Consider the following 129,131-nt stretch of genomic DNA (forward strand, 5'->3'; position numbering starts at 1 on the left):
AGTTGTGCAGCTGCTGGGCAGGACGACCTGAGGTCCCGATTCCACAGGGCCAGGCCCGATGCTGTGTTCCGTGGTCATGTATCTCACCCGGCCCATGTCCTGCCGTTCCACACGGGCTGTCTGGTCACCCTGCAGGAGGGGCCCTCCGCGCCCCCGGAGAGCGAAGCAGAGGACGGGCCCTCTAACGTAGCTCCCTTCCTTGGCGTGTGCCCCCGGCTGTCCCCTGCCCCGTGGGACTGCTGAGGAGAGAGGCAACGTGGGCTCTGAGCCAGGGCGTGAGCTTTATTCATCCGTACGCCCAGCCGGGTGCTGGAGTGCTCCGCGGAGGCTGCTGTTCAGCCCCTTCCCCCAGCACGCCGAGGGGGCTCTCACCACGGCAGGGTGTTGCCTTCCCAGGTCACCAGGGTGCCGTGGTGCTCCTCCGAGAGCTTACAAAGCACCTTCATGAGCCCACGCACGCTCTCCTCCACCGTCAGGTCTGCCTGCAACATTCCCGCCAGAGGGTGAGACAGAATACAGCAGCCCTGTCCTCCGCAGGCGCTAAGTACCCCAGGCCCCCGACCTCCTCCAGCCCCAGGTGACCCCACGGTGTGACAAAGTGAGGCATCGGAGGATTTTATCCCCCTGGTTGGGTTGTACGTTTCCAACTGTCCTGTAGCAACCCAAGGGGGGTGCCTCAGTTTCCCTAGGCCCAGCATCAGTGCGTGGTGGTGAGGGGCATTTCGGTGAGATGACGTCTCCCATGTCGGCAATGGGGGCTACCGGCTCTTTGTAACCCAGACAACCAGGTGACCCCTTTGTTCCCCGGGAAACAGGACAGAGGCGGGAGGAGGGCCCTGACTGGGTGGAATTAGAGCTGGGCTGGTGAGTGGGGCAGTCTGGGCTGGTCTGGTCTGGTCTGGCTGGGGAGGGAGGAAGGGGACCAGGGCCCGGCTCGGGGACCCCTCTGGGCCCCTCTCCCCAAGCTGGATGGCGCTGACGGCTTCTGGTCCCTGTGCTGACAAGTCTGTTCTGCGCTGGGTCCCTGTCACCTAATAACCTCCTGTTCTCCTGCTGAGTGAGAGTCACCTCTGCCTGCGGGTGGGGGCCGGGCCTGGGGACCCCCCATCTCTGTGACACATGGTCCACTCGAAAGAAACCCAGGGCCCATCTTGCCTGGCCAGCTAGGCTGGGAGGGTGGTTGTGTCCCCAGTAGGACCAGCTCGGAAGCACCCTGGCCTGAAGGGGCCTGGGAATTCCTGGCCTGAAGAATTGTCTTTTCCACAAACAACTAATGCAGAGCATCATGTCCTCTCCTTGGCCTGCAGCCTTCTCTTCCCTGGAGGTGTTCATCCCAGCCACCCCTTGCTGGAGAGTCACACCCTGCTGTCAGTGGCAGGTCACCCTGAACCAGCAGCGGCCCACTGGTCTCCCCTTCCTGGCAGCTCCTTTAGGACCCAGCGGCTGCCTTGCCTAATCACCGGCTCCCTAGCTCCTGATCCATCTCAGCTGGGGTAAACTCAGATGCCACAGGTGCGCTGACCCCAGCTCCCCTTAAAGGGCCAGCCCCCAGCCCCAGGCACTGCTTTCCAAGTCCCAGTGGCTAGATGGGGGTGGAGTTCTGGCTGGATGCAGAGGTGGTAGGAGGCTGGTACAGCTGGAAAACTCTGATGCCACCAGTGAGGGAGGAGGACACTGAAGCTGCAGCTAAGCAAACTCATTGGCCTCAGACCTGTTCAGCCTCCCCAGGGCTCACAAAGGTGAGTACACTGGCATGTGTTGGCCACAGGGGCTTTCAGCAGCTGCTGTCTAATCCTGTCCTGAGCAGGCCTCTGGGGTCCAGCTAGAGAAGCCCCAGACATGGGGATATGCTGGTCCTCGTATGGCTGCACTGGCCCTGGTTTCCCTGTGCCTGGGGTAAGTGGTTCTGGGCAGTGCCTGCTGCTAAAAGGCTCTTGCCCCACGCCGGCTGCGCAGCACCTGCTTTTGCTGGGAATGCGTCGTTTCATGCCTGAGGCTGCGGCCCTGAAGGTTGGGGGAATCCTCTGGGAGTGTCTTGTTTTGCCCCTGAGCAACTGATGTAATTATAGGTAAATTAAGTATCTGCCTCTAGCCAAGATACATGTCACAGGATGGAATCATAATCCCAAAACACGATCACCGGGAGGGGCCTCGAGAGGTCATTGAGTCCAGGACCCTGCCCTCACAGCAGGGCCAGGTGCAGCCCAGACGGGCCCCCTCAGATATTTATCCAACCTGCTCCTAAACATCTCCAGTGTTGGCAATTTACACCAGTGTTTGACCACCCTGACCATCAGGAAGACTCCTTGGCTACCGTTTAAACCCATTGCTCCTTCTCCTGTCCTCAGAGGCCAAGAAGAACGATTTTTCTCCCTCTCCCTTGTAGGTACTTGACAGCTGCGATCACGTCCCCTCTCAGCCGTCTCTTCTCCAGCCTAAACAAACCCAGTTCTCTCATTCCTTTCTCACTGGTTGTATTTTCTAGACTTTTAGCGGCTCTTCTCCGGACCCTCTCCAGTTTCTCCACACCTTGCCTGCAAGGTGGGGCCCAGAACTGGAGACAGGACTCCAAGTGAGGCCAGTAGCAGCAGCAGGGGGAGCTTGGAGCAAGCAGAAAGGCAGGGGACTCCCCTCCTTTCCCCGGCCGTTGGCTCCTGCTGGGGGCCCTCCTTACCTGCACTCCCGGTTTGAAGTTTCCCAGCTCGGTTTTCACCCAGCCCGGGTGCAGGGCAGCACACAGGATCCCATCCTGCTTGTATCCCACCGACTGGCACTTGGTGAGCATGTTCAGTGCTGCCTGGAGGCAAAGCACACAGTGAACAGAACTGGAGTACCGTCCCCCAGCCCTGCAGCTTCTCAGGGGTCTGACGCTGCTTCTGGGACTGGTGAACGCTCACCCCCAGACCTGAGGGATGCTGCCCGGGGGTGTCGTGGGCAGGGGAAGGCAATCCCGGGACGAGGAAACCCTATGCACAGCCCTAGGGATGAAGAGAGATGGGCGCTTCCCTGGGAGGTGCGTGGGAGCCTGGGGAGAGGCCAGGTGGCAAGAGGCTGTTTCCATGGGAGCTCAGTGTATGGACCCCTCTGCCCAGCCCTTTGGCAAGGGGCATTTCCACACTCTGGGGGGTTGTACCAGCCAGACCCTTGGCAGGGCTGGAGCCAAGTACGGTGGAGCCTACGAGGGCAGCACGTTTCCCAGCGGGACAGCGTGAAATGCCCCACTCAGTTGTAGCCTCACATCCGCTTCCCTCTGGGCTCCAGCCACTGGGCTAGATTACAACTGGCCCAGGACCCTCCCTGTTCTGCCCACCCCCACCCCCACGAGGAAAAAGGGGTCAGTGTCACAACAGGTCGTATCCTGTCCCAGAGTGAAACTGACGGGGGCACCCCCAGCCTCCGCAGGCCCATGGACAAGGGGTGCGGGGGAGGCCCAGCTCGGTGCCCCAAAAGAGGTGGAGCTTTGGGCAGAAAGGGGCGGGGCATGGGGCAGCCAGCCCTGAGTGCCCCCTGGAGTACGGCACCCCCATCGCAATTGCCATTCAAAGGGCTCAGAGCTCTGGCTGCCACAGTAGCAGCAGTGGTGGCTGGGCGCTCCAGGACCCTTTGAATTGCTGGTCCCCCAGGGGCCGCTGCTCCTTTCCCCAGCTCTGGGCAGGCCTGGAAATGGACGGCCATGCGCACTCGCAGTTAGTGTTGAGGCAGTCTGAAAAAAGTGGGGTGATTCCAGCATCATCCCCGCTCTGTACAGCAATTCCCTCTGCCCCTGCAAACCGGAGCTCAGTTCTGCTCACCCCGGGGCTCTTCCTGCACCCCCCAGCCAGGCCTGAAGCAGGGACAAGCTCCAGGAGGTTCCTGCCCCTTATTGCCTCTTCCTTGGCTGTGGTCTGCAGGGGCATTAGTCTGTGTTATAGACTGGTCATGAGACATGGCCAAAGACCCACCGCTCTCCTATGGGCTGTTGTGTACATCCTGTTTGGGGACCCAGGGTGTAACTATTTCTGACTGGCCTTTGCCGTCGCTCACTGGCTGTGAGCTGAGAAACGCCAGACTGAGTGACCGTCCCGGGACCGGCTCTCCCGGACACTGTACCTTGCTGCAGCGGTAGGAGATCACTGGCACGAAGGAGAACAGTTCAGGGGTTCTCTCGATGGAGGACAGAATGGTGGACATGTTGATGATGGCCGCCTTGCTGCAGCTCAGCCCTGTCTGGCGGCTTTCCTGGGAGGCCTTCTTCAGCAAGGGCAGGAAGGCCTGAGGAGACACTAGGTCACTTTGTCCTTGCTAGCAAACCTGCTGGCTTCTCCGACTTAAATCTGCCTGCACCTGAAACCCAGCTGCTGTGCTGCCTACAACTGACTCCGCTTCCCTCTCCCCCTTTTTGCCAGGACCATCCTCCTAATTAGCTGTTCCTGAGCAACACCACCTTCCAGTGACGACTCAGCTTCTCCACCATCCTTCTATGCCCTGTGACACCTGCCACCCTCTGCCCCAAACCTGTTGCACCTTCACATGCTGTATGTCTAAGCTGTGTGGTTTCTGGCTTTAAAATGCAGGGCCCATTGACCGTGCTGGATAAGTAACAAGAATGCTGCCATCTCTCAGCAGCTCCAGCAAAGGCTGGCACTGGCAAGAAGAGCTGAGCAAAAAGTTTTGACCAAAACTTGGACTCGGCAAAAACCGCAGATTTGGTGGCACCAAAGTAGTTCACATGGATTTCACAGAACTGTTCCTTTTTGGGCAGGGGCGGGGGCAGGGCAGGAGGGGGGAATACTGTGCAATGTTTCTGAAAAACACTGACACATTTTCCTTCTTCATTTCCAAATGACATTTGGGTTCCAATTTCCTTCCTTTTTGCTTCTTCAGAAATCCAAACCTATTTTTCAAATGTTCAGAATTTAAACAGGCACAATAAACAGCCATCAAAGATATAAGCCATCAAAGAGTTTAAACAGCCATCAAAGATGAAAACTGGAGCGATCAGCATGATTAATGTTGGCATTTGACTTTTAGTGCTTGGTGGACATTTATTGTTTTGGGTGTAAGCCAGCATGGTGGTGGTTTGTTTAATTTTTTGAGTTGCCAGTGAACCAAGAAGTCCAGCTGTATTTGCAAATCGTCCCTTGTGGAGCTGAGGGCAGGGTGAACACAGTACCCCAAGGAGCCAGCTGAAAAGGAAGGAGTATTTAACTATTGTGGAAGAAGCATAACTGAGCAGGTGCTTAAGACAGTAACTGGTCTATGGGCGGCTCTGTATTACCTAACCATGTGGGGGGTGGATCTAGGAAAGCTCAGCTGCTTCAGTGTCTTCTTCAGGGTCTGGCTGTCTGAATAGCTCCCCTCCCTCTGTGCATTTGTACAGCACCTAGGGGTGCTGATGCTGATTGAAACTCCCGGGCTTTACCAGAGCAGAGAAATCCATTGTGATAACCAATGGGTCATTTCCTTTTCAAGCAGGGTGGGATGAAATTCCAGACCTCCACTGCTAATGATCTTGCTTTACCTGGAAAATCCCGCTGCCATATTTGCAGCCAAAGGCGGCGTCTTACCTGGGTCACTAAGAGCGGCCCGACCACGTTGGTGTTATAGACGCTTAACATATCTTCCCCAGTGGCAGACTCCAGCGTGCTGGGTGGCATGACGCCAGCGTTATTGAGCAGCAAACAGAGACCACTCCCGCTCAGGCGGGCCTCGGCTTCCCTGGCGGCTCTCTTGATGCTGCTGGGGTCCGTCACTTCTGGAGAGAGAAGGTGGGACTGGGTGTGAGCACAGCAGGGTTCCGTTCCTGGCACGCCGGTAGGGCAGCTCTGGAGTGCGGATGGGGACACTTAGCCCCTGACCTCACTCCCCAGGGGAGCGGCACGCTTAGCTTTTAAACAGCTCATATTCTGCAGCCAAGGCTGGATCCAATTCCCATCAACCAGGAGCCGGCAAGAGGCTGGACTGTGGGCCACATCCGGCCCACCGAGCCTTTTAATCCAGCCCACGGCCTACCCAGGGCCAGGGAGCAGCACCGTTCAAAGCCGCTGGCTGCTCCCTGTGGCTGCCTGCTCTCTGGAGGGGGGAGGGAGGGCATTGTGCACTGTCCCCACCCCCAGCAAAAGCTCCTGTTGGCTGGGGGCAGGCTCAGACCGCACACAAAGGCCTCCCCGGGTGGTGCAGAGAGCCAGCTCCTTTGAGCCGGGCTGGGCTGGGGCTGCTGGCAGGCAGGGAATGCTGCTGGTCAAGAGCTGCTTAGGTCAGCGCCTCCCAGGCAGAGCCTGCCTCTGGCTCTGCACCCCAACTCCCTCCCAGGCCCTGCACCTGCTCCTACACCCCTCCCCCAGGCCAGAATCCTCTCCCGGACCCTGCATTCCAATCCCCTACCTGGGTCACAACCCCCTTCTTCCCCCAAGCTCCCTCTCGGACCCCACACCTGCCTGCTGCACCAGTGCCCTACCCTGAGGTCCCGTCTGCACCCAACGTCCGTCCCAGCCCCGACGTCCCCACCATAGAAAAGTGCAGCCCTTGATCACTCCCCAACCTCTTGGAGTGGCCCCGGTCCAGAATTACTGTCCCAGCAGTGGTTGGATCAGTCCCTTAACGCACGTGAAGCCCATGCATGAGACCACAGCAGCGGGGAAGGCAGCAAATAAAGCAGCAGGGCCATGGGAAGCAAAGGAAATGCCCCGTCCTTCCTAGCCTGCAAGATCCGAACAGCCCACAGCTCTGTCGCTGGCAGTGGAAGCCGGGACAGGGAAAAGGTAGAGGGCTGAGAATGGCCACGAGAGAGACCAAATCCCAGCAGCCTTGTTGGCAGCTCCACACGCCGCCAGCTGTCCCTGACCGTCATGCGCTGCTGGCTCTGCGTGCTCCGGGATTGTTCCTTTCTGCCTTCCGAGCTGGGGATCCACCCGGCCCAGGAAGCAAGTCTTGCTTTAGTCAGGCTGGGCAAGGGATGAGGTCCTGCCCTCGCCTCTGTTTGTCGGAAGCTGGGAATGGCTGGCAGGGAAGGGCTCGCTCGCTGAGTCCCTGTTCTCTTGGCACCCTCGGGGGCACCTGGCATTGGCCATAGTCAGCAGACAGGACCCTGGGCTGGATGGACCCTGGGTCTGACCTAGTCTGGCCATTCTGATGCTCTTAACGAGAGACAAGCATCAGAGCCCAGCTGCCCTCTTTCCGCCTGTGCTACCTCGTTAATGCACAGTGCTGCTGCTGGGGGGTGAACTGCGCTGGGAAATCGAACCCCGAGGGACACTAAGCACCGCTGCAGAGTTAGCGTTCATGCCGGGGAGCTCTGCGAGCCCAGTGCAAAGCCCGGCCCTAGTAAGAGCTGACCCGGAATTCAGGTAGTGCATTGAGCTGAGCAGAGGCCTGGCTCACTCCTGACACCGATGACTCCCCCAGTCTCTGCGGCCTGGTGCTCGCCACCTCACTGGTAGAACGTGCACTGCGTTCCTGAGGCCAGGCCAGGGAGCACCACACCTGCCAGGGATTTCCTGTGGCAAGTGAAGTGTAGAAAGTCATCCCAGGAAGATGAAAAGGCTGATGGGACGGTTAATGCTATGGCCAATGGGGTGTAGGGTGGCACAGCTCTGTATGCCGGCAGGGCCTTAGGCAGCAGGGTCTGGCTCGGGACAGGCAGCTCTCGGTGCTGGCCAGACCACAGCACTGGAACTCCTCAGCCTTCTGCGGGTGCGGCACACCAACAGCCATTTAAAAGGGCCCAGGGCTACCGCTGTTCCTGCACCCCAGCTCGCAGCCGAATACAGCTGTCAGCCTCTACGGCGGCAGGGAGGCAGGCCGCCTCCCGCAGCGGCAGCGTGCTAAGTTGTGGTGTGCTTGGCTGCACCAGTGAGTACGACCGAGCCAGGTACCAGGACACCACTAAAGAATGAATGTGGAGAAAGTCGCAGAGGCTGCGGCTCAGACAGCTGAAGGCGAGCTGGGTGCTGGGCCTGCAGAGTGCTGGCTGGAGGGGTGACGGGATTCAGACATACCCAGCTGCAGAATCATGAGGTTGGGATGCTGAGCAGCTAAAGTCCTCAGTTCCTAGAAGCAAAACAAACCAACAAAACAAGCGTGAAAGCCCCAGGGTGAGAACCCGGGTCCCAGGGCACCCTCAGCCCTCTCAGACAGGGAGCCGGCAGCCTTGCAACCCTGGGCACCCACTTGCTCTGGGCACCCCAGTCCTTTCTCCAAGGTGGATGTGAGCTGAGCAGAGGGCAGGAGGTCCGTCACGGCTGGGTGCTCCAGGGCAAAGTCTATGGGGACAGCTTGGGTCCCCATGCACCCACAACAGCGGAGTGGGTACATATGAAGTGCCAGTGTCCTGCTAAGGGTCTCTACCCCCTGCTGCTATTCCCTATCTCCCCTGCTGCACACCTTCCCTTGACCCCATCTATCCTGTCTTCTGAGCCAGCTCTTGGTCCTCCTTCCTTCACCATCTCTTCAGCCCTTGCATCTGTACTCTCCCTGCCCGGCCCCACTCTGGCCCAGCCATCACTCGCTCCTTTGCTGACAGATTTTTCTCTTGTCCCAGCTGCTGGCTGGGGCCCCCTCTCCAGATGCTGGGGAGCAGTTCATATTTTAGTAACTGCTCTGGGGAGCCCCTGAGAAACAGCTAAGGAACTTCCCAGATCTCCTACCAACAGACCACTGCAAAGTAAAGGGGCATCTTTTATCAAACAGCAGCGTGGAATCCTTATTTTATCAAGTTCTCTTATGCTGGGGCTGGATGGGGATAGCAGTAGCTCGCAATGAAAAAATTTGCCCCAAGCTTATTGCGGGGGTGGGGGGAAAGCAGCTCCCACCCCCGCCACAGGTCTTGTGTTGGTTTCTAGAGAGAAATCCGGGGGGGTGGGAATCGAAAACGTTTCCGTCTTTCCATTCGCAGCCTCCTCTTTTTTGCAAATGTCCCTCCTTGTTGTCTAAAAGCTCCTCCAGCCATTTCAAACTGCTCCGAATCAGAACCCTTGGTTGTAGATTGAACAAAACATTTCATTGGACCTGAAGTGGGTTTTTTTGGGAGTCAAATTCCTGTAACAACTGGTTTTGGTGGGACCCAACAGAAGATGTTTGTTTGTTGTGGAACTGCCAGCAAAGCAAAATACTCATTCTTGGCCTGCTCTGGAGGCCCTCCAGGAAACGCTAGTGGTAGTGTCGGCGAGACAGGGCTCACCAGGCACCTCCTTGGAGATGGTTGCCGGAGAGCAGTAGCAATCTGGAGCCCTGTAAGGGTATCTCTACGCTGCAGTTACCACACCTGTGGCTGGCCTGTGCCAGCTGAGCAGGGCTCTTGCGACTCGGGATAAGCAGTTGTCTCAGCCTTGCTGAGTGGGCTGGAACTAGAGGTGGGAGGGCCCCAGAGTTCAGGTTCATGCACTTTGGGGGTTCAGACTTGAGAGTCTTTCAAAAGCACCCCCCTCCCACCCTCCTGCCAAGCCTGAACCTCGGCCAGGGCTGCCTAGGGCCCTCTGCACCCAGGCTTAGAGACTGGTAGTAAATGGGGTGTCTGGGCACCATGCCAGGCTCCCTGCCCACCGATGCAGGGTACCCCGTCTGCCACCTTCCAGCAGTGGGCCGATGTGTTACACGGTATCGGGGACAAGCGCTTGCATGAGAGTGGTACATGGTTAACGCCCGGCACGAGAGGCGCACAAGCGTCAAGGGCAGCGGAGGAGCAGCAGCAGCTGGACCTGTTCTGAGTGGCAGGGGACAGAGGTGAGCAGATGGCCTTGGGGGTGGCATCAGACTGGCAGCACCTTGCACGCACTGGGCACAAGGCTCAGGGCAGTGGAGTATTAGGCCCGGCAGCATCAGGGTGGGGTAAAATCGAGGGCAGTCTGGCTCAGACCCCCTATTGCAGCTTGCAAGGTTCCCAGTTTTACGAGGGCAGGAGGTTTCAGCGCCAGTGGGAAGCCCAATTACACACTCCCTGCCTCCTCCTGGGATCTGCCTTCTCAACCTGCTGCTCGGCCAGGCCTTTGGGGAACGCTTTCTAAGGCACAGTTCAACTCAGCTTCTCACCTGGGCTTGGGAGCCCTCTGGGTCCCGGCAGGTGGCGAAGATCACTTCTGGCGGGTTCGGTGTCCCAATAAAACGCTTGATCAGCTCTAGGCCAATCCCCCGATTGGAGCCGGTCACCAGGATGCTACGGACGTGCAACCCTGCCATGGTCTCGCCGGAGCTGCGCTGGTCTCGGCTGCAAGCTCAGGTGGATATGAGCTGCGTGTCAGTCCTGGCTGTGCTGTTTTCACTTGGGGAAGCCCCGCCTCCATCCCTTTGTTCCTTTCGTTGGCGGCCTCTGTTTGTTTTAACGGCTTAAGCCATGTGTGCGACAAACAACTCATGGAGGAGTATCTGGAACTCCTGAGAGCTGTGTTGGTGAACAGGAGAGTGAAACGTGAGCCTGTTCTCTGAGCAGCTGGAAGTCGTCAGAACAGGGCTTTTCTCTCCTTTCTCTCCATTTTAGGATGCCCCAAAGCCTTTTCTTTCATCCTTAACTTCCTCTGAGCTGTGTGCTCAGTTCGGCTCCGTCGGCCTGGGTCCCTGGGAGCTGCAGCTCTTGTGTGAGCGACAAAGCAGGCAGGCCCAGATCTAGGATACCTGAGGAAATGGAGCAAAGTGTGTAATCCAAACACCGAGCAGAGAATGCCAAAGACAAATGCAAAAACCTGCCCTCGGCTGTATTAACGAGAGACGGGGCTAAGACACGCCAGCCGGATCTGTTCTGAAGGCGCCAGATTAGGGGTCCTGGCTCTGGTTTGGGCCCACTGATAATGGGGATTGAAAAGTGTTGCAGGCATGATGCTCAAAGAGGTGGGTCTGATTCTGCTCTGATGTAGGATCGCGTAAATTAGGAGCAGTTCCCAGAGCCCTGGAGAAGCAGCACCGGTTTAAATCTGGCCCGGCTCAGAACCCGCCCCAAGGGTTCCCCAGCAGCTGAGAAGCTGCTGCCTTGGCTCAGGTTAAAGGGCTCGTGCTGGCGAGCAAGTGCGAGTCTCTCTTGCGCCCAACCCGTGGTGTGACCTTTCCTGCTCAGTGTTCAGTCCCGGTGCAGGTCTCCCACAAGGAGCACATGGACTGCCGGGTGCGCAGAAGAATGGCCAGGCTGGCTCAGGCCAGTGGCCCAGTTAGCCCAGCGAAGTGGCCGCTGCCAGGTGCTCCAGAGGAAATGAACACAACAGGGACGTGACCTTGTTGTCCTGTCCCCAGAGGCGCAGGGAAACCCCCCTCACCCCCCAAGCTTGGGGGTGCGCCCTGACCATCTTGACTGGTCGCTGTGGATGGACCAGTCTGCCAGGAACTTAGCTAATTTCCTTATTCGCTTCTCCACCCCCTTCCTCATCTTACAGACCTCTGTCATATCCTTGCAGGCGTCATTCTCCCAAGATGAAGAGTCCCAGGTTTTTCTAATCTAACCTCACATGGAAGCCCTTATGACTTTCATTGCCCCTTCTCTCTACTTTTTCCAGTTCACATAGAATCCTAGGACCAACGCAACTAAACCATCTGTGATGGGGTTCAGGGGACCCCATGCACTGCACCCTGGCCGCAGGCAGGAGTGACTCTCACTCAGCAGGTAGAATAGGAAGTTTATTCGGTGACAGAGGCCCAGCTTCTCACAGAAGAGTCAGTGCAGCAATCGGAGACAGTCCTTCCAACCCATCCTGGGGAGAGGAGCCCGAGGGGTGCCCCTCTGGGGTGTAGCTTCCCCCTCCTCAGGCTGGCTGCCTTCCAGCTCCCTCTCCCCTCCAGCTTCTAACTGCCGCCCCAGAATCAAACCCAGCTCAGCTCCTCCCTTCTCTTTTGTTCAGGGCAGAGGTGTTACCTGCCAGCCTAGGTTATACCCCCAGGGTCATCCTTAGCCACTGGGAGCTGCTCTGCTTATCTCACACACATCCAGCCTGAGTCTCACACATGCACTCCCCCCACTCCATCACACCATCCCAGCCACGACTTTGTCAAGCCGGGACTTCAAAACCTCCAGAAATGGAGATTCCACCACCTCTCTAGGTAACACATTCCAGTGCTTCACCACCCGCCTGGGGAAAGATTTTTTTTTTTTTTTTCCTCATATCCAACCTAGCCCTCCCCCACTGCAACTTCTGACCATTGCTCCTTGTTCTGCCTTCTGTCACCACTGAGAACAGCCTCTCTCCATCCTCTTTAGAGCTCCCCTTCAGGAAGCTGAAGGGTGTTATTAAATCGCCCCTCAGTCTTCTCTTCTGCAAACTAAACAACCCCAGATCCCCCAGCCTCTCCTCATAGAACATATGCTCCAGCTTCCTAAATTTTCCTGTTCCCCCTGCTGGACCTGCTCCAATGTGTCCACATCCTTTGTTTACTGGGGGGCCCAGAACTGGACACATACTCCAGGTGCGGCCTCACCAGCGCTGAATAGAGGGGAATAATCACTTCTCTAGATCTGCTGGAAATGCTCCTCCTAATGCTCCTGATGTTGGAGTACTGAGGATTTGGACAGTGACCATCTGAGCTCTGAAGAAAAACTGCTTTGCTAGAATATTTGTTTTTCTCTACAATCCATTGTCTTGCAAGTCCACACCTCTGCCAAGAATCCACCACCCACTGCTCTGTTTGTTTTGGTGTGTTTCTACAGATTCCTAGAGCGTGCCTTTCTGTGGGATTAATCCCTAACCACAAAGGGCTTGTGAAGGCTCTGACTGCTTTGCGTGAATCCCAATACCTCTCCAGTCACACCTAGACTAGGATCCGCCAACAGTACTCAGCTGGACAAACTGTCAAAAAAAGCTGAAAGAAGAGCCCCCTGAAAAGAGCCACCCTAAGTCCAACTGCTCGGCCACTCACCCAGCGCCCCAGGAGAAGAGTTGAGCAAACTCTGGCAATTCCTTGCAACTCTGTCCCATTCCCTATCTGGATGCTGGTGGACCAGCAGGTAAAACGGTCTCCAAAGCTGCTGCTGATTCCCTCTCCCGCACCCCATCCCTTCTAAAACAGGACCTCTCTGGGACAGGTGTCTGTGACGACCACAGCTGAAGCAGCGGGGCTTGTGGACAGAAGTCCTTCTTCGGCAGGCAGCGCTTGTGACTCTGAGGCTCTCCCTGGTGAAGGGTCCTCCGTTCCTTGCCATCAGCTGTGTCCTCAGACCCAACGAACTCACTTCACCAAACGCCAATTGCCTTATGTTGTCAGCTGTTGGCAGGAAGCTGGTAACTTGTCGATTGATGTCGTGAGCCGTAGGCAGTGTCTCAGGAAGGATGCACCGCTACTGAAAGCCGAGGGCTTGGAGTCAGCATGTCACTGAGGGATGCCACATCTCGGTAACAGCCCGTTCGGCCAGCGGGGAGCTGCTGAGGACACCCCCTGCAATAAGCAGCGAGTGGCAACTTCTGTTGGACTTTAACCCTGGAGAGAGGGCAGCGATGACCCTGGGTTTTACTGATCAGTGCTAGGGCCTCGAGGAAGCTGGAGAGCTGGTTCGCTCTCCTAGACAGATGGTTTTGAACCAACTGTTCCCAAACCCAGAGGTGATGGAGAGGAACCTTTGCTGTCCTCCTGCTGACTCTTTCTTTTTTTCTGCAGTGGTGGGAATGAAGCATGGATGGAAGATGGGAGCCGGTGCCAAAAAGTTATATGAGATCCCTGAGTGTCCCAGGTGGTGCGCTGCTGCTTTCCAGAGTTGCTCCCTAGCAGATAAGGATCTTTTGTGCTTCTGAACGTTAATTAGTTAAGGGCGAGAACAAACATGAAGATAAAAGGGCTTAAAGGAACTGGCAAACTTGCCACCAATTTCCTCCCCATGTAATCTCCTCACATACCATTTTGTGTCTGTTTTAGCTCCAAGGGTTTGACTGGGTGTGTTCTGCTTGGGCTGGGTGTTGAGTGACTCTTCCTAGGAGTGCTTATCTGGATTTGCTCAGGCCTAGGGCGGTTCTCAGTGAATGGGCTGAGTGTGTAAAAAAACCGACCAATCCGGCACCAGTCTTTATCGAATGCTGAGCCCCTGCGGCAAGGCTGCTCATATCGTGTTGGCAATAGCAGAACACTTGTATTGTTTTTCAGACCTTATTCACCACACCCTGAGCCACCCTTCTATCCCTCCCCTCCCACAGACTCAGCCTAGCCCAAAAGAGCAGCTTTGAGCTGACCCAGCAAATCCACTCTTAAAACCATTTTCTCTTTCCTCTCCTCACTTCTGCAGCTCTTCATACTTAGCTGGTTCCTCATCTCCTTTGAAAGTCACCTAAGCCGGTCGGAAAAGTCTTCAAAAACTTGGAGGCGCCTGTGTAAATTTCGATGACTTTCAGCATGGAGCTCGCAGGCATCACGAACTTCCAGGCTCAGGGTCAACATGAGCTGTCACACACCCTCTGTGACCCCATCCAAATGCAGGGGATCACACAGGTGTAAAAGCCCCTAGGGCAGCAGGGCTAAAGGCTCTCTTGGTGGAGTTAGAACTTCTCCCCATTAAAGCTGGTCAAAAAATTTCAACCAAACTATCTTCCCCAGAAGAAACAAGGGATTTCCAGAGGCAATGAATCTTTTCATGCTAAAAATGCCGTTTTTCTGAGCTAAGGGAAAGTGGTGGGTGTGGTATACCTGGAGTCTGGTAAGGGCTTTGATACAGTATCGCATGACCTTAGCAAGTTGCAGATCATACCAAGCTGGGAGGGGTTGCAACTGCTTTGGAGACCAGGGTCAGAATTCAAATGAGCTGGACAAACTGGAGATATGGCCTGAGGGAAATAGGATGAAATTCAATAAGGACAAATGCAAAGTGCTCCACTTAGGGAGGAACAATCAGTGTCTCACACACACAGAATGGGAAGGGAGTTCAGCAGAAAGGGAGCTGGCGGTCAGCGTGGACCACAAGCTGAGTATAAGTCACCAGTGTGGTGATGTTGCAAAAACAAATAAACATGATTCTGGGGTGAAGTAACTCGAGTGTTGTGAGCAAGACACGAGAAGTCATTTTTCTGCTCTACTCTGCGCTGAGTAGGCTTCACTTGGAGTACTGTGTCCAGTTCTGGGCACCTCATTTCAGGAAAGATGTGGTGAAATTGGAGAGGGTCCAGAGAAGAGCAGCTAAACTGATTAAAGGTCTAGAAAACATGACCTGTGAGAGAAAATTGAAAGAACTGGGCTGGCTTAGTTTGGAGAAGAGGTGGCTGAGAGAGACCATGATCCCAGTACTTAGCAGGGTGTTGCAAGGAGGACGGAGGAAAAATTATTCTCCTTAACTTCTAAGGACAGGACAAGATGAAATGGGCTTAAATTGCAGCAAAGGAGGTTTAGGTTGGACAACAGGAAAAAAAAGTCCTAACTTTCAGGGTGGTTAAGCACTGAAATAAACTGCCTGTGGAATCTGCATCACTGGAGATATTTAAGAACAGGTTGGATCAATATCTAACAGGGATGATCTAGATGGCACTTGGTCCTGCCTTGAGGCCAGGGGACTGGACTCAATGACCTCTTGAGGTACCTTCCAGTTCTAGTGCTCTATTAAATTCTATGATATCTTTTGACTGAAAATTTTGAAAAAAAAAAAAAAATTTCCTTTCCATTTTCAAAAAACCCAGTATGCTGGGACTTTGAGCATGTTTCTCCCTTGTCTCCATTCCCTTTCCCCCAGTCCTGCTGTATAAATAACTGGTGGAGAGATGTGCAATATATTCTCTCCCTTTTCCACCCTGCAACTTGTAAAAAGTTGCTTGGCTTGGGAAGAATTACGGAGTTGAAAAAGGAACGTCTGTAAGTTTGTCACTCTGGCCTTTCTTAAAAGCTGAGCTGAGTTTTGGAAAGTTTCAGAATCCCACAGTTGGCTTTTTTTCTTTTGCTACTCTGCCAACTTTGCCAAAGTTCAAGAAGCTTTAGAAAAGATACAGGGGGAGAAAACCAACTGCCTGGGTGGTACTAACTGATTTTAATTCTGTGGCGTAAAAGAAAAAAAAAAAAGTGAGAGAGTAGAGACGCAAAAGGAAATGAAAATTAAATTTTTAAAACAGTTTAAAATTTGCTCCATTTCCAACCCTGCAAAATAATTGAATTTTTTTTTGTAATCGTGACCCCTCTGTTATGCCCATGTTTTCACTTCAGTTCCGGCTTCTAGGAATTAAAGAATTTGGCTTCTGAGCACTCAAAGCTTGTGATGCTGCAGCTAAATATGTTCTTTCTCCATCTCCTGCTCTGACCACCCTGAAGTGCCCTATCCTAGTTTCCCCCTTCCCGGTCTTTTTGCCCAGTTTCCTGCCGGTGTATATTGACTCAGCTCTGTTAAGGTTTTACATCAACCAATTTCCAACAGGAATTTGGCCCTTTGTGAATCCAGGTCTCTGCTGCCCAGGGTTGGAACAGGGTGCGTATAGCCTAGCAGATCCAGGTGCTTTACTGCAGTTCCCCCAGGTGCTTGCTGCACAGATCTGCTCCATTCGTTCCCTCTTCTGTTCTCTTCCCAGGATCCTTTCTTGGCTTGTAGCAAAACCTATGTTGGCAGCTCCCTTCCCCATCAAAATATCCAACGTGGGACTGAGCAGCTTTCCTGTCCTCCCCTTGCAGCTGCGTCACATCCCAAGCCAGTTCAGCTGTGCCCAGGTCTGAGCCTGGCTGCCAGCCGCAGTAATTTGTTCTAGTGGGGTAGAGAGAGAGCTGCAGAGGAAGGGATCCCACCAGAATCGGGCTGTGCGAAGCTGAATGCCTCCTGACCGCACCGAGCCCCAGGGTTCAGCAAGCCAGAGCTGCTGCCAGGCCCAGGCTTGTCTGTTAGCATCGAAAGGATCTGGACTGTGGGCACTGGGCAGGGCAGCCAGACTCAGCTGCATCACTGCATCCACAACTCCCAGGGTCACTCTCGTCTGGCAGAGACGTGCCACCTGCTGATGGAGTGGAGCACCTGAGGCAGGGCCTGGCCTGGTGCTTCCCTCCCCTTAGACCCGGCCCAGGGCAGGTTCTCTGCCTCCCCAGCAGTGAGGATCAAGGAGCACAGCTGACTGCTGCTCCTGCAGTCACTAAGGAACCTTCCTGTCCTACCCGAAGTCTGAGGCCTAGAACTTGTCCACGGAGTCACCTTTTGTGGCTACTGGTCAGGGCAACCGGCCTGGATCCTCTTTAGGTTCCCAGCTCTGTCCGACCACAACCCTGATCTGATACATGCACGGCCAGAGTGGTCCCCCCCCACACGCCCCGACCCCGGCAGGACTTCTGCAGGGCTGCTGGCTGCATAAGGGAACAGACTGATCACTGCAGATGGGTCAGTGTAAATGTGGCATTGGCTCAGCTTTTATGGGCTTAACCTTGCACCCTGACTAACTTTGTGGGGGCGGGGAGGGTGATGCTTGTGGTTGATATGTAGTTAGTATGAAGGAACCAAACGCAGCTCAACCACTGTCCTGAGGGCTCAGCCGGTGAGGGAGGACATGCCTCTGTTTTCAATGCAAACCACCACCACCACCACGGCCACGTTTTTCCAGAGAGGGTCAGGAGTGGAACTAGACCAGGCTCACAATTAATCTCACAATCCCTCTCTGAAGCAGCTATGGACCCCCGAGAGCAGCCAGGCTGCAGCGGAGGCCTGTCTGGGACAGCTCGCTTGCATTTGCTGATGAATAATACTGGTGTCCTGCCAGAGAGCTGCCTGGAGTCAGCCACTGCTACAGGTATGTTAGACGTGCTTGGAATCAGTATTGTGGGACCAGCCTTGGTGACCTCTCCTGGGGGAGAGGCCGTCTGACCCAGTCCTCCAGCAGAGAGGTTATAGCTTCTACTTCAGTTTCTGGGGCAGTGAACCAGCTGAAGAGATTGAAAATTTCACTCCTCCCTGTTCCAAGCTGAAGGGACCCACTCTCCCCTGCATTACACCTGTGCCACCCCGGGCCCCTTGGTGGAGCAGAGATGAGAATTTAGCTCCAGATTCTCTGAAGCCATTGCCGACCAAGGCACTGCATGCCTCATCCCGACGTTGGCTGCTATTTATCAGTGCTTAGGCAGCCTTATGACTGGCTGCTGCACTTTGCATGTGGGAACACAGACAGAACATGCTGCACTGTCTGTCTCTGTCAAGGGGCGATGGGTGTGTGTATTCACACAGGCATAGTCCCTTCTCTCGCTCATCCAGCTGTGCACAAAAGGATGCACGCAGCCTGTGGGCAAAGCTGTGTTGCCCAGTGGTTAGGGCGCACACACGGCAGGAACCTTCCCTCTTCCAATCCTGTCATCCTCTCTAGCCGCGGCGGCGGGGACTGAACATGGGTTTCCAATCTCCAACGCCGTGTGCTAACCACCAGTCAAAGAATGACAGGCTGGGTGGGTCTGGCTCCTGCTGCACTGCAAACAAGACCTGGGCCTGGTCATCAGTCTCTGAGGCACAAGTGTCCATCCGCCTGGCGCTGTGAACTGCTTTGGGGGCTGTGGCACATTGACCACCAGGCCAATAAGACCTGTGCCTGTGGGGCCCAGAACAGTGGGTATCCCATGCCCCAACCCCGCGCCCTGGCAGGATGAAGCGCCCATGCCCCCGTGGGCCAGGGAATGGGCAGAGTGCTAGCTCCTGGCCCTGGCCTCAGGGAGTGCTCCCTCCCCAGGGCTGCACTGTGGGGATGGAGCATCTCTGTTCTTAGGGAGAATGTCACAGATGGCTTGTGGGGTGGCAGTCAAGCAGGACAGACTGGGGTGGAAGAGGGCTGGGGTGCAGCTGGAAAGGGAGGGGAGAGGCTCCATTTATCCCCCTGGCCCGTGCCCCCCCCCCCCCCCAGAACCTCTGTTCACCTCTGTGGGGGGAAGGCAGCTGTTCAGGCACATTTGCTCATTGCCACCTCTTCCCCTGCTTATCCTCAGACAGGTGGTTACAGGGAAGAGCTGGTGAGCCTCCACCATCCTCCCACCTGTAGCCCCCAGGCAAGTGTTGCTCTTGTTTACCCAGAGCAAATGAACCACCCTGCTAACACCTGAGCACGCTGGGCTTTTCTCTGCATGCCAGCTCCTGCCAGCGCAGAACATGGCCTGTGTCCCCACCCAGCCCCACCACCCATTGGCTCTGCAAACTCCCTCCTTTGAGCATTCTGTAGCAGTAAGGTAGACCTGTGACAGGCCAGGTCATTTCTGGCTTCCTGGGGGGGCTGCAGGACACTGGGAAAGCCAGGAGCATCCTATTAAAACCAGCATTGTAGTCACTTCGCTGGTAGGCCTCAGGATCACCTAAAATCTTTGTGGTCCCCTCTCTTCAGGCTTGCACCTGTTCTGCATCTGATGCCAACCTTGTGCCAGCTGGGACTCTGGAAGCCTGGATACTTAATCCCCAGCTGGGGCAAGGCTGTCAAGTTCCCCTTCCCCTGGGGTGGCTCTGCAAACAGCCAAGGTGAGGGGAAACTGATGAAATTTCACGGCACATGGGGACAGGTCTCGGGGCACACCAGTGTGCCACAGCACACTGGCTGAAAACCACTGCCCTAGACAAGCTAATTTGCTGCTAAAAGTCCAGTTTGCTAATATAGTAGCTCATTAACGCAAAGGAACACAAAATAGTTTGATATGAAGCCCCCCCGCTGCCCCCACCCACTGCTCCACAAGGACACTGGCAGGTCTGCCTCACAGTGATCATTAGAGTTTATTGGTAAACAGCAAGAGCAACATTAGAAGCATCAGTAGAAAAATAGAATCGATCTTTACATTGTTTTCAGTTCCACAAGGATTTGTTCACATTGGCTGCTGCAGGGAGTGAACGACAGAAGGCGGCTGCTTTGATTCAAACCAGCAAGCAGGGTGTGCACACAAGGAGCAGACCGTGAATCTCTGCTCCAGAGGTGAAACGAGTCCAGTGCAGAAAGGCTCCTTGTTTTACCTATGCCTTTGATTACACACCCCCAGACTAGGGTGAAATGCACCTTCAAGAGTCAGTTGATGGCAACTTGGCTTTCGCATTTTTTCCTACAAATTCTTTGTTTCGGTCACTTCGCGCCACAAGGCAGTGGATCTGCACTGCACCAGAACAAACCTGAGTTGTTATAACAGCCCTGGGCAGCACCTGCACAGATCCTGGATGGAAAGTTGGGGCAAAGAACTATCTTCTCACAACAAAACTGCACAAGATAGGTGAGTTCTTCGCAGTCTGCTTTGGACTTGAACAGCATCTTGCAAAACTAGGTGACTGAGGAACAAAACAGCAGATGAATTTTAATACTGATGTATGCACAGTGACATAGCTCCAAGATCATAATCCCAACCGTATGTATAAAACAATGGGGACTACATTAGTTGTTGCCATTCAAAAGAGAGAGCTCAGAGTCATTGTCGATAGGACTCTAAGAACATCCATTCAAAGTGCAGTGGCAGTTAAAAAAAAAAGAGTTGGGAATCGTTAAGAAAGGGATAGAGAATAAGACAGAATATCTTAGTGCGTGTTTAGAAACCCATGGTGCACCCTTATGCTGAATACTGCATACAGATGTGGTCACCTCCTTTTAAAATAGATATCTGTCCTGGTATTGGACAAAGAACACAGAAGGGCACCAAAATGATTAGGGGTTTGGAATGGCTGTTTTATAAAGTGAGATTAGGAAGATTGGGATTTTGCAAATTGGAAAAGGGACAACTCAAGTGGGATATGATAGAGGTCTATAAAACCATGACTGGTGTGGGGAACCAGTAATCACGTGAATAAAGCGTGATTACTCCTTCCCGTAACACGAGAAACTAGGGGGTCACCAAATGAAATTAATGGGTAACAAGTTTAAAATAAAATGAAAGAAAGTAATTCTTCACACAGTGCAGCCAAGCTATGGAACTCCTTGCCAAAGTCTGTTGTGAAGACCAAGACTCTAACAGGGTTCAAAAAGTGCTAGTGGTTACAATGAATTTGTCAATGCTTATTACCAGTGATGGCATCCTTAGTCTGTCTGTCGGAGGCTGAGAATAGGCAACTGGGGATGGATCACTTGCTGAATCCCTGTTGTGTTCATTCTCTGTGGGACACCTGGCACCGGCCACCATCAGAAGACAGGATACGGGCCTAGATGGATGCTTGGTCCGACCCATTATGGCTGTTATGTTCTAGGCATGAAATGTTACTGCCCAGTCTTCACTGGCCCTTAAGATTAGTTGTCCCTGTGCCCTCCAGAACCCCCAATATTTTTATGTATAGGCTGAGAGCAAGCTCCTCAGTGTCTGTAAATTAGCACAGCCCCCCCGCATGTCAGTGAAACGATGGCCATTCACACCAGCTAAAGATTAACTGTGGGCTTCTACAGGATTCATGAAGTTTGAAAGGACATTGAGGGACTAAGCAAGCATGTGTAGTGGTGGGGGTAGAAGACAAAGGTTGTTTTTGAAAATGGATTTGCTCTGTCGGCTCAGAATTGCTCCTTTTGGGTTAAGGGCTCTTGTGTGGGAGAGGAGAGAGAACCATGTCTCCCCTGTACCCTTTTGCATTTCAACAGAGAGTGGAGAAGACCAGGAGACCCCACAGACTGGGAAATGCCTCCGGAGTGCTCAGTGTTTGGTCACCTTTACAAAGCTGCCCCTTAAACTTCCTAGCACCTGGGCAAGTTCAGATAAATGCTACGGAGAACAAACAGATAAAGGGTCAGGAAATTAAAGAGGTAAAAAATAGAACAAGTTGTAGGTCTTCTGCTGTTCTAAGCCATTTTATCCTCATCTTTGTTCTAGCTCATAATTATGAGACAGTTGCATTGAAGTTCAAACCACAGGAATGAACAGTCAAAAGCACAAAGATGTCCTCTGCTGGTGAGTGGCAACAGAAACCTGTGAGCCCAGGGATCTTATAGGGAAAACTTTCTGGTGTGAGCTTTTTTTCGGGTCTCTACAGGAAGAGTTTTCTTTGTGCTACAACGAACACAATACACAGGAACTGTCTGGTTCAGCAACTTTCTTGGCCTGGCAGGATCAGGGGTGTTGACGGACCAGAGTACCCTGACAGCCGGGCTAATGGTAAGGGGCCTGTCGGCCAGGAGCAAAGCCCAGTGGCCAGAAAAGGAGCCTGGGAGCAGGGGCCAGCAGCTGGTCAAGAACTTGAAGATGCCAGACAAGGGAGGAACAACTGTACCTCTCTTCTGGCTGTTTATAGCAGATGTCATTAGGTTCAGAAGGAGGGTGGGTGTTCCTGTAAAGGAAGCAGGAATTTATTTGCAAACTAGGTTGCCTTTTACATCTAAAGTAATTGCAAATAAGTTCAGTAAAACATAACCCCTTTTAAAAACATCTCCAGAGGAGATGATGCTTCCTTCATAGCCAGCCTAAAGACTCCATAAATTGAGCTGAACTGCAAATACAGCGCCCTCAGCGCCATGACAAACTGTGGGGAAGTTGGAGCTGGTTACTTGGCCTTCTAGGAATTCTTGGGGTTAAACCCCAGCCTCTAGAGATAGCCAGGGATGCAGAAAGCATGTGGCTCTGCAAGTACCCTTTCTGCACAAGTGTTTCTGCTAAGAGGGAAAGACATTTAAAGTTCACTCCTTGAAAAATGGACAGACGAGATCACGTTTCCTGCCAGTAGCCGAGTGATTGCAGGATGGGCAAGTCACCCAGGCACGTTCTGGGACCCCCAGGAGGCACTCGACTCCGGGAGAAACCTCAGAGATGGCTAGACCCAGGGATTAAAAATGGAGGATGTGCAATCTCTGCTTGTGGCTCCTCCCCCACACACATGCTATGACCGCCAGTGCACAGACAGGGAAGTGGGGTGCCGTTTTCTAAAGCTCTGGACCTCTGCTTATTACAAGATCATATTATGACGCCAGTTACCATCATGCCACGGTAAAGACTTCAAATGCTTTAAGGGAGAGCTAACAGCACCTCAGTTAAAGCCAGGCTTTTTCAGACCTTCGGATCAAGAGGGACACATCTTGATTATTTCCAAGAACTTGGTGCTTGGGTAAATATCATTCCCCACCATTTGGGTGGTGCATGGGGACTGCTAAGATTCCCTAGAAGGGAATGTTCTTAATAGCGATCCCTTAACATAAAATAATTCTCCTGCCTCAGTGGTGAGCGAACGCAAGCTGGGATAAATGTCCATTTCCAAGCATCTAAAATGGGGTTTCCTTTTGCTGATCCGAGCACTAACCCAGACACTGGGCCGTAGACAGACCAGGCTGAGAAACAAAAAAATGCATTTCACATCTTTAAGAAGTGTTTTAAAACCACAAAGTAGCAAGAGGTCAAAGCATAAACTCTGCATCTCTCACATCATTCAGCAGCAAGGTTTGTACAGCAGAACCACTCAGGGTGGAGTCTCTCTTTTGCTACAAGAGTTCCTTGTTTGGGATGTTATACTAAACATTAGCTCCCCTTCCCCTGCTCATCCTAGGACAACTCCACCACAAAAACCATAGCACTTTGTTACCCATAGGTAACAAAATAAATGTTAATAAATTAGTTTCAATTGAACCAAGTCTACCAGAGATCACAGACTGATCAAGCAGAATATTCTGGTTTGAAGATTCACGCTTGCAGTAGCATCTGTGAAATCCTTTAACTCCTGTTTTCTCAGGGAAGCACATACACAACTGTGCTACTGGAAAGAGCAAGCCAACCCTTTTTACTGTGCCTGCTTTTGTACTTTATGGACCCCCAGTTTAAACAAAGCAACTCCGTGTTAAGGAACCCCATCTGAAGCACGTAACTCCTAAGATTAGATTTGCAAGGATTAGATTTCTTTCCTCGTTTAAGACATTCTGCTACCAAATTGGCAACAGAAAGAGGCCTTTAGAAAACTCGAGGCATAACACCTTCCAGGTATGTCCGGGGTCTCATGTTGCTTTCTGCATAGAGATGGAGAAATTGCCACATTCGTGGACTAACTCTGCCATGCAGCCAAAATCTTCTCCCCTCCTGACTTGATCCTCAAGTCTATTGCGGAATGCTAGAGAGTTGCTAAGATCCGCGAGAAGGAAACCACCAGCACACAGAACGTCTGCCCCACGCCTAGAGTGAGCGCTTCGAAGGGGATCATGTCCTTTCCTGCAGCTCTGTAGACGCCAGCAATAGCTGCACCTGAAAAGAAAAATAAAGTGTTAACATGCTAGGGCAAGTCAGAGAGAAAATATGCTATGCACAGGAATTGAGAGCCGGGCCAGTCTTACGGTCTGGTCTCTTTTGGTATGTTCAGCTTAGATTATTTAGCTGGCCAAACTACTGAATACATTTAGGGATTTACATTTTATAAAAAGAAAATAACCACATTAGCAAAAGGCAACATCATCTATGTGAGCTCTCCAGTCATTAACCAGACCTCCATCTAAACCAAACACATCAAGTACATTTTAAAAACTAAGTTGTTACAAAGAATTGCTCTTTATTCCGCATCTGAGGCGAGTCTGAATTTCTGTATTTTCCCCTCCAACTGTTCATTTCACTAATGCCTCCAATGGCACGGAGCACTGGGTGACACACACCAGCGTTCTTTAAATGTAGTTTGGAATTGTTTTGTCCACAGTCTTTAACAGCCACCAAAGGAGTAATTTGCTTCCCAACCACCCGAACCGGCTGTTGCACCACTACAACAAACATGGAGGGACTGAGATTTTATCATCCTTATATAGGTGATCACTTGTGGTAAGTTTCATTATAAGTGGCACAGATATGCCTTTGTGCTGGACACTGTGCAATCTTCACAAGTTACAGGAACACGGGGAGAGGTCCTACAAGAGGAGGAGACAGGATACTACAGAAGGACCTACGCCAATGGAAGAGATTTCACTGGTGAAAATGCAAAACTGTGTCTGAGACAGATGTATATTCCCAGTAGGAGATGGGAGTATGGGAGACAGAGAACGCACTGAACGGGATCTGGAGAAGAACAGCAACAGCATGTTACACATACAATGCAATGGGATATGGATTGCAATTCAAATGCGTAATGGGGTAATAAAACAACCCTGCTAATGCCTCAGTGAACCATGCGCTGCACCGGGTTTCTTTAGATAAACTGTTTAGTCGATGAGTTGTTGGTCTGTAGACTAGGACTTTTTGCACCCATCATCCTTTGCCCAGTTTCAGGCAAACTACAGACAACTGTAAAAATATTGTAAGTTTGTTTCAAGTCAGAAAGTGAGGCGACATGCCACAGTTAGGTTCCACTTCTATTGTCCAGCTCCATGTTAACTGCATTCTGTGTGAACATGTTTCAAAATCCAGAGTGGAAGGCACTAGGAAAAAAAAAAGTCCTAAGGCGCTGTGGGGGAATCATAGAATTGTAACACTGGAAGGAACCTCGACAGGTCATCAAGTCCAGTCTCTGCACTTATGGAAGGACCACGCGTCACCTAGACCACCCCAGAAAGGTGCTGCTCTTAAATATGTTCAATAATGGAGATTCTGCAACCTCCCCAGGCAATTTATTCCAGTGCTTAACCCTCCTGACAGTTTGGAAGTTTTTCCTGATGTCCAACCTAAACCTCCCTTGCTGCAATTTAAGCCCATTGCTTCTTGTCCTATCCCAAGAGTTGAAGGAGAAATTTCTCTCTCTCCTCATACTCCCTTCTTGGGTACATGAAAGCTTTTATGCCCTCTCTGAGTCGTCTCTTTTCCTAGGTAAACAAAACAAATTCTTTCAAGAACTTTCCTCACAGGTAATGTTTTCTAGAACTTTAATGATTTTTGTTGCTCTTCTCTGGCTCTTCTCCAACTTGTCCTCATCTTTCCTGAAATGCAGCACCCACAATTGGCCACAATACTCATCTGAGGCCTAACTTCAAGAACCTTCCTTTGAGATCTTAGCTCCCTTCTCATGGGGAAGAAACAACATCCCACTTCAGCAAGCTTCTGAGGTGAACTCTCACCAAGAGACACTCTGTGACACAAGTATTTGGAACATCTAACGTACTTGTTAAGGTTCCAGCAGCAATTGGTCCCACGATGCCCATCAGCAGGATGCTTACGGACATGAACCTACCATATCTGTGACGTCTGAGGGTGAAGAGCGCCAGTAATCCCGCAGGGATGTGGAAAGAGAGAGAGGACACGAGTGCCCACAGGAAGACGCCATACCACATATCTGCAGGCAAGGAGGAACAAAGTTGACGCAGACAGGGGCACAGCAGAGCCTAACTAAAGACAAGAGCAGCTACCTAAGGCTCCTGTCAGGGCTGGGAGTCACACACAACCCCTGCTCTGAAGCGTGTAAGAGGGGACAAGGGAGTTTCACAGGCTACAGCTGAATTGGCTCCACACGCGTCACGAGAGGACGACAGGTTGAACCCCTCGAACCCGGCGCTCTCCCGTCCAGCGGTACCCGGAGCCCAGCAGGGTTCGAGCAGCCGGTGACCGCTCACCCCGGCCGCGGCCGAGTTCCCCGCGGCCCCACTAAGTTTATTTACAGCCCCCAGGCCCGGCCCTCCCGCGCTCTGCGCGGCTGCTGAACATGCCGGTGCGGGGGGGCTACCCGGGGGTGCTCGGCTACCCCGCTGGGCGGCACTCGGAGGCCGCCCGCCCCCCAGCTGAGCTCAGCACCGGCCTCCCTCAGACTGGCTCCAGCCGGCTCCCCTGCCCCACAGAGGGCGGGGGGGGGGGCGAAGGGCCAGGAGCGACCCCAGAGCCGGAGCGGGCCCCCGGGAGCGGGCGGGGGAGACGGGGCAGATGGGGACCGGAAGCAGGGGGCGGGGCGGTACCCGAGAAGCTGTTCAGCGCGCTGCTGTGCAAGGTGCCGTTGTCCAGCCGCGGCACCAGGCGCAGGCTCAGGATCTGCTGCAGGAGCCCCCCCGCCTCGCCGCCCTCCATCCCGCCGCCAGGAAGGGCCCGGGGCAGCCCGGGCTCCGCGCACCAATCGCGCCCCGCCGCTTCCCCGTGACAGACAAGCGCCTCCGCCCATCACCGTCCTGCGGGCCTAGGGGGGGCGGGACGCCGCGCGCAGGCGCTCCCGCCCAACTGCTCACCCAGCAGCTACCCGCTTTCCCGGCGCCGAGCGCAGAACCCAGCCGCCCGGCTGCCTCTCGGCGTGGGGTACAGCTATTGAGGGATTGGGCTCCACAGGAACTACAACTCCCAACATGCATTGCGCCCGAGGGCCGCATTAGTCCCACCCTCCGCCTGCGGTGCTTCCGGGCCAGAGCGTCGCAAAGAGGAAAAGCCGTATTCGCACCCGGGCTGCGCCGGATGTTTCTTTTCTCCTGGCGCTTCACAGCTAGGCGAGGGCCGATTACTTCCGCCATGGCGCGCGCAGAGAGGGCAGGGACGCTCTAGCCTCCCAGCTCTATGGTGCCCCTTCTCACGAGAGGGCGCTCTGAGCTTCCCAATCCGTGTCTCTATCGTCGCCTCCCCACGGGCGCGAGCGGACGCTCTAGCCCGGCCCCCCCCAGTTCCTGTGGCGCTCAGGCGCGAGTTGCGCGGGGCGCTCTAGCCCGCTCCGCCCCGTCTCTGTGGTGCCGGCCGGCGGCCTGAGCGGCTGGCGCAGGCCCGCCGGCATGTCGGGGTCGGAGGAGTATTCCTCCGCCGAGGACGAGGACTATGTGCCCTCAGGTGGGTGGGGCCGGAGAGGGCGGGGAGCCTCCGCGCGCAGCGCCCGGTGGGCGGGTCTGGTCTGAGACCCCCCCCCCGAGCCGCGTGCTGCGCGCTAGTAGCCGTCACGGGGCCGCGCCGGCGGGGGGAGGGGCGGGGGAGCTGTGACGTGGGAGCTGCGCGGGTGGGGGAGGGGTGTGCGGGGCTGCAGTGGTAGGAGAGGTGGGGGAGGGGTAGCGTTAGGGGGGCTGCGCAGGTGGGGGCTGTGACGGGCAGGTGGGGGTTATGTGGGGGGATGGGCAGCGTTGGGGGGCTGCGCTGGTGGGGGATGGGCAGCGTTGGGGGGCTGCGCAGGTGGGGGCTGTGACGGGCAGGTGGGGGTTATGTGGGGGGATGGGCAGCGTTGGGGGGCTGCGCTGGTGGGGGGTGGCGCATTGGGCGCTGTGCCAGTGGGGTGGGGGAGCAAGGGTGGCTTTTGCTGGAGTGATAACAGTAGCTTAGCTCTTATCTAGGCCTTAGCCCGTTTGAGCTGTGCTCCGTTCAGCAGGTTTGCTGGAGTAGCTGAGCCGGGCAGCCTGTTTCTGGGTGCACTGTGCTTGAGCTTGCCACTTGTCCCTGTAGCAGCTGTTTTCAACCTGTGGCCTGCACAGCGCTTGCTGGTAGCCCTGGGCATCAGTCCTTTGCTTTGTTCTTGGCTAGCCTCATTTTTTGAGTCCCCCAGAGTGGCTGCCTTCAGCGCGGTTGCCAGAAGCTAGGAATGGGCAACAGGGGAGGGCTCTGTGGTGCCCCTGACACTGGCCACTGCCAGGCTACTGGGCTAGATTATCCTACCCGGTCTGATTGTTCTTATGTTCACCTCTCTTTGTTGCTAGCCGTAATTCTCCATACCAGCCACAAAATGGAATTAGCTTGCTTCTGGTAAGTTTTCACTGTTGCTCAGGGCATTCTGAATAACAGCTATGAAAACTGATTAGAGTCTAGTCAAGTATCAGAGGGGTAGCCGTGTTAGTCTGGATCTGTAACAGCAAGGAAGGGTCCTGTGGCACCTGATAGACTAACAGAAAAGTTTTGAGCGTGAGCACAGACTCACTTCATCAGATGCTGGTCTTGGAAATCTGCAGGGCCAGGTATAAATAAGCCAGAGCAAGGGTGGGGATAACAAGGTTAGCTCAGTCAGCAAGGGTGAGGCTTACTACCAGCAGTTGATCTGGAGGTGTGAACACCAAGGGAGGGGAAGCTGTTTCTGTATTTAGCCAGCCATTCGCAGTCTTTGTTTAAGCCAGAGCTGAGGGCGTCGAATTTGCAGATGAATTGTAGCTCAGAAATTTGGAGTCCGCATTTGCTCCAACCGCTCTGACAGAGACAAACACCTACAGGATCTCTACCAAGCATTCTTGAAACTGCAATGCCCAGCTGAGGAAGTGAAAAAACAGATCAACAGAGCCAAGAGAGAAACCAACAGAACACCACTAGCCATCACCTACAGTCCTCGGCTAAAACCTCTACAGCGCGTCATCAGGGATTTACAACCCATCCTGGACAATGATCCCTCACTTTCACAGGCCTTGGGAGGCAGACCAGTCCTTGCCCACAGACAACCTGCCAATCTGAAGCAAATCCTAACCAGCAACTATACACCGCACCACAGTCTCTCTAACTCAGGGACCCATCCATGCAACAAACCTCATTGCCAGCTCTGCCCACATAACTACACCAGCAACACCATTACAGGACCTAACCAGATCAGCCACACCGTCGTGGGTTCATTCAGCTGCACATCTACCAGTATAATTTATGGCATCATGTGCCAGCAATGCCCCTCTGCTATATACATTGGACAAACTGGACAGTATCTACGTAAAAGAATAAACGCACACAAATCAGATAAGAGAAATGGCAATATACAAAAACCCGTAGGAGAGCACTTCAATCTCCCAGGCCACACAGTAGCAGACTTAAAAGTAGCTATCCTACAGCAAAGAAATTTCAGGACCAGACTCCAAAGAGAAATTTCTGAGCTACAATTCATCTGCAAATTCGACGCCCTCAGCTCTGGCTTAAACAAAGGCTGCGAATGGCTGGCTAAATATAGAAGCAGCTTCCCCTCCCTTGGTGTTCACACCTCCAGATCAACTGCTGGTAGTAAGCCTCACCCTTGCTGACTGAGCTAACCTTGTTATCCCCACCCTTGCTCTGGCTTATTTATACCTGGCCCTGCAGATTTCCAAGACCAGCATCTGATGAAGTGAGTCTGTGCTCACGCTCAAAACTTTTCTGTTAGTCTATAAGGTGCCACAGGACCCTTCCTTGCTGTTATAGAGTCTAGTCAGTTTCATTCTGCAGCTGCCCAAGGATGCTCTGCTGGGTATCACTGAATCATTACAGTTGCTTCATATCTAGAAGAATTTCTTGGCAGCCAATAGGACTAGTACTTAGCTTTTTTAAAACAAAAGCTCAGATTGTGCAGAGAATGATGGTGTGCACCCATCATAAGGTCTGCAGACGGTATCCAGAGCATCATCTACAACTCCAAGGTGAACCAGTCTCCATGCATACCTGCATTTATATTGTGATAGGCTCTAATAAGAAAATGTTTTAGTGATCAGCCATGATGGTAAAATATCAGTAACTCCCTGCCCTGTAACTTGGGGATGCTTTGGTGCTATGTTTCTGTGGTTGAAATCCGTGATGTTAGTCACCAGCCAATAAGCATATGGTCTCCTCTTGGCCCTCGCCCATCTAGTTACTCCATGTGCGTTCCTAGAGACGCCCCAAAGAATTCTTCCATGAGTTCTTAATTATCAGATGCTCAGATCGTTCTGTGATTTATTAGTTCTGAAGGTGGGAAGACAGCCCTCCAGTTATCAGTTCATTTTGGTTTATACTCTCCAAACAGTCTGCACAGCAGAACCTGCTTCAGATAAAATTAAAACAAAAGTTTATTTAATAGAAAAACTAACAGGCTCCAAGAAGAGCTAGTAAGGGAAAGCAAACATGCACAAGCTATGCAGAAAATGAACAGGTAAGTACAACCTCAGGTTTTCCTCTTCTTTATTGGATAAAATCCCTTGTCCAAGTGCAAGTTACCTGTTTGTCTTTGAACAGCTTTTTACATGTAGTTTCCTACTGAGAATGTGTTCCTCAGTTCCTGGATGATCAGGCATCCATCCAAGCCTCTTTTTAAAAACATTCTTTTCCTTTTTTACTCCTCCCAGGTCTGGTCTACATTACAGACATAGGTTGACAAAGGCAGTTTACATTGACCTGGTTCTGGAAGTGTCTACACAAAAATCTTTCTCCTGCCGGCGTACTACCAATTTAACGCCACCACAAGAGAAGTAGAGACAAACTTGATGTAGTTAGGTTGACTCAATATCACAGTGGCCCTCACTGACAGTAGAATTGATGAAATGATGATATAAGGAGCAAAGAGTAGGCACACACAAATGTTGTAATTAGCGTGGCCGCTACATCCCAATGTAAATTAGGTTGACTACATTTTGTGGTGAGGCCATGGTCTTAGATTATGGCTGACTCCTGGTGGTTCAGATTGGGGAAATTCCCTCCTCACCTGATATGTGTGGGGATGTCTCATTGTCTTTCCATTAACTTGAATGGGCCATTGTTGTGTTTTCCCGGGCTGGATAATGACTGGGTATTGGTAGTTGGTCAAATGTGGTGGTAAGCAATTTGTGGCCTGCGTGCAGTGTGAGTGCTGTGTGTGGCCCGCTGGATGTTGTATACCCATTGCCAGTGCGATAAGTTGCTGGATTCTGTTGGCTTCCAACCACGTATTTTTTTCGTTATCGGTATGACCAGTGTGACCTGCATCTAAAGCAAGGGCTCATGGCATGCTGATTGCACAGAATGTTAATGGTGAAAGGCGTGTCCTCCCTTTGCATCCATTCAAAGTGCTGCTATGGTTCACCTTTCAAGTTCTAGTTACACAGGTTCAGTTAGCAAAACCACACTGTCCTGGGCAACCTTTTTGGTAACAACAATCTTGCATCCCACTGAGATGAAAGATGGCCGCTCATGCGGCCCTCTCAGTAGCCTAGGTTACCCAGCCTTGGCTGAATGCAAACAATTTGTTTGGGAGGTCCCCTTCCCTGCTTGACTGCCCTACCACCTTGCTTTGGTGTGTACCTGAAGCTTATGAGCCCAATTTTCTATCTGCACTCAAGTATGTAAATTCATAATCATGTTCTGTTTATGTACCAAATAATGCTTATTATGTCAGAACATTACAAGCTTTCATAAGAGACCTTACTTGGTGTGCTTATGTAATACAAAGATGAGGTATGGAATCAGTCAAGGTAAAGGCTTGTATCTGAGATTTAAACCACCTGTTCTCCCGTTGGGGTGCCTGGATCTTGATTGTCACATTGGCCAACCAGGCTGGGGTCCCATTGTTCAAGGTGCTGTGCAAACACAGTAAATGGCAGAGTCTGAAAGACAAAATGCTAATACGTGGAGGAGCCAATGAGTGCTGCTTTCTGAAGCTTGACGACTAATGGCCCCCACCTTGTGTCCGTTGAACCCAGTATGCCTATACCTTGTTTCAGCAGCGTGCTTTCTGTGGACAGGCCTAGGAGAAGCTTTCAACAAGTGGCGACTCTTGAATGTGCTGTGTGCCTCTAATTCTAATTTTAGCAAATGGGTCATTTGAAACTCTTTCTCTTCCTCTGTGTCACAAGCAAAATCGTCTTTGTTTTGTGGGTGATTTTGGGTCCCCCTGTTTTGTGATTGCAGATGGGGAGTACAGTGAAGATGATGTGGCCGAGTTGGTCAAGGAAGATGAGGCCGAGGAGAAACCATGCAAAGAAAAAGCCAAAAAACGTTCCAAAGTCACCATGTGCAGGTAAGAGTCAAATGCGCTTCCCCTTCATGTGATCATGTGTGTGTCAGTGGCTTCCTTGCTAAGCCACTGGGGCCAGCAGTAATCATCCTGCTTCCTCACTTCAGTCCTGAAAATGTGCTGTAGGTTATACTTTGCTCTTTGGTTATTTTTAAAGGTTACCTGCAAAGACAGTACAGAAAGTGCCACGCTTAGAAGAATCTCAAGAAGACAGACAACTGTGAAGGCAGTGGTTAGATGATTTGCCCTAGGCCATGCTGGAAGACAGTTGTCAGAGCCAAGAATGGAGTCTAGTTCCTGACTTCCAGGTCCAGACTCTTTTCCCTAGATCAGGGGCTCTCAACCCTTCCGGTTGGCTGCCCCCCTTTTGGGAGTCTGATTTGTCTTACAGACCCGCAAGTTCCACCTCGTTTAAAAATGACTTGCTTGCAAAATCAGCCAAACATACAAAAGTGTGACAACATACCTTTGCTGAAAAATCGCTTGCTTTCTCATTTTCACCCTGTAATTATAAAATAAATCCACCTGAATATAAAAATGTGCTTACATTTCAGCGTGTAATTTATAGAACAGTATAAACAGATCGCGATCTGTTTGGAATTTTAATTAGTACTGACTTTGCTAGTGCTTTTTACATAGTCTGTTGTACAACTAGGCAAATGTCTGGGTGAGCTGATGTATCCCCTGGAAGATCTCTGTTTGCCCTCAGAGATATGCATACCCCTGGGTGAGAACCACTTCCTCACCCAAGTTCTCCAGGCATTATAACATGGGCATTTGCTGTATAATGGAACATCTAAAGAGTTTCTTCAAAGCTTGCCCTTCATTTTTCTGACCAACATGAGGTTCTTGCTCAGTGGCTTCCTTGAAGGTAAACAGAAGTCATGAGGTTAGAATGCAGCAGCCTGTAAATACAGGATTATTCAGACCAATGTTCCCTCTAAGTTTTAACATCCAAATGCAGAAAAAATATTATGTGCGCTCAGGCATGTACGGATATGCCCCACCTGTAGAAACCCACGCTGTCGGCTGCAGGAGGCTGCGGGCGCTCTGCTAATCAGCTGGGCCGCACCTGAATCTCTCCTGGGAGGCTCTCCAAGCGCTCAGCTTACAGGGAACACTGATTCAGTCATTTCACTGCTCGTGTGGCCAGTTGTGGGGCTTTACCCCATTGCAGCTTTTCTGTTGTGATGTGTTCCCAGGAGAAGGAAGAGAGGAGGCCTCTTGTTAGTGCCAGGGGAAGGAGAGGAATTGAAGGATCAGCAGAGCGACGGTGAGGAGAAAGAGGAGGCTGGCGGTGTAAGGCAGGTGAAAGGTGGCAGAGCGGAAGATGAAGAGGAGAAAAAGAAGAAAGAGGATGCTCTGTGGGCCAGTTTCCTCAGTGATGTGGGGCAGAGATCTAAAGCACCACCTGCTGCTCAAGTGACTGGTCCGAAGGCCAGTGAGGTAATGGAGAAACCTGCCTGGGGCAGTTTGGACCCTGGGGGGGGAAGAATGTGGACGATGAAACTTGAGACGGCAATGAGTGGTGAATCCAGCAAGTATTGAGTTGTTGGCGCTCTCTGCTTTCTCTGTGCCGTACTGTTGGGCACAGCTGTTCCTACAAGGCCTGCCTCTCACTGGTTTCGGCATGAGTGCTCCGTGTCGCCTTTAGCACTGTCTAAGAATGGCAAGTCCTGGCCAAGCTCTTCAGCATAGGTGGAGGGGAAGGTCTAGTGCAGCATGGGGACGGGGTTGACTCCCCCTCTGGTGGGCCGCACACAGATGAAGATGGCAAAAGTAATTTGCATGAATATCTCTAGTGGTAGCACCTCTGCTCTTTGGCTCCGTGTGCATTTCTTACAAGGAAGATCAGGAGGACGGGGGACAATAGGTTACAATAACTAGGAAAATTAAATGCAAGAACTAGTGTTAATGTAAGGGTGGGAGATCGGTCAGTCATCAGAACATTCTCAAGAGTTCTGCAGCAGTGACATAGCCATTTTGTAAAGATGTATTTCCTCTCTCTGTTTTCCCCGGTAAAAGCGAAGTGCCTTGCTTCCACTTGGTTAATAGCTATGCCATAGGTGAATGAGTATAATTTGAAAGTAGAAGTCTTAACTGGGAATTTGCAGATGCTCGCCTGCTTTCTGAACTTTATACTGATACAGTAAACCCTTGAAATACATGGCTTCAAGTTGTGCGTAACTCACTTTAGTAGGAGCTAAGCACAACTTGAAGCTGCTCTGTGGCTGTCAGACTGCCCCGTTGCTCACAGCTGTGGGCAGCTAGGCAGGCTAAGAGGCCTTTCTCCGTGCCTTCGTAGAGCCATGCGGTTGGTGGAAGGCAGGGAGAAGCAGCCAGGAAACTGACCAGCCCTGGTTCCAGCTCCCAGCCACTCTGGGAGCAAAGAAACTGACCAGCCCTGGTGGGTTGGTCCATTTCCCAGCACCTGCAAGCCCCTGACTTGTGAGAAAATTTGAGTTATGTTGGGATGGCAGGAGTGAAACACCTGCGTAACTTGAGGGTTTCCTGTACTAGTAAAGGCTAGCCCTTGGGTTCGCTGGGGTGGGGTTTCCTGTGGAAGAGTTTGAGATCCCAGTCCTGGGCCTGCAGTGAAGGTTTGAATCCAGTTGTGGAATATAAATCAGGTGACTGAGCCACTAATCTCATTTGCTGTTATTGTGGGTGACTTGCTTTGGATTGTGACCAGTAGAGCCAGGATCTGAGCTGTTAATCCAGTGCTGCCTGACTGATGGGATGGTCTGTAGGCCCCTTGAGAGAATTAGCTGGTCTCATGGATTTGTCATTGCTGTGTTTCTCAGGCCGCAGAGGAGAAGAATTTGAGCAAATTCCAGGAGGAAGCAAAGGAGCCAGAGAAACCAAAAGACACAGCAAGAGTGACAATCACCAAAGTGTTTGATTTTGCAGGTGAAGAGGTCAGGTGAGTTTGCCTTGGGCTGGTATGGCCACGTTGTTGTGTGTTGACACTGACACTGGTAAATAAGTGGTTAGAACATCTGTCTTCCTGCTAAAACTTTGGTGGTGCTTAGCAGCACCGGCTGCCACATCTCAGTGTGCTGGGCAGTAATGCATGTTGTTCTGAGATCCGCTCTTGCTCATGAAGTCTTGTTAAAACAAGACACAGGCAGACAGCTTGCTGCCACCCCAGTGCCCTTATAAAACTCACCTTAGGTGGAAGCCTGGACTAATGGGTTGTTTGACCCTGGTGTGCTTTGAGGAGCTGGTTCTCTTCAGAGCCATCCATAGCAGGGGCCTGACTCTCTCGTGGATTGTGTATCCTTTCAGCTCCCTGGAGAGTGCTGGGATCAGCAAGGAGGCCGCAGATGAGGAAGTCTAGGACAAAGCTCATAACATCATAGGATGGGAAGGGGCCTTGAAAGGTTATCTAGTCCAGTCCCCCTGCACTCAAAGCAGACTAAGTATTAGCTAGCCCATCTCTTGCAAGTGGTGGTCTATCTTGCGATTAAAAGTCTTCAGAGAAGCGGAGCACAGTGTGCGGAGAGAGGATGGGGGGGGGGTCGAGTGGAGCAGAGCAGGCTGCTGGATCACTCTGGCTGGTGTGGTGTGTGCAGGAGGGGGCTGACCCCTGCTGCTGCCGCCTAACATCTTTCCTCTATAATTCCCCGGCTTGGGTTAGTCAGGGAAGAGGGTGGAGCACAGGCCCTGAGCTTGAGGAAAGGGTGGAGCGGGGTCAGGTGGAGCAGAGACAGACACGGGCAGGGCCTGTAATGTGCAGGTTGCCCTGGGCCCCACGCCTGAGGTAGTGGAGGAGGGTGGGTTATGCTCCAGACTCTGTGGCCTTACAGATGGCCCTGTCTGCCATAATTCTTTATAGGCACCCATTTTTGTACGTGGGTAAGTGATTGTTCCTTCCTAGCGGAGTACTTAGCGTTTGCCCTTATTAAATTTCATTCTCTTTACTTCAGCCCTTTTCTCCAGTTTGTCCAGGTCATTTGGAGTTTTAATCGCATTCCCCAAAGCACTTGCAATCTGTCTTGTGTGGGTGTTGTCCAGAAACTTTCTCAGTGCACTCTCGACACCATTGTCTAAATCGTTGATGGTGGTAGCAAGGGCCTGTTTCTCAATGGAGAGCTGCAGAACGTCCTTCCATGGAGCTCAGTTGTTGGCCATCTGCGGAGCACCAGGGTGACCTTGCTTCTTTGCTTAGGTCTTCCATCAATCATGGGTGCTGGCAAATGTCTAGTCAACCCCTTCCTCGTGGAATTCAGCCACCTTGCAGGAAGATGTAGGGAGAGGAGCAGGGTATTTGGTCATAGTGGGACAATGGTGTTACCTCTTGCTCCTTGTTTGGGGTGCTCACCTGCCACGGTGAGAGGCAGGCTAGCAAGGCCCAGAGTTAGCACTGAGGATCATTGGGTGTGCTGGGTTGGCGATGCTTGCTAAAGGCCTGGCTGTATTATGGCCTCATAAAGAGAATGGTGTTGGCAAAAGAACAGAGTTGTCCATCTGTACCTGAGGTGTCCAGCATGCTAGCCACTAGCCACATGTGGCTGTTTGGCTAGTTGAGTGTGGCTAGTTGGCTTGAACAATACATACGTTTTCAGAAAAATGTGGGTGGGTCACTGTCGCCTCAGAACCGAACATCAGGACAGGTTGAATGCAGTGGGATAAGGCCAAATGCTGAGCCCTGACCTCATGAAAAATTAACCGGGTGGAATTGACTTCTCCACCAGGAGGCGCCAAACCCCAGCATTATACAAGCAGGGAGAGGGCAGCCTAGATAAGCTGATTCCAGTGAGGTTGCTTTTCAGCATGGGTGTCCTTGATCCGGCAATATGAGCTAGTCATGTAACTTGGACCTATTTCTTAATGGGATTGGGCTGTTGGCATCACTGATACCTTGTGTTCTCTGAAGGTAGCACCTTCTGTTTGGAGGGTTTCCGTTTGGAGTACATTTCATATCATAATGAGCTGAGACTCCCATTCTTTGTGCCTCAGTTTCCTTGTCTCTAAAACGGAGATGCTGCTCTACTTTCTGAGGGTGGGCAGGAGACGTTTCCAAAAGCATCTGTCACCGAGCCACAAAAAGAGTGTAGATGTCCTGACTCCCAGGTTCCATTGCTTCTCTCCAGGACCTCACTGTTTTAGGGGTTGGGCCTTTGCATATGTGCTTATTTGTTACCCAAACCCATGGGAAATAGGAATTCCGATGGAGATTAATCAATGGCACTGCAAGTTGCTAGTTCAGAAAGCCACACTGCTCCTTCGATAGCGTAGCTTCTCAGCCAGACAAAGCATTGCAGAGCCACGTTCCCACTCAATCACTAAAGCAATCTGGCCTCCCTTCGCATCACGCAAGCGTCTCGTATTCCGGATACAGCCCAACTGGAGGCATAAGAGGGTAGCTCAGCACGAAAGTGTTATTTTTTCTGAAATCTGTGGGGGGTGGCTCTGCAGTTGCTGATTCAAGTTGCATGTATGAAGACATGGCTCTGATGAGGGCGTAGTTTACAAGAGGACATTGATTAATAGGCCAACTTAACTTGTACTTTTTTCCAGACCGCCAGTATTCTGTGGGTGGAAGAGTGCTTACGCACTGATGCCTTCAAAGCCAGGATGGATTGTCAGAGGAGTTCGTCTCCTTTGCCAGTCCTAGCCTTAATTTTCCTCTCTTGTCCCTCAGGATTCTTGCTATAGGGTTGGACGGCACAGAGAGACTGCTGAGGGTGCAGAGTCTTTCCGGACATGAGCTCCCCCTCTAGATCTGTCTTGGGCATATAAGGGCTGCCCATCACCACACTAGCTGAGTCTTGCAGAAGATCTGGGGGAGGGATTCTTTTACTTCTGTCAGTCAAAAGGAGTAATGTGCCCTGGATGAATAGAATGTTGCAAATACTGGGCCGAGGGCTTGAAATATCAGTGTCTGCTCATCCCACCTCCAGTTTTTTAATATTCCACCCGAATGCCCCCTGTTAATGTAAGGCATTTTTTCCCTGCAAAGACTACTTTTCTAGCAGCCTCCCTCCCTTCAGCAGTGATCTCATCTCTAAAGGTCTGTAGGAGTTACTAGTCAAATTGTGACTCCTTTCTAGAATAAGCCAAACTTGGGACTGGACAGGAGTACAGGCTGAGCCTCTCTAGTACAGCAACTTCTGTACTCTGCTATGATTTTTGCTAGCTAGATGACCATTTACCATGGGTGGGGCCAATTTTCCCATGATTCTATAAAGTTTGTTTCAAGCCACCAGTCCTGGCTCTGTGTTCTGGGCTGTTGTTTAGCTGTGTAAGTGCCGGTAATGTGCAAGTGTCGATAATGCTGCTGGACAATATTGACCTCCCATGATGAAGCAAATTCTCTCGTTCGGCACCAGTCAGGTCCCAAGGGCGCTGGACCAAAGGTTCAACCTGTATTTGTGCAATCCTGCAAACTGCCAAGATTAACTTACTTTATATTGCTTAAAGCCTGGAAAGCCCCTGGTGAAGCAGGAAGGGAGGGGCCAGTTTCTCTACTATGCATGATCTATAAGCTTCTTGAATGTATCATCCTCAAAAGAATACGCCCTTTTACGGGGCCGGTTATGCCCATTGAACAGGCCAGCTTCTGGCCAAAATGTAGGTATTGCAACCAAGTTCTGGCGCTCGCAACTCTCACTGAGGCTGGCTATTTAAAAAAAAAAAAAAAAGACTGGCACAGTGTATGCTGTCCTGTCATCCACGTATGGGATTGTATGGGTTAGGTCTTGATGCTGAAACTTGCTAGAATTATACTTTGCTGCCAAGTGGTTTGCCTGGTGTGCACCATGCTATGTGACAGACACCTGCAAGTGCAGCTGGGTAAGAAGACCAGCACACCCCATATCATAAACAACAGGCTAGCAAAAGATTCTGTACTTGCGTCAGCCCTTTTTAGTGCTTGCAGACATGACATGCCTCCAACTAGATCATGGACATGCAAATGATCTTGCTGTGGCAGTCCAGGCATTAAACTTCCATGATACTGAGAAGCATAATGTGGAACAGTGCTTCTGGGAATGGAACCAAATCTTGGCAAACAATAGTCAGCACGTTTTATGTTGATAATAAGTACCAAAGCCACGCTGACATTAGCGCTCCATGGTAAGAATGTGCAATGCAATTACGCTCCAACATATCTCTGAGTGAAACGTGACTGCGCCCTCCCTTTCCGGGATCATCTTGAGAAGGTAGCTGCAAAGAGAAGAATGGGCGCTAACTTTAATATAGCAGGCTTCTGAGGGCACCTCTGAGAAGGTCTAATCAAGATCGATTGCTTAAAGAGGGCTACTTACAGCCCAAGACAGGGGCCTTCCTTTGACAGGCACCAAACTGGTCACACGAGCACTTTTGTTCACCACACTGGCTAAGAAGAAGCCCCACAAGCAGTCCCCTCGGACACTCCTGTTCTCCTGTGCCACCGCCAGCACCCTCCCTAACACAGGTGAGAGGGTGTGGAAACCAATCTCCACCAACCCACACAGGTTCCTCCAGTCCCAAATAACCAGTCACATCCGCAGGTCAGTGCAAACCTCAGACCTTGACAAGAGAGCGCGCTGGGCCCGTCCTTTAGAACCTGAAATCTGCAGGTTTATTAATAAAAAGAATGACAGAAAGAAAAGGTTGAGAGTAAAATTGGGAAAGGAATTACATTATGTACAGCTGTCATAAAATTCTCGGTGCTGGCTTGTAGTAGAAATTAAACAATCTGCTGTCATCTTGGTCTCTGGAATACATCCTTAGTTAGGGTGGGTCATCAGTCCTTTTGGGCCCAATTCATAACGAAGGGGCTTCACATACGCTGAACTGTTGCAATATTCTGCGAAACTCAGCCAATCCTGGGAAACCTATGTCTTCCTGCGTCACCCCCCTCCATGCAACATCTGAAGCCCTGCTAGCCTTTTTGGGACCATTCATTTTCTCATGCAAACAAGTATGGTTCCCCACGACAGACGATGGAATACCTCACCACCTACTGCCACATTTATAAATAGGAAAGAGACATTACTGCAATACATTTTGCTATTCCTGATGGAGCCATTTGGCTCCATCAGCTTCCGATGAAATTGCAGCTGTTGCTTTACACCAGCCATACGAAAGAAGAAGACTCAGCTATTTGTATCTCAAAACATGCCATTCTGTAGGCTGCCAGTAAGATTCCATGGTCCCTGGCTTGAGAGCAATGTTCCATCTAATTTTTTTCCATCCATGTGTGGAATAAATTTTACACGCACCAAGGCATGTACGGCTATGCAGCACCACTAGAAACACATGCTGCTAGCTGTGGGTGCTCTGCTAATTAGCTGGGCAGCCTCTGACTCTCTACTGGGTATTTTCCGTCCGTTCAGTTTACAAGGAACATGGCTTGAGAATCACACCAGTCAGTCTTGGCACCTATCTAAGCAGAGCTAGGTTGGGGCTGTTCTTTTCTTTAAAGGAACATGATGCTGTCTGTGCACAATGATCACTTATTGAAAGGGCCTGAATACCAAATACAGGGTGTTTCTCCTGGGGAAATAACTGGCAAGAATCTGTTATGCCACTCACTACCTGGGTCTGTATCTCTGTGGATTTTTAACAGAGTGAAACCTGCCTGTGCTGATTTGCTTTCTAAGTGGGCTGAGGCTGCATTTTGGGAATGTAGAACTGAGATCAAGATTTAAGCACAGATCACTCTGAGGTAGACACCTTAATGGCCTTCCCTCGAAATTATTACTGCCAAGGAAACCATTGAGTTTCATCATATACAAATCCAGAGAGAACAGGTCTGTCTTCCTAGAGGTGGGGTGGGGAAGGCATCTCAGATATTCCAGGATTCTGAGCCCATGAGAAACCACCCGTTCCTATGTTACCTCTGATTCATCTTAGTCTGTTGCTGGTTCCCCCTTGCTATCTTAAAGACGCTTCTTTGTAGGCTCAGAATGCTAAAGGGCCCTGTTTCTGACTTGCTCTGGTTTCTAAATTAATCCTTGGCCTGTCGCCATTCAGAGCTCGTGTCTCAGTCTTGGAATTATTTATGCTTTCTCCTCGATGGCTGATTTCCATGTCCCCATAGCACCTATTCCCCGGTTCTGACACTCTCTGCCGCTCCTCGTCAGCTTTTCATTTCCCTTTTGTGTGCACTAGGCACAGAGCAGCAGGCGATGGGCACCCAGAGAGCTGTAAATCTTGGGCAGCAGGAGCAATTTGTAAAGGCTATTTGCCTCTCAATGAAAGTTCAGTGTCATCTCATAGCGCCTGGGTAGGCAGGAGCTCTTTTGAAGCGCTTCATTTTATGAACTTGCCTCACCGCACAAGGCATGTGGTTGTATTAATGAGCAGCAGCTCTCTGGTGCAAGGAATTTTTATCTGTAATTAGAACTGTTTTATCTGTTTGGCTGCCACAACTTCTGCAGCTCTTGGCCTTTGTCAGTTACTGCTGGGTGCCGGATGTGGAAGCCAGTTGCCAGCTGGAAGGGAGCTGGTGCTCATCCAGAATCGCAGTGAAACTAACCAAACCTGAATGGAGCTGGCTCATCAATCCGCACCACTGCTGCAGTGTGTCCTGAGTCTGGTTAGAAGCCGGGTGCTGGGGGAGCGGAGAGACGCTAGTTCTCAAACTCTGAGAAATGGGGAGCTGAGCTGAAAGCTCGTTTCAGAGGACGTTAGTTACAGAGAGGAGACATTGTCTGGTGGGAGGGCGCTTCCCTGTCGGGGTGTAACTTCACTGGGAGATAATGAGGGGCTCATAGACTACGGTGACAGTGGCTGTATAAGGACCATCAGTACAGGTGACATCTGTGCAACTAGAGAGCCCAACTTGACTGACTGGGCTGGGCTTTGCAGACCGGTTATCTACACCATGGCCCACTAGGGCTCCACCTCAGCTGACGGCTCCCCAGTTGGCCCCCTTGCCCACATACCTCTTGTGCACCAGGGTCCTGCACTTCCTTCCTCTCCCTCTCCCTCTCCCTCTCAGCACTTTTGGAGCTCTGTGAATTGTCTGTTTGCAGCGTTCCAGCTCTGGGAAGGAAGGAGGGAGAGGAGCTAGGACAAAGCATGAATCAGGTGATACGCATGCTCTGAAAGTGCTGGGGGAGTGGGGGTGGGGGAAAAGCAGGTAAGTGTGGAGCTCTGGCGTATGAGAGATGTGGGGGCAGGGGACCACGGGGCCAGAGGTAGAACCCCGGTGGGCTGCAAGCTGCTGAGGCCCACTGAGGTGAAGGTGGGCCACTCAAAGATGTTCATCCTCATTTTCTAGTTTCCTGTTCCTGGTGTTGATCCTTGACTCTGTCCCTCTGAGTTTCGGCCACTCACCCTCCTTAACTTCTCCACATTCCTGGCCACTGGTCCTTGTCCCATCCCTAGTTTTTTTAAAGAACAGGTATTGAATCAGCTGGGAACCTTAGCTTCTCCTGGCCAGGAGGCAGCAAAGAATACCTACACCCAACTGCCCATGGATATGCACCCACACAACAGAGAACAAATGAGAACCCTGCAGGTTGTTGCAGTGGGCAGCTGGCCAGCGTCGTTCCATGCACCAAATGGCTCTATGCAAGGTTTTAAATGGCAGCAGCCGTAGTGGACCCTCAGCATGGAGTGCTGCCCCTGGAGCCAGAGTTCCACCAGAAGAGGCAGGATCAGGTGCTGTGGGTAGCCCAAAACTGCCCCTTCCCAGTGCTGAGTCCTCCTCTGCTTGGAACACAAGGGCCAGGTTTGAGCACTGGGCTCCCTGCAGTTGGTTCCTCATCCTCACTTCATGCGGGGGTTCCTGTCGGCTTTGTGGAAAGGTTTCTAAGGTGATTCGCATCCGTTTAGTGTTGCCTCTTGAGCCGTTCTCTTCCCACCCTTACCCTGAGGGACTCCGTTCTCCCTGCCAGATAGCTCCGTCAGAGGAGCTCTTTGGAAACGCTTCCCTGCGACTCATTAGCCCAACACTTCTCCTCCCAAGTTTGAAGTCGAAGCCACTCTCATCTGAACACACAGTGATGGGTGCATCTGTTTTCCACCCAAAGCTTAGATCTAACTCTCTCCTCTTCTCCCTGGCCAGGTGTGGGGAGTTTGCACCTTCCCTTTGCTAAGCAGGCAGAGGGCTGCTGGAGGCTCCGCTGGCACTGCTGTGCCAGTCAGGCAGGACAAGAGAGCTCGGGACATGAGGCCCATCGCAGCAGGAGTTTTACTGCAGCCGTTGGCTGGGTGGAAGTGGGGAGAGTGGTTTCTTCTCTGCGAACGTTTGGAAAATCACTGGTTTGGCGATTGAGAAGATGGCTCGGGGTGGCACAGGACTGACTCAAGATCATTGTGGAAGGTGGGGTGGGGGAAGCCTTTGAACCCTTCCTTAGAAGCTGCTGAGCTTCACATTTACTGATTGTCAGGACACTCCTGAAAGCTGCTCATCAGTGCTTGGTAGTGGCCTCTGGGCTGCTGGTTGGTAAGCCCCCTGCCGGAGTGCCCATGTACCCATATAGAGTCGGGCTTCTCAACCTGTGGGTCAGGACCTAAAATTGTTTTGTGTGGCAGCTCCTGTCCCACAGGGCTGGCTGGGCTTGCCTCCCTGCCCCAGGCACTGCACCCTCTGGGCTCCCAGTGCCACTCAGGTTTGGCCCTCACAGGAGTCTGGGGAAGCGAGCAGCACTGCAGTCCTGTTTGCCAGGCTACAACTTGGGCAGTCAAACCCTGAGGTCACGATGCCTGAGGCAGAGAGCAGAGCCCTACCAGCCTCATAGCACAGGATTCAGGGGCTGTCCACGTGGGGTGAGAACTGGGTAGGATCCAACCGAAATAACCCCAGGGCTTCCACCCTCTAGATGTGTCCTCAGTTGAAACAGACCAGAATCATTTACAGCTGAGCCTTGATCCTGGAAAGGTTGAGAACCGCTGATCTAGGGCACTGGACGAGCTGACACTGCTGGCTCTTTCACCAGAAGAGCTGTCTTGTTAACTGAGCAGGTGTTTCTTGCAGCTGATGCTGCAGATTCTTTGCCCTCATGGCAGGAAAACAGATCATGTAGAGGCTGCAGTTTTACACTCTTCCTTTGTTAGTTTTATTAAAATATTGCATATGTGGATGTAGATGAGAAACGTGGAGCATAGAAGGCTCGCTGACGTGTCTGAGGCCCTTTCAGATGGGAGGTTTTGCAAATGCAAAATCAAAAAAAATGTAGTGTTTCTACCGAGCTTTTGCACTGTCTAAAGAAGCATTATTGTCCCCAGTTTTATAGATGTGGAAACTGAGGCAGAGAGATTGAGTTGTGTGTAGAGTCACCCAGCCAGCCAGTGTCAGCGTCCTGAGTTTCCAAATCACTGTTCTGCTCCCTAGCCCCAAGACCTTTCTGTCCATCCGGACCAAATGCAGCTTGGCCGGATGCAGTCAGTCCTTGCCTTAAGGAGGAACATTGGCTGCCAGCACAGAATTGGGGTAACGCCTCTCGGTGAGGCTCGTGGGATTTTTATTAATGCTAGGAATTCGGGGGGAAGAGGGGTCAGACGTAAGCAATTGTCTCTTAATGGTGAAATGTGAAGCTTTTTAAAAACTGCCTCAGAGCTCTGATCTGTGACCAAAAAGATCTGGGAACTCAAGTTTAAAATAACTGCTGAATTTGGCATTACTGCCTGTGCAGGTGGAAAACTAAGACCTGAACACAGGACTTCGTAAGTAAAAGAGATGCTGATTTCCAGTCAATACAGTTTGCAAATGTCTTCATAACTTCGTCGTACACCTGAAACTTAGTTACTGATTGAGTAGTTTGTGGTTTACCTGTTCTTTCTGTCTGCCTTAAGGGAACAGAACAGGGATTGTTCTGTGCAGTTAGGCTTGGATTGGGAACCTTGAGTGGGGTGAGGGTTCTTTTGGTGGGTGAAAGAGGGCGGGTTAACCGTGATTTGTGGTAGGGAAAGTAGAGACTGGGAGGTGGTGGGGTTGGGGATCTGAGCCATGAAGGGTTTGCCTGTTCTGTAAAACCATACTTTGCTGCAGGCTGCTCCTGTGCAGGCTTCAGACTGATGCTGGGAATTGTGTCTGCGGCTGTAGCATCAAGTCCAGTGTATTTGACCCTGACTGAGCTGGAGAACTAGAAGCAGGCAGGTCAGCAAAACATGGGACTTACACATTATCACCTTGACTCCAGACGGGGATTACCGCCAGGTGCTGGCTAAGTCCTGGGATGTGTGCTGGTTAGCTCCAGCCTTGCTGAAGGCTGTTAACTTTCCACCCGTTTCCTGACTGAGCTGCTCAGGAGAGCTGTGCACAGCTACTGCAGGATAGCTTTATCCCCCCTTGACGGGAAGTCTGACCTAAGCAGCAGCAGAGCTGGCGGTCTGACACAGGACGTAAAAAGCTGCTCTCCCTTTTCCTGCCTTTGCACTGGTTTTGAAGGTGATGGATTTTATCTTGTGTTTTCTGCTGGCTCAGAGAGATTATCCTGAGCTCCTCCCATGTTCCTCAGCTCATAGCTGCTCTTGCTGGCCCCTGAGCATTTTAGCATGCAGTCAGGAGCTGCCCCCTAAGAAGGACATTTCCTGCTCCCACTCAGAGCCACAGCCACACACCAGCTAAAACACAAGATGAATAGAGGAAGGCCTCGCCACTCGTGAATCGGCAATTCATGGTTCGCCATGCCATGGTTTGTTGCACCCTCCTGCACCATCCCAAGCACACCATTCAGTGTGCTCACACTTTCTAAGAGCTCCCTCACGACCACATGAAGGCCACTGAAGGAACACCCAGCCTTAATTATGGCACCAGAAAGAAAAGCAAGTGATGCAGACAGTGGGCAACAGGCTAAGAAGGGAAGAAAGGTGATGACATTAAACCAGAAAGTCAAATTACTGGATCAGCTGGAAGGTGGTCTTGCTGCAGCCTCAGTGGCTAGACTGGATGGCACTAACCAGTCTTCAGTGTGTTAGATTGAAAAGAAGAGCAAAACATAAGGGTCAGTGTTGCTGCAATGCTGCCTTACCACGAAATCTGGAAGGACGTGAAGAGCAAGATGAACCAGTTTCCCATCACAATGGTCCTTCCTTAATCTAAGTCCTTTCCCTTCGCAGCTACTGATTCTTAGTGTCACTTGGGCAAGTCTTCTCCCGACTAGATCAGTTCAGCATCTCCCTGGCCGTGGGTCCTGTCCCAGGGCCAGTGGCTAGTATCGAGTGTTTGAGAGGAAAGCGTAAGAAACTTGCAGTGTAGCAATGGCATAACTGTAGCTCTTCTCTGGGTCACTTTTCCCCACCAGCACTACTTGTCACTTGAGCAACGTAATACTGGCAAAGCAGATGCAAAATATTCTTGTGCATCTACTCTTAGAGAAGGAGGGTGGCTTCTAAGGTTTAGTTGGTCGTTTATGGTTTGCGCCTCAAAGTCAGAAAAGGGGCAGGGCTGGGCAAGGTGGTTGGGCAGCAGGTGGAGGAAGGGTTTTGGTTTTAAAATAGGCATTTGCTCTGATAGTATCAAGCTGTAAAGAAACATGCATGGGGTTGAGGGAGCTCAAAGTCTAAGGAACTGAGTAAACTATCCATGTTTTAGAGCTGCTCTTTTCCTCGTAGGTTATACCCAGGAGATCAACAACCTCTCCTGTTTTCATTCCAAAAGTCTCTAAGCCAAGCTTGCTTTCATTTTTTTGATGTGTTCCCCTTGTCCCCAGGCCGCCTCCTCATTCCTGACAGCTGTGGTCTTAGACAGGAGCTTTTGATGCCTGAATAGATGCTGACAGAGCCAGCTTTGCAGCTCATGGCTTTGGATTTCCCCCCCAGGACAAAGAACAGCTCATGCCATTTTAGTAACAGAAAAACTTTGAACCCTGCAGGATGTAACGTTTTCCACAATACACTGGGAGAAAAGAAGCTGGACTTGTCACTCTATGCTGCATCATTAACCCCTTACAAACAAAATCAGGCCAATTGGTCTCCCTTGGGTGATATTTTTCTCTCTGGCTACAGCATGTAGCATCCATTACCATAGGATTCATCATTTTTAGTTCTAAGTTGCAGTTATAACATGATGTATTGGAGCCAGGCGATCCCTTCCTTGGTTGTGGGGCATTTCTCATAATTAAAGTAAATCTGCTGTCCAGGAAGAATCAGAGAGACTGGCAGAGTGTTGCTCAATCTGTGGCTTTGATTGTACCGCCTTGTAACTTGGTTACAGCAGCATATTGCCTTGATTTCTGAAGCAAAATTACAAAAGCCAACTGCCTCCACCCAGCTCGTCTAAAGAACCAGCTCAGGGCTGGGACATATCTGCAAATATTTGCTGTCAGTCCTTTTAGGGGAGCATAACTAGTAGATGTGGGCTGCCGTAGGCAGGATGAAATGTAGACTGAATGTCAGAAGAGGTTCTTCCTGGTGGTAAAATGTTAGTCTGAGTAATAGTCTCCCGATGGAGGTTGGTAGAAGCCTGGGGGCACTTCACACTAGCTTGGACAAAGCTCTAGGAAGTGCACAGAGGAGAACAGAGAGACTGTTGCAGAGGATAGTCGTAAACCAAATTTTGAACTCCTCGGCGTTTTGAGAAAGCAATGGCCTCCATGGCTGCTGTTCAGAACTGTGGTAGCTGCTTATGTGAAACAATCTTTTCCATCTTGCATTTGACTGTGACCATGAGTACATTGTGCGGACCTGAAGAAGAGGTCTTTGTAAGCTCAAACCTTCTCTCTCATTCACAGAAGTTGGTCCAATAAAAGATTACCTCACCCTGTTGTCTCTAAACCTTGTTAAGCACTGGAATGGGTTACCTTGAGAGGGGTGGAATCTCCATCCTTAGAGGCTTTTAAGCCCAGGCTTGACAAAGCCCTGGATGGGATGATTTAATTGGGGTTGGTCCTGCTTTGACCAGGAGGTTGAACTAGATGACCTCCTGGGGTCTCCTCCAATCCTAATCTTCGGAGATTCAATGATTATTCTCTTCCATCTGTAATCCTGTGGATGATTCAATAATAGGAGCTCTTTTTTCATGGGAGTCAGTCCTTTCCTAAGGGAGAAGCAAGTTCAGGAAAAACTAGGTTTAGGTTTGACATTACAGAAACTTTCCTGACTATCAGAGTGGTTAAACACTGGGATAAATTGCCTAGGGAACGTCTGGAATCTCTGTTAAGAGCTGATTAGTCAAACATCTGTCAAGGATGGTCTGGATGGCTCTTGCCCCTGGCAGGAGGGCAGGGCCCTGGACTAGATGACCTCTGAGAGTTGTTTTGTGTCCTACATTCTGATGATTCTATGAAAATAGTGTAGTCTTAAATTGCATCTGCTCCAGCAGCAAGATCCTGTGGGATCAGAAGAAAATGGGATTCTGAAAAGCAACCCTTGTGGTGCCGGGTGCCCTGAAGGTTTATGGGTCGGGAATTATTTATGCTTAAGCAAATCAGTGCCGTTTATTTTCCTGAGGAGTGGTTGGTACAAAAGGCTCAGAGGCTGGATCACCGCAGAGCAATCTTTGCCCAGAAGGACAAGGCAGCTCTGAGTCGTGTAGAGAGAGGAGCAGTGGACGCAGGTCAGATTTTCTGAAGAGCACCCAGCTGTTCAGGATGATACTGTTGCTGAAAGGGTTGTTGTCACGAGTGGATGGCTCTGAAACCTCCATTTCCATTTGGCATGGGAAGTGGCCGGGGGGGGGGTGTGTGCACGGGGGGTGTATTTTCTTTACAGCTGCTCAGAGTCTATGGGTGTGTCCTCACTGCACAATTAACTTAGCTCTGATCCAGGTTGTAGCCCAAACCTACCTTGCATCCACACACACCAACCTCTACCTGGTATCACGGCGTGACTGCCCTGTGCTTGAAATAGGCATAAAGCAGGGGAATGGCTAGAAGAAGGTCCCAAGCAGGCCAGTAGTGTTCAGAAGAGAAAGAGCGGACCCCTGAGTCCCGTTCATTGTTGTATCTACTGAGCAGCGCTGCCTTTCCTTACTCTCAATGTGCTAGCACTGTAAAAATAGCCATCATGTTCTGTATTATTATACGTTATACAAATCTGAGTAGATTTATTGCAGCACTATTAAATCTCCACAGAGGAATGAGGAGAGGCAGCAGATTGGTGTCTGCAAATTACAGGGTACGTGAGCGGGCGAGACATGTCTGTACTTATTTTAATGCTGACAATGTATTTATTTTTGTGTTTATTCACGGAAAAGGAAGTGCAGAGAGAGGGCCTGGTAAACAGTCAGGCAAAGAGTTACTTATCAAGTAGTTAGTATTGAAAGGTCTTGTAATTTTCTTTAGTAATTACTGTGATTTCTTCCATGGGGATAAGTAGCTTCTAGTTCTGTCAGTGCAAAAGAGGGCATGCCTAGGTTAGTGCACGGTGAGTTATTGTCTCTTGTAATAATGGAGAAGTAGTTTCATTTCTCCTGGCCAGGGAGCTGAGGCTAGGTACGTGTCCATGCTCTGACCTGGTGCCCATCAAAGCCTGTTAATATTGTTTCCCTTGTCAGTCACATGGGAAGGATGCAAAGTCACTGCTGGCGTTTGCATCGCTGGGCCTTGCCGCCAACTTGCTTTTGTGTCAATTTATGAGGCTAACATAGAGCTCTTGTGCTGGAATTATCTTCAGTGGTTCATTTTAATTCCTTTTTAATGCTTGCCTCTGTCCCCAGCAGCATGGCACAGGCAAGACAGGCTGCCTGTTACGTCTGCAACTCGGCGCTGCTCTGGCTAAAGGGGTTTTTATTTACAGATTCAGAGAAGCTGTTGACAGTGCAAAGGGAGTGGTAAATAATTGCAGACCAAGTGCTTGTTGTGCATCTAACTTCTGCTGCTGGTGCATCAAGTCCAGGTGTGAAGCAGGCCTGTCTCCTCCCTCTGAAGGAGAGGGCCTTATCTGTACTGCTCCTGCCTTGATGCTGAAGGACCTAGCCATAGGCTTGCTGGGTTTAGCACTAGGTGTGGTGGGCTGGGGAAACTCCGCTGTCGTAACTCTGCTCTCTGACATCCCTGGTTTCGGCTGCCAGGGGTCTCTGACTTGCTGCTGAAAAGTCACTTCTCTTTGTGTCACGTTGTACATGAACAAATGTAGTCAGGTGGCTTCTTGGGAATCTTAAACATCATAATGTTCCTTGGCCCCTTTCTTTTCTGCATTGGGACAATGCAGTCTTGTGGTGAAGGAGCCAGGACTGCCGTCTCTGTTCCTTGCTCTGTGGTCTGTTGCACGTCCTGTGTGCTGCATTTCACTCAGCAGCAAAAGGGGCATGGATCTTGCTGAATTCATGGTAGGTGACCATAAATGCCAGAGTGCTGCTTGGGGCAAAGAGCTCCAGAAATGCAAAACATTCTGAGCTCTTTCCCAGTTGTGTGTCGTTGAAGGCAGGGCCAGTAGGAAAGGAGCTGCCCAAAGCCACTGTATACACCCATTCAAGCACTGCTGCTGTTAGACTCATAGACCACTAGAACTGGAAGGAACCTCAAGAGGTTGTCAAGTCCAGTCTCCTGCCCTCATGGCCGGACCAGGCGTCACGTACCTTATCCCTGACAGCTGGTCCTCTAACGTGCTCTTAAAAATCTTCAGTGGTTGAGATTCCACAACCGTCTCAGACAATTTATTCCAGAGCTTAACCACCCTGATAGGTTGGACATAAGGAAAAGCTTGGAAGACCCAGGGTTCAATTCCCGCTCCTTCCCCCCGTTGGGCAAGTCACTTGATGTGCCTCTGTGCCTCATCTGCACAGTTCAGTAGTAGCGTTGCCCTCCTCACAGGTGTGGATGAGGATAAATCCAATAAAGACTGGGAGGTGCTCACATAGCACAGTGACTGGAGCCAAACAGGAGCAGTGTCTCATTGTGCTAGGCTCTGTACCAATGTAAAAGATGCTTCCCTGCACCAAAGACCTAATGATCGGCACATACAGGGTTAATGCCATAAATGCTTTCATATCCGGCACCCCTGGGGCTGGGAGGTTGCCGGCTATTACAGTGTTCTGGTTAATGAAGAGGTGTACTTAGCAGTGCAGGACACTAAACGAAAATGAGGTTAGGTGTTAAGAAACAAACAAAAATGTACACGGAGTACTTGGACAACAGCAGCATTGTACACTGTAAACTTACACCGTATTTGCTGTATGTATTTCTATTTCCTTTCACTCCACGGTACTTGGGGAAAACGTAACTAAAATGGACTTACAGTTAAAATGCCAGTTACGTGAGAGTGCTGGATGATAGCTTGCCCGATATGAAAGAGTTACTATAGTGGCTTGCTCCCAGTTTCAGTTTTCCCCTGTAACCCTTTCTTATTCCCAGACTGCTGCTCCCTCTTTGCCTTCTCCCACAGGACAAGGCTATCAAATACCTGAAGTTTGCCAGAGTTGAGCGGCTTGTTTGGCTCCCCAGCAGAAGCTCTCCTGGCAGACCGGAGAGCAGGGAGCCTAGAGCCATAGAGCTCTGTTCCTTGTCTCTTGAACTCCCATAGACCTTGGGCTGGTCTGATGTTTCTCATGGCTGGTGGCCATTGTCTCTGGTGGTAAGCTTCAGGACCGGCTGAAAGCATGTCTGGGTGTGACAACAGCCAGGAGAGCCTCTCAGTGAGCAGATTCTGCTGCAGAGCCATGAGGGGAATTGAATTGAGCACCTTCCTCAAGCTGGTGCATTTAAAAATAGACACTGCAATGGTATTAATCTGAGCCCGTTTTCCACCGCTGATGGGGCTCCTTGGGGAGTGCCAGCAAATTGCCACAATAAGGCAATGAGTTTATTCTGTGTAATGAAATCAGTGAAAAGTACAATAACTATATATGTAAATATGGTACGAGACAGCATTGCCTCAGAGGGATGTGCGTGGGCAGCGTGCTCTGGATTTTCTGAAGTGTAATGCTGCTGTAGCAAGGATTTTGTTTCTTCTTGGGTTGATTCTCTCCACTCCACCCCCCACCACTTTCAGTCTGATCTGCCAACACTTCCAAACAGTCCTTGTATTGAGAGAGACTAGGGAAAAAATCAGCTCAGCTGCTAATTTACTTTTCAGTGTTCCTTTCCCTCCATAATTGTGCTTCGGGGAGGAAGATGAAGATCTTTTCTTTCATCGCTTCACCTTATTGCTTCTTGGTCCTATGGAGCACTTGTCACTGAATGCTGACAGCACTGTGAGAATGCCTCATCTGTTTCCTTCTCAATGGCCGAGTCTACACTAGCCAAAAACTTTGAAATGGCCATGCAAATGGCCATTTCGAAGTTTACTAATGAAGCGCTGACATACATATTCAGCACCTCATTAGCATGCGGGCAGCCGCGGCACTTGGAAAGTGATGTGGCTCGCCCAGATGGGGCTCCTTTTTGAAAGGACCCTGGCTACTTCGAAGTCCCCTAATTCCCATCTGCTCGTAGGAATAAGGGGACTTCGAAGTCGCCGGGGTCCTTTCCAAAAGGAGCCCCGTCTGGATGAGCCGCGTGGCGGCGAGCCGCGTCAATTTCGAAGTGCAGTGGCCGCCCACATGCTAACGAGGCTGTGAATATGTACTTCAGCACTTCATTAGTAAACTTCGAAATGGCCATTTGCATGGCCATGTTGAAGTTTTTGGCTGGTGTAGACGTAGCCAGTGTCTCTAAGTCAACAAGTCTAAAGCGTGTTTTCTCACTGTTAGCCTTGGAAACATAGTCAAGGATCTGACAATTAGGCTGGGTTTTCCTCTCGCACATCATCTGTAGTAAATGAGGCTAGGTCAGATTCTGTTCTCAGTGAGCCCTGTGCAACTTGGCTGCCTTTCCTTGATGTGCTTGGGTGTAACTGATGGGAACATGAGTGAGGGGGGAGGATTGCTCAGGATTGACCTGATTGCTGTATTTGAGGGATTTTTCCCTGCGTCAGTTTGATAGGACCCTGCGGGGTTTTCACCTTCCTCTACAGCATGGGGCGGGGCTCACTGACAGGTGTAAACTAGTGTAAATGGTGGAATCTCTGTAACTTGAAGTATGCAGATCAAGATTTAAGAATGCCAGGAACTCAGGGGTCTGTTTCAGGAGTGGATGGGTGAGGTTCTGTGGCCTGCGGCACGCAGGAGGTCAGGGTAGATGATTATGATGGCCCCTTCTGGCCTTCAAGTCTGAGTATATATAGTCAGCGATTGTTTCCTGTCACACGCTGGGACAAAATAGGCTCCAGTGTGCTCTTCATAGCTGCTCTGGCTTAGTAGGGTTACAAGGAGTGAAAGGTCAGCAGTGGGGGGTCTGGATTTTCCCAGGGAGCAGGTCTTAGAAGAAGAGATTTTGACATTCACTTTCTAAGGAGAGGCAGCCGTATTTTGGTGGAAAGCAGTCTGCCCAGCCAGCCAGTACGGCACAGGGGATGTATGCAGGGTCTGGCGGTGAGTGGGGCTAAGGTTAGCTGAGTGGGAGCACACCCCCCGCTTCAGGGTGGTTTCATGCTGTGGGTGCAGAACTGCAGCTAGGTTGGGAGAGACCTTAGCTTTTGTTTAAGGGAGAGGGGCTTTTAATTTGACAAAACAGGGCAACCTCATTAAGCGCAGCTGAGTGCCTGAAACACCCATCACTAGGAGAGGCAGCAAACCCAAGGAGGCTGAAGTAACAGGGTATTTTCAATGATTAATTGTCCAGTGGTTTTCTAGAGATTTTCTGTGTGCTGTTTTACTGGTAAGTTAATATTGTGTATCTTTTAGGCCTGAAACAAAAATAGCAGCTTGAAAATTGTAGCCAATTTCTGCTTTCAGCATTAAGTTAGAGCCTGGGCACTGTGGAGGTGCACCCTGTGCCAGCATGTGTCTCGGGGGCGGCAGATGTTGCCAGCCAACCCAGACCGTTGCTGGTGGGAGCAGTGCGGGTGGGAGAGACGCTATCATAGAAGGCCAGCAAATGAGGAGCCCAAATGCCCAATTAAAAAAAGGCTCCTGTGATCTGCTTGAGGGTATTTGTTTGCTTCCGTTGAGGTGGGCCTGTTGGAACAAATAAACATTTTTGTTCATTTTTGAAGCCCCAGTAAGTCATTCGCTCTAATTTCATCGTGGTAGAGTTACAGATGGTTTGCAAATAGCACAGGATCTCAACAGGCTGATTCTGCCTGCAGTAGTCGCTGAACGGGTGCCAAACACAATGCACATGGCTCAGCGTCACCTTTCATACAGACGTTTCTTGAGCTCCCTTGCTGGACCTCTGATTCCTGTGCTGTGTGTGTGTGTGTGTGTCTGCTTTGATGCATGGCGTTGTCTCTCCTGTGCCACAGGGTGACTAAAGAAGTGGATGCTGCCTCGAAAGAAGCCAAATCCTTTCTGAAGCAGCAAGAGAAGGAGAAAGCCCAGACAGCGACTCCCACTTCCCTGCCAACCGTCTCTGGGTGAGTGCCTGTGCTGTGCATCTTGGGATTGTGGGGAGCAGAGAACCCCACTTGGTGAGTAAGGCCCAACCCTGTGCCAGTAAAGTCACAGGGAGCTTTTTGCTGACTGCAGTGGGAGAAGGATTGAGGCTTATTTGGTGAGACGCTGAGCATGTGCAGCTCCCAGGACTTGGAAGTTCTCAGGAGTAGGCTCTCATTCTGTGGCTGCATTTACTAACAGGCCTAATTGGTGTCTTTAAGCCAGAATGAGGCACCTGTTACATGCAAACTGTTTGCTTAGTTCTCAGACCTGGAGCCCAGCTAATGTGTGAGCACCAACTTCGTGTTTCTGGCCTGAAGCTGTGCAGACCTCTCTGCCAGGAAAGCTCTGTGTTCTTTGAGAGGGAGCAGTGTGGTGGAAGATGATAATATGGCCCTTTGTTTGCTCTGGTTATTACACTGTGAGCTTGTTGAGGCAGGGCCTGTCTGCCCCTTGTGTATTACATCACCTAGCACAGTGAGGCCCCAAAGCTACTGAAACGCAAATCATCCGTAATTAGAGCTGTGCTGCCTTTGGAGCCGTTGGAGACCTGGTAACTAATCAGTGAAATGTTCTCTGACCCCTGAGAGGCATATGTGGCTGGAGTGTACTCTGACTCCTGAAGTGGAAGGGTCCATGTCTAATACCAAAGATGCTTTTCCTCCAGCAGCCTGCGAGGATGCCGCCTGCCGGTTCCATATTTATTTAGTTTCTTCTATCTGAGCAGCTTGGAGTAACCCAGGAAAGCAATGGTAGCAAAATGAAACATCCCGTTCTCATCTCTCTGTTAGCAAGCCCTGGAGAACGGACGCTTGGGGCTGAAACGGTATTTCCGGCACTTCTGACAGCCATGCTGGACATGCTATAAAAAGCAGGGGTTGAAGGCGGGGGAGGCTCTGGAGGAGAGTAAACTAAACACTGAGCTTTAATTAAAGCCAGGAACAACAGGCAATCGGCCCTGTTCCCTCAGCAGGGTTTGTTAACCAGGCCAGTCCTCAGGAGGTCTGCTCTTTGGTTCTCGTGAGCCAGCACTTGGCCTGCCTCTTGCTCGCTGCAGTCTGGATGTATTAGAGGTGGTTCTCTGTGATATCCTGGCTTCTGAACTGCAGTTACTGGCCCCCACCCACCTCCCCAAGCGATGTTTGAGTGGTTTGCTGGCAAGGTTTCAGACAGCCGCTTACCTGGTCGTGTTACCCTGGTGGTGCTAGTTCTTTAGGGTCTGTAGCCATTGCTGCAAGCAGCAGCTAGCACCAAGGGCCTTCCAGCTGTCAGTATTTATTTGCCATCTCTAACATTGGGCAAGCGCATCAGCCGTCAAACGCCGTGCCAAAAAGCTGCACTGTTTTTCCTCCAGCATTTCTTACCACTGTGCATCTGTGCTCACACGGAGGATGCTGTTACAGTCAGCCTAGTCAATCACACTTGCTTAGCCAGTAGAGCCTTCGTGGTCTATAGCACAACTAGTCCACACTCTTACAAAGACCCTTCAGTAGTCAGGGTAATGAAGACATCAGATGAAGCTGGAGGAAGCCCCAGACACAGACTGCTGGAATCACTGTGTGTGTGAATAACATTGGCTTCTAACCAAGGGAGTTCAGCAAAAGGCTGGGGAAGTTCATCTCATAGCATCTGTGCCTTACCACTCTCTGAGATCTTCCTCCCCTGCTCCAGACATGCAGGTGTGATCTTTCCTGCCAGCCATGTGGTGTGACCTGTGTCCCTAGCTTAACGAGCAAAGTTGCCTCAGCTCTGAATTTCCTCACTCTGATTTGCAGAAGGGCAGGGGTGGGACAGGGGGTGGGGGGAATGTTTGTACTTGGGCTGAACTTCCGCCAGGAAAGGGCTAGGGCTTTCCACCAGCTTTGCTCTCGGGTTTACTTGTTACAGAGCTGTTTGTAATTAAACAAGGGCTTGTTCCCTCAGGCCAGCTGCACCCTCCTTGTTTGATCCTGCCCTGCTGGGCTGGTGATTGCGCAGGCTTTTTCGTGCCTCGCGGGTTGCTGTGAACCCAAATAAAATTCACCTGTGAAGTGAGTGGTGCCACTCCCATTGACTTCAGTAGGAGGGACACACCTTAGCTTTCAGAGCTGGATTTGGCTGGTGGGGTTGGGCCTCATTGCAGGATAAGACCCCTGCTAGTCAGGCGTGAGGTACATCAATAAGAGCAGAGATCAGAGGCAGTACCTGCCCAGGAAGTTGCGTTCTGGTCTTTGATCTCCCTGTATGCTTCATTGGCCTGAGGAGAAACATGGGGTGGGGGGAAACCACAGCATAGGTGATCCCCACCCACGCAGTACTGTGAGGGGCCTTCCACTCGCCGTTGGGCCATGCGGCTGCATGCCAGCAGAAGCACTGCCAGGCCTTACAGGTAGTGGGAGGAGGTGTTTCTGGGAGAATGGGAGAGAGCAGCATGAAAGCCCCTTCACAGAGCATTTTAGCGGGTGAGTCTGGGGTGCCTGGAGGAGAGTCCTGCGTTCCCAGGGTCTTAGTGCCTGCCAGCTTGCTACAGAGGATACGCAGTAGTGTGAGTGCCATCGGGATAGAGGGATGTCCGTTTTCAGAGTGGACACTTGGTAAAGCAGGCCTGTGCTCCTCCACCACGAAAACTGGAGAACATAAGAACATAAGAATGGCCATACTGGGTCAGACCAAAGGTCCATCCAGCCCAGCATCCCATCTGCTCCTGTCGCTCCTGGCTGCCACGTGCCATGGTTTGTCTGGAATGCTTTACTGATTTGGCAGCAGTTTGGGCTGCCCGCTTCCTTCTGAACACTCGCGTTTGGGTTCCTGTTTGCTGGCGATGGGTGCTGAGCAGTCAGTCGGTCTGGCGTGACTGCACCAGAGCTCCCCTGCGTGGAGTGAAAATGCAGGCAGGCCTGCAACCATCACAGTAGCACAAAGGGCAAAGCTCTTGCACGTGCTTGGAGTGGATTTTAATAGCACGCTATGGATGTGATTAATGGTGCAGCTGAGTCCTCCCCAGATATCTAGAGAAACTTGCCTGTGCTCCCCAGCCCCCCAGCTGTGCTCTAGGGGGCAGCATGCTCACAGCGAGGATGTGAAATCCCAGCTCCTTGCCCCGGTGCCAGCTGTCTGGCGGCAAGCGGTAGATGACATCTATTTTTCTTCTCATAATGAGGTGAGGCTGCCAGGGTGAGACTTGGTCCCCACAGCTGGTTTTACGTAGTTCCCGTTAATTCCACTTGGGTCGGGAAGATGGACTATTTTCAATGCGGCCGTAGCTTTTCCAGGTCTCCGGTCTGTTTTTATTACTGCTATTGTTATTTCTTTGCCTCTCCCTAGGCACATTCTGATTATTCCTTGTTCATTTCTGCTGACTGTTGATTTCTGTGCTGACTCCCCTTTGAGCCACCAGGGCTATTGTTTTAATGTTACACTTTTGTTTGTTTGTTACGTGGAGGTTAATTGCCACCGAAGGCGTGGCATTTAAAAGCGCCAGGGGGAACCAGTCATCAGCTTTGCTAGTCAAGGGTGCAGCTCCCTTGTCGTCCTACCCAGAGCATTCCAAAATGCCTGATCCCCTGAGCATCCTCTTTTTGAAGTCACCAGGAGTGGAGTTGGCTAGCGCTGCGCAGGATCGGGCCCTCTGGTAACTGGGCTAGTGGTCAGGGTCTCCTCCCTACATGACCTGATTCTTGCTGTGGGGTCACCATTAAGCATTTTCTCAGGATTGTGGGAAAACCGTGGGAGGAGGGGGACTTCCCTTTGGAGGGACTGATTCTTGAGTCACAGCACAGGGAGATGAGACTCCAGCCGCCGGCATCTGCGCCCCTGCCTCTTTCCCAAGCGTGCGGAGGGGGCTAACGTTGCCTTGGGCGCCTTGCAGTTTAGCAGAGGCCAGGCTGCTCCGCATCTCCTTTTATTTCTTTGCCTGGATTCGGCTGAGCACATTCTCCAGGCTGGACTAACGGGGATCAGCTGTTTCTTTTCCTGGTCTTGTCCCGAGCTCAGCAGAATGGAATCTCAGCTATTTGGGGACTTAAGCTCTCTAAAGCATCTGTCTTATAACGTACAAACAGCCCCCTGCAAACTGGGGCCTTTGATGGATGATGGCAGCGTGGGTCAGTTTTCTCTGTTCCCAGAACCCTGCTTTCCTCTCCTGTCATCTCCCATCTGGGGTCTTTCCGAGAACCACTGTGCAAATCAACTGCTAAAGGAGCTGGCTGCGGTTTTCTTCCTGGATCGTTTGCAAATGTGGAAGAGGCGCCTCCTGTATCGCCTCATGCTGGGCATGGTTGTGTTGGATTGGGAAGTGAGGGAAAGCGTTGCCTAATGGTCAAAGCACAGGCCTGGCCGATGGGCACTAATATCCCCTTTGTTTTGAACTGACGTGGCTTAGGCGTGCTCTCCAGTCTGCTTTGGTAGGGCCTTTTTCCGGGGGGGCTACGGTGCGTGCTTCCTTCGCAGGAAGAGTGTCGCACTTCCTGCTTGCCCTCAGTAAAAGTACGGGAGCCTGTTGGACAACCGGAAGCCACGTCAGTTGTGTCCTCCCCCTCTGGTATTGGAAGGGAAGAGGCTGGGCTGTGGGGTGGCAAAGGGGCATCCTGGATTGTAGCACGCCTAGTGCCCCACTGGATGGCCTTTGCCCTGGCTCCCGTGTATTCCCCCTCTCAGTGTCAATAGACATGGAGAGCACTGGTGAGGTTCTGTTCGCCTCCGAGGGTTGATTTTTCTCCTGCTGGCTACCAGCCTAGGAAATGGATCCCTTCAGGTTGGCTCAGCTGGCATGAAATCAGGTTCTGGTGCTCAGTTGTGACGCTTGTAGGCGACAAGTGCTGGCTTCTCCCTTCTGGGATGAGCATGTCTGAAGTGTGGCAGGGAGTCTGGTTAGGGCTTAGAAGGGACAGGGGTTCATGCCAGAGAACTAGAACCACTTCGCCTGGCAGCAGTCTCTGCTTCAGAAAAAGCCTACAAATGAGTTAGGGGATGAGCTCGTGTCTCTGCTTGTCACCTTCTTATTTGCAGCGGTGAGGCTCGTTATGCCGGCAGGATCTCACCTGAGCTCTCCTCAGCCTGGCTTTAGGGTGAAACAGGCAGTCCAGAGCTTCCCTGTAATGCTCTGCTGCTACCCTGTCACTTCCCCCAGCCCCGGGGCAGCATTGCGGTAGCCCTTCTCTTTTGGCCACATTCACGTCCTAGAACAATGGGAGAATCCCGAGACCAGCGAGAAGCCACTTGAGTCAGTTCCTGCGCCTGCTCGGCTCTGGCAAGCTGCCGAGGACTCGATTCCCCCTTCAGCTCACTGGGCACTTTCACAGCCTTCCCAGTGCTTTGGGGTCTCAGCCCGTCGGGTCTGTTGCTGAGCATCAGTGGATCTGGGGGACCGCTGACACCCCACTCGTTAAAGCAGATTCATTGCTGAGGCTACTTGCCATATTAACAGCCCCTCTGAGCCAGGTAACAAGTACAGCCTGGGTGAGAGCACCTCAAGCTTCCCCTGCCAGCCTCAGTCCTGAGCCGGAGGCGTCTTCTGTGGGGAATGTGGTCTCTCATCCTGGGGCACCTCTGTCCAGCGGCCTGTTCGGTTAGTGATGTGTATGGCATGGACCACTGACCCTGGGCAAGCTTTGGGTAAGCTCCTAGCAGCTGTGTGATGTGACCAACCTTTATTTGCTGCTAGCCTGTAGGAGTCTGAAATCCATGATTTCCTATATGACGTGCCCAAGCAGCCAGACCCCGGTCCAGATCTCTAAGCACTGCGAATGATTTCCCTTTTCCCCAAAGCTATGGGGAGGCGACTGTGAGACGCCAGGCCTGCCACTGCGCGTAAAAAGGTAAGTAAATGCGTCCCTTATTCCTGTAGCAGAGGGCGCCCTCTGATTGGCAGGGGCTTTCCCACTAGGCTCTGCTGCTGTGGGCGTGGTCTGTAGCATCCGGGGGTGACCAGCTGCAGTGCTTTGGAGGCTATTTGGAGTGTAGCTGGCAGCAATTGAGGGGTGAAGAAAAGGCTCCTGTAGATTTCAGCTCACGGCTTTCCTAATGCAAAGCCAATGGGAGATCTGCCAGAGGCTTTCATTCCCTGCTTCCTGGCAAGAGGCAGGCTAACCTTGGGGAACTCTCTGTCCATGCTGCTGCCGCTAACTGGGAGAGGGAGCAGAGGTGAGGTGTTAGACTGGCTTGTGAGCGAGGTGAAAGGGTCGCATTCTCAGGCGATCCTGCTGTTTGAGTGCATGGTGGCTGGTGTGCAGCATGACCATCTTTACACCCTGCAACCCTCGCAACGCAGCCTCTGGAACAGCTGGTGCACCGGGGAGATCTGTATGGATTAGAAGGCTGGTCTTGCACTTAGCGAACTGGCTCGGGCCTGGGGAGATCTGGGTCAGTTCTCAGCTCTGACACAATCCGCTAGGCAGTCACTGAATCCCTGAGTCTCAGTACAGTGCTGTACTCCTGCCTGGCTGACCATAGGTGCTGCTTCATAGCTGCCCGAATTTTAACACCATTTGTTAGGCATCAATCCCAGCCCACTGACTTTAACATTAGATGGATTCAGATATTGGCACTGGCAAGCTGCGTTATTAGCGGTCATTTGGAAGAAAGGCCCCACCTGCAGGCAGGAGTGCAAGGCTGAGGCCAGGGAAGGAAGCCCTGGCACATGTGAAGAATCCCCTGCAGTCAGGTTTGCAGGGCTGTAGCCAGGGGAGATGGGCTGGGATGTGCCTTCCAGCCTGTGCTCAGCCCGTCGCTGCTGCTATCTGGGGCTGCAGACCCAGGAACCTGCCCTCATACAGGAGGTGATGGCAGGGCAGGGGCAAGACGAAGAACTGCAGCCCAGAAGCCAGAGCTGCACAGTACCTCTCTGCAGTTTCTGGGCTGCGTCCTGCCGGAGGAATGCTCAGAGAGGGAGCGAAGCCCTGGAATGTGCCAAGCCTTGATCCCCTGGGAGTGCACAGAGGTACGGTGTGGCCCCCAGCCCTCATGTTCTCCATAGAGAGCCCTAGCACAAGGACACTGTCCCCCTCCTCTGCAGCCACATGCTAGCGCTTTGTCCTCTGCTTGCTGCCTTGCGGGCCTGACTTCCACTTATTATCAATTTCCTGCTGTTGCTAATAAGCAGGATCTACACTATATAGACCTGCCTGCCATCCGCTGGCTAGCTGAAGTGCAAGGCCTTCGGGGCAGGCTTGCTTCTTGGTACATATGGCACCAAACACGCAGGAGGCCTGCTGTCCGGGGGCGCTTCTAGTTGGTGCTTTAATGCAAATTATGGTGTCTGCGTCCGTCTGCTGCTTGATACGCTAAACTGGGCCTTGGATTCCCGTAGAGCCTTCTGCTCCTGTGACTTGCAGCTGCCTTGAGACAGCACAATGTTGGTATTTTTCCCTTCGCCTTCCCTGCTGTTGGGACCAGCCCTATGGAAAGCTGGAAGGGATCCCTGTTCCCTTCCCTCACTGACGTGTGTGGCACTTTATTGCAAGGCCTGGCCATATGTATTGGGAGAGATTTACACCCTCTCTGTCTCTTCCCTCCTCCTCCTCTCTCCCCACAACACCCTACTTAAAACAGCAGTGGAGCATTTGTGTTGGAACTTCTAGAGAATTAAAGGGACTTGGCAAACAGATTTGCATTAAAAAAAAAAACATAGGTCAGGCATTTTGGGCCCTCTGTGAAGGCCAAGCAGAGTCCCATAGTGCTGCTGTCTGTTTCTTCTCTTTCCTGGTACCATTGCTGTTGCATTTGAGGACTCAGGGGAAGTTGCACATGGCCTGCGCCATGCCATCAGGATGTCTGGTGTTTCTCTACAGACCTGGGCTGGGTTGTAGGGAAGGGAACTGGATCATTCAGCTCCTGGAGGAATGAGTAGTTTATCTACCTAGCTCTCTTCCTAAACCTCCAGCACCATGGCAGGATATTAGCGTGAGCTCCTCAGGGTGCTGCAGAGCTCTCTCTCCTCCTCTTCCAATGCAAACAAATCCCTTTATATAGCTACTCCTGTAAAACGCAGCCGCCATTCCCTGAGCACTGAGCAAGCTGTGGCTTGAGAATTGCACATCACAACTCTTTTAAGAAGTGCTCTGCCTTTTAATGGGCCAGCAGGGTTGTTTTCAAATGTGGGCTTGTATCCCAGGTCAAGTGGGAGCTCCTGAAACTGGCTGAGGTTTATTGTTGACCTCTGTATCTGCACAGGACTGACTTACCTCCCTTGAAAGCCCTGTGATCCTCCTCTTTGGCTGTCCCAAGGTTGTGAGGAAGGTTATGGGGGAGAGGGATCCAGGCCATTTTATAAAGATGCTATTTCCCCTCTGAGCCACATGGTTAGCTACTGGCCAGTGCTTGGGGCCATGTGGGTGCTCCACTAGGAGGAGAGATTGACACATCTCTGATGCAGTTGTGTGTATTTACAGAAGTGCACACAAAGTCCTGGTTTTCTGAACACAGTAGGATCAAGCAACAAGAAACAGTTTCCTTGTTCATGGCTCCAAGGCCCCCCTTTCTAACCAGCCCTGTGCTCCACAAGCTCTCACTCTGCTTTCTCTCAGGGCCTTGCTGCTAGTGCTTTGCTTGCTTTCTCCTGTTTTCGGGTGGCTTCTCCGGGCTTTCTCTTGCTCTCTGCATTTTGTCCTCACACGGGACGCTGCACCCAAATCAGTAACCACACCCTGCGTTTTCATTCCGTCTGGTCTTTGGGCAGTGGCTTCCGTTGTTTTAGCGCTCCCTGCATGAAGGGACATTTAATTGTTCTCACATGTAAGATGACTGGAAACCATCTTCAGCGAGGACTGACTGCCTGCAGATGAGAGAGACTTGCCAGGAGCCACTCAAACTGCAGCATAACAACCCTAAGCCCATAGAGAGCACTAGCAAAATGCCTATAAACAGACAGACTGTCCTGCGTGGCACTAGTGTCTCGGTGAACTGTTCCACCAGGCGCCTGTGAGATGAGGCTGACTGGATTGTGAACCTAGACCCTAAATGTGCTCTGCCCCCCCCGGGTTAGACAGCTGACCTGGAGTTGAGGGGCTCTGGGTTTAAAAGCCCAGGCAGAAATGTGTTTATTCCTTGTGAACATACCCCTGTTGTTCTAGGGGTTTCGTTCTCTTAGGCTAGGTCTACCCTAGCAAAGTCAGCCACAGATACACAATTCTTGCTGTGGCAGTTGCATAGCTAAACTCGACGTGTCTGCGCTTGGCTAACTTGGCTGTTCATACTGGGGAAGGTCGATGGGAGAGTTCCTCCCATCAAGTTCCCTTAGTCCTCGTGTCCCGTGAAGAGCACAGGGGCCGACTTCGTGCGTCCATACTAGGTGTGAAAGCAAACCTCGGAAGTCAACCCTGAGCGGGTAAATCTTCTAGGGTAGCATAGACATAGCCTTAGATTTCTGACAGCCAGGAGAGTAGGCCCTGGGGCTGCCATTTGATTTCTGGACTGTTTTGAGGAGCAACCGAAAAATGATCCCTTTAAGTAGGGAGCTGCACCTTCCGTCCCCTCCTGGGAGCAGAGTCCTGTGAGGAAAAGCTCTGCGCATCATCCCCTGGCATAATCTTGGGGGTAGCGCAGGGCTGCCTGTCCAGACTTGATGCCTGCTGTAATACAATGAGCCATCAGCCACCGCAAAGATTCAGTCTCCTGATACTCTGCCTGAAGAACCAGCCAATGCAAAGAGCCTGAGACAAGACCCCAGCTTCCCCAGAAACTCTGTATAGGGCAGTGCTTGTGAAAACCATTTGCTGTGTTACTCTGCCCGTCCCTCCACACCCCCAAGGGCAGCAGCCACAGGCAACAACAGTTGCCAGTTAAGGGCTCCATTTGTTTTATGCAGCCCATGGTGGATGTAATTTTCCTGTGGGGGAGAGCCATTAACTATGTTCCAGGCAGTGTAAGCCAGATCAATGGCTTTACAGTGATTGCTTCTCATGCCAGTGTGGACAGCTTATTCTTTTAGGATGCCCGTAGATTTACAATTCATGGATATGCTTCCTATTTCACAGCCAGGTAAGGCAGGTCTTTCCCTGCCCTGTGCTTGGCCGTCTTATGTGATGATTCTCAAAACCCAGGAATATTGGGTTCCGAACAGGAAGGATTGGTATATCACAAAGTAAGGTGGAGGGGAATGGAGCACTGGAGCACCAGGCTGTGGGTTGTACCTGGCACCCAGGGTCCATGGGAAAGGTGGTGTTTCGCAGTACCTTACCAACAATTTAAGAAAGTGTCAGATTCATGGATTTTGAAGGCCAGAAGGAACCATTGGGATCACCTAATCTGACTTCTGTCATGCCCCACAATAGCTCCTAAAGGAGATTTTAGAAGATCATCCAGTTCTGATGCCGGGGTGAAAAATCCAGCACAACCCTTGGCACGTTTGTCCAATGGTTTCTCTGTCTCTGAAATGTATGTCTTATTTTGATTCTGAATTTGGATAGCTTCAACTTCTAGCCACTGGGTCGTGTTAGACCTTCCTCTTCTAGATTGAAGAACTCATTCATTAAATAGTTGTTCCCCAGGTACTTAATCAAATTGCCCCTTACTGTGGTCTCCATTAAGAGATATTGATTCAGTTCCCTGAGTCTGTCACTGTTGGGCAGGTTTTCTGATCCTTGAATAATTTTTATGGATCCTCTCTCCCTGCTCTCCAGTTTATCAACATCCTGTTTGGACACCAAAAGTGAACGTGGGATTCCCACAAGTGTCACACCACTGCCAAATACAGAGGTATAACAACCTCTCTGCTCCTACATGAGATTCCTCTATTTATGCATGCCAGGGTGGCATTAGCCCTTTGGCCATGTTGTGTGTTCAGCCAATTCTCCATCAACCCAGTCCCCAAATCTTTCTCAGAATCACTTTCCCAGGATGGAGGCCCCTGTCCTGTTATTATGACATGTTGTCTTTGTTCCCAGCTACACACAATTACATTTACCCCTATGAAATATACACATTTGGTTGTACCAATTTGCTGGGCAAACCAGCTTGTTTTGCATCTGTGCCCTTTTTTCATCATTGTTGACTACTCCCCACATTATTGTGTCACCTGCAAATTTTATCAGTGACAGTGTTGTTTTCTCCCAGGTCTTGATAAAAGTGTGAAATAGCACAGGTCCGAGAACAGGTCCCTGCTGGACCCCACTAAGCACAGACCTGCTGGGTGAAGATTCCCTATTTACAATAACTGGTCAAGACCTATCAGTTAGCCAGTTATTAATCCAAATAATATGCCACATTAATATTATATTCTAGTTTTTTAATCAAATCTTCTATGGTGCCAAGGTAGATGCCTCACAGACATCTAAGTAAATGTCAGTGCTATTACCTCCTTCAACCAAATCTCATCAACAAAAAAGATATCAGGTTAGTGTGATAGGATCTATTTTTCATAAATCCATGTTGATTGGCAGTAATTACATTATTCTCCTTTAATTCGTTTCTCATTAAGCCAGTCCGTTATCTTGCCTGGGATCGATGTCAGACTGACAGGCATGTAATTACCTGAGTTGTTCTATTTCCCCTTTTTAAATACTGGTACAACATTAGTTTTCTTCTGGTCATCTGGAATTTCCCCCATTTTCCAAGACTTACTGAAAATCAACATTAGTGGTCCAGCCTCAGCAAACTCTTTTATAACTCTTGGAAGCAAGTCCTCTGAACCTACTGATTCTTCTTTGAGTAGTGTCCCCATTGGTGCTCCATTCTGGGTGTTGGTGAATCCTTGTGCCAGTGCTCAGAGATTCGTCCGTTGCTGTGGTTTCCCATGCCATGCACGCACAGAAGCGCCTTCTCATGCTGTCTGGCGTGGGCTCCTGAGTTCCTTCTCTACCTTCCTTAGCTGCAGATGGAGCCGCCTCACTCTCTGCAAAGAGACCGAAGTCTCTTCCCTTTGTTCTATCTTACAAAAAAAAAAAAAAAAGTTGGTAATTAGTTAATTTCGACTGAGTCACCACCATGCCAGGCTCTCCTGGTTTCAAGCAGTACACCACATGTAACAACATGAGGCCTGCTTCGGATGGCCATGCATTGTGTATCAACTGCCTTGGTGAACGTCACCAGATGCAATCTTGCGTTCAGGGCTCAGGTCTGACAGCAAGAGCCAGAAAAGACAGAGCTAATCAGCTCAAGAGTTTCCTGTATGAGAAGTCTTTACAGCCACTGGCCCTGGACATGCCAGCGGCTTAATCAGTGACCAAGAGTGGAGACCCCAAACATCTCCCAGCCTCTAAGGGTTTCCTGTAGTTAGTCCGGGCCCCTCTCTAGCCCATTCCTGGCCTCCAGTACTGTCTATATGGGCCACACCAGAAGGGAGAACCATCCTGGGCTCTTTGGCACTGTCGCTGCTGGCACTGCCAAAACGGAGATGCAGACCTGTTCATCAGCAGACACAACAGGAAGTGTTACCAATGCTGCTCCAGAGCTGCGATCAGGAGGCGCTCTCTTGGGGACGCCTTCACCATCCTGTGGAGTCCTCCCCTTCTGTACATGTTTCCTCCCGCTCTTCTCCTCCACAGGGTGCTAGTCAAGATGAGACAAGAGGAAGATCGCGTTATTCTAGTAGCCCCGGCTTCGCCCACACAGATCTGGTACCTTACCTCTTTTGGACGTCAGTAGCAGCTCCGCGTCCATTTCCTCCTCGCTGCAGCCTTCTGTCTTGGGACTTCTGCAGCATTCAGCAATCCGATCCCCTCAGGCTTCACCTACACACGTGGCTCCTTCGTGGCTCCACAATGCTGAAACCACTTGCTCTGAGGAAGTCAGGAGAATTCTCGTCAACAGCAGGTGGGAATCCACATGTAAATCTTTACCGCTATAAGTGGCAGCACTTTTTCCCATTGGATGGATTCCCACCTCGCAGTGCCTCCTAATACCGTGCCCTTGCTGGTCCTTCTCAGCTATCTCCTGCACCTGCATGAGTCAGGCCTTAGCTGCAGCACGGTCCAGGTGCGTGCTACAACCATAGCGGCTTTTCACCAAACCAAAGAAGGGCCCGCGTTCCTGGCCCATCCTATTACAAGCATTTCCTAATGGGCCTGCAGAGAACACTTCCCCATTGTTCTGCCTCCCAGTACCCCTATGGGACCTTAACCGTGTGCTTCACTGTCTTATGAAACTGCAGCATGTTCATGGCTTCACCTGTCTATGAAGGTTTTCTTCCTTGTGGTGATTACGTTGGCCAGGGACATTGGGGATTTGGCCACCATGATGGGGGAACCCCCATACGCTGTTTTTACCAAAGATAATATCACCCTGTGACTTCCCACTAAGTTGTTACCCAAGATTCCATCACCGTTTCACATCAGCAAGCCGATCCACTTACCTGTGTTCTTTCTGAAGCCACATTCTGATTCTGCACATGCAGTGGGGCATATGCTGGGTGTTGGTCGGGCGTTGCCTTTTACATCCACTGCACAAAACTGTGTCACAAGTCCCCTGGGCTCTTCCCATCCTTCATGGAGCGGTCCAAAGGCCTACCCATCTCATCCTGAAGAGTCTCAAAGTGGGTTTTTTCCTTCATCCATGCTTGTTATGCTGTTCTTTGTAGAGAGTTACCGGGCACTGTCACAGCTCACTCCACCTGGGTCATGTCTTCCACTACCACCTTGCTCAAGAATGGACCTCTCACCTCCATTCTGTGACTGCTGCTTGCTAGCACCCACAGGGACACTACTCGAAGAAGAGGCAGCTACTCACCTTGTACAGTACCAATAGTTCTTTGAGATGGGTGTCCCCGTGGGTGCTCCATTTCCCTCCCTTCTTCCTCTGCTTTGGAGTACCCTGCTCTGTTTGTCAGGTAGAGAAGGAACCGAGTAGCCCACGCCGCGTGTGCCAGAGAGCACGAGGAGGTGCTTCTGCACACGTGCGGCATGGGAGATCACGGCTATGGAAGAATCTCTGAGTGCTGGCGCGAGGTCACACCAACCCGCAGAATGGAGCACCCGGGGGGGAACACGTCTCAAAGAACCATTGTTACTGCACAAGGTGAGTAGCTTAATCTTTTAAAATGTCTGACTTCAGCAGCAGCTGTTCAGTACCCTCCAGATACTAGTGGACTGGAAGGAAGATTGTGACAAGAATCTGTCATCGGTTCCCTCCAGCTCCCTCTCCCATACAGAACAGAAACTTGTACTCAAGTCTTCTACCTTTTCTGCATTATTATAGACAGTTCTACCATTTCCATCTAGTAATGGTCCAATACCTTTGACAGGGGCTTTTTTGCCTAAGATGTTTCAAAATCTCAATTTTCCTTAACTGTACTTGTGACATCGCACTTCCATATTCTTTATGGAAATATGCTTTTGAATATGAACATGCCTAATCAAATATGCTTTCTGATTTAAATTCTGTCTTCCAGCTGATTTCGCTCATACTTGTCTTCAGCTGTGAGAAATGAATGCTTTCAGAGCACCAAAAATTACTGGTTCAGGCTTTATTTTGCTTGCGCTAAATAAGGGTGATCAAGTCATGATCCCTTGTACTTAAGCTACCATTCATTTGTAGGTCTGCCATCAGTTCCTCTTTCTCTGTCAAACTTGCTCTAACATAGAATTCCCCGTCATCAGCTGCAGCACTTTGGAGGTAAGAAAGTGTCATTTGTAATGTTTAGACATTCCAAGCATGTTTTTACCTCTGGCAGCATGAGACCTCCAGAATATGTTACTCAAATTGAAACTGGTCATGTAGCTTGTTATTCCTGCACATTTTAGAAAGGTGCACAAGGAGGCACTTGTCCTGTTCCTGACTGTGACATGTCAGCCTGTAGCAACCCAACTGAAGCCCTATCACGTGATTTGTCTGTTAGGACATTGTTTCAAAGGCATGCAAGTAAAGAAATCCGGGCTTAAAGTCTTCTGGATGAACAGATGTATATCCCCTAGTGCAGGAAGTAAAACCAAACTGAGCTTTTTAAGTCATCAGTATTTTCCTTTTTGTTTAGTTTTTATATTATTCAGCAAATATAAAATGTCCATATCCACTAGTGCTCTCAAAGTGAGCGTCAAAGGGCTGATGCCAGTTGAGAGAGTTCTGAACTGAAGCCCAGTGATTCATTTCTTGGGCGGTTGATGGAGGAAGTGGTTTTCTCTGCTGAATCTTCCATTTAAAAATAAATGCCCTTTGTGAAAACCTTCACAATGTTACTATTCCCAGAGCAGTCAGAGGGAGGTGTGCAGATTTTGTACTTAGTGGTTCCTCTTGAAATCCCTGCTCTGCAGTGGTAAATTGTGTAGTCGTTTGCTTGACCACACTTTGCTTCATTATGAAATATGTTGAAGAGGCCAGATAACCAAGATCAGGTTTATTGCTCTAAAGCGATAGTAATCTAGTACAAGGAAAAGGTTCTGTACACTAACAGTCCTTGGAAAGCTGGTTCCTGAAGCGACGTGGCATTCATTTAAAACAGAATGTATGTTTCCCAAAGTTGCACATTTCCCTGGCCTTATTTATAGGTTGGATGTCCAAGTGACCCATCATGTAAATCCATTTGTCCCACTTCCCTCTCTTCTTGTTGTGACCCTGTTTTGTGCTTTGGATGCTAGCAGTCCAGTCGATGCTCTGGGAGGTGTTCCCTAAGTCGTGCTAAGACATGGTGTGAATGTCTTGATTTTGACAAGATTTCTATCTGTTTATGCCAAAATTTACTTCGACTTATGCAGGATGTTGTTGGCTACTAAGCATGAGAGAACAGGATTACAGTAAAGGTTTAAGCCAGTTTAAGATATATAACTGCTGTACTGTTTTGTATTTAATGCATACATGGTATGCATGATATATCTTAATAGGATTTTAGGCATATACTAGAGATGTTAATGGGTAGCCAGTTAATCTAAACAGATGAGGATTATGGGTTATAGTTCAGCAGCAGGGGCTGGGGCAGCCTCCTGCCCTGTTGAATCAGTTAAATGGGATTTTACTACTTTAATATATACATATGCATGCTAGCCAGCATATCATCATCATCATCATCATCATCATCATCATCTGAGTATGAATGTATGAAGGAGGCATTAATAGCAACTCCTTAGTTAATGTCGCATGGAGCTTCACACTTAAAAATAGGCTGTGTGTTCCAATGAAGCATTTTCGTGGTCATTTCTTTCTTTTGGCAGCTCCTGATAACCCTGGGGGTTGTCACACACTCATACGTATGTGCTCTGATTTTGCTTTCTCCTGCTTTTCATCAAGCCGTAGTTTTATTTTTCTTTTTCCAGCTCTCACGTGCTCTTCGCTAAGTTATGTTCTGATTTCCCCAAAGTGGGTGGATTTCCCCCCCCCGACCCTCGCTCTCCATTTCCCCTTCTCCTGCTACAATTCTAGCTGGGTGGAAAACACAGAGCACATTGTGAAGCCCAGAGCGAGAGCTGACTCAGCAATCCTTTCCACTTCATCAAGTTTTGCTGTTCCTGGAATGTGGGTTTAAAATGCTGCTGCCAAAAATGTTGCTGCTGTAACAAAATCAGTGTCCCTCTTAGTAACTGCCGTGCCTTTGTCCTTCAACCTGATTTTATGTGCTCTGTTATCTCCTATTTTAAAAGAGATTCTTAATTATATAAAGAAAGTAGTAGTGCTTTGTAAACAGCTAATGGCTCTCGATTGCTGTAGCTTTCAGGAGCACAATATTGCTGGCTGCTGAAGACTCACAAAAGAGCCTTGCAAGCAGTGTTCCATCTAATTCTTCCCATGCATGGGCAGAATAAATTGTATGTGCATCAAGGCATGTACAGATGCGCACCACCAATAGAAACCCATGCTCCCAGCTGGGGGCACTCCGCTAATCAGCTGGGCTGCACTTGACTCTCTTTCGCATGGCTGCCCAAGTGCTCAGCTTACAGGGAACACTGCTTCCGAGCACCTCTGTGGCTCATCAGAACCCCCCAGCATCCAGGGTTCCCTACTGTGCCACACAGACCCTGGGTGGTCATCTCTACACTGGAAAATGCAAAACACAAGAGCGTGAGTGCTCCTGTTTGATCTCTGCAGGGTGGTCTTCATTTACATACGTGCATGCATCAGACATCAAGTATTCCCTAACACAGGGAAGTGCTTTTACTGTAGCCCACTGAAAGGGATACGAATAAATTACATGAAGCTGTAATCTTCTTCCAGGCAGTGTGCTTTCTAGAGGCTGTGTTGCAGCAGGAAAGATGGCTGAGGAAGGGAGGTTGCACTCAAGCTCTGCCCCCTGTGATAATTGTGAGAACTGTGCGTCTATTTCATTTGCAAGAACTAGGCGAAACAGAACCATTTCCACATGGGAGTTCAGATTCTATGGAGACGCGGCCTGGTTTCTTTAATGGGCTTAAAACCAATTTTGGCGCTGTCCCAAGCACATCAGGAATGGAACAGAAAATATCCTAAAAGCCAAGAGCCATGGAAAGCCAGGGGCTAGCGCTGTTTTTGTTTCCCCTGTGGTTAAGATTTGTGTCAGGTTGAAAACCATTGGCACCAGGCTGAGCTGTAGCCACGCTGGCTTTTATTACTTGGGGCTCTTGCCCTGTGGCAAGAACATTTGATATTGGAAGGTACCTACTAAACGAACTGAATGCAATGCGTTCTCATCTGCCAGCCAGCCGAGTTACTTGGGTGTTGACAGAGACCCTTGTGTTCCTTTCACACCTATTTCTCCTTCCTGATCTAGTTTTTGAACATCCGTTTATTGGTACGGTGATAACTGACCGCACAGGCAGCTTGATGACTTTGTTTCCTGATCCAGATGGCAGGCTAAAATGAGCATGGATGATCATTAAGCCTCTGGAAATAACAGAGACAGTTGTGGGAAGATGGGGGCTGTATGGTCTGACTCGTGGTGGGGGGTGGGCAGGCGTGGCCACCTGGCTGACTCTTGAGCTGGGAACATGGGAACTTGTCTGTCGAGCAAGGGCATGTGCCTCGGTTAAAGTTTCACTGCAGTGGGGAAGCCACTCTTTAAGGTAGCGCTGTCCATAAGACAGGATGTTGTAGGGGGGTGTTTTCAGAAGCACTCAACCTGCGTCTAACTGCACCTGTTAGCCCTTCCCTATGTTGTTGAGGTGGGGACAAGGGAGTTAAAATGGTGTCCTTCAAGGATATGCTAACCAAGTTTATAGGTGCAGGCAACCAGCTAATGCCTGTTGTCAGGCAGTAGAATGTATCAGGTTCAAGGTGACCAGCAGTGACTCATCAGGCTTGTGCCCTTGGGTTCCTGCAGGGTGGTTGGCATGGATGGCCACTGCTCCTACCATAGGTAAGCTGCAGCTCACTTCCCCTTCTCTTGTAGCCTTGCATCCTGAGCCCTGGGAAGCTTGTTTTTCTGTTTAGCTGCGGTTCCCTCGCGCCCTCCTCCATCTGCACCCTGCAGAATAGGAGGAGGAAGAGAGCAAAGAAATAACTAAGCATCACAATACAATGGAAAGGAAGCCAGGGAAATGGAGGAGGAAGTGAACAGCGGGGAACAGAAAAGGATCCCAACCCAGCAGGGCTCCTGGACTGCGTGCATTGCAGGGAGCTCTCTGCCCGGTGGAGCAAGTCAGCGCACCGAAGGCCTAGCTTGGGCAGCTGAACTCTCCTGTGACTTTGGGAGCGATTCAGGGACCTTACAATGCCCATTATGTATGAGAGACTCCTTTGTATACACACAATGCCCATTGATGCACCTTCTGTGTGCCTTACCGGTTTTAAAAAGCATACAATTAAAACAATACTTTCCAGGCAAGGTGGCCAGACCCTGTTAGTTTTCTGCACACGGGGGGCTCCTCCTTGCGATACAACATCTGCCCTGCATTGTGTCCTAAGTCCCCCGCCACACCAGTGAGCACCAGAGGGAAAGCGCTCAGCCAGAGAGAGTCCTCTGTGGCCAATCCAGGAGTTTGCTCCTCGCACCAGATGGCCTAGAAGAAGCAGCAGCTTCTCTAGTGATGACGTTCCAGCCCATCTGGAGCTTTGCAGGGCAAACCAGCCTGTAGAGCCTCGTGCAAAAGCCAGTCGGAAGTCTCTGGCTGTGTCTAGACTGCACAGTGTCTGTGGACCCTGGGCTTGTGGCCTCAGTATTTCCACACCTGCACTTGTGCAGCCACACTGTGCAGTCTGGGGGGAATGGGGCAGTTTTACTGTAGCTCCAAACCAGGCTCGCCGATGGGAGGAGCGGGGGGAGAGACAAAGGGGGCAATTCCCCCAGAGCCTGGAGCTCGAGCCACAGCCGAAGCTCTGTGCCCCTTTGAAACACTGCAGAGCACTGTGCACCACTCCACAGGTGGCTCAGAGGGAAGGGGGGCCCAGGTTCAACCACCCACGCCCTGCTCTTTCCACCCTTGGTCCCACCCCTTCTAGGGGCAGAGAGCCAGGTCTCCCCCCAGCCCCTTACCTTGCCCTGGGCCCAAGGCACCTCTCAGCACTGCTGCTCCAAATGCAACAGTTGCAGAATTCCCCCAAGACTAAAGGTGTAACCCCCTTGCCATTAATGCCCCGATGCGGTAACGGTGTGGAGGGCGGCCTCTCTCAGGCTATAAAGGTTCACGTAAGGGGGTGTGTGTCTGTAGGGACACTGGAGTGACCATCTGCTATGTGTTCATGTAAGTGCTCTGAAGGCCTATATGTCCCTATGTGGGAAGAAATCTTCGGTGGTAGAGCACACTAATCTATCAGGCAAAGGCATAACTAAATCCAGCTGGAAGACGAAGCGAGACAAAAATCAGGGAAGAAATCTGGGGTGAGTTTGAACACTGAGGCTTATTAACCATTGTCCACGTGACACAGTGGATTCACCATTCTTTGCAGGCTTTAAATCAAGAAAGCATTCTTCCAGCTCGCTTGCCGAGTCTTAAGGCCTGGCTTTTCACAAGTGCTTGTTCAATAGGAAGCACTTAGCAGCTTTCAACAAATTCCTTTCTTTTTAAATTATAGAAAATTTCATTCTCTCTCTCCCCCCAAGGGAACATCTGGCACCATTGTGCTAAGAAACTGTAGCTAAGACAGCTGGCTCAGCTCATGGGGAGCGCTCGTTCCTTACAGAGGCTACTTCATCTGAAAGAGAGAAAAATCTTAGCAGTGAAAAAGAGGAGGCAGCCTATCCGTGCTAATATAGCTATGGAAAAATCTACCCCATACCTCTTAGTTATCAGCTCCTAGGGACTTGGAATTCATATGTGTGGAGGCTAATGCAGTCTTGACTTCTCAGTCTTCATTGGCACCTCTGGATACTAGTCCTATAGTATTAAGCCCAAGATTTCAAAGGGATTTGAATGCCCAACTTTTAAGACATCTTAAAGAGGCTCAGTTTTCTGCGGTGTGTGAAAGAACCAGCCTGTTAGGTGTCTCAGCTTCTGCAACTTAAAACACAGGCACCGAAAAACATCAGTCACTTGGAACATCTTGTGCTGAGCAATTCTCTTCTTGTTCAGAATTTTGTTGTAAGAACAGAGGGGAAAAGGTGTTTAAATGGAAGGGAGAGAGGCCACAGCCCGGCTAGGTAACCTGTCAATCTATTCATTGCTTTTAATTCTCACTTCATGGCAGGTGAACAGTTGGCAAAGCAATTAACTTCTCTGTCAAGAATATTCGCAATAAAATTAAATAACACTCAGCATCAGCTTATTCCTGTCTGCCTAAATTAAAGGGCCAAGCTAACTCTTACTTGTGCATTTCTGAAAAGACAGCTTCTTGTTTGAACTTCTTCAGTAATTTTTTTGGAATTCCACAAGATCTAGAATTTCAATATCAAATGTCCCAATTTCTTTTTCTCTCTCCACACCTGTTACTCTTCACGGATCTCCTGATCCAAGCTCCTTTCCACCTTCCCATCCCTGACTTCTTCCAAGGGCAAGATTACCTAGACTGCAGTTTGTCCTTGTGGTCTGTGAAATCTTAGCAAATCAAGCACGAATATGGAGGATTAAGTACACTCCATTTTGCATCCTTCAAAAGGTGGCCTGAATAGGGGAGCTGCTTACCCTTTTGGACTGCTTCCTGCACATGGCACAGAGCAAGTTGGAAAGGTTTTTACTCTTCATAAAATATTTTTCCTTCTTGTGGCTGATACCAGAATGTCCACTCTTGTACGCCTTGCGAGACTGACAAGGGGCTGCAGCATCCAGGAAATGACACGGGCAGGACTCAGGAGGGAGGAAGCTGAGCCACTTTGTAAGGGCTGCTTGGAACGCCATTTCTGTTCACTTTGGACAGTTAATCTCGACAGTTCGTCATCATTTTGGAATAAGGGCGTCTTTTATGGAGTCATAGAATACTAGAACTGGGTGGGCCCTCGAGAAGTCATCAAGTCCAGTCCCCTGCTTTCATGGCAGGGCCACACACCATCTAGATCATCCCTGTTTGATATTTATCCAACCTGGTTTTAAATATCTCAAATGATGGAGATCCTACAACCTCTCCAGGCAATTTATTCCCGTGTTTAACCACCCTGACAGTTAGGAAATTTTTCTTGATGTCCAACCTAAACCTCCCTTGCTGCAGTTTAAGCCCATTGCCTCTTGTTCTGTCCTTAGAAGTTAAGAAGAATAATTTTTCTCCCTCCTCCATGTAACACCCATATAGATACTTGAAAGCTCTGATCATGACCCCTTAGTCTTCTCTTTTCCAAACTATACAAACCCAGTTCTTTTAATCTTTTCTCACGGGTCATATTTTCTAGACCTTTAATCGTTTTTGCTGCTCTTCACTGGACCCTCTGCAGTTCCTCCACATCATTCCTGAGATGTGGTGCCCAGAACTAGACACAAGACTGCAGTTAAGGCCTAATCAGCGCCGCATAGAGCAGAAGAATGACTTCTTGTGTCTTGCTCTCAACGCTCCTGTTAATGCAGCCCAAGATTGTGTTTGCTTTTTTTCGCAACGGTATCTCACTGGTGATTCGTACTCACCTTGTGGTCCACTCTGACCCCCAGCTCCCTGTCTGCAGTGCTCCTTCCCATTCTGTTTGAGCGTTGGCCTGCTAAACCCAGGGTTGTGAGTTCAATCCTTGAGGAGGCTCTTCAGATATTGGGGCAAATAGATGCTAAGGGACTGGACTAGATGACCTCCTGAGGTCCCTTCCGGTTCTAGCAGATGTGTGTGTGTATCTCCATTCTGTGTTGTGAAACTGATGGTTCCTCCCTAAGTGGAGTACTTCGCATTTGACCTTATTGAATTTCATCCCGTTTCCCTCAGACCATTTCTCCAGTATGTCCAGATCATTTTGAATTCTTAACCTGCAACCCCTCTTAGCTTGGTCTGTCTCATTTGCAAACTTGAGAAGTGTACTCTCTATGCCATTTTCTAAGTCATTGATGAAGATATTGAACAGAACTGGCCCCAACTCTGACCCCTGCAGAACCCCACTTATTTTCTTCCAGCCTGACTCTAGCTGTCAGAGGCTAGTGACCAGCGGGGAGCTGCAAACAGGGGGTTGCTGACAGGGGCATTGCCTGGGAGAGGAGGTGAACCCCACTGAACCAGGTGAGAGCCATTGAGTGTGTTTGTTTCTGGGCTGTTTGTTTGAATTTGAATTTATGTTGCTGATTGAGCTCAGTTATGTGTGGGAGAGTTTGATTGCTAGGCTGATTGTTTGAATTTGAATTTCAGTTTGCTAAGCTGATTGTCTGTGTGAATTAGAATTTCTGAATTGGAATCTGAATTTCAGTTACTCATTGAGCTCAGTTACTGTGGCAGTTAGTATGTGTGTGTCTGTGTGAGTGTGTGTGTGAGATGGAGCCCCTTCCCCTCTGACTCACCAGAGGTACGAGAGAGCAAATGAGAGAAAGTTTCACAAGCCAGAGTCTAGCGACCAGCAGGAGCGTGACCAGCTGGGAGCTGCAAATGGGAGTTTGCCAGTGAGTTCGCCTTGCAGGGGAGCTCCATGTTATTATTGGGTCTGATTTTTATAGTTTTGTTTCTCTTCTGCCCTTCAAGGCGGCTTTAGTATCATCTGAGGGAATTCTCTGAAGAAAGGGGAAAATGGATAGTGATCAGTCTTCTGATAAGGCAGCTGTTGTGACCTGCACAGCATGTGCCATGTTTGTCTTCCTCCCAGAAGACAGAAGGGATTTCATATGTACCAAGTGCGAGCTGGTCGTCATCTTGGAAGAAAAGATTAGAGGACTTGAGGTGTAAATATCAACCCTCCGGTCCATTAGAGAAGGTGAAGACTTCCACGACAGAAGGCAGCGTTTAGTCCTGCACAACCAGCGTGGGCAGTTCAGAACAAGGAAGAAAACTTGGCGGCATGTAACCTCCAGGAGAAGAAAGCCAGTTCAGGTATCTCCAGTTCCAGTGGAGGTAAGCAACCGCTTTCAGGCTCTCTGCACTGGTGTTATTGTGGAGAATGCCGTGGCAGAGACCACCAGGCAAGGGATCAGAAGAAGACCCCACTGACTGGAAGGCCTGGGATGTGTAGTCCTAGGGATGGGAGTTCTGTGATCACCACCTCAAAGAAAAGAAGACGGGTGGTGGTGTTTGAGGACTCCCTCCTAAGAGTCATCCATCTGCCGTCCAGACCCGGAATCTCAGGAAGTTTGCTGCTTAGCAGGAGCTGGAATCCAGGATGTGACAGAGGGACTTCCAAAAATCATGTGACCTATGGATTATTACCCCTACCACCTTCTCCATGTAGGAACTAATGACACAGCAAAGAACAACCTTGGGCAGATCACTGCAGATTATGTAACTCTGGGAAGGAAGATTAAGGAATATGTAGCTCAAGTGGCGTTCTTGTCCATCCTCCCTGTTGAAGGAAGGGGCCAGGTAGAGATCGTTGAATCGAGGAGGTAAATGTGTGGTTGTGCAGTGGGTGTCGGAGAGAGGGATTTGGTTTCTTCAACCATGGGATTCTGTTTTGGGAATAAGGATTGCTAGCAAGAGACAGGATCCACTTAACAAGAGAGGAAAGAGCATGTTTGTGGGCAGGCAAGGAGGGCTTTAAACTAGGTTCATGGGGGGGATGGTGACACACGCCCTGAGGTAAGTGGGGAAGGAGGAGGGAGCCACAAAGGAGGACCCTGGTTCGAAATGAGAAGGTCGGCCAATCAGCTAACTAGCTAAGGTATTTGTACACAAATGCAGCAAGCCTGGGAAACAAACAGGAAGAGTTAGAGGCCCTGATTGGAGTAATGAGACTTGGTGGGATGACTCTCATAACTGCAGCGCGGTCATGGAAGGGTATAAACTGTTCAGGAGAGACGGGCAGGGGAGAAAAGAAGAAGGAGTTGCGATGTATGTGAGAGAGCAGTATGATTGCTCAGAACTCCAGTATGTGGAGGGAAAAAAGCCAGTTGAGAGTCTGTGGGTTAAGCTTAGAGGTGTAAGCAACACAGCCGGTGTTGTGGCTGGTGTCTGCTATAGACCACCAGATCAGGTCGATGAGCTAGACGAGGATTTCTTCAGACAGCTAAGAGAAGCTTCCAAATCACAGGCCCTGGTTCCCATGGGAGGCTTTAATCACCCAGACATTTGTTGGGAGACCAATACAGCAGCACACAGACAATCCAGGAAGCTTTTGGAGAATGTTAGGGGGTGACTTCCTGGTACAAGCGCTGAAGGAAGCGACCAGGAGCTCTGTACAGCTTGATCTGCTGCTCAAAAACAGGGAAGAATTAGCAGTGGGCAAAATAGAAGTGGGTGGCAACCTGGGCTGCCGCGATCATAAGATGGTAGATTTCAGGATTCTGACAAAAGGAAGAAAGGCGAGCAGTAAAATACACATCCTTGATTTCAGAAGAGCAGCCTTCAACTCTCTGAGAGACCTCATGGGCAGGAACCACTGCGAAGCTCATATGAGAGGGAAAGGAGTTCAGGAGAACTGGCAGTATTTTAAAGACATCTTATTGAAGGCACATCCCAATGCGCACTAAGAAAAGCAAATAAGGAAGGCAACCAGTTTGACTTACCAGAGAAATCCTTGGTGAGCTTAAATTCAAAAGGGATGCATATAAGTGAAAACTTGCACAGATGACTAAGGAGGTGTATAAATATACGGCTGGAGAATGCCAAGGGGTCATCAGGAAATCAAAAGCACAGTTGGAACTGCAGCTGGCAAGGAATGTGAAGGGCAACAAGAAGGGTTTCTACAGGCATGTTAGCAATAAAGAGGGTGATCAGGGAGGGTGTGGGGCCATTACTGGGTAAGGGAGGTAACCTGGTGGCAGATGATGTGGGAAAGGTTGAAGTACCCAATGCTTTTTTTACCTCAGTCTTCACAGACAAAGTCAATTCCCAGACTACGGCACTAGGCAATGCCGTAAGGGAAGGAGCTCGGCAGGGAAAGAACAGGTTAAGAGCTATTTAGAAGAGCTGGGTGCACACAAATCCCTGAGTCCAGATTGAACGCATCCAAGGGGACTGAGGGAATCAGCAGGGGTCATTGCATAGCCTTTGGCTATTATCTTTGAAAACCCGTGGAGATCAGGAGAGGTCCCAGATGATTGGACAAAGGTAAATGTAGTTCCCATCTTTAAAAAAGGAAAGGAGGACAATCCAGGGAACTAGAGACCGGTCAGCCTCTCCTCAGTCCCCAGAAAAATCATGGAGGGATCCTCAAAGAATCCATTTTGAAGCACTTGGAAGAGGGGGAAGTGATCAAGAGTAGTCAACATGGATTCACCAAGGGCAAGTCATGCCTGACCAATCTGAGTAGCTTCTGTGACAAGGTAACTAATTTTGTGGACATGGGAAAGACAATGGACGTGATATACCTTGACTTCAGCAAAGCTTTTGATACACTGTCCCCCAACATTCTTTCGCATAAGTTAAGGAAATATGGATTGGCTATGTGAACTGTAAGATGGATAGAAAGCTGGCTAGATGGTCGGGCCCAATGAGTAGTGATCAATGGCTCAATGTCTGGTTGGCAGTCAGTTTCAAGCGGGTGCCCCAAGGATTGGTTCTGGGACTGCTTTTGGTGAACAACTTTGTTAATAACCTGGATGAGGGGATGAATTGTACCCTCAGCAAATTTGCGGATGACACTAAGCTAGGCGGGAGCTTAGGGTAGGGATAGGGTCCAGAGTGACCTAGATAAATTGCAGGATTGAGCCAAAAGAATTCTGTTGAGGTTCAACAAGGACAAGTGTAGGGTTCTGCACTTGGAGCAGAAGAGACTCAAACATTGTTACAGGCTGGGCATGGACTGGTTAAGTAGCAGTGCAGCAGAAAAGGACCTGGGGATTATACTGAATGAGAGGCTGGATATGAGTCAACAGTGTGCCCCTGCAGTCAACAAGACTGACAGCATATTAGGGTTCATTAGGAGAAGCATTTGCAGCAGATCTAGAGAAGTGAGTATTCCCCAGTATTCGGTACTGATGAGGCCTCATCTGGAGTATTGTGTCCAGTTCTTGTTCCCCAAGTATAGAAAGGAAGTGGAGGCACTGGAGTGGGTCCAGTGTAGGGCAAAGAAAATGATTACGGGGCTGGAGCACAAGACTTGTGAGGAGAGGCTGAGGGATTTGGGATTGTTTAGTTTGCAGAAGAGTAAGGGGGGATTTGACGGCAGCCTTCAACTTCCTGAAGGGGGCTCTAAAGAGGATGGAGAGAGGCTGTTCTCAGTGGTGACAGATGGCAGAACAAGGAGCAATGGTCTGAAGTTACAGAGGGGGAGGGGGAGGTTAGATATGAGGAAAAACTATTTCACCAGGAGGGTGGTGAAACACTGGAATGTGTTACCTAGAGAGGTGGTGGAATCTCTATCCCTGGAGGTTTTGAAGTCCCGGCTTGACAAAGTCCTGTCTGGGATGACTTAGTTGGGGTTGGTCCTGCTTCAGGCAGGGGCCTGAACTAGATGACTTCCTGAGGCCCCTTCCAGCCCTGGGATTCTCTAATTCTGAGCCTTTGAATCTTTAATAACTACCCTTTGCTACAGATGCAACCCTCCGACCTTCAGTTAATGCAGTGACAATCCCTGTGTCCTTCAAGAAATTCTCCAATAAAATTAAGCAAGACTGGACTTGACATTCCTAGTATTTCTAAGAATGAAATGTGAAGAGGGAGGTCTTACGTTGAGAGCAGGGAATTAAAGCCCTTTGCCTTTAGCCTCAGAAAGGGCCTCTGCCCCCAGCTGGAAAGACAAATATGCTTTACATGTCCTCTTAACATGACATGCGGCGTACACAGTGCGGCTGTCCTTGCAGTGGTTGCCGTGGCACCGATGGGGAATGGCGCCCAAATTGCATTCATGCCAATGTATGCACAAGGAGAGAGTGCTAGCAGTTCCCATGTCATTACGGGGGAGACAGGAACAATATTTAACGTTCTCATGTCAATCATTCTTCCCCATGCTGGCTGGATGACGGGGCTGTGGTGAGGTTTGGTGGTATGTGTGGACCCACAGCCTTGTGTGTATGGGGGGGAAGGGTTCTTGGTTGGTTCGACACCACGGGGAGCGGTTACTGGTTTTGTTCACCATCAGGCCTGGAGAGGAGGAGAAATGTCAGATGGCTTATTTTCCACAGCTGGATTTCAGCGTGCTGCTTTGTCTCTGGCTTCTCTGTAATCCAGAGGGCAGGCTATTGAGGAGGGCCAGGGAAGCATCGATGCAAAATCCTACTTGCAGCAATCAGGATGTTGTAATGCCTTGTATCTGAATCCTCCTTCACTTACCTGTCCTCCTCTGTTTAACCTTGGAGGGACTGATATTGTTCTTCTCACTGTCACCTGCTGTCCTCACACAGCACCTGGTTCTGCAGCTCGCTAGCCAAAGAGGCTTAGATGAGAAGTCCGTTTGAGGCATCTTGGTGCCACTCTTCATGTGTGCTGGCACACTGACTACACAGCCAGACAGCTAGTTCTTAACGAAAGCCCAGTTCAGTTGTATTGTTTTATCCATCGACAGCTTCATCCCTGACTTTGCTTGATGATCTTACGCATCGCTTAACCTCCTTGTCCCGGGGCTTCCAATGGGCAGAGTGAGGGAGGTCTACCTTAGCAGGATGTGGTGATGCCGAGTTCCTTCATGCTGGAGATCCCTTGACCAAAGCTGCAAGAGGAGGGCGGAGTGTTATTTGAATGAATTATTTCAGTTCCGTGCAGGATAATTACAATTAGAGCTGGTGGGAAAATGTTTCAGTGATTTTTTTTTTCCCTTGGAAAATGCCATTTTGTTTGAAATTAAAAAGCTTGGAAAAATATTTATTTGGACTAAATTTTGGTAACTACCACTGCCCCCCTAAAAAAGAGAAAACAAAGTGTTTCAGTAATGTCCAAATTGTCCAATTTCACCGCTTTCGGAATGGCTTATTCTGATGGTTTTGTTTTTGAACAAAATTCTTTTTACTTGAATAAAGGGTTTCAGCTGCTGAGATTGGGAGAAAACGCTTCAACGGACACAAACCAGAAATGTTTTAGCACTTTGTTTTGTGGAAATTTCAAAGTTGAATGAACCCCCCACCACTGCAAAATCATGGCATTACTGGCAAGAGAGCAAAGGCATTTCTCTCTCTCCTTCCCTCGAGACTTATTCACGGTGGCTTAGCCTAGAGTTTCCCAGTCGTTATGGCTACTGTCCCAGCATACCAGTCAGGCTGTCACTGTGCGTGGTGACAAGCAGACATATGCGCCATTTTGCTCAGTACAGGTTGAACCTCTCTAGTCTGGCACTCTCCAGTCCAGCAACATCCATGGTCCAGAATGATTTTAGCTGCTGGATGACTGTGATGGGGTTCAGGGGTCCCCAAGCTCTGCAGCCAGTCTACAGGCAGGAGTGACTCACTCAGCAGGAGAATTGTGGGTTTATTAGCCGACAGGACACAGCGTCGTAAAGAGGTGTCAGTGCAGCCGGCAGAGACAGCCAGGCCAATCCATGCTGGGGAGAGGAGGCGCCAAGGGGCCCCTGGAGCCGGGGCCTGGCCCCCTCCTTTGTCTCTCTCTCCCCCAGCCCAGACCAACTGCTTTCCAACTCCCAGTTCCAATTCAAACCCCTCAGGCTTCACCTCCTCCTTTGTCTGCAGTAGAGAGGTGTCACCTGGTCGCCAGGTTACCCTCAGCAGGAGCACCACACCCTCTGTGAGACACACATACACACATGTATCCCCACTCCATCACAGTGAGCACTTGTCATAGTTCTGGCCAAGTTTCCACAGTTCCATAAAGTTTGTTTGCAGCCTCCAGTCCTGGCTCTCAATGTTCTGTGCTGTTATTTAGCTGGAGTTTACCCTAAATGTCTTCTAAGAGCCCAGTGAGCAGTGGAAGTGTGGGTAATGCTGCCAGACAGTGTGGACCTGCAGTTGTTTGGCAAATTCTCTCGTTTGACACCAGTCAGGTCCCCAAAGTGCTGGACTGGAGCGGATCAACCTGTATTGCAGGAATGAATGGGAAGGGAGGTGATGGCAGCTAAGCCTAGTACAGTTGAACATGTAACTAGGTTGGAAACACTTAGAGGCAAGGTCTCCTTGTGTCTGTCCAGGCCTTGCACAGTGGTCCATGACTGGACGGTGGTGGTAACAGAGACCAGAGTACTGGTGCTGAGGTGTAGGGATGCATGGTTAGGATCTGTTGGCGTTAGTATCTCACCAGTTAACATGGCCGGAGGAGTCCTGCTGCTCTTACTCCTGCTCTTTTTCATCCTTCCTGCCATCTTCAGTCCCAACTCGTTTTTCAAACAAACTTTTGTAAGACAGCTCATTTTTTTTTTTTTTTGGCCACCAGGCATGATCGGGAAGCTAGCAGCGCCCAGGCAAGGAAACACCCTGCCTCGGCCAGGTTGCAGAGGGCAGAGATCAGACAGGAGGTATTGGGAGTACTTTTTTTTGTTATCAGATTGACCTGGCCGGCCTTTCTCCTTGCTGTGCTCCTCAGAGGAACTCAGTGCAGCAGCATCTGCCAGTGAGGCGCCCCTGGGAAGTGCTCAGCTGTCTTCCTGCTGAGAGGAAAGGAGTCAGAAGTCTTGTTTTCTGCTAGAAGGCGGTGGAGAGCTCACTTCCAAGCCGTGCCGTGGGCGAGTATTTGGGTAGAAGAGAATGTCAGTATTACTTGCTTCATTACGAACCGTCTCACTCCTGAAAGGCGGCTTTTGATGGCACAGTCTCACTCCACAGCTTTGTTGCCTTTGGTGTGTCTGTCCTGGCCTGGGCAGGTTTTTTCATGCTTTGATTTGCCTGTCAGGCCAACACAGCTTAGGGGCAAGGTGCTGGCTTCCATTTTTACATGACCCTCAGCAAATTTAGCCAAGTTCTGAGTCACCCTCGAGCAGCCCTGTTGAGCTGCTGGGGTCACGTGTACTGTTGAGGATCACGCACAACCCAGAGAAGGCCCAGCTGGACTGCTAAATCCCATAGTCGCACACCTTAGCAGTGTCTGGCTGCTGAGTTTTCTCTCTTTCTTGTGCCTGCTGCCGCCCAAATTTCATGCTGTATTTTGGTGTTGATCAGAAGTGCCAAGCTAGGATCCCTCCCGCTTATCCACAGTATCAACTTCTCTGCCCAACACCACCTCCAGTGTGCCACTGCCCTGACTCGGGGAGAGACACTTCTTGGGACAAGAGGTTAACTCAGACTCCAGGGCCCATGTCACCTTTGGCTCCTTTGCTAGGCCTGCTGGAAAGGCTCCAGTTATGAGCGTGTGTTTTGCAGTGATATCTTTCAACCAAACTGTTCCACGTCGGTGACCAAACAGCCACCTCGAGGTAATGGCTAGTCTGGATTCTGCCCAACGATCTTGAGTTAATTTCTGTACCTCTTTACAGATCCCTGGAGCTTCCAGAGCCTGACTGAATTTCAAGAGAGGCACAGTACAAAATCTAACAGCAGCAATGTTGCCAAGTCCCAAAATACTGGCTACTTTTTTTAAAAGCCCTGGCTCTGAGAGGCAAACACAAACGCTCACTTTCATTAAAAACCAAACAGTAGGTTTCTGGCTCTCTTGGTTGCAGAGAAAAAGCTGGGAAATGTGACCCAAGAGCCCTCTAGAAGTACAGAAAGCAGAAGACAAAAAGAACCCAAATGTATAATTTTTTTAAGGCAAATTCATGACTTTTGGGGATCCTAACTCACGGTCATTGCACACGTGGGGTTGGCCATTGCACACGTGGGGTTGGCCATACTAAGGAGAATGCCATGTGCTCTTGGTTACACTGCCATTCTGTGCTTGTAAAACTTGGGGGTACCCGCCTCTGATACTGTTTGTTAATAGCTTATGGCTGCAAATAGGTAGCCTGCCCCTCTCTGGGCCTGTAATTTGGCTGTAGCCGATGAATGAGCGCTGGGTTAATCTGTCACCGGTTATTTGTTTCCTTGTCACAGCAACTGCATAGAAGGTTTAAGGTGGTAGAATCATCATGGGGATGGCTGTTGGGAAAATTTTGATTGGCCCTATATTAATTTAGCTCTTCTGGTCTCTTCAAACGTTAGGAGTACTTGGTATTTAAAACGTTGCTTTCTCTTTTGCCGCCTGAATTTATCTGTTTCCTCCCTCGTGTGAGCAGACTTGTGTATTGTCAGGAAGATGTGCTGATTTTTATGCTGTGGATTGGATAAAACTGCTGGCGCGCGCTCTCAAACACACGTTCTCCCTCCCTCCCTCCCCCATCTCTCCAATTAGTGCAGGGCTAGAATAGGAGCAGCTGTCTTGATTTAATAGCAAAAGCTGGGCGGGAAGGGGTGAAACCTTCGCAATCTTTTTTTCCCTTCAGTGAACTTTAGCTCGGAGGGGCACGTCTCCGCTAATTGACTATTAAATGAGATTGCTTGCTGAGGTGCGCTGGCTTGCAGTTGGAATCCTTTGAGGAACAGCTCTCCGTGCTCAGCTGTACACACGGCTCTTAAATAGAATCTGCCTAATGACTGGAAGGCTTTGACTGGCTGCTCTGCAAGTGTTAAGCAATCTATCGTTTGGGTTACAAAACAAGCCCTTTGTGCTTCTGTGTCTCAAGCAGTCACGTTCTAGACAAAGGGCCACTCGTCCGTCATGAAGTGGGCCCTTGAAGCGGGGTAATTTCAGGCCGGAATTGGGTGGGCGAGGGCTGGATTTTCAGAATTGCCCACACCCAGGTGCGCATCCAAGTGACCGATTAAATGTACATTGTTACATGCAGCTGAAATGCTCCTAGGTAGCTGCCCGCACCTACTCTGGCACAGCATTGTCAGCTGAGCCTGTGCCCTTCTCTCGGGAGCCTGGGTGCATCCCCAATGGGGTGTGGAGAAGGGTCAGGTTGCTCAGATGCCTCCTAGCTTTCCCCGGTTGTCTGAGATGCATCACACTAGGGTCTGGTGTCGCAGTGATCAAACAGCAGGGCAGAAGTGGTGAAGGAGGCAAACACCAAGCTGGTTTTGTTGGTCTAAGGGAGATGCTGTGGGAGCAGGTGGCTTTTCATCACTGATATTACTGCTGGGCGAGGGAGGAGAGAATCTGCAGCTCAGCCAGTGCACCTGGCTTTGACCAATGCGCAGTCCACTGAATGGTGTAAACCACGAACAGGTTTCCCATCCTCCCTTGGTCTCTCCTCCTGTCATATGTTAGTCATTGACTTACGGCAGTGGTCTTCAAATTCTTTTGTGCCCTCCCCCTGCATGGTCTCACGCCTGGGAGCCTCAGGGGAGAAGCTGGGGCCAGGGGTTTTAATGAATAGATTACAGATGGCAGCAGCTCTAGAGTAGCGGTCGGAGGAAGAATACGTAGCACATAAAAGATCAAGTTGAATGCCAGCTGTAAGCTAGGTGGGTTATTCTGCCTTAAAGAATAGCACCACCAGTTGTTTGTGTTGTACCTAAATATTCTGGAGTCTTACTGTTTGCCTGAGGCTTCATGAAATGAGATCTGTATCTCTGCGGGGCTTCCCAAAGTAACACAATTTGAAATGAAAACAAACAGCAGGGAGAGGATGTGAGTAGCGTGTGATGTCCAGCCTGTGCTTGGTTTCTGTCCCTCGCCTCAAAATCCAGCCTACAGCTTCTGTTGTTCCTGTTAGAGTCCTCCTTTCTGCTCCAGGTAGCCTAAAGGCCCCCTCCTCTTCAGGGTGAAAGGCCAATACATAATTGGAATTGACTGAATCTGGCGCGGGGGGCAGCAAGTGAGAAAACTGGAAGGGAACGTGGGTCAGTGGTTGAGAATCAGGTTCCAAATGGGGACGGCGAGCAGAGAATCCTGGAACAGAACTGACTGTTCTTCGGAGGAGTTCTGGGGCCTGGCCTGGCCTGGCCTGGCCTGGCTTGGCCAGACCAGGGAAGCTGCTCCTGGACTGCTTTGGACTATAGTGGTGTGTGCCAGTCCTTACTGTGATGTATTGGGCCTGTTACCATTGTGGCAGTTCATCATGGGCTGGCAGTGTTGCATGTCTTCTCTAGCAAAGCCTGACAACTGTTGTAAGGTGGCTTTGCCCCATGAGTCGCCTTGGGCTGAGTGGGAGCAAAACTCTCTCATTCTCCTGTTGGGGTGGGAGGTTTACATTACATTTATGCTGGGTGAGTGGTTATCTGCTCACTACCCAAGCCCATACTGCTATACCTCTGAGTATAGCTCCTGGAGAGAACCAGAGGAGACAGCTGGAACTGGAAGGCCAGCAGCATTTAGACAAGCAGGAGATAATTAATGTCTAACGTCTAATACAACATTGAGTGTGTCCATCAAGGTGCAGGTGAGATCCAGATAGGCAATCAGCTGCCGACACTAGGAGCAGAGCATCTCCAGGCTAAGACTGTCTACGCTATCAAGTTTTGTCAGCCAAACCTAGGTCGACTCCCAGAAATCGGTGTAATAGAAGATGGAAAAGATTGTTCACACAGCCCCTCTGGCAACAGATCATGTCCACAGTGTGAGCAATGCAGGGTGTGTGTGCGCACGTCCTGGTCAGAGCCCTTTTGGCACAGCCTGGAGAAATGTGTCCACAGGTATCTCGGTTCCTATGGGGTCAAGCGCAGCTGGGACCGCAGTGCCTCCTCTCCCCATATACTGGTCAGATCCAACAGCTCTGCAGAGGTCCAGCCCGGGAAGGGGTTCGGGGTGATGGCCAGCCATTGTCACCTGGGGAGACGCAAGGAGACATCTCTACCAGGAGCCAGCAGCAGGATCGGACATTTAAATTCCCAGGACTCCAGGAGCTGGACCTTTCAGAAAAATACTGGGTATCATGAAGTTCTTCATAAATTAAAGGAGTTGAGCATGCTGCAGCTAGCAAGGAGCTGGAAGGTGTACCTTGCTGTACTGAAAGCACTTTCAGTAGCTAGCCCTGGCTGCTTGCTTGCATGGAAGTTGGAGTAGGTCGCTGTGCAGCTTTTTGGCGCTTTAGGGCTTTTCCTGCTAACCTCAAATATCAGGGTGTGGTCCATCTGGCAATTTCTTAATCTGAACGGAGCCGTCCTGCAAAAAAGAAATGAAATTCTCACGCCTGCAGTGGTGATGTGTCTCCGCCCCCAAAGCCATTAGACATATTTGACTCCAGATTCTGGTTTGATGTCTGCATGTAGCAATGCACAAATGTTTGTTACTCCCCCACCCTTCAAAAGTCCCACAAGCTTGCCACTAGGTGATGCTCTGTTCTGTGTAGCCTGCATGATTTATGCCTTTCCCTGGAATGGCAAAGCAGTTGTTCCATTGGGTTTCGAGTAAGCACGGCATATTTGCTGTTGTAGTGATACAATTTTGCTAGGCTAGAGAGCCCGGCTTTAATTTGGGCTAGGGGTCTTCCTCTTCTCCTCTCCTGGACTTTGCAAACATCTGTGGAGGGGCAGCCACATATTTTGTTCTGAATCTGAATGTTCACAAACCTGTCAGATGCTTTGTTTTTTCCAGCCCGTCCTGTCTTGGCTGTCTTGCCTCCTTTTGATCCGAGTACAACTTAACCTGACACAGTGGGAAGCTGCTTAGAATTGACGCTCCGGTCTCTCTAAAACCACCTTTGTCATTCCATGTGGACGCACTGATGAAGCCTGGCACTTGGTCCCTGGAAGTTGAGTGCAGGGCGCGTTCTCAGGCTCAGCTGATTATGATGTTACAATCCCTATGCAGTTATACTACCACAAGGCATGTAGTGCTAAAAAAAAAAAAACAAAAAACCCCAGTGTGGGAATTACACCACTTGCTGTATCATCCAGAGCCATCCACTTTGAAATCCCTGTAGTCTTGGAACAGTTCCATCACCGTTTCTTTTCCTACGCAATTTGGAGCAGCTTCTCGGCTGGCTACAAATGAGTCAGTGCATCAGTCTGGAGGGGATCTCATAACCAGGACATTCCCAGAGTACTTCAAGGCTGTTCTGAACTGGAATGCTAAACAAAGGAGCTGCTATTAAACAGAGGAGGATGGAGTGTGCCATCACGAAAAGCGAGGAAGAATTTCTGTCCTGTGCGCCAGTCCTTTTTTTGCTGCCTTTAATAAACTCAATTCCCAATTAAAATCCTGATTGATCAGCAGGAAGGAATGTAGATATTTAAGGTAGCATAGTAGAGCAATTCTGTGCAGATGATTACAGCCACTCATAACTTTCCCAGACAAATTCCTTTGAAGTAATTTGTTTTCCAGGCCTGGACTCAGCGTGGAGCTGTGGTGACTGGTGGTTTGAGTTTAAACATACCACCATGCTCCATGGGTCAGCAGGAACCCAGTGCTCAGTATCTTGGAAAGTCAAGTTGTGTTTATTTCTGTTCTTAACTATGGACGTCACTGAAGGGCGTTACTCCACATTGTCACCACTGTTAGCTGAATTTAGCCCCATGGCTCTGCAGGGTGTAAGCCATTGGCAGTCTGTTGCTATCTGGGAGGGTGTGCACCATGTTGGGCCATGTAACTGGAGCCGGGGAGGAATTGTTTTTAGAAAATAATAATTTTGACAAATACATTTTGTGGGGCACAAAAACAACTTGGGGACCTGGTAAATGGTTTCAGCCCCCCAAGTGGTTTGTTTTGAAAGGTGGAGGGATTAGTTTTGACCATTTCAGAACAAAACATACTGGCTTTTCATTTCAGGACCTGCCACCTGGAACTTCATTTATATTAAAAACCCAAACAAAGGGAAACAAACACCTGGCAACAAAACAAAAAATGATTTATTTCTTAGTTTTTCAGGTCAAACAAAATGCGTGTTAACTCACAATGAAGTTTGGGAGGGCGGGAGGGAGTGAGGGAGAGAGGGATTAGATTACAGGGAGAAAAATCCCCCAAAGCATGCAGTTACAGGTCATGCTGAACCAAAAACATTATTTTTGTTTGCTATTTCGGTTCCATTGCTCCCTTACCGAAAAGAATCAATAGCTCACTTAGGTTTAGAGATGACAAAATACCACTGAATTTGTTTGCTTTCTTTCCATCTGCCACAACTTGTACAGCCATATAAGAATAGCAACTGTCTGGCCCATTGTGTAAGCACACATTTTTGTACTACGTTAACTACATCCGTTTAGAATCAAGTCCAGAATGCCTATATGAAAGTGCTTATACCGATACCACTTACTGTCTTAATATGCCAGATGTAAGCAGCTTGACACCAACACAACTACAGCCACAGTAACAAAGAGGAAGCCGTGCTAGTCTATACACTATCAAAACAAAAAGCAGTCAGGTAGCACTTTAAAGACTAGCAAAATGGTTTATTAGGTGAGCTTTCATGGGACAGACCCACTTCTTCAGACCATAGCCAGACCAGCCGTGTTGGGTCTAATCAAACGATATCCATTTCCTAAACTGGCGTTGTTAAATCAGTACGAAAACTGATGTATTGACCAACTCGAAGAGTTTGCAGACTAAAAGGAGGGCAGAACACCTCGAGGGTGAACCGACCCCACGAGTGGTGAAAGCAATGACATTCAGCACTTCTGGGCAACACGCGCCTTCAGTTTGGAGGGTTGGGTTTTTTTTTTGTTTTTTGTTTTTCCAATTTTGTGTGTCTGTTTTAAGTGCTTGACAAAAACATAGGGCTTGTGGGTTCACCAATGTTCAACCTCACCCCATCTTTGCATATTACCTAAGAAATTAGCGTATTTATTTCCCTTTGAGTTAAGGCAGCTAATCTCCACTGGGAGAGGAGCACAGACGACGCAGTGAGATAACTAAAGGGGTGATGTTTCACTGATGTAGTTAAAGGAGTGCAGCGGTGTGTGTAATGCCCGCCCTGGTCACGGGTGAGTGGAGGAATAGGTAGTGAGCAGTGTACCTTGTAAGCCGAGCACTTGGGCGGCTGCCCAGGAGAGGCTCAGGTGCTTCCCAGCTGATTGACAGAGCGCCTGCAGCTGGCAGCCTGTGATTCTGTGGGTGGTACATGTCCACATGTGTCTCAGTGCACAGAACAAAATTGATTCTGCCCAGGGATGGGAAAAGTTAGAGGGACCCCTGGTAGCGAGCGGTGGGTTGCAGTCGTAACCCATACACACAGTGTCGAACAGCAGGGCGGTATGAGCACAGTATTACAGCACGATTGAGGTCCACTCCCGGTCATTGTAACGTAATCCACTGGCCTGCGGTGACTTCGTTAGGCTGATGGGTAGCAGTTTGTCTTCACTTCAGCCTTAGCCTGCGCTAGCCTAGCCAGGCGGGTGTCCCCACTGCAGACCCATGTATCCCACTCTGCAGAATTTCTGGACTAGCACGTGGACTGGGATTGAAGACAGCTGGGATATCCCCTGGCCCGTAGCATGGGAAGCTGGGCTGCTCTGTGAATTCTGAATCCCTCTTCCGTCCTCATGGGAGACTCTCTGTCCCAGGCTTGATCTCTGGTTTCTCTTCAGCCCAGCTGGCGGCCTGCTTGCTTTGCAGCGAGAGCCCCGGCTGTAATGGCCTCTTACACCGCCCTGTAAAGGAGCCAGAATTGGGGCGGGCTTGCGTGTTGGAGGGGCATAATTTGCACCAGCACCCTGCCCCTTGTGTGGATGCAGTTACACTGGTGCAAAGGGGGTTGATACCAGGGTGGCTTATCCCCTCCCTGCGCTGCTGGGAGCACCTTCATGCTGTGTCCACGCACTGGGGCTTCACTGTGCCGGGACGCTGTGACTGTAGTCCAGCCCTTAGCAGGGAAGCCTTTTCCTTTGTCCGGCCAGCAGGAAGTGTGCTCTCCTTGGCAGCAGTCTCTTCCCAAAGCATTCGGAGTTGGGCAGGAGACGCCCAGCTGTTCCTTAATGAGGCTTGCCAGTTGAGAACGGAAACTCGCCGGCGAGGGGCTCTCAGACTGTAAGGCCAGAAGGAGCCATCATGCTCCTCCAGCCTGACCTGCACACCGCAGGCCACAGACCTTGCCCACCCGCTCCTGTAATGCACCCAGAGCTGCTGAGTTCCTGAAGTCCTCACATCTCGGTTCACAAGCTTCCGGTGGCAGAGATGCCATCGTTTACTGTAACAACCCAGCAGGTGCCTGTGCCCCAGGTTGCTGAGGAAGGGTCTTTACCAGTCTGAGCCAGGGAGGGGGAAAGCTCTCCCGACCCTCAGCTACAGCTGTACTTTGAGCTGTGCGTTTGCCACAGAGGGTTTCAGGGCCAGGCTTTAGAAACCCAAATTAAAGATGGAGGAAGTTGAATCTGGGGATCTCTACCACTAACTTTCTGTGGGACCTTGGGCAAGTCATATGGCTTCCCTGCCTTGGTTTCCCCATCTGTAAATCGAGGCTGATGCTGCTGACCTCCTTTCTAGATCTATTCCTTTAAGATCTACCGATGAGAGCCCTAGGTACGTCACCTCTCTCTGCCTCTGTTTCTCCATCAGGTCAGTGGGGCTCATGCTGGTTTTCCCCTCTCCATGGAGAAGGAAGTGGTTGGAGATCACGGGAGAAAAGCACTGTGGAATGGCAAAGGCGCATTGCACATCTTTAAAAGTTCCCTGTAAATCCGCTGCACTCGGCGAATAATAAATAGCTCCGTAGAGTGCCAGTCCAAGGGGCGGCACCGCTTGCTCTTCTGTCCATTGCTGCTGTCAGGAGTTTGGAGTGGCATTTTGTCTTTCTGTAGCAAGTCTCTTCTCCCCGCTGACTTGCCTTAGACGAAAACACGTCCAGCCCTGAGTGTGTGGGTAGCAGGCTCTGCCACTGCCTCGGGTCTGTGACAGCCTGGCACTTGTCGCATCACAACCCTCTTGGGTCTCTGCGCTGATGGACCTGGCATGTGATCTTGTCTGGAACATGACAACTGGGCTCTGCAGGTGGAGGAGTGTGCTTGTTCCAGCCACCTTCTGCGAGCCCCTTTGTTAATATAATGTTAGGGCTGTGCTCCCTTCCTCCCGAAGGTGACAGGTCCCAGCCTGTGGGCAGGGCAGGAGGGGTGGGAGGGGAGCCATCCCCAGGCCTCTGTGCTGATCGCTGGTTGGACTGCTGCTTTTCTTGTTGTGGGCAGCCGAGCGAGATTTAACCAGAGAGAGAGAAGTCTGTGTGGTTTGGATGGTTATGCAAGATTGGTATCTCACTAGGATTTTCAGCATTGCGCGCTCATTTGGAGAGGAACATTTCTTTAACTGGCAATGTCTAGAGGTTCAGTTAGGCAATAATCTGTCTTAATATTTTCAGATTATGAATTGTGCAATGTTAGGATGTTAGAGAATGGAGAATGAGACAGTGCTTATTTTGTAGATGATGACCGTTGGGTTGTGTCAAGCTGCTTTCGGGTGATAACTGGAAGTTAAACAAACCCATGTAGCAGCAGGTGCCATTATTTTTTTAGTAAATATAACAACCTCCCATGTTTTGAATACGTCTCCATCTCTGGTCAAAACACTTCTCAGATTTACAATTAAACTGTAACACAATCAGTTTGGGCCTTAGTGTGTTTTCTGTTGAATTCAGATTTCATTTTAAACAGGTGTAATGCTAAAAAGAAAAGTGAGTTCTAACTGAAATAACAAAAGGAGATAAAGTGGATTCTAATTAATTGGGCCCTCCAAAAAAACAAAAACAAAACACTTCCATTTCTATCCACCCTGCTCTGACTGCAAGGCTTGGGAACCGCATCCATGTCCTTTTCCTTTTCTGTCTTTCCAGTAACAACCTCTCTGGAGCACAACAGCCGTGTTTTCCTGTGTGCCTGCACAGCTCCTGTCAACGTGTTGCCTAAGCTAGTCTCGAAAAACTTATCTAACCTCTTTTCATTCATTGAGTGCTGAAAAATGAGCCTGGTAGCACACAGATGTCTGGGGAGGTCCCTGGCTGGAAGAGTTTTCGGTCTGGTAAATTACATGGTGGAAGAGCTGCAGTATTAGGGGAGGGAAGCAGCGTGGGGAGGAGGTTGGGTTAGGAATGAGATTGTGCAATTCATTGTCAGTGCGCGCTCACCAGAGCGGATTTCAAGGGATGTCCTCAAGAGCACAGAGCCGTTGAGGGCCCACGTCCCATCAGAAGGCACAACTGCCCTGTGCGTTTGAAGATCCCCTCCTTGAAAAGAAGCCAAACAAACCCATCCAGTACGTGGCGGAGGAGGAAGCTGCCTTGGCCAGCTCCCATCCTGAGTGTGTCCTGATAGCGGTGGGTGGTTGCAAAGCGGCAGGCTGCCCTGCTTCACGCAGACAGAACTGCCCGGGGACGGCATCAGCAGCAGGCTGGGGAAGTACAATGCGAGAAGGCCCCTGGCTTCTCCTGTTGAAGTAAATGACAAAGCTCATGTAGGGTTACATTCAGGGGGAGTTTTGCCACTGGGGTGTGGGGAGGCATAGATAGCTCAGTGGTTTGAGCATTGGCCTGCTAAGCCCAGGGTTGTAAGCTCAGTCTTTGAGAAGGCCATTTAGGGATCTGAGGCAAGTAGACTCTGATGGAGCTGGTACTTGTATGGGGAATTAGGGTGGCTGTAATGGTCAGAATGGAGTGTAAGGGCACAGATGAGTGTTATGAGTGCCTCCTTTTAGTGGGGCTGACAGATACTGCAGGGAATTGCTGTGTCTTTACATTCAGATAGCTTTGGAGTCCCTTTTAATAAATGCCAAGTGCGTGTGTTGTTGTGGGATTGTGTGTAACTCCTCTTGGAGGCGATATGACCCTTGTAAACCTGGGGACATGCTGGGAGCTTCCAAGCCCTCCATGACCACTGGGCCAGATGAGAAGGAACTTTTGGGACATACCATGTTACGTGGGCTTTCGAAGGAACACCGGGGTGGGAGTGATGCCAGTGCAAATTCTCACCTCTGGACTGAACCATTTAAAGCTACGCTTTGAGGAGAGAAGTCTTGTCTCCCTGATGGCCCCAGATCTATGAAGGAAAGGACAACCTCTGCAGGGTGGGCTTGTTTGCAGCTGCTATGAGCATATAAACACAGTACAACCCCATGGTGGGGAGGGAAGGACCGTTCACCTGCCAGAGCCCTGGCTGGAGTTGGACGATCTCAGGTGAGCTTTGTCACCTGCATGCAAATACTACTTTAACTGTTTGTAATGTGTTTTTCTTGGCAGTGCTTTCACCTGAGGAATACAGGTGCTTGCTTAGAATGGGGTGGAAACTTACATCTCTAGGCAGCTAGGCTGTTGGTAGCCTCTGAGGACAGCAGGAGGACGGCTAAGCTGCTGCAGCACTCACAGTACAGGCAGGGGACTGGCTGGCCCTGGAAAATCCACCCATCAAGAGTGGGAGAGACGTGGGTCCCACTCCAGAGAGGTAACAGCTGGACTGGGATGGAAGCAGTAGAGGTGCGGCTGCCCTGAACTGACAGAAGCAAGGTAAATTCCTCCCTCTCTGGAGTCTGTCATGTGCAAGGGCCAACTCTGCAGCTGGGTACGTCAGTGGTGATCTTCGGAAGCAAGCGGCAGCTCTGACCCCAGGGCATTGGAATCTTACTCACCCAAATGACTGGTCAGGTGTCTGCCTGGCACCTCAGTAACCAGGCAAGCAACTGGTTTGTGGAAAACCCTGTCCCCAAGTGTGTGACTGGTCCAACTGCTGCCCAGGCCTTTTCTGCTGCTGGTGAATTGAGCAGGTGACCGTTAAGCACCTGACAGGGTTTTCTGCGGGCTCGAGGCGCCTTCTGTGATTGGCCTGCCCAGCTGGGCCGGGAGGGAGGTGGCTGCTGGTTTCTGTTTGGAGGAGACAAGGCAGCTGTGAAGGTGATGGAGCTGAATACGAATGAGTGGGTGTGCAGACAGACATGACATACCTGGGCAGCAAGGCAAAGCAGACGTCTCCTCAGTGGGTGTGGGGTGGAGGTTAACGGCCTCTCTTGCCCCATTAGCTGTCTGACAGCCGCTTGGCCGGCAGTTGTCCCACCTTGTGCTGTGATTGCAAATCATCTCTGAAGCTGAGCCCGCCGGCTCTTGGGTGAAGGACCTCCAAGGAGCATGCTGGTGCTGCAGGGGGCCGCTGAGTCAGTAGGAGGCAATCTTCCTGTGCTGGCACGGAGCCAGGGCTCCCCCGTGGCGGGCAGTGGTGAGCGGTATTGCCAGCTGCAGTGGTCACCAGAGACCCCCCGTGCACTTACTGCAGAAGCTGCTCTGTTGGTAGGATAACAGGCTGGGAAATTGCACTCCGCTGAGCTCACCTTTAGCCGCCCTTGGCGTGGGCTGTGGTATTGGCCAGCGTTTCTGGCTGCTGCTGAATGGATGCTGCGTTTTTCCCCAGGGGCGGTTGCTTTTCAGTGGTGGTGGAAGTCCTTTCTGTGCATCGCTCGTAACTTGTCCCTCGGAGCGTGCAAAAGCACTGTGGGGCCCCGGCGAGACTCCAGTCAGGCTTACCTTGTAGCGTAGCTCAGAACCACCGACTGGGCTTTGAGCACATCACTTGGCATGACCCGTCAGCGCTGTCGGGATGTAAACGCTCGACACCTGCTCCCGCCTGGGCAAGCAGAGAGGGCAGAAAGGCCCAGCTGTGCAACTTGGCATCGTCTTCCTCTCCGAAAGCCTTGATCCTGCGTTCAGCCACTCAGACAGAGCCTGCTGAATGTGCCAGCTGCCTGCATCCCCCGCTCCCTTCCATCACACTTTCCCTCTTAAGGGTTCTGTCTCCACCTGCAGCTTGAGGGCGTGTTGGTTGGACTTGGGGCTTTTTAAACACCTGCTGGGCAGAGAACGCACCACCCCCAGCCGGTGCCAGTTTGGGAAGCAGTCGCAAGCAGGACTAACGAAAACCAGATGGTTTTCTGTGTCTCTGTGGTCCTCTAGGCTAGCACTTGTAGGATGTGTGTACTGCTTTGGCCTGGGAGCACACCTGATGGGCTCTGTCCCTCCCCAGGCCAACGCAGGGTGGGCTGCCAGCCCAGCTCAGAAGGACTCTGCACTTGCTGGCAGGGCAGCTGGCGGAGCAGCAAAAGGCAGCGCTATGCCACCCTGACCTGGCACGTCTCTGCTGCGTCCCTGGCTGCTGAGGGGCGATGTGCGCCTGGCCTGATCTGGGCAGAGCAGAGAAGCGGTTGCTGCCCTTTGTGAACCTGCCAGCGTTCAGCGCAGCAGGGCTGGAGAGCGACAGCCAGATGAAAATCATCCGGCTCCATTGCATCCGGCTGGCTCCCGTGGTGACTTGGTGCCATGAGAGCAGACAGACTTGGCCGGCTCAGACCAGCAAAGCACAGACGCTTGACTCGCTCTGTACCGGTGACAGCTCCTTCTCAGGTGCTTGCTCTGCCACCTCTTCCTGAGCAGCCGTCTGCCTGCTGGCTGGAGACCCCGAGAGACTGAACAAGGAGGGAAGGAACTGCTGCTGCCTCCCAGTGCCGCGTGCACCGGGGCTGTGCTCCCGCAGCGGCAGAATTGCTCGGCTCTGAAGCTCTGGGCTCAGTGTGCTGTGTGCGCATCAGGGACTACGGGTATACCCGTTCACCCCACCCCCGCCTTCTTCCTCAGCCCTGGGAGCGCACAGATGCGCCAGGCTCTCGCGCAGGTTGTTCTGAAAGAGCCAACGTGAGTCGTGTGTTTTAGGGCCACCTTGTCGGCCTTTTCCGAGAGCTCCTGAACTCGCTGCTCTGCGTGGAAGGGGCCCGTGGTGTGATGGCGAGCACACGGTTTCCTTTGAAGTCTGGTGTAACCAAATCGCCGAGCTGCTGGAAATGGACACTCGCTGGAAGATGGGCTTCAGCTCGCAAAGCACGAGCTCGTCCCATGGGAGCTGCGGGTGAGTCCCTGTGTCTGCTGCAAGAACACCTTCTGCAGGACAAGCCGTGACCTCCAACAGAGGAAGCTCTGATGTTAGTGAGTGGGGAGCAGCCCAGCAGAGCGTGGGAGGCAGTCGCCGGCTCTCAGGGGTGTGGCTTACACATGTAATAAATATTTAGGGTACGCTCCCCAAGGCTGGCCTGGAGCAGCCGCTGCTTCTCTTCTACAGCAGCACAAATGGGATGCTGGAACCACCCCTGCCAGAAGGAAACGTGACATGGTAAAACCAGCCTCTCCCCACCGCTTTCCAAGCATGCAGACGAACAGTCCATTTCGGTGGCTGCAGCTTTCGCGGGATGTTAGGGCTGGGCACAGGGGGCTGGGGGCCCGCTCTGTGGGCTGAGTATCTCCATCTGCCCTCCCACTGGGCCCAGACCAGGCCGTGGCAAGGTACACCTCTCCACGTCACACCTCCTGGGAGCTGCCAGGGCCATCTCGCTGGGGAAGGGCGAAGGTTCCTGTGCGGCTCTGCCGTCCTGCTGCGTGGTGGATTTAGCAAATCTAAGAGATGGATGGGCGGAGGTATCCCTCGGGTCACTGCTCCTCTGAGCTGGAAAATGTATTGAATTAGACTTACGCTAATGAAAACCAACCTGACCCAAGGCTGTTGGCGCCTGGGAAGATAATTAAAAGCACAGTCAAGGAGCCAGTGCCTCCCCATCCTTCTTCAGCCCTTCACCAAGCACGAGCCGACATCGGTACCATCCATGCCCTCCTCTTGGAGGCCACTGAGACGCCAGGACCTCGCCCTGCAAAATCCAGGCCCCTTCGCCACAGGCAGGGAGAAAAGGCAATGAGAGCTCTCCTGCCACATGGGCACTCCAGGCTGCCTGTGGGAGTAGAAGAGCTGCCTGCCAGCAGGGGGGCCAAGAAGGTCACAGGGAAAGGAGGGAGCCAGCTGGGGAGGGTGGGCCGAGATGGGGAGTTTCTGCATTAAGCGCAGTGAGCAGTCAGCGTGTTGCCCTGCCCTGATCCACGGCAGCTGTTGCCGTGGGCAGCACCAGGGTATTGCACCCCGGGGGGAGACGAAGAATCCCCGAGATACTCGCAGTCCGCCCTGTGAACGAGGGCAGAGCCTCCTGGCTGCAGCTGGGTTCCCCCCTCCTTTGCAATTCAAGTCACTGTCCACGCGGGAACGACCCAGCCTGGCTCATTTCAGCAAACTCCATGTCCAGGGCAGGGCACCTGATAGTCCCACATCGCTAAGGGCGCAGCCAGAATCCCACCTGCCCTGTGGGGAGGAGTACCCCGCTCGTGCTCTGTCCCCAGGGCAACTGTGAGCCGAGGGCGCCGTTGCTAAGAGACGGATTCAGAGATGTCCGCAGCTGAGAACGGGCTCTGGCCTCTAAACCGCAAGCCAGAACTGAGGGTTTCTACACAACTTCTCTCTGTGTGGTGGTGCTGAGCCCGCCTCTTGCAGGCACGCGCTGGCTGGGCGGGCCGGGGCGGTGATGCCTTGGGTACCAATCTTCTGTGGAGGGCAGAGAAAGTATTTAGTGGCTGTGGCGTTTGCCCAGCTGTGGTTAGTGTGTATGAGAACCATTTCCTGCAGTTAAGGAAACTATTCAGCATCACAGCAGTCCCTGCTAGGCACAGATATTCTAGCTATTAACCCGTCAGCGCTCTCCTCCTTGCAAAATGACGCTATTCCACGCCTCGCCCTGCTTGTTCCGCTAGTCCCAGGCAGCCTGGCTCTGCCCTCGCTGGGTGTACCTGCAACTGGGCGAGGGCCAGCGACCAGCGTCTCCCCTCCACTGCACCCATAGAGGACCAGTCGGGGCTCTTGGCCCCTGCAAGCAGGCTGCTGAGTGGGCAATGCCGTCTCCCTGCCTGGGCAGCACAGCACTCCTGCTCTCTCTGCCTCGGCAGCTACAAAATAGACCCCAGAATCCTTGATTGAAATGTTCTCTCTTAGAATTGAGGCCTTGGCCTGCACCTCCCCTGAAAGCAGCATCAGAGCAGAGTTACACGTCAGTTTTTCCTGGTAAATCTTGGCTCCAAAATGTCTGTTAGTCCATTAGTTGCCACAGGACTTCTTGTTGTTTTTGAACATTCAGAGGGTACAGAGTGGCACAGAGCCAGGAGAGGGAGGGTCTGGGCCTGGCTCTAGCACGTGTTCCCTGTGAGACCTTGGTCAAGTCACCCAATCTCTGTCCATGTTGCTTCGCTTCCCCACCCCCAAAATGGTCCCGTCTTGGTGGGAGGAGGGTAGCACATCCCGGCAGGGATCTGTCAGGGATTCCCCTGGAGGAACAGGGTTTCCCCAAGCAGTGCCTTTGCCCGACCTGCAGAGCCAGCACTGTACTCATCTCCTCTCCAGCCCAGATCCGTTTCTGTTGCTGCAAAGGGGGGTGTGGGCGGGACAGGTGTTAGAGCATTACCCAGCCTGCTGCGATGGCCACCGCAGAGAGGCCGCTGAGGTACCTGCATCAAGCGAATGCCCAGCTGGATTCGCAGTTGTTGCTCCCCCCGTTGAAGAAAGGGCGAGGAGGGAGTCCTCCATGGTGTTTGCTTGCGCACTCTGCATTGCATGTCTCGGAGGGTGCACAAGGGATGGAGGGATTTACCAACAGCCTTTCCATCTGGCGCCCGTTTTGAAAGCAGGGGAAATTGCACACGGTGTGGGTCCAGCAGGTTACACCTACGCAGAGCAGTCTGAACAAGAGCACCCTCTAATGCATGCCTACCCAACTGAGCTGGCCAGCTAGGTCGGGCTGCAGTCACATACCAAGCAACGCGACCCAGATTCAGACCCCTTAGCCCAGCCCGTGTCGGGAAGTGGTTCCCCGTGCTGCAGAGAGCCAGGCTTGGCTGGAGATGCCTCTGGCTGAAGGCTGTACGGACGTCATCCTCCTTGATTTAGTCTCCTAGGAACCGTCGAGTTGGGTTTCTTCAGAAGCTTGCAGAGGAGGGCAGCCCAGCCTGTGCTAATGACCTGAGGAGGACGGACTTGGACACTTTCCTAACGAACAGCGTGAGTTGGGGTGTTCGGCGCAGGTCGCAGCGCACCTGCAGCCCTTCCCCCATATCTCTGGAAAGCACATCATTTCTCTCTGGCTTTGTGCAGCTGTGCAGAAGTGAGGCTCTGGAGAATGCCTTTATCTAGGGGGTTGGGCACGCTGCCGGCGGCTGCGGACTGGGTTAACGTGAGCCGGCATTGCCCCGCCTGGCTTGGAGGCATGACCGCTTCAGACAGACAGCCCGTTGGCCTGGCTTCTTCACACCGGGGGTGCATTTTCCTGCCCAGACTGGAGGCGATGGAGCTGGGCTGTGCCGCCCTGGTTGGGTCGAATTTCAGCTCCCTTTGGCACGGAACAGGTGGGAGTGCAGCACGCTGCATTCCCCAACAGCGTCCCATGCTCTGAGACAGACAGCTCGCAGCCGGCGGGGTCACGATGGGCATATGGAGGGATCCAGGTCCTTGAGCTCCCTCCCAGATTTGTAGCCACCCCTTGCCTGTAAAGGCGAGCCACGGATGCAGTACCCACAGATGTAACGTGGGTTTGTAGGGCTCTGAGAATGAGGCTTCGTGGTGCTAAGCAGGTGAATCTGCTCCCCGGTGACCTTGGGCGGGTCGTTCCCTGCTTGCCGCCTCAGTTTTCCCTGCACAATGGGGATGGCGTCAGTCGTCAAGGTTAGCGGCTTATCCCAAGAGTCGCAGATCTGTGATTTCTTGGTCGTCGTTTCCTTCGCTGCTTGCTGCTGCGACGTGTGCTCTCCGCCGGCCGCTGGGAGGGGGCGGGGCATTGCGAGGCTGGAGGACACCTGGAAACCCCCAGAAGCAGAGAACACAGCAGAGACCGTTTCACAGACGTGGCTGGACACTGCAGATGGGGGGTTGGTCAGCATTTACTGCAGTTGAGTCAGTTTCTCCTGCACCCAGGTGGAGAGGGCTAGCGGGAGCCTTGCGGTGACGTGTGACACATCACCTTGTACCGGCGCACACAGCACAGCTCCTGTGGCGGGGGAGCCCGGGGCCAGAGTGCTGCAGGGGGTCTGGCTGGGAGCACAGGGCTGGGTAAGAAGGTGGGGTGCGGAGGTCGGGGAGGGCTTGGGTCCAGGTCGTGGTTGCCTTCGGGCTAGTGCCTGGTTCCTCCTCTCCCCTTAGCAATGGTGCCTGCCCAGCGCTAACTAGGCATCCGCGCGGCTGTGCAGCTTACAGGGACCTTAGCCCCGGGGCAGAGAGTCGGAGGTGCTGGGTGTTGTACGGGTGAGGACGTGGGGTTCATCTGAGGGGCCACGAATTCCTGCTGCTTGTGTCGCCGCATCTGGTGTTCTGGAGAGGGGAAGTAACTCAAGACCAGGCTGGTGGAGAGGCCTAGTGGGGAGTTCTCCATGCGGGGCAGTGGAGTACCCCGAGGAGGCTGGCCCTGTAACGAGCATGGCTCAGCTCCCCTGCTGCCAGCTGGGCCAGTGAAGCGGACGAGGCAGCCCTGGGGGGGCATAACAGAGCAGGCAGCAGGTGGGGGCTACAAGAGGAGAAGGCTGTAAGGGCAGGGGAGCAGCCGGAGCCGTTCGCTGGCTGACGTTCCCAAGCCAGAGCGCCAGGGCCTGAGCAGCAGCAGAGGGAGGCGCTGGCTGGAGTGAAGGCGAAGCCACAGAGACGCTCACTCCCTGGGGTCTCCTTGCTGGAGAACCGTCCCAGAATGCGCGAGGGGCTCAGGTGTTACCCTCTCCTAGTGGGAGGCAGGGTTCCTGGTTGTTACGCTAGCATGGCCGGTAGCCTCCTCGCAGCAGCTACCCCACAGAGCTGGCTGTGGCTGATGTACTCTGTGACACCGCTGTCGAGGCCTCAGAGGGCAGGCCAGTCCCCAGGCTTTTCTCTCCCCACTGCGCCTCCCAAACCAACAGGACTTCCTGCTCATCTGCCCCTCCCGTATCGGAGCTGTGCTTGCTGCGGACACATCTCCGCTGGGATTCAGGGTGCCAGTCGTGTCGCCTCCCAGTAAATAACGAGCCTCTGGTTCCTTGTCTCCACCAGGGTGAAGAGGCCAAGTGGCATGAGCAGCCTCCTGGGGAAGATTGGCTCCAAAAAGCAGAAGATGAGCACGCTGGAGAAGTCCAGGCTGGACTGGGAGAGCTTCAAGGAGGAGGAGGGGATCGGGGAGGAGCTGGCCATCCACAACCGCGGGAAGGAAGGGTAAGATGGGGCTTTATTTCCCAGCGGCCACCTGCCAAGTGCCGCCTCCGCAGAGAAGCACCCGACCCCACAGAGGGAGGCAGCCATTGAGAGCCTCCAGCAGCCCTGGGCATCAACTGCTGGAGGACGCTTGGCTGTCCTGAGAGCTCCTACGGTCCCCTAAGGCCTCAGTAAGGTTTTCAGGCCCATCCAAATGGCTTCTGGCTGGCCTGGCTCCTGGGGGGGTGAGGGGCAGCTGGGGGCAGGCGCTTAGAGAAGCCAAGCTAAGGATCTGCTGAGGAGAGATGGAGCCGCCTATGCTGCTCACTCGCAAATGCCCATTTCCTAAGCACGTTTTCCCCTCTTACCGTCGCCGCAGAGCAGCGCACAGCCTCCTCCGGCGTTCCTCTCCGGCGCCAATGCGTACAAATACAGAGCAGCTGTCCGAGCACGCTGCTGGGCTTGGCAGCGTTGCCTATCGGTTGCGTCTCTCGAGCAGTGTTCGCGCCAGTGCAGTTAATGGAGGCGTCATAAAAGCTAGTGGCGCTGGAGATAAAATAGTTCATAACGTGCGCCATGGGGAAGGGAAATGCAATCAGAAGCAGCTTCCCCAGCACAAGGGCTTCTCTAGGCTATGGGAAAAAATCTCACTGGCTTAGTGGCCTGCTCATAAAACGTAACCCTATCCGAGGCGTTCTCACAGGACGCCTGCAGGGGACCTCAAGGGCTCCGCAAATCGGATTCTCTGCATCAAACGGATATTTTCTTGCCCTTTTCTTTTCTCTTGGTGCCTGGCCCATGACATAACACTCATCCCATGCGATCTGCCCTCCTTGCTTCTCCAGCACAGAGAAGTGGGGGTCACTGGAACAGCATGGAGGTGGGTGGGTGCCATCAAGGCAGAGCAAACCGAAAGAGCTGAGCAGATTTAAACCAGCTGTGGATGTGGCTCTCTGGGTTCGGAGCCGTTCCCTCTCATTTTTTCCTTCTGTGGGTGGAATAAATTTTATGTGCACCGATGCGTGTGCAGATGGGCACCCCCAGTAGAAACACACACTGCTGGCTGGGGGCGCTCTGCTGATAAGCTGAGCGGCACCTGAATCTCTCCTGGGTGGCCGCCAAGCCCTCAGCTTACAGGGAACGCTGGTGAAGACACTTATCAGCCATCAAGCAGCGTTAGACCACGGTGGGGGAGCAGCTGTTGTGCAAGACCTGACGGGTCCTCTCTGCACACTGAGCTAAGGCTTCTCCGTTCCTGCGCGGAGCTGGGCTTCTCTGGGGAGAACCTCCTCCGAAGGCGTGTGTCAGCATCCCCAGGAGTGACAGGAGCCCACGAGCAAGGCTAGGCCAGTGCCCTCTGCTCAGCTCCCAGAATGGTTAGACAAGCAGTGCCAGCTTCCTCCAGGCAAATTCCCACCGGCGTCCCTTAGCTGGCTTTGCATGGTCTTGTCTTCGGGAGGGTAGAGAGGGGATTCGAATCTCTGGTCCCAGCCGCTCGCTGTAGCTGCCTCCAGTAGGGCCTGCTACTTACAACGGTGCTGTCCTCCAGCGGGGTGCTTGTTCCCCAGAAGCTGGCCTGCCAGCCTACCTGCGAATTCAGTTCACGCGGACAACTGAGCAGCCCTCAGGTGTGGCTGTACTCAAAGCAATGCCATGAAACGAAAAGCTCCTCCCCTCTTCCCAATCCTTAGGCCAGGCATTCGTCCTCCTGGCAGCACCATCAGTGGTGCTGCACCCACTTACGCCTGGGCTGAACCGGGCCCTTGCCCCTTCAGTGTGACTGCATTAAATACGCCAGCTTAGCAGGCTGGGGGGTAGGAGGTCTTCCAGGAAATCACATACTTCTTTAACTGCTGGGTCCTGATTGCGTGTGAACTCCTCTCACGAACTGAAACCATCCGGCTTTCCTTGGAAGTGCCGACCCCATTTCCTGGCCAACCTGCAGGCATACTGAAGAGCCACAGCATTCACTCACCGCAGGTCAACCTGGCCAGCGATGCTGACGCAGTAGTTCTTGGAGGCTGGAGAAGCGAAGGAAAGATGAGTGAATCTGCAGCCTCGACTAGCCTTGCTTATTAACTGGCCAGTCAGATTCGGGTCCGCCTGGCTCTCAGCAGCTGCTTTTGTCATTAAACGGCAGAGGAACATGGTGCGATGGAAGCACAAGACTCTTCTTTGCCTGAACGTGTTTGTCAAATGTGCAACCTCCAGGGTTCCCCGGACGACCGGCTCTCCCTTAATCACATCCCCCTGAAAGGCAGAGAGGTGGTGAGGCCCACGCATCAGTGAGCCACAGCTACCCCGGGGTGTGGGACGTGCCCAGCTGTGGCACCACGAGGTGGAACAAACGTGGCCGTCATTGGCTGCCGTTTTCTGGGAGCCCCTTTTTTGTTTCGTGTCCCCTCCCCCATGAGGCACTGGTCGGGTGGCCCGTGCCCATGATTTGCTGGGTAATCATCGATACGTTGCGTTAGAAGGCTGCCAGGCCGGGGCCTGCCTGGCGCTGATGAACCATGTGTCGTGTGTCTCTTACGAACCGTTCTGCTGCCCCTGCTCACGCGCTCTGGCTCTGCAGCTATTGCCATGAAGCAGAAGGTGAGACCCACCTGGCTGGAAAAGCGGCCCCTCGCCCACGGCAAGCCCTGGCAAAGCCGACACCCTCAGAAATGCCTTGGGAGGGTCTCGTGGCCGGGGCTGGGGGGCTATTAAAATAACCTTCTGGAGTCACTGTTTGCGTCTCAGGGGGCTCACTCGCTTTCTCAGGCTGCCCCATCAGCACTCCTGTTGCGGCCGAGCAAGGGAATTGCGGTTCCACCCTTGGAACACAGATCATTCTGCCATCCCCGGCATGGCCTGCTGCACCTCCAGAGCTAAAGGGGCCAGGCAGTACCCACCGCTGCATCCATCCTCCCTCCTCTGCTCCCTCCCCTCCCGTCGTAGATTGTCAGTCCGGTTTCTTTCCCACCAGCAATGCAATGCAGTGGCGGGGGGGTGCAACCCAGACTGGGTCAGCTCCTCTGGGCCTGGCCTGCTTTTGGGAAGGAGACGTCCCTTTTGCCCTGAATCTGGCCTCCCGCTGTATTTGATCACCTGAACACGTGGGGCAGCTTCTGAACTGGGCCACGTTATGTGGAGCAGCGCCAGCAGGGGACATGCAGCAGATCTCTCCGGGCCATCGCGCTGTATGATGGCACGTGACCGGCAGGGGACCTGACGTGCCAATAAAACCCGCCCAAGGGAACGATCTGCTCTCCTCATTGGCAGAGGCTTCTCTTCCAGCACATGTCGCTTCCTCTGCTAGAGACCCTGTGCCCCACTTCCACGAGTGCCGTTATTTGTAGCGGGTAACAAATCAGGCAATGTAGGTTATTAAAAATAAAGCCTTCCCTAGCTTGATTAGTCCCGTGTCGGCATGAGCTGCCAGCACTACCTGCCATTGCAGCTGGCCCAGCTTGCCCGGTGGCAGGCAGGGAGCGGGTAGGCCCTGTTGTCTCTGGGCTTGTAAGGCGCGGCTGGGGACAAGTGGCTGGGTGGGGTTCTCCGGCCATCTCCCAGCAGCTCTGGGTCAGATGCACTCGGTTTACAAACCACGTCTTGCCGTCTCCCTTTCGTCCTCGCAGCCGGCTGTGCAAACGCGGTTCTTGGGCCGCCTGCTGGGCTGAGCTGCACTGCCCCTTGCCCACCCCTGCAGCACTCGTCATGGTGCTGGTTAGACTGCCCACGTGGCTCGCCTAGTTAGGGCACAGGTGCAGGTGAAGTAGGTCCTATGCCCTGTTCCAGGGACGCTGGGCGAGTACCCACAACTGGCTGGGGTGTCGGATACTGGGAGCTGTAAAGCCTTCCCGCTACTCCGGCCTGCCGAGAAAATGGGAACAGCTGCACCGTTTGCCCCAAGAACAGAGCCTCTGAGTTAGGAGCCTGTGAGCAGCTGCGCCCCTGTCAGTCAACCAGTGCACATCCGAAGCAGGCGCCCCAAGGGCGGTCTCTGGGCTCCTGACGTGTCAGGAGGATTTCCAGCTGCCTGTAGTTCTGCCAGACCGTGCCAGGCTGGGCCCGTCTCAGATTGCCCCTGCCGCTGCACCCATGGCGGCAAGGGGTGCCCCAAACCCAGGGCCCAGCAAGGTCGGGGGGGTAGGGCATGCCCAAGCCAGAAGACCTCACTGCCACCAGAGCATCCCTGAGCAGCACCGAGCCCCTGGAGCTGCTTCGGGGGAGCTGGGGCCAAGGGTGCTGCCTCTGCCTTTCGGGCGTCTCCCTGCAGCCCTTAGCCTGCCACGTTGAGCCCAGGCAGGCCTGTTGCACCCGGGGGTTGTCTGAAAGTGCCTTTCGTTTCCCGCAGGACCTCTGTCCCATGCCACGGCCGGCCCGTTCTCCCCGGAGCTGGCAAGTGCTGCTGTCAGGGGAGGGTCAGCCAAGCTCCTGCAGTTGCACCAGGCCTCCCTTCCTCCTCTCGACTCGCTCAGCTCTGCGCACATCGTCCAGTTAACCCCGCGCCTGGTCTGTCCCAGCCCCTCACTCCCCAGGCTCAGCCTGGCTCAGCAGAAGCTGCCACCCAATTCTGCCTGCCTCCTGGGGCGTTGGCGGCCTGTGGGTGTTCTCTAGCAGGGTGAGCCTGGCACAGGTGGAGTCTCCAGCTCACTCTGGGAGGAGCCAGGATCCTCTGCTCCAAGGCCTCCCCGGTTTGCCCTGGGGAGTGGTGGTTTGTGGAAGCAAAGCCTCGTGCCATTGGCACAGAGTGGGGCGTGCCCGGGGGCTCCTTGCAAATTTTCCCACACACCACCCACGTTTGTAATCTGCAGCACCCGGCGTGGGTGTCCATCCCCATCCAGGGAGCTTTGGCCTGCACCTCAGCCCTGACTCACAGCCCCTCCACCGCCTGGGCCAGTTCCAGATGCAGCCAGGAAAGCCAGCCAGACCAGTGACACAGAGGAACTTGGACGAGGCAACCTGCCAGCTGGGCACCTGTGAAAGCTGGCCGGTGTGCTGTCTTTTTCTCCCTTCCCGGGGCGGAATAAATTTTGTTCTGCACCAAGGCACGTGTGGATGTGCAGCACCAATGGAAACCTGCGTGGGCACTCTGCCAATCAGCTGGGCGGCACGTGATTCTCCGTGGCGGCCACCCGAGCGCTTGGCTTACAGGGAACCCTGGCTGCTCCCCCTTGGTAGTATTTAACCGGCTAGTCCTGGGCCTGGGGGAGTGTCTGATCCTGGCCTGTCCCTGCAGGAGGTGAGGACAGTCTGGGTTGCAGTGTTAGTGCTTGTCAGAGGGGGCTGCCGGACAAGGATGCCTGCAGGCTGAACCTCGGCATGGCGTGGGCAACAGCTGGGTGAGCCCTGGCCACTGGGACCATCTTAGGGGCGAGTGACTGGTTCGGGCTGCAGTGCCCATCCCGTCCCTGTTTTCATGGCCACCCAGCTACCAGCCATGCTGTTCTGCTTGCTGGCCGGCTGCCCTGGGAGCAAGACTGATGGGCGGCTCAGCCAGTCAGTAGCGTCTAAATGAGGCAGGGCCTGGGGTTAGCCATCACCATGCTGCTTTGGGGCTGGCTCAGCTGCTTTGGAGCCAGGCTTTCTGCAGCTGGGGCGCACTCTGCCTGCTGGGCGTGCCAGACGCGTCCTGGGGGTGGAGGGGAGAGCCCCAGGAGGAAACCTGCTCCTCTGTGGGCCCGAGGCCCGTGGGGGTCCTGGCATCGCCCTGCTGAGTGCAGCGACCCTGGCCGAGCGCTGCCGTGTCCCATGGTGGAACAGACGGCAAAGGAGCGTGGTGCGTCAGTCACAGCGCCGGCTCGGCTCTGGCAAGAGGTGAACAAGTGTTACAGCCCCCGGCGAGGGGCATCCGATTTGTGGCAGAGCAGTATGTCGTTAACCGATGGCAAGGCACTTTTCAGACAAGGGCTGCCTGCCCCTCAGCCCTACGGCGTTCCCAGGCGCTGCTGAGAGAGCTGGGGAGATCGTCCCGGGAGGGTGAACTAGGTTGGGGGACGGGAGGTCTAGGGTGAGTTTTCTGTCCTGCCACAGCTTGCCTGGGTGGCCTTGGACAAGTCTCTTAGTCTGGTCATGCACGAGGACATGGGGAGTCGCGCTGGGATGCGCCCGGGACCTTTCAGTCTGCTGCCCCCCACGCCCTGCGGCGCTGACCCTGCCTGTCTCTCTCCTGCAGGTATATCGACAGGAAAGCGTTCCTGGGGCGCGTGGATCACAGGCAGTTTGAGATTGAGCGTGACCTCAGGCTGAGCAAGATGAAGCCGTGAGCCTGGCCCCTGCGGGCCCGGGAACCGGCCGGCGGCTGGGAGCCGGCTGCCAAAAACGAGCTGTGAAACCAGCTTTTCTCTCCAAGACTCAACCTGTATGTTTCCGTGGGCTGTCCTAGCAGGGAGGGGCTTGTCAGCTGAGAGGAGGGGCTCGGGGGCAGAACTGCCTAGCCAATGACAGCAGTGCATCTCTGGCATGGTCCCCACGACACTAGCCCTGTGTGCTGCTGGCAATGGGAGGGGCCGGACAGGGCTGGCCTGGGCTGCCGCCTGTCTGAACACCAGGCTGTGCCCTGCCCGCAGGTCACCTCGGGGCACCAGCATCCAGCACCCTGGGAGAGCAGGAGACGGGTTCGCCCCACACACTCAGCACACGTTGGACTTAGGGGCAGGGTGGCCGGGCAGGTTGGCTGTTGAAACCCGTTTCAAGGGTGCTGAGGGTTTCCCCACACGTCTCTCGACAGGCTGGCTCTGCTGGGGTTTTACTGTACACGAGAGACCCCTCCCTCGGTCTGGTCTCCCTTCGGCAGGCGGGGGAGGCCTTGCCTCCAGCCGGGCGTACCAATAAAGGATTCAGCCCCTGTGCGCTTGGTGTGTCTTAGTTCTGCCACAGGCACTCCTCAGGCCTGGCCCCGAGGGGTTTGCAGGCCCCGCCTGAGCAGCTGACAGTGGAATCGGGCGAGGCCGAGCTGAGGAAGTGATTTGTCTGAGGAGCCTGAGGCTGAAGGTGGTTTTGCTGGGTCCCAACAGCATCACTCCTTTGTGCAGCTGCTGGGGGCTGAGATCAGGCTGGCCCTGCTGCAGAATGGGACACGCTGCAGCCCTGTTGTCTGCAAGGGGGAAGGTGTGACTGGAAAAGAAGGGATGTTTCTGAGCCATCAGCCTGTGGGATCCTGGCCACGTTCCACGTGTGCATGGTCTGGGACGAGGGAACAGGGCTGAGTCCTGTGCTGGGCGCATGTGCACAGCCGTGAGGCCTTTGTTGTCACCTGCCAAGAGGGGATCCGGTCTTTGCTGCGATGTGAGCAGAGACCGTCTCCTAGCCAAGCCAGCAGCAGCTACTTGTGCAGCAGGAGAGGGGCCCTTTTGAGCTGACGGCCCGGCTGGTGGATCCAGGATGCTGCCAGTGCAAGGGAGGTGCCTGGCGTGGGCACGGCGCGGCGGCGGTTGCGTGTTGTAAACTGTGCCTTTAGCAGTCTGGGCCTGGTGTGTGTCTCTGGCCGATGCTTGGTATGCCTTTAACCCGGAATGTTTTCAAAGCTCTGCTCGAGCGGGGCTGGCGGATCGCCCACACCAGGCAGATTGCTAAATGGTATCGGGCCAGTTCGGAGAACCTGAGGCATGAGGTGCTTAAATGATTTGTCCAAGGCCACGCACCAAATCAGTGCTGGAGCCGAGGTTAGGAAAATGGAGTCCCAGGCTCCTCCCAGCCTGCGCTTGCACCATGAGTCCTTGCTGTCCCTCTCAGGAGGGCTGGAGGGAGTCAAACCCAGTCTGCGCCCAGAACTCTGCGTTAGATTTAGGTCACAGCTGGAGACACCAGCCTGCTCCTTAACCCTCGCTCTTGCAGGGCCTCAGTCCTGGCAGATTCACAACAGCTTGTGGTCAGCCTTGGCTGGATCCTAACGCGGTTGCCACATCCACGTCTCAGGCACCGAGTGCTTCTCTGGCAGCTGCCTTCAGGTAAAGCTGTGCTGGCGCTCTGCCCTGCTCCGTGCCAGCCACCCACCCATCCTTTGGCCCTTGGATCAAACCCTTTGCTAGGTTCGCAGGCCTCTACCCCCTTGTTTCTCAGCCCCCCGTTCCTCTTGTCTCCCTACAAACCAGACAGGGCCGTGACTCTGCTGTCGCATACCCCACAGCTTGTCTGGGACCCTGGGAGCTTGAGGGCTCCCTGTGCGCAGGGGCAGGCGCCGTGAGAATGCTGCTGTTGGGTTCCAGGGTGCAGAACTGCCCAGGAAGGTCTTAACGTTTCAGAGTCTCCACTGGGATGCTGAGCGAGAGGACCAGTGTTCCCTGGAAGCTGAGCGCTTGGGCAGCTTCCCAGCAGAGATTCAGCTGCCAGCTAGCTGATTGGCAGAGCGCCCACAGCCAGCAGCCTGTGTTTTTACTGGTGGCGCCCATCCACACAGGCCTCGGTGCACAAAACAAAATTTATTCCACCCACAGATGGAAAGTGTCAGAGGGGACCCTCCGTGGCAGGGCAAGCTGACCCTCTTCCAAAGGGGACTTGCTCCCTGCTGTGTGCTGAGACCCAGCTGATGATCTGCCCACGGGTGTAATGAGCAGGAGGCTCAAGGCTGCTGCGGGCTGAGAGGAAGGCCCCAGGAGGCCAAGTGCCAGAGCAGCAGCTGAGCTGGGGGCAAGGTGCAGTAGGCAGTAGCAGAGGCTTGCTGTTGCGTGGAAAGGGTTCAGGGCTTACGCCATGCGGCCCTGGGATGCGCTGCATGGAGGAAGGACGCTGGCTTTGATCCGTTGTGGCAGACCTGTTCCCGAAGCCCGCACTTCCCTCCGAGCCTGTGCGTGGAGGAGGCTGATCACCAGCCCCTCTCTGCACCTGTCCCAAGGCCAAGGGGGCCCAAGAGGAGGAAGTGGTGACAGTGATCCTCCTGATGGGATGTAATCAGCCCCTTTTTATGTCCATGGCCAGCTCCATCTTGGTACAGCCAGCGGCAGCGTTCGGCCTGCTCTGCAGCCCGTGGCTAGTCGGCAGTCATTGGAGCCGGCAGCCAGGGAATGCCCCACGCTGCCTTCTTCTTCTGAGTTGTGTCTGAATGCATGCAAATGAGTGTGCATGTGTGCAAACGAGCATGCACGTGCATATAGGTGTGCAAACCTGTGTGCACACGAGTGGATGTGTTACTGGGTGTGCAAAAGAATGCACATTTGCATGTGTGCCATCTTGTGTGTGAACATGTGTCCATGGGAGCTGCTGTGAACATGTATGCGCATGTTTATGAACATGTACGTGTGTGCACACGTGATGGTGAATGTGTGTGAGCATGTGATTGTGAACTTGCGTGCACAGGTGCGTGACTGCGTGTGGAAATGTGTGCACACGTGGGTGATGGTGAATGCATGTGAGCATGTGATTGTGAACTTGTGTGCACAGGTGCGTGACTGCGTGTGGCAGTGTGTGCGTGCGCTGCGGAAGATGCTCCTACCCCCTGCAGCAGCTTTGCTCACCAGTCCGACAGGCGGCTGCAGGCGTGCGAAGGCTCCCCAGGCGCCAGCCTGGTAGTTAATCTGCTGCTCCGGCCCCTGTTGCAGCTGCTCCTGTCGGGCGCTCCAGCCTCTGCTCTCTATTCTCTGCCCTTCGAGGCGGTGCTTGGCCTCAGCTGGCAGCCTGGAACAAAGCACTCACTATGTGTGACTCAGCAACGCAGGGACTCAGCTGCTCGCTGAGGGCCTGCCCCTGAGCTCAGCAGACCCACGGACAGTCTCAGCGGCTGTGGCTCCCAGGAGGGCGATTGAGCACTGCGACATGCTGGCAGCCCCCTGCCCCCCGCCCCATTTGAGCCAGCTGCCACCTGGCCCTGGCGCGCCTCGCCCCCGGGCGCGTGAGCGCACAGCTGCGTGGCAGGAGGAAGAAGGCGCCCGTCCAGAGCGGGGGTAGAACGCGCTCGCAGAGTGCAATGAGCGGGCAGCACAGGTGCTGGTGCCAGAGGCTTTCTGGGTGGGGAAGAGGGTGAGTTAGCAGCAGCGTTCCCTGGGAGCTGGGCACTTTTCCCGCCGGCCGCCCAGGAGAGAGTCAGGTGGCGCCCGGCTGCTTGGCAGAGCCCCCCAGCCGATGTTGCTGTGGTGGTGCCCATCCGCCCATGCCTCGGTGCGCAGAACAAAACTTATTCCACTCAGGGCTGGGGAAGAATGGGCGGGAGCCCCAGCGAGGACGGGAAGAAAAGGGAAGGAGGACGGGCTAGGGCGCGGGGAAAGGGGCCCCAGCTGCAGCAAAGCTGGTGCGGCCGAGCGTGTCGCTGCTGCTGTTCCCGGCGTGAAGAGCCGGACCGGCGCTAGCTCTGATGGGCTGGTGTGCTAGGGAGAGCCTCGCCACCAGGGGAGGGGCTAGCTGCTCGGTGCACAAGCCCTGCCTGAGACCCCTGGTATGTGGGTCTCCCCACTGTTTGGAACTCAGGAGCTCACGCCTGCGCCAGCGTGGACAGAGGACGGAGCTGCGGGGAGGAAGCAGCAGCAAAGAGCACGGTTGGCGCAAGCAGCCAAGCCGTGCAGAGGCATGCTGGGCAAACGAGTGTGCGTGAACTGAGTATGACTGCGGGTGCGAACATGACTGACCAGCGTCTCCTTAACGTCGCTCTCTGGCAGCTGCCTGCAGACTCAGGCCGACGGCGCGGGATGGGCACAGCCGGACGAGTGAGAGGGTATGTGAGTTCTGATTGGCTCCGAGGCCTGTCAGGAGCAAGGCCTGGCTGCTGAAGGGGCACCCCTGCTCCTGGCAGACCACCCCACCCCACTGGCTGCAGAGGGAAGCCCGGGGCCTTGCTTATGGGCCCCGCAGCAGCTGCTCAAAGCATCGGCCCATGGCAGGTTCGCTCCAGAGCCTGCTTGTTCCCAGCCTTGCTCCTGCTCTTGCCTTTCCCCTTTCCGGGCACCTGGCTGGGCCCCTCAGCGCTGGCCCCTGACTGCTGCCTCTGGCCCCTGGGCAGGATTGCCCCTGGCCTGCTCCGTGGTGCCCCTCTCATGGCCGGGGCAGGGTCCCAGCGCCAGAGGTGAGCTGGCAGAGGAATTCTTCTAGCTCTCATTAGCCTGCAGGTGCTGCGCCAGAGAGGAGCCTGGAGGCCCCCAGCCGTGCCTGGCTTTGGAGCTTCCAGTTTCCTGGGGCAGGGCAGTGAGAGAGGACTTTGGGGCGGGTGGGGGCTGAGCCCCGGTTCCTTTTCTAGGGAAGTGCCAGGAGAGCTGGGCACCTACCAGCTGTGCGTGGCTCAGCGTCTCCCCAGCAGGCCGCGGACGTGGCGGGGGGCAGGCCAACTTCTCCACCCAGACCCAGCCCTCCGCAGGGGTCTGCCAACGAGGCCCCACTTCCTCAGCTGCAATCCCATTAAACCTGGAAGTGCAGGGCCACGTTAGGCTCCCTGTGCCAGGCCGGCTGGGTCCCTCCATATGCCCCAGTAAGTCCCAGACAGGCTGATAGGATTTGGTCTGCATGGCCCTTGCCTGGGACTCAATCCATGTAATCCTATCGCGGCTCCGGGCTTCAGGCGATGGCTCTCTGAGCCCTGGATCTGTCGGAGGCTCTGTCCACTCCAGGTGCTGTCTGGGTGTAGCCTTGGGCTATCGTTAAGCAATCACCAGGGCGAAGAGGACAAGGCTGCTGGCTCTGGTGTGCTTCCTGATCAGCTGCTGGAGGGGTTGTAGCCGCTGAAGTTGAGGGCAGTCAGGGAGCACAGCCCCTGCGCGCTACGTTAGCCATCTACCTTTCACTGGTGCCTACTGGTGCAGCCAGGGCGCTCGGCTCTCCGGAGGCTCTTAGCGATGTGGTCCTGGGACAGGATGGTGGCTTTTCGTTTCCACCAGGGGCAATGTCATACTTGTGGGGCGCTGGTGATGTTAGCTGTGGCTAGTGGCCTCCACCCTAGTCAGGGCTGTGATCGTCACACTCAGCAGACAGCAGACTGGAGGTTTCATGGGGGGCCTCTCCCGCCAGCCCACCAGCGCAGTGACAGTGGCTCTGGTGCAGCCTGTAGACAAGCAAATCCAACCCAGACCTCCCAGGTGACAGCTGGGCGGCCGCCCGAGCGCTCAGTGTCCAGGGATCGCGGCCCCAGGTCACTGCCCCCTTGGCCCAGTGGGTGGTCTGGTGCTGTTGAGCACAGCCTGTCCCTGCCAATCAGCCTGGCACTTCCACTGCCCCCCAGAGCTGGGGCAGGTGGGATCTACTGCTGATTCCCTGGCCCCATTCGCCTCCGCTCCCCCCTCAAGAGCTGGGCACAGGGCGGAAGCAACAGGGTTTGTCTGGAGTAGCAGCTGCGCCCATGTCTGGGGAGGAGCAGAAGCGCTCGCTGCTGCTGTGTTGGTCTCGGGTTGGGTGCTGCGCAGGCCGTACCCAGGCTGCCTGCTTGTAACACAGGGGCTCTTGGCCTCATAGCCAGGCTGGCTTGAGACAGGCACACCCAGGGACATGGCCTTGCTGCCGTGTGCCACCTAGGTAGGTCCCTGTCCCAGCCCGATCCGTCTCCAGAGGTGCCTGAGGGGCTGTGGTGCTGTGGCACCACAAAGGCAGCAGCTGGGATGCAGCGGCAGAGGGTGAAGGGGAACGCTGTGTCAGCACTCTGCCACCCGCCTGCCCGTGGCAGCCAGCCTGCTCCCCCTGCCCCGCACTGCACACACCTGGCTTTGAAGTCAGGCTGGAAGTCGTGGCAGTGCCAGGTCGTGCCTTTGATCTCCTGTGATTGATAGCACCTGACAGGGCAGGGAGCAGCATTCCTGCCAATGTTTTCCAGCTGGGGTCGAATACATTTTATGTGCACCGAGGCTGGTGTGGATGCGCACCACCAATTGAAGTACACGCCACCGGCAGCGGGCACTCTGCTCATCAGCTGGGCAGCCCCTCAATCTCTGCCAGGCAGCTGCCCAGGTGCTCAGCTTCCAGGGAACCTCTGCCCCACAGTGCTTCCATGAGCGGGGGTGAGGCAGAACAGGGGTAAAACGACTGGCCCAAGCTCCTGTGGCAAAGCCAGGCCAGGCTCTAACCACTGTCCTGTGCTGCTCTCAGGAGCCAATACAGAGGAGTATTGCTGTGCAGCTGCATCTCCAGCCGGCCTGGCCTGCCTGCTACCCTGGTACAGCCGGATCCGGCTCTGCCCAGCACACTGAGTGCCACAGCCCCTGAGCAGGGCGCTGCATTCCGAGATTGTGCCGTTAAGCTCAAAGCCAGTTAAACAGGCCGTGCCTGGGGCCAATGTACCTCACATGGCAACCATTTGGCCAGAGAAACCTGGGCTCATTAGCTTGTCTGGCCTCTTGATTAGCTGCCAGATTTGAGGTTGGGTGTGATCACTCTCTTCCCCGCCATGGGAAAAATCAGCAGCTCGGTTTTCGGAAAGGTGCCTGGGAAATCTTCTCTTCCGGCGCTGGGGGCGCCCAGGCGAGGGGCAGGTGCTGCCCAGCTGATTGGCAGGGCCCCCGCCAGTGGCATGGGTCTGTAGGTGGTGCGCGCCTGCCCATGCCTCGGTGCACATACAATTTATTCTACACATGGCTGGAAAGGAACTAGAGGGAGCTCTGGGAGTTCTTGATTGTTGTTTTCTGCTCTGCCCCTTCCTCATCCTCTCCCGTGGGTGGGAGGTCTGTGGATTTCCTCCTCTTGGCGGAGAGGCAGAAGGCCGTGGGGCCGGGCCAGGATCTTCAAGAGACGTGACAGAGGAAGGAGGTCAGGGAAGGACAAAGTGGGATTCAGTTGCCGGAGGGGGAGGCACAGCTGGTGGGGAGGGTTCTGGAGCACTGAAGACAGTCCCTGCCTGCTCGGTTGGTAGCTGGCTAGGCACTCGCCCCAGCAGGGAGCCCTGCAGTCAGTGAGGTGCAGGCGTGGGGCTCTCACTGTGGGAATCCAGGCATGGAGCCTCTGCCCAGGGTGGGAGCCCATCGGTGGGTGTCAGCTGCCACTGGGCGCCTTGGACTGAGAAGCTCCGTGGGCAGAGGTTGCATTGTGTGTCCACCCTCAGGTACAGCCGATTGACCCCGTCCCCCCATTATGGGCTCCCCAGCCAGGGACGGGACCACGTAGCTAAGCTCCCCGGGTAGCTGCCCTGGGGAGCGCTCGCTCTTGAACCTGCAATCTTGGGATTCCTTGGGGCCTGCAGGGAGTTTCCTACTAGGGGAATTCCATTGAATCACATTAACTTCCTGTTTTATAGGAAATACAGCTCGTCCTGTCCAGGGCAAGGGGGTGAATGTTAAGGTGGTACAGCACCCCCCCACCCCACACACACACGGTTCTACCTGCAGTTGTAGGGCTGCTGACCTACCACAATACAAATGCAGAGGCAATGTTCCATAAGGCCTCACCCCAGTGACAGTCGCAGCAAGAGCTGAGCCTGCTGGCAGAATGGCTTCAGATCAGCAGGACAGGCTAGCGGTGAGCAGGGCAGAGATAATCAAGGGCCAGCGTGCTTCACCCTTCCGAAACTGTCCCTCCCCGAGCCCCCCGCCCACAGATGCAGGGAGGCACCAGAGCTCCCGTCCCCTCCCAGTGAAACCAGTTATTGGCAGCTGGGAGCTGGCCCGGGGCTGGGGCACCAAGGCACTGCCGTAATACACCTAATAAACAATGCACAGTGCCCAGCCCAGTTGGGTTCCGGGCTGTGATGGGAGCACTGAGGCGCTACTGTAATACACCTAATAAATAATGCATGTGCGACTGGGCCTCACCCATAGAAACACCCGCTGCCGGCAGTGGCACTTAGCTAATCAGCTGGGCAGCATTTGATGTGTTCCTGGGCGGCCGCCCAGGCGCTCCACATGCGGCAAACACTGGCTGTGTGGTGGACACGGGCTTGGACGGACGGACAGAATGAGGGGCAAATTGGACAACACACGCCATCAACCCAAGTGTCGGCAGCGGAGCCCCCTTTGGCTCGAACGTGCTGTGGCCGGCATCTGGCCAGCTGACAGGGCACGCAGCCCCTTAAGGGACAGGCCGGCTCTTGCGGAGGAGCCAGGCAGCATGGGGGTGCCCTGCCCTGCCCTGCCCTGCCCTGGGGGCTGAGCCCATAAGCAGGAAAGGGAAAGGAAGTGAGGGGAAGGGATGGGCCACCACACTGGCTGCTGGGGTGTCCCCCCCCCAACACACGCATGCGTTCCAGTAGCAGTGGTTGGTTGCTCAGATGCCAGGGTCTCAGGAACCTGCCCCCTGAGCCCTGGCACTGAGACTGTCAGGAAGCGCTGGGAGTGCTGGTGCCTTGGGGTTGGCTTAGAGGCCTCTTTAGGAGACACGCAGGTTTTGTGGTTGGATTTGACCATCCTCTCTTGGCACCTGGAGCTGTACGCACAAGCCGCAGTGGCTTGTGGTGGACCGCCCCGGTGAGGGCTTTGCCGGGGCTCGCCGCCCTCCGGCGGGCGTTCCAGATGTGCTAATTTCAGCTGGGTGGCCGCTGTGGGGCTGGTGCCAGTTTCATGGGTCGGCACAGCAGGGAAAAGGCAGAGAGGGGAGCCAGCGTAGGAAAAACAACCAGAGCCGCTTTCTCTGGCTCCATATGAGCCAGGCGGGGGCTTACCCCTCCAGCAGAGAAGCCAGGCTCCAGTAGGCAGTGGTGGATGCTAGCTCACAACTGTACATCAGTTTGCCTTGAAATGTTTTCCATAGCGACAGTTGCCAGGGCAACCCACATCCAAAGCAACAATTCCCGAAACTTTCCGCGGCATCTGCCTCCGCCAGGAGCAGACAAAGGGCCGGGTGGTCGGGAGCTGCACCGGACCGCGATGCCAGCGTCAAACAGCGGAGACCCAAACATGCGATCGGGACTCAGGGTGGCCGAGGCAGATGTCTTTGTCTTTGCCACGGCCCGAAAACACACCTTCCCCTTTCTCCGGCGTGCCTGGCAGATTCTATTCGCTGGCTGCTTTCACAGCAGGTCATTCACGTGACAGCTGTGATCGTGCATGCGCAAGAGTCAGCGACTTCACGGCAATGACGCTCTCGTGGTCCTGAGTTGGCACCCGTGTCTGGTGGTATTTTCCATCGCCACGTCGGGAGTTACTTTCAGGTGTGGAGCGTGGTACCAAGCCGCGGTTCCGGCGGCTTTGGCCATCATGCTCTTGGGTGTATCCAATGCATCCGCATTGGGTTTTGCATTTCATGTCCTTGGAAGTGAGAAGAGCTGAGGACAGCAGCTGTCCACCGGCCTTCGACGCACAAGCACAGCATGGACTGTTCTTTTCAGATCCGTTGCTTATTGTGCCAGCCTGATCTGTGGTGCTGGGTGTGGTACAAACATAAACGACAGCCCTCGATGACTGGGCCAGCCAGGACGCGAGCGCCGAACGAATGCGCCAGCCGCCTCTAGCCGAGCAGTCCAGTGAGGAAGGAGAACACGTTCTTTTCTGCTCAGTTTTTTGAACTCAAAACCTGCAGGCCAGATCAGCCGGCCTCGTATGGAGCCCAGCACACGCAAGCTCACAGCCCAGCAAAAATGGCTGTCCCGCCCTAGCTGAGCTCCACAGGTGCAGCTCCGGGGAGGCGGGGGGGTCAGAGCGGGGCGGGGGGGGGGGGGGGGGCATTACGTTTTACTGCACATAGAAATGTAGCCTGCGTGTGGCTGGAAGTAATGAGCACGTGGGTGGAACGGACTAGAGGGCACGCTGCTTGTGAGAAGGCGGGAAGGCGCTCTGCCGCAGAGCAGAGACAAAAGCAGTGGTTTTTCCGCCACTGTCCCGTGGAACACTGGTGTGCCGTGAGAACTGTCCAAGTGTGCCAAAATTTTGTCACTTTTCCCTTCTTTACAGAGCTGCTGAGAGGGTGGAATTGATGGAGCCTGTACTAGCTGGGTCTCAAGTGGTAAGGCTGCCTGAGTCCCAGCTGGCACAGGGGTCCTCGATTCCGTGGGGGGGAAGCGCCAACCCCACAAGACCCTGTTTGCAACAGTAGGCAGCTGAAATGCTACTTCCCAGCCTGAACAAGCTGCAGGGGAACCTGCTCCCACTTCCTGCTGCGGCAAGAGGGAGGGTGGCCAGGAGCCTGGTGGAGCTGGGACCTGGTTTAAATGCCACAAGCTGGCTCCAGCGGGCCGGTGGGAGGGCAGCTGTTCTCAGCAGCTACACGTTTACTGAACATCCCTAGCAGGGCATTGAGCAGGGTTCGGAAATGTGTCTGTGCTCGTTGTCTAGGGCGGCGTGTTCTGCAGGGGATTAGAAACATGAACGCGTCTGACCCTTGCTTAGCTTGTCGTGTGCGCTGCTGCGTCGCAAACCTCTCCAGTAAGACCATAACCGGAGTAAATGCAAGTAACATGATATTTGCATTCAGCTGAAAAAAGTGGGTGTGCTGTGGAATTGTCTGTCTCATGGAAGTGTGCCGTGGTACTGGAACGGTCAGGAACCACTGGCCTAGAGAGCAGTGCCGGCTATCCAGCAGAGCAGATTTGGATTTTTTTTTGCTGACTTGTGGTTTTTTTTTTTTGGTTGAAATGCTGATTTGTTGAAACTGTGCGGGAGCAGCTGAGATGGGCTGGACCAGCTTCCAAACTCAGTCGAATGTGGAGGGGGGGGGGGAAAAGTCCAAAACTGTCAAAACATTTTGTCTTGACATTTCAACGGGAAAAAAACACCAGTTTCAGCTTTTCATTGAGAAATGGAAGTAATGTCAGCTGGAAAAAAGGGAGGATTTAAACAAAGAAGAGATTGAAGCTGAAATGTTTTGACTGACCTGAAAAGGTGGGGGTTTGTTTTGGCTTGTTAATAATCTTGAGGTTTTTACTTTTGGAACTGATTCAAGACATCTTTGAGGGGTGAGAGGCCTTCAAACTTTAGAAGCTACAAGGGAGGGCCTGGGGAGACCTTATCAGAGAGGTGGCCGAGTTAGTCTGTATCTTTCCGAAGGCCCAGCAAAACTCCTTGTCACTTGACTCCAGGAGCTGGAGCTTTACAGAAAACAACCGTTACCGTGAAACACAAGTCAAAATCCCGAGCGCTGACAACACCGGGGTCAGCTGCAAGTACTACTCCAGCGTGAGCAGAGTTGAACCCAGCCGGGGCCCGGGATTGATGTTATTGTACGTTACATTAAAGATCAAAAGTCCGAACGATGGAGATGTTACATTCATCTCCCACCAAACTTCCAACACGCTTGTCCCCTGGCCGTGAGAGATTTCCAAGCAGCATTTTCTTGCGCAGAACCTGCTCCCACTGCTGCTTAACCCTCGGGGTGGAAGTTCCCAAAGCTCAGACAGAAGGAAAGGGGCAGGGAGTGGGGCGCGTCCACACCAAGTGCAATACCGAAAGGAAAACCGGAAAGCAAAGGAAATCAGACGTCAGGACCTGGAAGCTGCAACTCTTCTAAAGGCCCCTGGGAAGCCTGCGCTCGTCTCTGGCTCCGAACACTCGCCAAGCCTTCCTCAGGGCTCCCTTGGCCACCGGCGGGAGCCCATTCGACTCTACGAGGAGGCAGTGATTTTTTCCCAGGCCCTCCAGCGTGCAGAGGCCACGCTGGGTGTGGAGGGCAGGGTGCTGAAGCCCCAGTGTGGAGAGTTACCGGGAGGCCCTGGTGGCGTGCGGGTGCTGAGGCGCAATACGGTGCTAACATCTGGAAACCATCCCCGCTTCAGGCCTCGACGCTGTGGAAAAGCCCTTTGCCCCGGCAAGCACAGCGGGAAACAATTCCCGGCCCCCAGCCGGCTGGGTCCCACAGTCAGCGTGTGGGAACCACAGACAACGCGCACCAGGCAGCCGAGCCCAGGCGGGCGGCTGGAGGCTGGTGTGGCTAAGGGCCCCCGCAAACAAGGTCACCGAAAACTCGGTGGCGACATAGCGGGCAGCTTGTTTAGAGATTGGCCAACCTCACTGCACGAAGACCGGCGCCTCTGTGCAAATAAGCTTCAGGGCGTCCAGCGGCTCGCTCCCGAGACAGGCCGTGCACCAGAGGCTGGACTTGGACATCTTTGAGCGCTGTCCCGTCGGCATTTGGGTGCCTGGCAGCTCTATTTCCAAACCAGCTCTTCCGGAATAGCTTATTTCGCAAGGCGGCTGCCGTGTCGGGCCCTGCCCTGCCCTGCCCTGCAGAGCTTGAAGGCCGAGTCCCTCCAGTTCACCGCCCGGACCCCCCGACACCCCAGGGCCTGGGCGCCTAGACTATGGATACTCCACCTCATGGAGGGCCCTCAGTGGCCCAGGCCCCGATTTTGTTGCTCTGGGCACAGACCGATCTCCCTGCCCCCCGTCTGAGCTCCGCGCTGCGACGTGTTCGGTCTTTGCTCCTCTGCAAGCAGCTCCTGGGCTCGGAGAGCCGGAGCCCTGCCTGTGCAGGCTTGCACGCGATAGCAGCTCCCTAGGGGCATGGGTGCGCCGTGGAGGTGAGCCTGCGGGCTGGGGCGAATGCTTCGGCGTGAAGGGCGTGCTGGGCCCCAGGGAAAGCCCGTCGAGCTCGGGCGAGAGAACCAAAGCCCGGCTGGAGGAGCGGAGCAGCTGTGGGTGATTCACTCTTGCAGAGGCTGAGCCCGCGCGGGTGATCGGGATCCCCTTGCCCCGGGGAGGGGGCAGTTCTGCCGTGCTGGATATCCCTCCAGGCTGTGCTCTGCTCTGCTCCATGCCCAGCCCAGCTTCCATCCAAGGCTCCCCACGCAGCAGCTTGTGGGGACAGCAGGAGGCAGGGCTGGGTGTGAGCCGCTCCCTGACCAGGTTCCTAGCACTCCTGGCCTTGGTAATCGCTACAGCAGGTCCTGTTGGTCGTCGTTACCTCTCATCGTTTCCATCCATGTGCAGAATAAATTGTCGCCTGCACCGAGGCAGGTGCGGATGTGCGCCGCCAGGAGAAACAGAAGCCCTGGCTCTGGGCGCTCTGCCAAACAGCTGGGAAACGTTTGAATCAGTGCGCCCTGTACACGGAGCACTTGGGCATCTGCCCAGGAGAGAGTCAGGGGCTGCCCAGCTGATTAGCAGAGCACCCACAGCTGGCAGCAGCCTGCGTTTCTGCGGGTGGTGCCCATCCGCACAGGCCTCGGTGCATATAAAATTTATCCCCCCCCAGGGATGGAAAAAATTAGAGGGAACGTTGGCAGAGATCCCATTTGCATTCATACAAATGCAGGGTCCCTTTACTGCCCAGGCGCAGGGTGAGAAGATTCCCAACATTCAGGGTCTGTGCTCACAGACAGGATAATCTGCGGTGGCTGGCTCCCACCCGTGGCAGGCTCCCACCCGTGGCTGGTTCCCTCCCGTGGCTGGCTCCCACCCGTGGCTGGTTCCATCCTATGGCTGGCTCCCTCCCGTGGCTGGCTCCATCCTATGGCTGGCTCCCTCCCGTGGCTGGCTCCCACCCGTGGCTGGCTCCCACCCGTGGCAGGCTCCATCCTATGGCTGGTTCCCTCCCGTGGCAGGCTGCATCCTATGGCTGGCTCCCACCCGTGGCAGGCTCCCACCCGTGGCTGGTTCCCTCCCGTGGCTGGCTCCCACCCGTGGCTGGCTCCATCCTATGGCTGGCTCCCTCCCGTGGCTGGCTCCCACCCGTGGCTGGCTCCCACCCGTGGCAGGCTCCATCCTATGGCTGGTTCCCTCCCGTGGCAGGCTGCATCCTATGGCTGGTTCCCTCCCATGGCTGGCTCCCTCCCGTGGCTGGCTCCATCCTATGGCTGGCTCCCTCCCATGACAGGCTCCCACCCATGGCTGGCTCCATCCTATGGCTGGTTCCCTCCCATGGCTGGCTCCATCCTATGGCTGGTTCCCTCCCATGGCTGGCTCCCTCCCGTGGCTGGCTCCCTCCAGCAGCCGGCTTGCTTGTTTTTCACTGTCCTGTGGGCTTCCTCCCTTTGTTGACCTCTCTGCGCCAACATCTGACTTTGTATGCGAATGAGCGTCACTGCCAGCCCCTGCGGGTGGCTGAGCCCTGCCCACAGGCAGCTGCAGTTCCAGCAGAGGCCCACGACTCCTCCGAAAGCACCTGCGTGCTTCACGACGATATTACACACCAGTGCCGGACTCTGAACCAGCGTGTTCAGGCCAGAATCACGACAGTCCTGTACCCACCCCAGCCCCGGCCAGTTGGCTGCCAGAGGCACCCGGGCATGCGGAGACAGGCGTAGCTGTGCACGGGCGTCTCTCGTAAGTATTGCGGAGAGCCCTATGCCCAGCAGAGGAAGATGGTGCCCCAGATCTGCTGGGGCTGGCGAGGCTTGTATGTGTGTGTGCCAGCCGCTCTCGCTTGCAGCTGGAGTGCCCCTCGCCTTGGGGCTGGTATGAGAGAGAGAGAGCAGCCCGGTACCAGAGACTGCCAAGGAGCAGCCCCAGAAGCGCCCAAGACAGCCTCAGGGCTGGACTTCCACTGAGCCTGGACTGGACGGGGAGGTCTCCAGAGACACGCCCGTGGGATCAGGCTGAGCATAGCTGTAGCCACAGGCGTGGGCTGGGCCCTGGAGGGGTGCTAGATTTGACGTTCGCTCACACGGGAACTGGGGGTTGCCCCATGACATGAACAGGCCCTGGGTGCAACACGAGCAGGAGGGAGTATTTCCGTACCTGCAGCTCAGCTGACCTGGGGAACTCCCTGCTGGGGGATGCCGTATAGGCCAGAATCACAACAGGCTCCGACTAAGCAACAGCAGAATGCGTGGGGCTGGGTCTGTCATGGGCTGTTTGCCAGGTCAGGCGGGGACGCAGCTCCGTGCCCCAGCTGGCCCTGACCCTCCGCTTGCCAGAGGCTGACTGTGGCCCGTCTCGTGGCACCCCTCGCCATCGCCTGAGGGTTGCCCTGGCTGGAGCGTAGCGTGGCGAGCTCTGCCTCCCAGCCAGTGCGTGGCCTTTCGTCGTCTTGTTACTGGGCCCAGGCACAAGGCACTGCACAGACACACCAGCAGGACGGTGCTGCCTCAGATCGCGGCGACTTGACGTTACCGCCCTGCCGCCGAGCTGGGCCAGCCCTCCCTGCACTGAGCCTGGTGCCGCCTGCCGGCGTTGCTGGCAGAGGCCCTTTGGCTCCCGGCACAGGGGGCAATGCGGGGTGAGCTGGGAGCAGGGGGGCGTTACTCACAGCACGCCCTTCCGCATGCACGTGCTCTGCTGGGTTCCGGGAGGAGCTGCTGCCAAGAGTCTTCATCCCGGCTGTGTTTATTGACTGCCCCCAGGCCTGCCCATGCGGAGATCCCCACCCCCTTGGCATGGCTGCTCCTGCAGTTGGCCCACTCCCCCGAGCACGGCGAACCGCTCTCTCCTGGGGCGGCCCTGCCCGGCCGATGGTGCCTGCTCCCCCACCGGGCTCCCCGCTGTTGTTCTCCGCCCCAGAGGCAGACGTGAGAACCCCTGGGGTGCAGCTCCCCCCCCCGTTCTCCCCGGCAGTGGGGCCAGCCCCTCCTCTGTTCCCCCACAACTTTCAAAGCTCACAAGTCAAGGCTCAGAAGCAGGAGCGCAGCTCAAAAAATCGTGAGATTGCGGGTCACAGATAACGCGCCTCAGGGCCTCGAGGGGTCACGTTCCCAAGCGTCCGCTTGAACCCACAAGGCCTGGCAGCTTTGGCTGGCTTGGACAGGCTCCCTGAAACCTGCCAATCCTCAGAGGGCTCCAGCAGCTCCCAGAGCACCCCCAGATATCACCAGAGGCAGGATCAAACCGGAGAGGGGCAGCCCCATCTGTGGAGATGGGGCGCCTGTGGAACCCGGGCCCCCTTCCAGCCCAACAGCAGAGAGCAGACACCTGGAAGTTGTCTCTTTAAGACACACACTTGATGTGACCTGGGAGCAGCCCAGCCTGTCCCGGCTGTGTGAGCACAGAGCCCTCCACTGGGGCTGGGCAGGAAACAAGCAGGGCAGGGCCCTGGGAAATAAACTCATAGAAGCCAAATCCCGTCCAGAAGGAAGGCAGCAGGGAACTCAGTGCCACAAGGCAGAGGGGTCAGCTCAGCCCTGCCCAAGCTCTGCTCCCGCCTTCATGTCCGCAGGACCAGCCTGGCAGCCTCCGAGGAGCCAGGTGTGAGTGGCTGCTTTGCGTGGGCCAGAGCAGATTGCTGCAGCCACCTCCTTGGCGCAGAGCCAGCGTGCCCAGCATGCACTGGCGAGGAGGCGGTGCTGGCCGGCAGCGAGGCCTCCGGGGGCCGGACAGCTGGCTGCGGCTGCACGCAGAGCAAGGGGGAATCTGGGTGGCTCTGGCTACCCGAACAGGAGGGAAAGGGGCCCAGCTAAGATTCCTGATTCTGGGCCGCCAGGATGGCACGGGGGCAGGGCCACATGGGCCTCGGAGGAGGTGCCCAGCCGCCAAAGGCAGGTGGGAGGCAGCGATGGGCACAGCCGTCCGGGGGCCCAGTGATGTTTTCCGTCCACGGGCAGAATAAATTTGGTTGCGTGCACCAAGGCCGGTGGGGATGGGGACCGCCCATAGGAACACAGGCAGCCAGCTGGGGACGCTCTGCCCATCTGCTGGGCGAAGCCTGAATCTCTCCTGGCTTGGCTTACAGGGAGTTCTGGTTTACATGCCAGGCAGGCTGGGCACCCACATCCCCTCCCTTCCCTGCTCCAGGCCTCCCCCTTGCCAGCTGCCTCCATGGCCCCTCCACGCCCCAAGGGAGCAGAGTCCAGGAGAGGACCCCCCCCGACCCTTTGCCCATGACAGTGGCAGCGGGATCCAGCCACATCTGCCAAAGCCGCTGGGCCTGCAGGAATGCACTTGGCTGCACACTGGGGCAGACGCCCAGGAGAGATTGGGGCGGGTGATTAGCAGAGCCCCCAGCCGGCAGCTCGTTCCTGTGGGTGGTGCACATCCATGCACATCTCAGTGCACAGAACAAAATTTATTCTGCCCACGGATGGAAAAAATTAGGGGGACCCTGCTTGGCTGTGCTCCTCCCTCGTGCCTGACCTGCATGCAGTGGGGCCAGGCTGCCCTTCTAGCCAGTGGTGGGCTGGTGGAAGCCAACACTGGACAGATGCAGGCTAGAAAGTGGGTGCTCCCCTGGAACCCCACACCTAAGGTCATGTTCCCCACTATTTTAAAGGGAGGTGGTGTGACTAGCGCTCTGGCTGGGGGCGCAGGGAACTCAGGTTCTATTTGCGGCTCCGGATTACCTTGGGCAGGGTCACTTCCTCTGCCGGTGCCTCAGTTTTCCCATCTGTAATGGGCATAACCGCACTTGAATGCGCCACAACGTGGGCCCTGGGGAGGAAATTGTGGCCGCCTGAGCCTGATGTCTCTGGCTGTGGTTTGCCAGCTGACCACAGGCTGCACAGCAGGGGATGTGGGTTCCCTTCTGGGACAGGAACTGGTGGTGCGTGTCACCTTACCCCGGCGCCGTGCCTCCGCTTGCAGTGCGGGGACTGCCACGGAGGGCAAGGCAGGGCCCTGGCAAGCCACTGGGCTGAGGTTATTTGATCATCCCACCCACTGGGTGCCTGGGTTCCCTCTGCGGGGTCCAGTCCCAGGTGACCCTGCCCCTTTAAGAGGGGCAGCGCAGCCCAGCTGACAGGGTGGGGCCGGGGAGAAGGAGCCTAGGTGCTTGGGAAGGTGCCCTGGGAAGAGGCTGCAGGATCCTGCCGGACAGGTGAGGGGGCAGTGCCAGGAGCGGGAGCAGCCTGGGTCTGGGGAGAGCTGTCCCACTCCAGGGAGGCTGCAGGAACTGGAACAGGAGGGAGCTGAGGGCAGCTCCGTGGCAGCCTTCCCTGTAAGCTGGGCACTGGGGCAGCCGGCCAGGAGAGATTCAGGGGCCGCCCAGCTGACTGGCAGAGCGCCTGCAGCGGGCAGCCTGTGTTCCTGCGGGTGGCGCCCAGCCGCACAGGCCTCGGGGCACATAAAACTTTCCCGCATGGGGATGGCAAAAATTGGAACCCTGCAGCTGGGCAGAGGCAGGAGAGGAGCGAGAGAGGTTTGCTGGCTGGCGGCTCCAGGCCTGCGGGGAGCTCAGGGGAAGGGCCGTGGCCAGGCCGGCAGCTGCCCTGGCACCAGGAGGGGCAGGCACTGACGGAGAGCGGGTGCAGCAAAGGGAGAGCGGTGCGTGGGGCTGAGCAATGGACTGTGTGTCTGCGACTCTTCCTAGGCACTCCCCGGCCAAGGCTGTTGGGATAGATCTGCCCATGGAGGGGCGTGTGGAGATGGGGAACCCTGAAGGGAAGTAATGGGATTACCCGAGAGGGGAAACCGAGGCGGGGAGGCCTGTCCCACCCCGGCCTGCCGTGGGAGGGTGCTCCCCGTGGACCGGCCCTCTGACAGCTGGAGGACACGTGTGTCAAGCAAATGGGCAGGGGGGTATGGGGCATTGGTGCAACATACCAGGGAATCATCTCCTTGCCTGGGGCTCCCTGGATGGACAGCGAAGTTCTCCCAGGCTGCATGGGGCCCGGCGCTGTGCACAGGAGGGGGCTCAGGAGCCGGGTGAGGCCCTGCCTTAGGCAGTGACGTCAGCCTGGCTGGGGTCAGGGGAGGGGAAACCAGGTGGTAGCAATTTTCCTCTGGCAAGCAGCTGGCTGGCACGTCGCAAGGTGACCCCGGGGGGGAGATTTCCAGAGAGGAAATGCCATTGCAGGGGTGTGCGCCGGGGGGGTACATTCCTGAGACGCCTGCACGGGGGCTTCAGCCGTCACACACTGGCCACGCTCACACACACAGATCTGACACACAGCCGTCACACGCACAGTTCTCGTGCACGTGGCTCTCGCACGTGGCTCTGACACACTCGCAGAAGCTACACGCTCAGACCTCTTGCATATGGAGCTCATGCTCTGATTCACTGCACACACCACATGCCTCTCCTGCACGCAGCTTTAACCACA

At 53.1% G+C, this 129,131-nt stretch overlaps 3 protein-coding genes across 15 annotated transcripts; 1 reads left to right on the top strand and 2 right to left on the bottom strand.

Moving 5' to 3' along the window:
- Positions 1 to 268: 268 nt before the first annotated feature.
- LOC142020730 (C-signal-like) lies at positions 269 to 10,162 on the bottom strand. Its single transcript, XM_075008851.1, has 6 exons — positions 10,006 to 10,162; positions 7,977 to 8,028; positions 5,547 to 5,734; positions 4,090 to 4,251; positions 2,675 to 2,797; positions 269 to 482 (listed from the first exon to the last, which is right to left on the bottom strand). Exons 1-6 carry the CDS (start codon positions 10,150 to 10,152, stop codon positions 369 to 371), a joined length of 786 nt encoding a protein of 261 aa, XP_074864952.1. The 5' UTR covers positions 10,153 to 10,162; the 3' UTR covers positions 269 to 368.
- Positions 10,163 to 19,539: 9,377 nt separating this feature from the next.
- Positions 19,540 to 27,135, bottom strand: TMEM170A (transmembrane protein 170A). Of its 4 annotated transcripts, none has more exons than XM_075008369.1 (3): positions 27,047 to 27,135; positions 25,862 to 25,963; positions 19,540 to 23,961 (listed from the first exon to the last, which is right to left on the bottom strand). In XM_075008369.1, exons 1-3 carry the CDS (start codon positions 27,114 to 27,116, stop codon positions 23,831 to 23,833), a joined length of 303 nt encoding a protein of 100 aa, XP_074864470.1. In that variant the 5' UTR covers positions 27,117 to 27,135; the 3' UTR covers positions 19,540 to 23,830. The 4 variants fall into 4 exon arrangements, with proteins under 4 accessions (XP_074864470.1, XP_074864469.1, XP_074864468.1 ...); XM_075008368.1 differs by having other exon boundaries at positions 25,793 to 25,963; XM_075008367.1 differs by lacking the exon at positions 27,047 to 27,135 and adding an exon at positions 26,577 to 26,685 and having other exon boundaries at positions 25,793 to 25,963.
- A 96-nt stretch (positions 27,136 to 27,231) lies between these two features.
- CFDP1 (craniofacial development protein 1) lies at positions 27,232 to 110,303 on the top strand. Of its 10 annotated transcripts, none has more exons than XM_075008364.1 (8): positions 27,596 to 27,615; positions 30,353 to 30,424; positions 32,155 to 32,263; positions 33,463 to 33,706; positions 35,065 to 35,183; positions 54,365 to 54,475; positions 103,337 to 103,495; positions 109,635 to 110,303. In XM_075008364.1, the coding sequence occupies exons 3-8, from the start codon at positions 32,256 to 32,258 to the stop codon at positions 109,723 to 109,725; spliced, it is 732 nt and encodes a 243-aa protein (XP_074864465.1). In that variant the 5' UTR covers positions 27,596 to 27,615; positions 30,353 to 30,424; positions 32,155 to 32,255; the 3' UTR covers positions 109,726 to 110,303. The 10 variants fall into 10 exon arrangements, with proteins under 10 accessions (XP_074864459.1, XP_074864467.1, XP_074864465.1 ...); XM_075008363.1 differs by lacking the exon at positions 27,596 to 27,615 and adding an exon at positions 27,858 to 28,320; XM_075008362.1 differs by lacking the exon at positions 27,596 to 27,615 and adding an exon at positions 29,676 to 29,936.
- Positions 110,304 to 129,131: the final 18,828 nt, after the last annotated feature.

Source organism: Carettochelys insculpta, chromosome 14 (genome assembly GCF_033958435.1).
Source record: "Carettochelys insculpta isolate YL-2023 chromosome 14, ASM3395843v1, whole genome shotgun sequence".
In the NCBI taxonomy this organism is placed as follows: Eukaryota; Metazoa; Chordata; order Testudines; family Carettochelyidae; genus Carettochelys; species Carettochelys insculpta.

Bases quoted from the DNA above. Each gene is read 5' to 3' on its own strand.
- LOC142020730 (XM_075008851.1), bottom strand. From the start codon at position 10,152: ATGGCAGGGTTGCACGTCCGTAGCATCCTGGTGACCGGCTCCAATCGG. The intron at 5,735-7,976 runs GTATGTCTGAAT...TTCTCTCTCCAG, and splicing joins CCTCATGATTCTGCAGCTGG to AAGTGACGGACCCCAGCAGC. The intron at 2,798-4,089 runs GTACAGTGTCCG...CTTTGCCTCCAG, and splicing joins TCTCCTACCGCTGCAGCAAG to GCAGCACTGAACATGCTCAC.
- TMEM170A (XM_075008367.1), bottom strand. From the start codon at position 26,685: ATGGAGGGCGGCGAGGCGGGGGGGCTCCTGCAGCAGATCCTGAGCCTG. The intron at 25,964-26,576 runs GTACCGCCCCGC...CCTTGCCTGCAG, and splicing joins CGCGCTGAACAGCTTCTCGG to ATATGTGGTATGGCGTCTTC. The intron at 23,962-25,792 runs GTACGTTAGATG...TTTTCTTTTCAG, and splicing joins TGCTGCTGGAACCTTAACAA to GTGCAGCTATTGCTGGCGTC.
- CFDP1 (XM_075008356.1), top strand. From the start codon at position 29,756: ATGCTCTGCTGGGTATCACTGAATCATTACAGTTGCTTCATATCTAGA. The intron at 33,707-35,064 runs GTAATGGAGAAA...TGTGTTTCTCAG, and splicing joins CTGGTCCGAAGGCCAGTGAG to GCCGCAGAGGAGAAGAATTT. The intron at 35,184-54,364 runs GTGAGTTTGCCT...CCTGTGCCACAG, and splicing joins TTTGCAGGTGAAGAGGTCAG to GGTGACTAAAGAAGTGGATG.